The 122,409-nt window shown below is 44.8% G+C and overlaps 3 protein-coding genes and 1 pseudogene across 4 annotated transcripts; 3 read left to right on the forward strand and 1 right to left on the reverse strand.

The window, feature by feature from the left end:
* Positions 1–24,586: 24,586 nt before the first annotated feature.
* Positions 24,587–27,672, forward strand: LOC311315978 (four and a half LIM domains protein 2-like; the record flags this gene model as incomplete). Its single annotated transcript, XM_084446714.1, has 5 exons — positions 24,587–24,742; positions 24,902–25,076; positions 25,723–25,892; positions 26,043–26,229; positions 27,521–27,672. 5 exons carry the CDS (start codon positions 24,587–24,589, stop codon positions 27,670–27,672), a joined length of 840 nt encoding a protein of 279 aa, XP_084302840.1.
* Positions 27,673–31,502: 3,830 nt separating this feature from the next.
* LOC311315778 (four and a half LIM domains protein 2-like) lies at positions 31,503–68,379 on the forward strand (annotated as a pseudogene). The gene is made up of 7 exons: positions 31,503–31,510; positions 31,867–31,933; positions 34,098–34,220; positions 34,346–34,520; positions 39,576–39,745; positions 65,711–65,892; positions 68,228–68,379. The product of its transcript is annotated as a four and a half LIM domains protein 2-like (transcript).
* A 2,480-nt stretch (positions 68,380–70,859) lies between these two features.
* On the reverse strand, positions 70,860–90,567 carry LOC311315779 (guanylate-binding protein 3-like; the record flags this gene model as incomplete). Its single annotated transcript, XM_084446478.1, has 11 exons — positions 90,390–90,567; positions 86,670–86,797; positions 84,663–84,772; positions 84,115–84,305; positions 80,051–80,296; positions 79,407–79,687; positions 78,315–78,527; positions 78,066–78,168; positions 77,788–77,981; positions 71,568–71,747; positions 70,860–70,913 (listed from the first exon to the last, which is right to left on the reverse strand). The coding sequence occupies exons 1-11, from the start codon at positions 90,562–90,564 to the stop codon at positions 70,860–70,862; spliced, it is 1,875 nt and encodes a 624-aa protein (XP_084302604.1). The 5' UTR covers positions 90,565–90,567.
* An 11,513-nt stretch (positions 90,568–102,080) lies between these two features.
* Positions 102,081–120,373, forward strand: LOC311316491 (chloride intracellular channel protein 4; the record flags this gene model as incomplete). The annotated part of the gene is made up of 6 exons (XM_084447352.1): positions 102,081–102,092; positions 113,620–113,729; positions 113,913–114,038; positions 115,460–115,566; positions 115,951–116,132; positions 120,212–120,373. The coding sequence occupies exons 2-6, from the start codon at positions 113,674–113,676 to the stop codon at positions 120,371–120,373; spliced, it is 633 nt and encodes a 210-aa protein (XP_084303478.1). The 5' UTR covers positions 102,081–102,092; positions 113,620–113,673.
* Between the last annotated feature and the right edge of the window lie 2,036 nt (positions 120,374–122,409).

A 122,409-nucleotide genomic window follows, 5' to 3' on the forward strand; every position in this document is an offset into this window, starting at 1 on the left:
TATTTTAACAAATGCTGGGTTGAAGCTTCAAAGCACCGCCACCACCACAGAAGAAGACTACCTCGGAAAAATAATTGAATTCACCATTAATGTTATGGAAGCTGCTTCTAGTTGTTGTGAGCCCATGAGCTTACTGGCTATCCCGCTTTCATTGTGCTGGATTAGCTTTGGAAGCATTGGAACTGATGTGTCCAGGTGACAAGACCTATCTTTATTTATCAGACATTACCGTCCTACCAGTCCCGCACAAAAACAAGCCAACCAAAACACATAAGCCAGGCTGGACTTGGCCTGGTTTTAGTGTTCCCCGTTATTTCAATTAAATTAAATTAATGGTGCATACAGATTTACAGACTAGGCTAAGCCAAACCGTTAACAACATCAGGTAGCCCTATTGATTGACACTCGTGACGCAAACTGCATGACTATTGTGACGTCATAATAGTGGACATTCCATGATCATGGTCTACTACTCTAATGGTGCGTTCGTTTGTGGTCGGAGGTGGCAAGTCGCAAGTGGCAAAATACCTACCTCCGACCAGTGTTAATTTCGTTGACGAGAACTATGACGAAAACTATTCGTCAACGACATTTTTTGGGTTATCGTCACGAGACGATAACTAAATAAAAATGAATGTATGATGACAAAAACTATGACTATATCTATTCACATTTTCGTCAACAAATAAAAACTAGAGTAAAATGGTTAATGGCATGTTAATTCATGAAACAACTTCTTTGCAAAGGGACTAAATATGTTCTTATTTAGCAAATGGTTTTGACACTTGGACACCTGGGGTGCGTTCAAATTCAGCGAACATAGCGAACGTTAGCAAACTATTTTCCGTTAGCTTTGTGTTCGCCGCAAATGTTTGTTAACAGAAGCTAACAGTCTGGAGAGGTAGTTCACCAGTAACGGAACGAGGATCACAATGGACCCAGGCTTTACTGGAGATGTGCTCTCAGATGGGGATTGTTGCGTTTATGCGAACTATTTGGAACGTTCATTAAAAGCCGTTCAAATGTAACCGTTTGGAGATAACATGTTTGCGACAAACGTTCGCCTCTGTTAGCTGAATTTGAACGCAGCCCTGGTTTAAACACAAAAGCCGTGGTGTGGTGTATTTGGGGCAAGGGGGGGTGAGCAGAAATGGAGAGAAGGAGGAGAGGGTGAACCTGTTTGCCGTCTGCCTTGTGCGTTCCTGCGAAGACACATCCAAACCCGCCTACGCCCAGCAGCTTCCCAACAGAGTAGCGGGAGGTGAACCCGTCTGCAAGACACACCTCCCAGGTTCACTCAATCTCCCCTTCAACCACTGTCATGTAACCTCACATTGATCATCTACTCATAGATAGACCAGGATGGATGAGTCTCTCAACATGTGAGGGTGATGGATGGTTGAGGTCCTACCTGTGCATGGCGGGTTGCGCTGGGCCTGGGATGGCTGGTTAGAGGAGCTGGGATCTGATCTCTGGTTTGTGGGGGCAGGGCCTCTCTTTCTCTTTTTGGAACATTTGAGTGGTTTGTTCTCCTCCTCCCTGGCCCTCTTTTGACCTCTCTTGGCCTGGTTCTCCCTGAGGGGAGGCAGGATGGTCTGGTTCTCCCTGAGGGGAGCCAGGATGGTCTGGTTCTCCCTGAGGGGACACTGTGGAAGCCTGCGCTGGATCATGGCCATTGCTCTGGTCTGCACAGGTATATTGTAATGTTTGTTTGAATTAAAACAAAAATAAATATACACGTTAGTGTTGATACTTCAGTTTCATATTTGTTCAGTTTTATATTTGTTAGTCATGTAATTAGTGTAGCATATTACACATTTTAATTTCCTTTTCAATACTATTCAAAGTATTGAAGTATTGGAAAAAACAAATTAACTCCTCTGACTGATAATACATATTTGATTTACATTTGTTTTAATCTAAACATGCAAGTCTTCTTCGTTCAGACTCACTTTGATTTTAATCAACCTCCGCCCGTGTCCAAGTTCCTTCAGCTTCCTGGGCCAGTCAGGGTGAGCCTCTGTCTCTGTTATCCGAGGCTTTTTAGATGGACCTTCTCCATTGTCCTTTAATTGAGCTCTGCGCTTTCTCTTCATCCTGAACTATTCTACATTCATTAAAACAGACATGATTTTCACTAGAACATTCTGATGCAATGTTAGATCTGTCATTTGCCATTTCACACTAAGGCTGATCATCAAACATTTTAATTCAAGGTAGACTAAAGGAGTGTACAATTAAGTATTTCTGCAATATCATATTTTCTTTAGTAGTCTGTTATTATTCATCCCAGTCATTTCCTCATATCACTAGTATGTTTTTCTTTCTGATTTACTGATGTCTTATTCAAATACATACAGAACCTACCATGAGCTGTAGATCTGGGTGGTAATATGATCATAATGTGTGCATTTCAAGTTAGACCATGATCATGGAATGTCCACTATTATGACGTCATTATACCCATGCAGTAACATGATCATAATGTGTGCATGTTAAGTTATGGTGCATTCGTTTATAACTGGGAGGTGGCAAATTGCGACTTGCTACTAGGAATTATTAAATAAAACACCGCATGAACTCGCACTTCCTCATCGCAAATTCGGATATGTTTCTCAGCCCCCAGTTGCTCGAATGCACTAGATATAATGGTGCGTTCGTTTGTAACTGGGAGGTGGCAAATTGCGACTTGCTACTAGGAATTATTAAATAAAACCGCATGAACTCGCACTTCCTCGTCGCGAATTCGGATGTTTCTCAGCCCCCAGTTGCTCGAATGCACTAGATATAACTAGGTAAACTGTGATATAATGGTATATAGCTCGAATGCACACAGGTCGGTATTTTGCCACTTGCGACTTGCCACCTCCGACAACAAACGAACACACCATAACTAGGTAACTGTGATATAATGGTATATAGCTCGAACAGGTCGGAGGCAGTGTTAATTTTGACAGCAAATTATGATTTTGTTTTAGTCATAGGCCGTGTCCGAAATGCATACTACTTGCTATATAGTAGGTGAGATGCAGCATGCTGCATCAAAACTGTGCATACTGTATTTCGCCTACTATATAGTAGGTACTATATAGCAGGCGAAATCGGCGAAAAAATGGCCGAAAATGTAGCATAGTCCAGAGCATACTGTTCCGGAAGTCGAGACGTGATACGTCACTGGGCAGTGAGAAAAATAAAAAAAGATGGCGAACGAAGAGGTCACCGGGACCGCAGCGGGAGTTTTAAAATGTAAGTATTGACTTAATTTGTCGATGAAAAAATTATTTTTTCTGACAGATATCTTAGTTATAACGACACAGAGCTACAAATGCAGTTTTGTGTATATAGGTGGGGTAGAAATGACATTTCGAAAAAGAACGTCATGATAGCTAGCTGCTTTCATTGACCTCTGTGGTGGACGTTACGTTAGCTAGCTAGCCCAGCTAACGTTAATAGGCTACTAACGTTACAGGTGTTCAGACGGCTCTTGCTCAAAACGTATAAATGTCATAGCTTAAATGTTATTATAGCTAGAATCAAGACAAACAGAGTAACATTTCCATGTAATATGACCATGATTGCTTAAGAAATGTATAAGAAATGTCGAAATTGTGATGAGTTGTTAAATGGCTAACCTAAGCCACTGAGCCTAACGTTACTTGAAGTTTTTAAACAATTGTCTGTTCATTCCATGATTTAAACGAGTTCAACTGTTCATATATTAATATATTAGTATTCATTGTCCCATAATACTTCTGGATGTATTACAGGAACCAACGACCACACCAGGGACGATGATCCTCTGGAGGACGGCCAACTCCTCCCTGTTTACGGTGTAACCGCATGGGTGGCCCCCATCGCCTCTTCCAAGACCCCGTACCACTTCCACGAAGCGGCTGTGGCCTCCCCTCCCTCTGTGCTGACCCCAGTTCTGGGGCTCTTTAGGTCCTATGAGGTTAGATAACAGTTTTCTAGTGTCATACAAACTGTGAGTCCCTATCAATATATTTGCTATCATGTAGCCTGTAGATCAAAATCACCTTGTACATGGCTACAAGGTTCTCTGTGTGCTTTATCCAGGCTGTCTCCGTCGTCCCCTGCAGCCCAGCTTCTAAGATGTAGGTCCTACATAAATCAATATCCAAAGTAAACAGACCGCTGGATTGCTTCTGAACAACAATGCATACGTTAGTTAACTTCCCGTAAACAGGGAAGAGTTGGCCGTCCTCCAGAGGGAGGACCGGCTGATGTTGAATGGGGGAGAGAGAAGGCAGAGATGAAGGCTGAGTGGAGGGAGGAAAGGGGGTTGTTTAAGGAGAGGGAGGACCGGCTGATGTTGTTTCTAGAAGCCTCAGTCAAAAAAAACTGTTTTATCTTGTTCCATTATTGTTTTTGTTGTTTTTTATTAAATGTATTTTCTTGAATTAAATTGGTGTTTGTGTGTCATTCCTTGTAATGTATTCCCAGTCAAAGAACAAATGTCACTATACCTAAAACCAGTCATTAGAGTAAAAGAACATTCCTAATGGACATTGTAGTTTGCAATTAGGCATAAAAGACGGAACACACATGTTGGTTCACAATGCTTCATTGGAATTATTCAGAGACGGTTATGAAAGCATCGCTGTTTAATGTGTCTGACTAACGACTACTTGATAAGGGAGTTACATGTCCAAAGCGCTCTGCGTGTTGTGTTAAGACCTTCCAAGTTACTGTACATGACCTGTAGACATATCAAGACAATGTGTCTGATGTGTAGATATTACACTTTGTTGAAATGTTAATACATCAAGAAGTAACCTTTACATGTATAATGGAAGAAACACAACCATAAACATTTCTTGGATATTTTTATTACACAATGGTCTTCAAATATACTTTTGACTTGTTTATATTTGGTCAGATCATTAGCTTTCCTTGCAAAAGGTACTGACAGGAGAACGCTGATCTGTTGTCTCCCCCCAAAATACTTAAACTGATTACTATGTACAGTGTTACACATACATTTAAATACAAATACATTTAAACAAATGCCTCAAGGCTGCCTATAACCAACTGATCAGTGTTTAAAGCCTCAAGGCTGTCTATAAGGAACAAGGCAAAGCACACTCATGAACTGATAGACTGACTACTTATGGCAGGATGGGGGTAGTCGTGCTCACCAAGAGCTGCGATCCAGGCAGCTTGTGCTTATGCTGCCGCTGCGAGACACTTTCTGAGGCCATCTCCAGGGTTGGGATGATCTGCAGCAGCAGGACCATGGCCCCCATCAAGGTCTTCAACCTTTAAATGGTTAAATGCAATTAGGCCTACTGTAAGTCGCTTAGCAGACACACAAAAGTGTCTGCTTAATAAATGACTAAGGTAATGCTGGACAAAGGTGTCTGCTAAATGACTGATGTAATGTTACCTCCAAAGACTAGCACCTGTCTGTGAATGACAAGACCATTGTAAAGGGTGAGTACTGAGAAAAGCTCTAAATGCAATGAATTATTATTATTGTTATTGCTATTATTAGCACCTCCATGGTCTTGCCCCATCCTCCTGACCATCACCAAGGTTCCTCTGTGTCGATTTTGACAATCTGAAGTCCCTCCTTGTGTCCGCGCCATCAAAATAGGTCCTCAGCAGGGACGTGGAGGTTGACTTGGTGAGGACCTCTGTCTTCCATGTGAGCCTACAGGGGGAATATTATTAGGGCAAACTTTAACTCATTTGTGCGTATGACATATACTTGTCTTTACAATATGATAATAGATAGATGTCATTATCTGTAGAGCTAAAATGTAACATTACAAAGCAGGCGTGTAGTGATGAGTAAACCCAGGTAAACTCAGTTTACCCACCTCTTTAAAATGAGTTGAGTTTTATTGTTTTGCTTACCTGCCTCTCAGAATCTATTTAATATAACATCCCTGGTACAAATGTAAGTATGTCAGCAAATGTAAGCATGTCGAGAAGATCTCATGACGGCTCTTCTCCTTGCAGCGTTAACACGACTTCTCCTGGCGGCAGCAGCAGCCGCACATCCCATGCCAGGAAAAGGCTACATTTTTGTGGATAATACACAAAATGATCACAGAAAACACCGGATAATTGTACCACAGCTTCGCGGGAGTAAACAGTATCGTATCCCGTCACTTCCGCTGGATGACTCGAGTAGCATGCTGTATTTTCTCGCATACTACACGCGTTTTGTGGAACAGTAGGTACTATATAGTATGTAGTATGCCTACTATATAGTGCCTACTATATAGCAAGTAGCAGGTAGTATGCATTTCGGACACGGCCATAGTCTTTTGACTAAAATGCCATTTAGTTTTAGTCATATTTTAGTCATCTGACTTGTTTTAGTTTTAGTCTAGTTTTAGTTGACTAAATATCATTACGATTTTAGTCGACAAAATCTACCATAGATTTAGACAACTCAAATTTAACAGGCTTAGTTCAATCAATCAATCAAGTTGGATTTATATAGCGCCCTTCATGAAACCCAGAGCGCTTTACAGAGTCCAGTATTCATTCAGACAGTCATACGTGGTAAGATACATCTGTAGCCACAGCTGCCCTGGGGCAGACTGACAGAAGCGTGGCTGCAGACAGTTTCATAATGAAGCATTCCTCTCCCCCAGTCCTATGCTAACTGTGTTTCTGCCTGATATAGCAAGCTATAACATTATCATGTCAGCACTAGTTGGCTAGTCAGGCTAGCTAACATCAGGCACAGGCTAGCTAACGTCACCGGAGGAGAGGGGCTATGGCGGCGCCAGGTAGCTAACTGTTCGTGTCTTATCCATCTAGCTACAGTATAACATTAGACAGCAGCAGTAGTTGCTTAGCTAGCTTACCCAGACTAGCTAACGCTAGATACCCCCGCCAGCCGCCACAAGCATAGCCCCACTTGTTGCTACACAGTGTAACGTTAGCTAACCTGTGCCTAACATTAGCTAGCCACTAACGTTAGCGTTGCAATGATCAGGCACTTCAGTTCTCCCCCGCCACAAACCTACGTGAAACACTGGTTTCTTTTAGCTTGTATTGTATTTGAAGTATTTCAGAAACACACCAGCTTGGGTTTAGCTAATACAGTAACGTTAGCCGGGCGGGGGGGTGCTTACCTTCTCATGAATTTCGAGATGACTGTTCTCCAAATGTCGCTTTAAAGGCAAAATGCACCCTAGAACAACATTAGGCTGAAAAACTAGAGCCCCATACAAAAATATAGGTGATGGCGAGTCCTATAGACTGGACTAGCGGCATCTAAAGAAAATCACGTTTCAGAGTCAGCACTTCCGGGATATACCGCGTCGAAACGCGTCGACATATACTGCCAGAAAATCGAGCAAGACTACAGGGGGGTGGGTGCTTGGTATGATTGACAGCTATGATTGACAGCTATGACAAGCACGGCGGAGGGGGCTAGCGAGCGAACATACGCCCCCTAGTTTCACGCAGCCCATTTGGATCGAGGAGTTTTGGAAACTTTTTTCCGCTTAGATAGGATAAATTGGAAGAGGAGACACAGACCGGAGGGTCCCGGAGGGCAAATGACAAATAAGTAAGTCAACCTAACGTTATACGTAGATCTCTGCTTTGAATGGTCTAACCTGGCTAACGTTAGCTATCTGCATTTCATATCTGCCTATTTGGCTAATCTGAGTTCCAGGAGCCGAAGCTGAGGCAAATAGTTGTCTAACTGCAATCTCGTCAATAATGAAGTCATTTTATAATGTAGGCTGTAATGGTAGCTTTGTTTGGCATGCAATGGTGCTTTGGCTAATGTTCGTAAGCTAGACAGCAATTTTAATGTATTTTCTTTGTATCTAGACAGTACCGCTTGGCTGGCTACAGAATTGTCCTGGAATGGGTTTTACGGGGAGAACGGCTCGGAAGACACCGACGTGCTGTTCTTCCTGCTTGTGTGGTGGACAGTATTCGCCAGCTATATCCTTCTGCGGATGGACAATACCGTGGCTTTATCGAGGGTCAATGAGGCTTTGGAAGGAATGTATCAGTAGGCCTACCTGATGTGTAATGTTAGGCTACAGTTAGAAAAGTCCCCCTGTGCGCGCTGTACTCCCTGCAGCAGTGAGCATAACAGCTAGCATTCAGATCTGAGGTTTGCATGTTATCTGAATAGCTGGTTATGTCCGTTTGCATTTTCTGTTATTTATTGCGACTCAGTATGTAACATTACTGTTGTGTTCTATTGTTACCTAACCATACGTACTCCCTTTTTTGCAATAAACATCCTAAACATTGGCACCTGGACTCTTCTTCTACACTTACTCACCTGAAGACCACCAAATAGTGCCCCGACCTAACACTGTGAAGTGATCGCTGTTACACCATCTATATAGGCTATATCACACAGATGTATTCATTATAGGCTATATCACAAAAAATACTATTTCACATATGTACACAATGCAGGAGTGCAATATTCAAAAATCTTATTTACTTTCAAAGGCATATGATTACAACAAAACCAGGCTTTTAGTTTTACAGATGGTTTCATACTCTTGTGGATTTTGGAAAGGAGAAACAAAGTGTATTTGCAAGGTAGTGGTATTGGGTATCATTTTTAAAATCTAGTCTTATATGTTTGTGCTGCATCTTCTTTGGTTGGCTTTGGGGCTGCGGCAATGTTGGCTGGCAGGTCTGGTCTTGGGAGACGGGAAGATTCATCCTTGAAGATGACACTTTCATCTTGCCTTCGCTTCCACACCAGCTCCATCAATGTCGTCCGGAAGTTGGTGGTGTGTGGCTCATACCTCTTCTTTGTGACCCATTCCTTAGAACGCTTGCTCCACACTTGATCGATGACAGGTTTGCCTAAGACAGAGGATTATATGAACCATCATAGGGTGTGCTGTTCACTAATACGGGCATTTCTCTCTAACATGTTTGCACACACAATATCAATGTATAGCCGTACTGCTCACCATTACAGTCCACCTTGACTTGCGTTGTACTGTCAATTTGAAAGACAATGATACAGTCCTGACTCCATATCCACCACTCCAGTGGTGCTTGTGGAACGATCAGTTGCCAACACCTCCACATTTAAGCCAGTGTCAAGTAGGGTGTTAATTCCACGTCTGAAGCCAAGACTTTCCATGGCCACTGAGCTGGTTGTCTCTGTCACCTAAGGACACAACAAATAACATACAATTTGTACAATTACAAAATAATCAATATAAAGAAAGATGGATGGATAGATGGATGAATTTCTCTTTTATTTACCTGGACTAACTCAGAATGGACAATTTCCTTGCTAGGGTCAGCCATGAAAGTATAGGTTGTGTATTTGGCATTAAACCCTGGGCTGTCCGAGCGACCATCGGAACACAGCTGTGGCTGCAGGCCATCTTCCTGTTCCAGAAACATCTTGGCCAAGAGGGCTTCTCGCTGCCGGTCATATTCAGCTTGAATGACAGGATGCAGGTAGCTGTTCTGCATGGCATAGAAGGTGCTACTGCCAAATATATGAAGATTGATCAGCTTTGCCCATTCCTCCAACTTGGTGTATGTGTTACCAGTGAACAACAGAGCAGCTGCAATGAGGAGGTTGGACTGCGGCATTCCACGTTCTGAGATGCAGGAAGTCCATGTTCCAGTGTGGCCTGTCTCACACTCCCATTTCACCCTCATTTGAGAACCCATGTAGGAGACTTCTTTTTTCTCAATGACTTTGAGGCATGTTTGGCAAAACTTCATCAATTCAAGCACTTTCGACTCTGAGACTATAACTTTTGGCTCTTGCCAGTGCATTTCTCTTGTTTCCTCACCAGAATCACCACCAGAATCACCACCAGAATCACTGGTTGAGGGAGGGCTACTGCCTGAAGTAAAGTCTGGTCTAAAGCTAGACTCCTGTGTGGTATCCTGGCGGACATCCAAAGACTCCATACTGGTGAAGCTAGAATCAATTTCCTCCTCTGGCAACACAGCAGGGTTTCTTCCACATCCAGATGCTCCCTGTAGTATATATGAATGTAATTAGTACAGTAAAAAAAACAGTAGGCTATAAATAAAAAGCTATATATCTATTTATATGCTCAGGCACCCATGGCTAGAATCAGCCTTCACAAACTGTATACCGTTTTGCCATGAATACAACAGGTAAAATATATGGTTTACCACCTTGAATTTGATAATATTCTGCCGTCTCACACTAGTTATTCCCAGCCAATTATGTCCAGTGAAATGGAACAGATTTCCATGAAGTGTTGCCTTCCTGCTAGCTAAGTTAGCCTACTCAGAACAGCAGTGTAGCTAGCCTACACTAGTCACATTAGCTATAAAAAAAATGTTGTTGTATTTATTTACATTTACCTGAGTTCGTGCGACTTTGCTAGGTGTAGACGTCAGTGGTTGTTCAACAACTTTTCTCTTGCGTTGGTGAGCAACATCACTGCTAGGACCGTGGAAGGTAACGGCTACGCTCACGGTAGATGCCGGTGGTGCTGGGGCTACGCTCGCGGTAGCTGGTGCTGGGGCTACGCTAACGGTAGATGCGGGTGGTGCTGGGGCCGGGAAAATGGACGGAACTGCGCCCGCCTTCAGTTTTCGACGACTTGTTAGCGCCGTTCCCATCAACGTATCCGCCAAATGACCCTCGAAGTCATCCAGGCGAAAGTGCTGGCTGCATATCAGAATGTTTTTGTAACCTGTTGTCGGTGTGTTGGGGGGATAAAGAGGGCTGTTGATAGCCGATAGCCACTGCTTGCAGAGTTGAGGGTCTCGTACAGGTAAGCCATGAAAACTTACTCCCGCAGGTCTGGCGTCATCTTTGCATCCACACACTATACACGATTTGGTCATTGTTGGTGTTTTTTCTTGACGCTAGAACTGATTTACAGTTGTTCGCGTTCTGATTGGGGCATGGATGTAGGGTGGGGGGTGGGGGTTGGACTTGAGCGGGGGCGGGAGTTGGGTGGAGGTGAAATGGCTCAGTGTCACGCAAGGCATGTTGGGAATCGCAGTCTTTTCATATATTGCGCAATCGTAACCAGGAACTTCGTTTTCTGCACTTTATTGCTCAAATAACACAATTTTCTGAATCTGTGCATGTTTACTGTAAACAGGAGACATATTACATGTGATTAAAGGCTACAAAGTCAAGCCCTACAGCTTTCCTTTAAGTTTGTTGTATTTTTGCCAGTCATTTTCACCCCACACGGTTTACAAATGGTTTTGTTTTCCTTTGCATCAAATATGAAGTTTATCCAGATGTCTGCTCTCCTCTTTCTCCCAGTGTGTGCGAACGTTGACAAAGACATTTCTGAACTGTGGTCATTTACTGAACAGTTCAGGCGCAGCAGTCGTATGCTGTTAGTTGACTTCCCGCCGGCCGGTGTAGCAACGGTACTATTCAAATGTAGGCTAAATACACACAGGCTACCTGTAGGTTGCATCCAACTCGTTCTATTAATACATCCATGATCCAACTGCGCACATCCCGAACCTCGACATTCTGATTTGAACTTTTCCCATACGTCCCTCCATAACCATTTTTGTCTAGTTTTTATTTGTTGACGAAAATGTGAATAGATAGTCATAGTTTTTGTCATCATACATTCATTTTTTTTAGTTATCGTCTCGTGACGATAACCCAAAAAATGCCGTTGACGAATAGTTTTCGTCATAGTTCTCGTCAACGAAATTAACACTGGCCTGCACATAACGCGACTTACCCAGGACTCCATTTCACTCACCTGTTGCTAAATTAACTCGCAAATTCGTATGTTGTGCCTTTTGTCACTGTGTTGTTGCCATAATACAAGCCCCCGCAACAGGATCGAGCTGCATGAGCATCGAGGTGGACAGGGCTCCAACCTGACATACCCGTCTCGCTGGCCTATTATCAGATCTGTATAATCATTGAAGAAAGAATTGATTTGTTCGAGTCAATGATCAAAAATGATGATTTTCTAATTCAATTTATCTGATTCCCAATCGAAAGAATGTAGGCAAAAGGAGGTTCACTTGTGCTATTAGTTGTGAGTAGAGTGGTACTACAGTCACTTTGGATAAAGCCAGTCCTGCTTGTGAACTTGCAGGGTAGCATAATTTAAGCATAAAAAGGGAAATGCGCACCAGCCATTTAACGCAAACGTAGATGGAAATGCATTTGTTGGTTACAGTATGGACCGCTGTGCTCATTGGAGAGCGTGCTGCGCTCAGCACAAAGTTGGATGAATGGATGGATTTATATGGAATCCTGGAAAATGTTGATTGCGCTCTAAAATCATGAAAGCATAAAGGTAAAAATACAACAACACAAAGTAGCCTAGATGAGATAGTGATTTAAATGAATGGCAACACGTAGAGGAAAGTCCTCATGCGAGCATCAATTGAGGCTGGTGATAAATGCTGATAATCTACCTCTGGCTGAGTTCATGGTTACAACCATTCATCTCTTACACATGGGCCTACACAATACAGTGGACGTTAAATCTATCCATCTATCAATCAAACTAGCGAATTCAACCCAACACCTGCGGAATGGCCGGTCATGGCCACAAAGCACCTGCTAACGTACCCCCCTCCTCCACAATCTATTAGCCCACTGAAGACTGGTGGGGCTAGGAAACACATCCATCCAGTTCATTTGAATATAAAAGAATTTGAAGCGGGGGGGGGGGGGGGGGGGGGGGGTGTTGTTCGATGGCGAGTGGCGAGCTAGTGTAATATGTCAAGCCATGGATGAGCTAGTTGATGCATATTTTTCTACGTTTTGCTTATCAAAAAAATAATATAATTATTATATAATATATGTCTAAAGTCAAAAATCAATCATATCAGAAATATAAAGGCCCTATCTTTTCACAATGAAAGTCATTCAGCCAACAGACACAAGTCAAAGCTACTTACAGATTTATTGTATTTTGTGTGTGACATCATTCGCACCAGGGCCCGTTGTTGATCACTGCGTTAGGCTATTTCAGTAGGCCTATTTCTTGTGAGATAGTGCATGCATGTGTGGACATGGTATTCTGTAAAACTTAAAGAATAAAAGTACATTCAACATTCATTGGAGTGGTCCAGTTGGATAGGCTAGCCTAATATAAATAAGTTGAGGACCTGTATTTTCAGTGTTTGCTGGTAGCGAATGCAACAGACAGACAGGGAAGAAATCAATTTGTTTCATTGTTAGCAATGATTTGATTGTTCAATGAATATCATTCGGTCTTCGGTCACGAAAAGCCTATAAGATAAAGATGCACATTCTCCTACTCCACTAGGCTAGCTATCCAAAATAGCACTTGCTATTGAAACAGTAGGAAAATAAAAGCATCACAATGTAATAGGCTACATTTTAAGAAATGCTATTTTAACTAAATTGAAAGTAGGCTGTAGGCTATACCGGTAGCGAAAGAAAGACAGAGGTACAGTAGCTACAGTCTACTGTAGATAGCAAAATACATTGATTGCAAGATGCATAGCCTGAATAAACTCATGTCCACGGAATTCTTCCTCCACCGAAGTGGAGGGGAGAACGTGAGGCAGGGAATGCATTCTATTACAAGAGTGTCAAACCTGCCCCTCTGCAAGCTCTGTATGCACAATATAGTTAATGTCCGGATATCATTGGCAATAATGAGTGATCTTTACTCATGGCGACTTTGTCAATTTTGTATGAATCCACAACTCCGATCAAGCTTATTTTTTATTCGTATCGTGATGAAGCCATACTGCGCTCAGCTATAGCTATTAGCTGGTGCCCCGTCTTCAAATTTACTTGCGGGGTTTACGAATGTATCGGAGCTCGGGATTTGGTGCCCGGGACGGTGTCACATCCCAGTGTAATGCGTTCCAGAAATAAAACGCAAAACCCCCACTTTCGCCACATCTTTCTAGTTCTAGGCAGTTCAAGTTAGCTATTGCTAGCCATTGTTAGCAATACAGTTATTTTGCGCATTTGACTTAACAGACACCACGTCTTGACCCGATGTCAGTTACTGAGATAGATACTGTAGATGTGTTCATAATAATTTAATTACCAGATGGAGAAAAAATGTGTTTGAGAACAAGGTAATAATAACAATAAAACGTCATTTGTATAGCACCTTTCATACAGATAAATTCAGCTCAAAGTACTTTACAGCAGAGCATTTAAATTAAAGAATGTGAAATTTAATGATGCGATGATCAGGCTTGTCCTCATTCGTAGACTATAGGAGAAATACACTGTGAGCCCAGCCTGCTAAATCTGCTCAAAGACGCCACCTGGCGGAACGAAACAAAATAACATCCATCTGAAATCCCACAAGATTTCCAACTGGATTTCCCTGCCAAATACAGCAATGGTGAAATGCTGCAGGATGGAACATTTCTAACTTCCCACAACTGTATATAGGCTACAAAAACCATCATTAATCATTAATCATAATTAATTTTCATAAAGTTGATTGTAGACTAATGATGTAATTTGCGCATGTAGGATAGACAGAGGTGCACTATATTGCAACTCCTTTTGAAAAGTATATTTTTGCCCTAATGAGGTTGAAATTATGATAGGATGAAAGGAGTGCATCGTTAAGGGACAGCTTACGATGGGTTCAGACCGCCATTAAGAAAGTATCCCTTAAGTAAGGTATACCTTAGCTAAGGAGGCTCTGGGAAACAGCCTGTCCTGTCAGCTAAAGGGAGAGCTTATGATGTACCTTCAAAAGTTATCCCTTAACTAAGGAGGCTCTGGGAAACAGTGTGCCATCTTAAGGGAGAGTTTACAACGTAACTTACAACGCAAGTAGTGCTATGATGGCTCTGGGAGACACGGCCCTGATTCAGAATCCAATTAGAATAGGTTAATAATATTAGTAGTTGTAATTAAATTAAAATATTACCCATATTGAGTTAGTGCTTTAAATGATGGCTCAGATGAGGGGACTGCCATCTTTGGCAAGTATTCAGAAGCACAACATCTCATGGCTGTCACGTGATGTGAATCCTGTCTCTCTCACAACGTTCTCTTTGACATCCCTGGGATGGTTGTTGTCCTGGTCAGGAGCCAAAGGCTCTTGAGAGTGATTGGTGAACAGTGTCGATGTTGTACAGTGGGGTAACATAATCAACGATGTCCTGGTCCTCAAGATCAGAGGGTGTTGTGTGTGTCTATGTATGTGTGCATCCGTCAGTCAGGGAAAGGGAACAACATGCTGACTGCAGTTTGCTACTGATTTACATTACTGTTCTCTTTGGGAAAATGGTGACCTCAGTTCATCTCCACCACCTCTCCAATCATGTTTGCTAGTCTGTAGTCTCACATAGCGGGCTTCACAGCACACACAGCTGGGCTTCACAGCTGAAGATACTTTGTCAAGCTGTGATTTGTTTCTGTTTTTGGCTGAGACGGTCCTCTTTTGATTAGTGATGGTGATCTAACATTCTGAATATGTGGTATTTTCGTGGAGCTAACTGTATTATTCAATAACAGGAATATTTGTGTGAAACTGAAAAATTGGCTTGATCTTTTGCAGTAGTACACTTCTGTTTCTATTTTAGTCAAATATGTTGTACAAATGTACAATATTTGATGTTTGCATAAATGCTATAATTCTTTGCAGATGAAATGCCTTTCCAGCATGAAAAGTGTCAGAAAGTGTAACAGTTTTTTACAGTGACAGGTTTTTTAAATATGGATGATATAGTTTTAGTGTCTGGGTTATCCTTTTGTTTGTTACGTATGTTGTTGTTTTCCCTGTTTTCTAAGAGCACCGACATGTTTGATCCTGGTTTGACAGTGTAGAGAAACCAGTTGTTTGCTCCTTCTATCAGATATTCCTTGTTGACTTTATAAAGCAAACGTAATTTCCGCTTTCTCTCCCTGTTTGCTAGTTTGTAGCTTCACACACTGTTTGTAGTCTCACACTGAAGGATTCACAGCTGAAGTTTTACTGTGAGGGTAAAGCTGAGGCAGTCAAATGACCTTCAAAATAACATTAACATCATGGAAAGTACCTTGACTGCATGAAATACACTTTTGTGAGAGTAAATGCGATGAGAATTAGGAATTTTGTAAAGTGGACTGCCTTTATTCTTGTAATATGATTAGTGTTCATCACATGCGTCATGTAATCTCTGAATTAATTCTTTATGGCTAGGACTGTGTTTTATTGAACCATGAAATATATTAAAGGTTGGAGGCACACAAATATGGACCACTGAGTAGTTGGATGAAGTTGTTGGATGTCTCTAATTTATGTCCTTGTAGTATTTTTTCTCTGACTGGTAACATTGTATTTATAGTATGCTACAGTAGTTAGCCAGCCCCCTCCAGTCACCCCACATTCTGTCTCTGGGGTAGGCTCCTGCTGTCAGCAAATAAAGCAGAGCTTGGGCTGGTCCTCTGGCTCTACAGCTCACATCTGCACAGGCTGCTCCATTGATTCAGCATCCCACTGCCAACAGGCAAGTACTACTTCATCTCATCTCTGGTCATCCTCTCTTCACTTGGTCACAAGTGGTTCATCTTCACTTTCAGTGACTTGCGCTTCCATCCAATTGCTCTTTCGGGCATCAGATGGATAATCCAGGCACTCCAAAAATATATCAATGAGGAAGGGAAAATATTTTAGTACGCCTTTATTGTAGTGGCTGATTCATTTTAAAAAGCCAACATGTTGATCACTGTATAGGTCTTCAGGGCTCTAAACAGGTTTATGTAGGATAATAACGTTTTTTTAATTTTTTATATGGATGATATAGTTTGAGAGTGCCTGGATTATCCTTTTGTTTGTTATTTTCTCTGTTTTCCAATAGCACCAACACGTTTGATCCTGGTTTGACAGTGTAGAGAAACCAGTTGTTTGCTCTTTCTATCAGATATTCCTTGTTGGCTTTCTTAAGCAAACGCGATTTACGCTTTCTCTCCGTTTGCTAGTTTGTAGCCTCACACACTATTTGTAGTCTCACGCACTGAAGGATTCACAGCTGAAGACACTTTGCAAGTTGTGATTAAGTTTTTGTTTTTGCCTGAGATGCTCCTCTTTTGATTAGTGATGGTGATCTCACATTCTGAATACTTTGTGATTCATTGAGGCTTACTATTATTCAATAACCTAGGCATATTTGTAAGAAACTGAAAAATTGGCTTGTCAATTTTACAATACTTGAGGTTTGAATAAATTGTATTAATTCTTTACAGAATAAATACATTTCCAACATGAAAAGTGTCTGAAAGTGTTACACTTTTGAGGTAATGGTGCAAGGCTTGTCTGGATAACTTGTGGCATGAGGGAAGCAATAACGAAGGGTAAAGGTGATTGTTGAAGCCTTCACTTATAGGGTTAGGGTTACGTTTTTCAACTTAGGGTTACGTTTAAAAATGTTTCTGAGTGTGATTGGATAGTTAAGTTAGGGGCTCAGAAGGGATTGACAAATGCCTGAGCAATAATAATAGTAATAATGATGATAATATTATTATAATAATAAGCGATGGCATTAATAGCTTGTGAAATATTCTGTGTTATTTGAAAACCATACCTGCCCTCTAGTGTTGTGTGCAATGGGATTGGTGACTCCTGATTGATCTAAGTCTCATGCTACGAACGGACACATACACGTCACGTACTGTATAGAAGCTTCACCGCTTAAAAAAATTAATAACTGTAGGAGCAGTGACTCTTTTATTCATAGTTTTTGTCCCATTGAAATGAATTATTTTCTAGAGTGGTGGCAGTGATTTGAAAATATCCACACATTTTGTAAACTGCCGCTACTCTTACAGTTTTAACAGTTTATATTATGCATCAAAATGTTCAGCGTTTTACGCTGTCACTTACATCCAAATATCTAAGCGATGCCATTTATAGTTTTTGAAATGTTCAGTGTTATCTGAAAACTAGGCCAGGTCCAGCCTGGCTTATGTGCGTGGCTGGCTTGTTTCTGTTCAGGACTGGTCGAACGGAAGCTAGTCATGCCACTGAAATAGCTGTGAATTGAAATGACATGAAATAATGTCTGATAAATTAAGATAGGTCTTGTCGCCTGTACACATCAGTTCCAATGCTTCCAATTCTAATCCAGCACAATAAGAGCGGGATAGCCAGTTAGCTCATGAGCTCACAACAACTGGCAGCAGCTTCCGTAACATTAATGGTAGCGGTCAGTGGCTAAAGAGGTTACACTGATGATTCCTGTAACGTTAGCTATTTTGCTGCAATTGGTTCAACTTCTGTTTCTGGACAAAGGTAAGGGATACAAAGATTGGAGTGAAAGGATGAACGTGTGAAGGTTTGGGGTAGTCCCATAAAGTCATCCCCACTGGGGCCTTGAACCCCCGTCTCCCGGGTGGGAGTCCTATGTTCTCACCACTACTCTACTTGTGCAGCGGAGATCGGCAAACGCTATTCTAGGTGCGCTGGCTTACAGCCATGCACAAAAAACACTGCCTCTTGTCTAGGTGCGCTGGCTTACATCCATGCACAAAAAAACACTGCCTATTGTGGTAGGTGAGCTGGCTTACAGCCACGCACAAATAAACACTGCCTCTTGTGGTAGCAACATAGAACTGCAGGTCAACAACCCGACGGAGGAAGGGGAGGGAGGGAGGGAGAGAGTGACAACTGGACATTTGCCATCTTTGGTGCGTCGCCACCCACAAAAATGTGTGAACTCTAGCGGCAGTTCAGAATCAGAATCCGTTTGTTGCCATTGTAGTTCTTCAACATACTACGAATTTGCTTTCGGATGTGGTGCATAACATTGAGACAACATTGGACAGGTGCAGGGAGGAGACAGGACAGTGCAAAGGGCGAGTACAAAATGCTAGTGCAAAAAACAAAAAGGAATCAAGGGGTCAAACTTATACCCGTTTTCTAACTTCTCACTACCACAACATTGTTTTCTAACTTATCACTACTAAGACGTTTGCTTGATACCTCTTGGTAGCGGCTTGTAAGCTGCATTGGAAGACGCAGTTTGAAATGCTTCCATTAAGCCTTTGTCTTCTATCATAGCAATGTATCTGCCGTCTATAGTAATTAATTTGATGACCGAGTTTGTCGATTTGTCTAAGGTTTGGTGAAGCGCGTTGCTAGTAGTAGCGGCTGGGGCTTGGTGCACTGCTGCAGAAGTTAGTTAACATGTTAAGCTACAGTAGAAACACTCAGATGCTATGCTAATTATTTATTGCAGAGAATGCATATAACTGTTTTCTTATCAACTGTTCTATCAGGGCCTTTTTTGTCTAAACTTTCCATTCAGAGAGCCAAGCGCAGTTTTTTCGTCCGCTTCCATCAGGCAATGATGCATACATTTTTAGCGCAGATTTTTTCCATTAATTGATCTAATTAACGCCTTAAATGGCAACCATAATTATATCTCAAAATGTTCATCTGGTTCCCAGGATTCCTACGGTGTAAATATTTAAGCTGTCACATTTTTACTCATGCCTGCCCTCTAGTGCTGGTGTGCAATGGTATTCGTGACTCCTGATTGGTCTAAATCTCATGCTATGAATGGACACACACGGACGGACACATATGTCACGTATAGAAGCAGCTACTGTACACTGCTTAAAAATGGCAAACATTTGAATGTTGTAGTCCATTTTCAATAAATTTCATATTTTTGTGAGGGGCATAGGGCTAAATTTGCATAGGTGAAAATCCACTGAAATGTATTAAAAATAAAACACTGAAATATCACATGTGCATATGTAATCGCACCTTTTACTCGTGCTTTGTTGCAGCACCTTTGGCAGCAATTATAGCCTCAAGTCATCAAGAGTATGATGCTAAAAGCTTACCATACCTATTTTTGAGCAGTTTCTCCCATTCTTCTTTGCAGATCCTTTCAAGCTCCATCAGGTTGGATGGGGAATCGGTGCACAGCCATTTTCAGATCTCTCCAGAGATGTTCAATCGGGTTCAAGTCTGGGCTCTGGCTGGGCCACTCAAGGACATTCACAGACTTGTCTCGAAGCCACTCCTTTGGCTGTGTGCTTAAGGCCATTGTCCTGTTGGAAGGTGAACCTTCGCTTCCACCACCATGATTCACTGTAAGGATGGTATTGGCCAGGTGATGCGCAGTGCCTGGTTTCCTCCAGATGTGATGCTTGGCATTCAGGCCAAAGAGTTAATTCTTGGTTTCATCAGACCAGAGAATCTTGTTTCTCGTGGTATGAGAGTCTGTGCCTTTTGGCAAACTCCAAACGGACTGTCATGTGCCTTTTACTGAAGAGTGGCATCCGTCTGACCACTCTACCATAAAAACCTGATTGGTGGAGTGCTGCAGAGATGGTTGTCCTTTTGGAAGGTTCTCCCATCTAGGGCTAGGGCTCTGTCAAAATGACCATCGGGATCTTGGTTACCTCCCTGATAAAGCCCCCTCTCCCCCAATTGCTCAATTTGGCCAGCTGTGGCTCAGGAGGTAGAGTGGGTTGTACAATAATCACAGTTTGAATCGCAGATCTGTCCACATGTCAAAGTGTCCTTGGGCAAGACACTGAACCCCAAATTGCTCACAATGAGCAGGCTAGCACCTTGCATGGCAGATACCGCCATTGGTGAATGTGTGTGTGAATGGGAAAGGCCACTATTGTAAAGCGCTTTGGATAAAAGTGGTATATAAGTGCAGTCCATTTACTCAACTGTGGGACCTTATATAGACAGGTGTGTGCCTTTCCACATCATGTCCAATCAATTGAATTTACCACAGGTGGACTCCAATCACATTGTAGAAACATCTCAAGGATGATCTGTTAGGGCTAGTGGAGGGGTACCCAAGAGCAGACAAGGACAAGCCCACGTTGGGGCACATTTATTGGTCAGGCAAGGGTCAGGCAGGGACGTGGTAGTCAGACAGGCAAGGGTCAGGCAGGAACGTGGCAATCAGACAGACATGGGGTTCAGGCAGGTAGTCTCCTGACAGGTTAGCATCCACACTGGCCGCCCTACACAAGGAGGACACCTCGTGTGATGTTGTGCGGGCAAAGTTTTTATCTGCACCTGGGAAGCAGCCGTTCTTGAGGAGCTGTGAGGCGATGGAGTTTGCCGTTACTGGGCACCTGGGGGCCGATGGTGTTCTGCCTGTGAGCTGGTTGATAGTCCGCCATGCCTTGCGGCTAGAGTGGGCGAAGTCGATTGACTCCACAACTTCGGTCCACCTTGACCTTCGGGTGGTGTCCAGCCTCTGCAGGAGTGCCGTTGCGGACTCATCCACTTCTTCCCTGGAGCTTGCCTGCTGGTGGAAATGCAGGAGGTGGCTGCACTCTTCATCCCAGCCCGGGATGTACTTTGCGTTAAAGCCACGGGGGATGGTTTTCCTTGCTGCCCCAAGGGGTACTTTGCAGTACGATGCATACCCGACGTCCACGCCGGCATTGTCTGGGTCTGGGAGGCAGACTGATTTTCTTTCTGTCTCCTCAGTGAATGACTGCCAGTTTGCCTTTCGAAAGTTCCATCTCCTGACGGGTTTCCCTGCTACTGGCTGCACCAGGGATGGGACCTTTATGATGGACAGTCGGTGGTGTGAGCGGGGGAACCTTTCCAGGACGCGTCTCTCCAGCTTTTGGGCCGTGTGGCACACAGCGAAGGCCAGGTCCGGGTTGGTGTGGGTATTCCAGCGTGCGGAAAAGAAGCTGGGAGGTTCTTTTGGATCAAACAACAGCAACGCATTGGCGCTGGAGGCCCATTGGCTTAGTTTCTCTCCGTTTGGTGTTTTGTGGCTGTAACCCCAGTCTGTGTTTTGGCAGTTGAAGTCCCCTGCATAGATGGCGGGTGCAGGTGCTAGCGGGAGAGATGCCATGGTCAGCGTTGATGGCAGGGGCTTGTAGACATTGACAACCGATGTGATCTGCACTTTAGTGGACAGCCATTCGATACTCGAGCCTGGTGGAGATTGGCCAGTGGCTGTCCAGCTAAGGTCGTCCCTGACAAAGGTCGCAAGTCCATGTTGTTTGCTGTGGATGGATCCGGCAAGCTGGAATCCGGGCAGTTTGAGGATGTTGTCACTGTCACAGTGTGTCTCCTGGAGGAGGACGGCTGCTACTTTGTGGGAGTCGGCGAGGTGGTGGATGACTTCCAGTTTGGCGGTGGTGAGGCCCTCTACATTAAGCTGGAGCACTGACAGGACCTGGTGCTCGATGGTCGGGATGGCCGCCCGTCCTGACGTGGACGTTCGATGTCCCTCTGGCCTCTTGCACCTCGGCCTGCCAGCTGGGTGATGACTGGTTGGCGACATTAGTTTTGCAAGCTGTTCTTGCACCATTTCTTGCTACTCACGGAGGAGGCCACGTGAAGGCTGTCGTCATCTCCTCCTAGGTTGGTCAACGATCTGGCACCGACTGCCGAGTAGCCCGGCTTCTTAACCTGGCTGAGATGAATTGATTGGAGATGCCAGGCAGGTGTGAAGTGGGAACAGGCCCGGCTCATGGCTGAGGCTGATTGGTGACGTCAGGCAGGTGTGGAGTTGGAGCGCACCCAGCTCATGGCTGAGACTGGTGAGAGCGCAGTTCCCGCTGCGCCCTCTGGGATGTAAACAGGAGAATCTGAGTCAGTGTCGGAGTCAGAGGACATGGTAGCCTGACGAATGCGGGGCTGGCGAGGCGGGGGCATGATATGATCAGTGTAAACAGGATGCACCTGAGCTCAATTTTGAGTGTCATAGCAAAGGAAGTGAATACTTATGCACATGTGATATTTTTGTTTTCTATTTTTAATACATTTGCAAAAATGTCTAAAAGCCTTTTTTTACTTTGTCATTATGGGGTATTGTGTATAGAATTTTTAGAAAAAAATAGTTTAATCAATTTTGGAATAAGGCTGTACAGTAACATAACAAAATGTGGAAAAAGTGAAGGAATATGAATACTTACCAGATGCTCTGTACCTAGGCATGAGAGGACAGCAGTAGCTGTCGAGCATAACTAGCTAATTCAAAGTAGCTGATCTTTGCCATCATGCCATGTTTAAATTATTAAATTACACGGCACCAAAAACATAACCTCCTCTCTAGGAATTCATCGTAGGTGGAGATAAGAACTGAGAGACCTTATGTTTGTAGCAGCACTGTCTCAATCTCTTCACTGTGATGATTAGATTTTAAACCTCACTGGAACTTCTCTAGAATATTGTTGGAGCAGTTTAGTTTGGTGTGTTATCTGTTATCTGAAATGACATTTTCAGGATCCCAAAAGCACTCATTGCCTTTACTTCTGGCTCTCAGTGACGTGGTAATGTGCAGACCTGAAGCTGGGCTGCAGTGGTAGGAGTGGTGGTTCAGGCAATCCTGTCACTTCTAGTGGTCTGATGGAATAACTAAATCCGGAGTCCTGACTGACGTCAACAGATATTTTCAGGGCCAGGTAGAACATATCCAACCCGCCGATGGAGAACCTTGCTACTGTGCACATATAGTTTCTATCTTCTTAGTGGTTTTGGCTGAGATTGAATGATGATAATCTGATCAAAGAACTGTAGTAATGAGAAACCTGTGGCTTCAGCTTAAGATCAGTCATGCTGGTGGGAGAAACCAGGCCTCATAGATGTATCTTTGGTTTTCATTTGTGTTGCAGTGTGTGTCTGTGTGTGTGTATGTGAACAGATTTCCAGAGGACCTAACAGGGACAGCTAATAGAACCGTGCACTGTATCATTTCATGTTCTGTGGTCATTTGTATTTACTGTATCTAATCACTTTTCCATAGAGGTGCTGTAGTGGATTGTTTAGTTCCATAGAGTAGACTGTGGAGTGTGGGTATCATCAGTTACATGATCATCTGTGATCAGTTTCCGATTAAATTTAGTCACCTATTTATGGGCAAGGTGTTTACCTCAAGACTCATGGGGGAATCCCTACAGCCCGTTGTCATATACTGTATGTGGCACTGTACTGTATTTCAGATAAGATAATCTCACATTCATGCTCTACTATTCACATTCGCATTCTTTGGCTTTATGTGACTTAAATTATTCTTCATTGGACAACAGAGATGCTTTTTTTCCAGAAAGCGTACAATGGTATGTCCCCAAAAGACAGTAATCTGGTAACTATATGATTACCTTTGCCTTGTGATCCCAAAAAGCCGCAGCAAGATATCATTAGACTAATGGAAAAGTAATAAATGTTGATCTTTTAAGATGTAAGTGACACTCAGGAGCGGCACATAGAGCAGCCGGCTGGAGATCGCAAGAATGTGCAAGAAACTGAACCCCAAAATTGTCCACGTGCGGCACGGTGGCACAGTACATAGCACTGTCACCCTCACAGCAGTCTCCTGGGCCTTTCTGTCAGTGTTTCTTCCCCCCGTGTTCGCAATGGTTTCCCCGTGAACAATGTCCGTCCCTGACGAAGGTGGAGAGGACTGCTGGGATTGGTCCCCGGGCGCGGCTCATGCACGTGCCCTGGTCTGCTCGCGGCTGCCTTTGGGGGAAGGACAAAGGGACGGGCTAAGAGCAGAGAAGCATTTCATCAGCGACCCTAATGCATGTGTGTATGTTTCCTGTGTCGCCCATTACACTACAAGTGTGTTGAGTAAAATCTGTGGTCACAAATAAAATCTTCTTCTTCTTCTACTCCTCCTCCTCCTCCTCCATTCATGTTCCATAGAGGGGAGCTTTCAAGAGACTCAAGCCAGGATGTCAGAGCGCTATGATTGCAATAACTGCCAGGAGTCCCTGTATGGGAGGAAGTATGTTCTGCGTGAGGACCTCCCGTACTGTGTGAATTGCTTCGAGGGCCTCTTCTCCAACACCTGTGAGGAATGCAATGTGACCATTGGCTGCAGCAGCAAGGTAGGTCCAAAACACTCACAATGCCACACCTTTTGAGCAAAACTAGCAAAACCAAGTAATGTAATGTAGGCTATATTAAGTAATGTAAGCAAGCTGTAGATAGCTATGGACAGCGATATTTAATCTGAAGAACTGTCTTTTTCCCCCATCATACTTCAGGACCTTTCATATAAGGACCGCCACTGGCATGACCAGTGCTTCCACTGCTTGAAGTGTAGCAGCTCTCTGGTGGACAAGCCTTTCACCACCAAGAATGAACTGCTGCTGTGCACTGACTGCTACGCCAACGAGTACTCCTCCAAGTGCCATGAGTGCAACAACACCATTATGCCTGGTAAAGATTTGCAGAGCCCATAATAGTCTAAACTGCTATAATTATAATGGGTACTGTCTAGATTACAGTACCACATGTATTTAGAAGTCCTTAAAACGTTTTCAAAGTACTATTTCTATGGTTCTTTAGATGGTAAATGGTATCCATACAGTATCTCAAACAAATATCTTTGACCTACAAACAAGATCAAAAGACACATAGTGAAATACAGTTGCAAATGTAATATCTCCTGGTAGTAAATCTGACTTGTTCTTTCCCCTATAAATGGTTAAGATCTGCTGACATACTGTAAAACATATTTTAAGATGCTCATACTCTGCATCATCTCAGGCCATGGGAGCAGCTCTGTATGGAGTAGGCTGCCTTCTAACTGTGGATGGCACAGGTCTACCTGAATGCATTTTTGAGTGTTCTTTTTGAAGGGGTTGGGTAAGGGCTGAATCACTCAGTAATTGTTTGAATTAACCTGTGTTAATTGGAAGGCCGGTGTGTTCCAACCTATTCCCCTCCCTTCTGGTACTGTCATGTATCGCTGCAAGGCACGACTGTTAGAATTATCTCAATATCTCTATTCCACCTCCTCCCGCTCTGTTTCTCTCTTTCTCTCCGTACTCTCTCTCCCTCCCTGTACTTCTCCCTTGCTCAGGCTCCAGGAAGATGGAGCATAAGGGCAACAGCTGGCATGAGGACTGCTTCTTCTGCCAGCACTGTCAGATTCCGATGGGAACTAAGAGCTTCATCTACAAAGATGGCAGCAACTACTGCTTGCCGTGCTACGAGAAGCAGTTTGCAATGCAGTGCGTCTCCTGCTTGAAGGTAAACAGCTGTTGGTTTCACTACACCAGTGGAACATACAGTACTTTTCGTACACCACTGGGTTGCATGCTTCACATACTTCATATGCAGTGTGTTGGTGACCGCCAATTGCTGAAAACAGCTTCTCACTTCCTTTTCCTTGTACTTTAGCCAATCACCACTGGCGGGGTGACCTATCATGACCAGCCCTGGCACAAGGAATGTTTCCTGTGCACTGGATGCAAGCAGCAACTGTCTGGCCAGCGGTTCACCTCCCGCGATGACTTTGCCTACTGCCTCAACTGCTTCTGCAACCTGTTTGCTAAGAAGTGTGTCTCATGCAGCACTGCTATCAGTGGTAAATTGTCTACACGTTCTACACCCACGTGTCCGTTGTTTTAGCATATTGAGCACCACATAATATACAGTACCCTCAGCACCATCAGCCCAGTGTAGCAGCCATGTTTTATCACTTTTTTGTATACTTTCACTTTCATGTCTCCCATTCAAAACACTAATAAAACCAAGTCAGGGGTTTGTCACGGTGAGGTAACTGCATAATGTTTTCTGACCAATTTCATTCAAGAATCAGAATTTGAATATTTGCAACTCTACACGCTCATTCTACATGCAGAGTATTTTATATGTCCTGTACAGTACATTCAATCAATTCTACACCAACTAAATACTGTACATCTGCTATCACTCCAGCTTAGCCCATCCAATCAACTTATCTGTTAGTCTTGTTACCGATTTGAGCAATCAGTCATTGACCATTTAGTCAATGTCCATCTAACCCCCATAACCCTAAGCCCCAGAACATAGCGGACATGGTTTGGAATGTCCCTTTGAATTATAGCTTGGTTTGGCTATTGTTTGCAAGCTAGGTAGCTAGTACTATTGGGTGGACAAGAGAATGCACTAATGTTGAGCAAAGCTGAGCGACAGCAAAATAATTCTAGAGTAAGCTGGCGTGATGTAATAGTTCAGTTTTTGTTTCAAGGCATCTGCCATAATTTTGAGCAAACTGCAGCTCCTTGCAGCCAGATAATTCTAGAGCAGGCAGCTGGAACACTGGGGGCAGTATTTCTATCGGCCGGAGGCTCAGATCAGTATTTTATGTTAGTAATTAGCCAAAACGTAAATTAATAAAAAATCCGGCCCTATCGTGGTCTGTCTGGGACCCCTCGGGATACGCATGCCAAATATGAACGTTGTCAGGCCGACGGTGTCTGAGAAAAAGTCCGGACAGAGAGCCAGCGGACAGGCTGAGAGTAGCTCATTATGTGTTAGATTCCAATACATTATCACATTTTCATTGATCTAATATTCTACAGCCTTCAGTTAATATGTTTTTTTGAACAGTATTTATATCTACAACTATCTACTAACCTATATATATATATATATATATATATATAATTTAATAAGAGAACTAAGAACAAAAGAGCATCTTGCTAACCTTTTAAAAAAAGAGACATTTTCTTTCAAGAACACATTTCTTTGAGATTTGAGAGTAAAGTGTAGGAAATGGAATTTCTGAATCTTTCAGATGTTTCCTGGACCATATCCCATGGAACATAGAATGTTGTGATCACCGAAATGGAACTGACACCCCAACTCAATCTGTTCAATGTGCTTGATTTCAGGTCTGGGAGGTAGTAAGTACATCTCGTTTCAGGATCGGCAGTGGCACAACGACTGCTTCAACTGCAAAAAGTGCTCTGTGTCCCTGGTGGGGCGGGGCTTCCTGACCGCCCATGATGACATCCTGTGCGCTGAGTGCATCAAAGATATCTGATAGACATCAAGAGGAAGTACACCTTCAAGTGCCACCCTCAAGTAGTCAAAGATGCCAAACAAAACTATTCTAACATTTTATTTTTGAATCACATATTATTATGACTTGCCTTTCAGATTAACACAATCTTTCAGCAGTACTCTGAATGCAGCATGAAAAATGTCTGATAAGATTATCAAAACTATGGATCAGTATAACAGTTCTAAGAAACAAAGTTTCTTACAAACAAAGTGCACAGTGAACCTGTTGTCCCCCACCCATGATACATGTTGTCATCATGTACAAAGAAATTTCCCCATTCATTCTCTATGGCTGCCGGTTCGATACCGTATCTTGGGTTCAGGGGGGGTCGGCAATTGGTGGTTGTACGCTATGAGCCCTTTCAGGGCCTGAATGTGTTTCATTTCTACTCAAAACCCACGGCCCCTATCAAGCGAAGTTCGCCCACAGACGTCTTAAGTCAGACCGAGAGCCTCTGAGAATATACCCACACTCCAATCACGGAAGCAGGGAGCGCTATATTGCTGCTTGTGACTAAACACCACAGACTCCCCACCTAACGGCACGACTAACTTTGCTACGGTTGGAAAGCATATGATCCAACCATACTGGATCTATCCAATATGATCAAACTATCCAAATAAGAGTAATCTGATATATATGTGACCGCCGCTGGTAATTTGGTCCTCAACTAGGCTTTTTCAGTTTTCAGTTTTTTACAGATTATGAAAGTGCTGATTGTAAGCTTTCAAATGAGGTCTCATACATTGAATTCTGAACATATTTGAAGAAGATATGCTTATTTGAATGCTAGTACTGCCAAATCAACTTAGCTGAGAAATCTCCCTCCAAAGTTCTCCAACTTTTCCACACCTCTGACTGCCAGGTAATGGGCGTGAACAATAGCCTGGTAACCGCACCCCCAGCCACTCCCCCACTGGACGATCTGTCATTATCTGTCAGAGTGGCTGTCAACTTGGGGTATTACCTGAGAGTGGCTGCCAAGTGAGGTGCTCTCTCACTATTGACCCCACACTCTGAGTCAGTATTAATCTTGTGTTGTGAATGCAGTTAAGAACAATATAAGATGAAGTTCAAATTTAAGGTTCTTTATTGTCACATACATAATATAAAGTACAAGCATAAGTAGTTAAGTGTACAAAAAAAGGCAACTGTCTAAGTGTTAAAGTGTAGTCAGTTGTCTGTTTTATAGACAAGGTGCATAGTGTTCATTGTGATCAAGTGTACAACAAAGTAATAACAGTCCCCAGCTCAATACTCAAGGTAATAACAACAGTACTCAGCTCAGTATTCAATATTCTAACAATGCAGTCTGTGCACGTGTGGGCAAGTCTGTGCAAGAGAACAAGCAACGCTTCAGTATACAAACAGGAAAACAGGAAAGGCTGTGGCCTTTCTCCTGCAGTGCTGTCCGTCCTGATGATCTGCAGTGAATCTACAAGCGGACAGTCTTGTTCTGAGCTGCTGTGGAGTTTGGCGGGGGACATGTGACGTCTCGTCCCTCATCAGAACAGAACTCTCTGATCTTGTCAAAGAGATACGTCTGTCTGGCCATGTCCAGTCCGGGTGGGGCTTGCACAAGAAGACCTTCTCTCGGGGGCCGGTGCATCACGGTGTTCTCTGGCCACAACCATGCCAGGTCTCTCAGTATCAAAACTGCAATAGAATAGAAGGAAGAAAGTACATTAAACTATTGCCCACAGTACTGGCACTCCATATAGATAAAATAGTACCAGAATGTGTGGATTAAATAGACTAGATAATGCATGATAGGATGAACGTATTCTCACCTGTTGTGCAAAATCAGAGCTGTAGTGCATAGTGATCTTCTTGCTGGCTGGTATGTAGGGGCCAAGGCAGAGCTGCAAATCCTCACCTTTTTGCTCATCCTGTAACCAAAACAAAAAACAAAGGTGTCAGACTACCATAGCTCTCATGCTCTCTCATTCTGTTTCTCTCAGCTACCTAGCTAGATATTAGCTGCCTTGCTGGCTAGTTTAGGAACAAAGGGATAGCTAACTAGCTATAGCCATGTCCCTGTGCTAGGTAGCTGGCTAGTTTAGGAACAAAGGGCTAGCTCAGCTAACTAGCATGTTGGCTAACGTTAGCTAGCTAGCCTTTGTTAGTTAGTGCTAGTGCCTTATGCTAGCTAGACTTAGTCACTTGTTTAGAAAGGAGCTACTGCTAAACGACTAACGTTAATGTAATATAAACAGCACAGATAGTATAAAGATCAGCTTACCCCAAAGCAAAGCAGAATGCTTGGCGGTGGTGTGAATCTGCTACGTCGTTCGACGCAACTCTGCGCGTGGTAGCAACTTGCTTTGCTGATAGTCATCTCTGTATCACAGGTCATCAAGAATAAACTCCGTGTACGAACGAGTCCTGCTCTGCTGGAGTTTTAGCTGCTCTTAAAACTCTTTCCATGTCCTGGATGCCATCCCCGTCTTCTCTTTAGCAAAAGCTGTAGCATCCATGGTTAAACTTGGGACTGAATGCCGGCGTGTTGTTTGGGAAAGGTGGGGGGCGGAGAACCCGGAAGCAACAGCCGGAAGCAATAGCCAATGAAACCAAATCATGCTAATCGATCTGCCCGCCCCCAAGCCCGGCTCGAAATCAGCTAAAAACGAGCTTAGTTTGCAGACTAATTAAATGTATTTCGTGAACCTAAAACTGTTGTCTGTTATAGTAAGTAGGTACTTCACAACTTCAACTTTGGTAATACACAAAAAAACAAAAAACGAAAAAAAACGTTTTTTTTATGTATTTTGCCCCCTAGCGCATTTCGGGGTTTGCCGAGTTGCGGACCAAATCACCAGCCGCTGTCACATATGTTGTGAATAGAAAATTAGCATATTTGCCTACAAGGGTTACTGTTAACATGTCAGAGGGTTCCTGCAAATGTGAAATGTCCGACCATTCGCACCTTCACCAAAAGGTTCAGTGTGTATTGTGTTTAATTTGCCTGTGCCTCACGCGTATAATTCTGTCGACTTACAAGCTTTTTCACATGTTCAACCGTTTGAATTGACTCACGTGTACAAATGTCTCTATCTAGTGATGCAAAAAAACAAATCCAGGCAACTTGTAATACTTCCTGTGCACTATGATTTGTGAAAACAAGCACCAAAAGAGGTACTAAACACCTCAAGCTCTGAACTGTGGGTTTAGAAAGTAGACGGCCTCCTCAACAGAAAAGCACAATGTACGTACTTGGCAACAGGAAAAAGGAATTGTGGCGAGAGGCCCCCAGTGGTTCTGGTACATGTGTGACGGACGCACGCACAAACTTCCACACACACAGACGCACTAACGTACACACACACACGCACAAACACACTAACATACAGTACGCACTGCACGCAACGTACAGGGGTAAAATTAATATATTTTGAGTGGGGGACAATTAAGATCATATTGAAACTATTGTAATGTTTTCAAGTGGTGTAACCATAGTCTATTGTTTTACTCATTTATTTTATTGTAACACTAACAAGAGTTATATTATTTAAATTATAGATGTGAAATCTAACAACAACAGTGTATGTAATATCCTGGCACTCTTGAGATTGAAAATAAAGAAATGAATATGGCTTTCAGAGATGATTTAGTTTTGTGTTTGGTGCTCTCAGTTCCAAGGACCGAGGGGGACTGCCCACTGTTCCGACATACCATTGATCCAATGTCTCACTAGTCCGAAAGATGTTCACCGATCGTCAGACATCCCATTGTTCCAACGGCTCAAGAGTCCGACCGACAATGGGATGTTTCGGACTAGTGAGACGTCGGACTAATGGGATGTCGGAACGATGGTATGGTACCGGACCGAGGGGGGGAGGGGGGCGGTCTGATGTGGGGCCTAAGGGGGCGATCACACCTGGAAAAAAGACGCTAGAAACGCGGACGCTTCAAAGAAGCTTGAACACTTGAAACGCCTGGGCCAAATATGACGATGACGAAATGGCGCTTCTCGCGTATGACGCTCAAAAAGTTGAAAATAGTTAAACTTTTTTTTTATTCAGCGTCTAGAAACGCGCGTCAAAACTGACGCGCCTGCAAGAAAAAAGGCTTGAAAGACGCCCGTCGAAAAAGACGCCGGAACGCCAGTCAGACGCGCCATATCATAGGAAATCAATGGTTTTACTTGCGTCTCGTTTCTAGCGTCTTTCCCAGGTGTGATCGCCCCCTAAGCGTGGTCTTTTACAGGCCCGGGACATACCTCAACATGCCAAAGGTTAAGGTAACCTTGGGTAACAAGAAACATGTGTTTTATGAGGTGGAGTGGTCAGTTAGGGAGGAGTCCAGGTGTTCTCTAAAGAGCTGGGTCTTAAGTGTCCTGAAAAAGATAGGTTGTGACTCCACTATCCCTGACAGTGGTTTGAGGCTCTTTCCACCATTGTGGCGGCAAAACAGAAAAGAGACGAGCGACTGAGCTGAACGACCCGGCTTCTTCACAGGGATGGCGATACTAGACGGCTTGAAGAAGAGTGCTCGAGCTGGGGTCTAGAAACTGACCACTGTTTGCAGATAGGGAGGGGCTGTTCCCTTCCCCGCCATGCAGGGGAGGACCAGAGTCTGGAATCTGATGCCAGGCGCCTATACTGCCTTGCAATAGCAACAAACTTATATTCCAGAGTCCTGTAATAGATTCAAAGTACTGTAGCTCCCTCCTCAACAATTCCCCATTTCACAGAAAAGCCCATATCAACCCTAGTTATTCATCAAACACATTGACTTCAACGAGCTGTACGTTTGAATCTATATAGTCCTTGTTCTTCTTTTTAATGCTTATTGCTTCTATGCATACTCTGTATCTGCATTGCCATTCTCTGCTGCAATTTACTTCCTGCTGAAATGCTAAATGTCCCCCTAAGGGGATCATTAAAGCACCTACGTACCTACTGATTGACCAATTGACCTCCCTCTATTCCATCTATCCATCCATCCATCCATCCATCTATTATAAAGGTCTGATTAAACCCCAAAGAGGATCAAGGGATGCTTCAGCGTCACAGAAATGACTGCCGCACCTTTGAATCACAATCCAGGATGGGAGAGTTGAAAGGAGGTAAGATGGAAGAAAGGAAGAAATGTAAATTGCTTTGGATAAAAGTGCTATAGAAGTGCAGCCCATTTACCATTTACCAAGAAGGAACTAGAGGTGGAGGAGACAGAGGTGCAGGTACTGTAGATGAGGGACGAACAAAGGGAACTAGAGGTGGAGGAGACAGAGGTGCAGGTACTGTAGGTGAGGGAGGAACAGAACCAGCAAAGGAGGCAGGCCGATGCAGAGGAGGAGTAGAAGCTAATTAAGACAGCGAATGAGACCAATGAGGCAGACATTCTTGCTGTAGTTTGGTAGGCAGAAGGAGACCTGGAGAACTGAGGGGCTGAAGAGACGGAGCGAGTGGAGGAAGGGGCTTTAACCCAGTTGGTGCTGGGTATGGGCTCAGCATGGAGCGGATTTACTGTAACTGTTAGGGTTAGTTAGTTATCTGTTCAGAAGAGTGTCTATTCTTGGAGTTTAGTGGGCTAGTAAAGGGGCAGAAGAATAATTCCTCAGTGTACATTCTCAAATGTAAGTAGATTGTATGAAGGTATGGTTTTCTGAAGGAAGAAATTATATAAAGCAACTTATTTCATGTACATAGTAATCTAACAACAATGCCATCTAGGCTAGCCACATGAGCTAAACAGATGTTGGTTAGCTACAGTAAACATGCTAACAGCTTGCAGTGAACAAATCTAAGGCAAACCAAAATATAGAAAGAGAGACATAAGAGTCATTAAAATATTGTACTTATAATAACATAATTATACTCTCAATATGATGCAAAATAAAGTACATGTTTCAACCACGCATACTTCTGAGGTAGAAAAACGAACAGTAAAACAGAGTGCAACGACTCCCATTGCAAGGCAACGAACACAGAAATGGAGGGGGAGCACTAGCTGGTGCACCAACTGATTTAAGCTGCAAACAGCTCAGAATGGGTGGGAATCTAGTGCAGCCGCCCCCAGATTAGCATAGCTAATATTGTAACAACAATAAAATAAGTATTCTTGTCATTGGCGGCAGCATCGGCGTCGTCATCAGGAAGAGGCGGGCTACAGGAGGATCAACCTACACCATTAGCACTTCTGCACTTCGGTGATTTGGTTTGGGCAGATTTGTGTCCTGAGGAGTAGAGAGAGGACATATGGGCTGGGTAAGTTACGTTAGCCTTGTGGTCCCAAGGCCACAGGGATATGCTATTAGCCTAATGGAAATGACCTTATAAGATGTTAGTGACAGCAATGTTAACTGATAATTGAACCTGAGGGAAATGGGTCATTCCATAGTATCTTCTCCATTCGTGTTCCATACAGGAGAGCTTTAAAGCTTTAACTGCAATAACTGCCAGGAGTCCCTGTATGCGGGGAAGTATGTTCTGCGTGAGAACCTCCCGTACTGTGTGGAGTGCTACGAGGGCCTCTTCTCCAACACCTGTGAGGAATGCAATGTGACCATTGGCTGCAGCAGCAAGGTAGGTCCAACACTCCAACATTGACACACACTCAGTAGAAACACTCACATGTACTGCATAGTGCTACACCATTGGACAGTTATATTTCATCTGAAGAACTGCTTTTTTCCCCCATCATATTTCAGGACCTTTCATATAAGGACCGCCACTGGCATGCTGAGTGTTTCCACTGTTTCAAGTGCAGCAAGTCTCTGGTAGACAAGATTTTCACCACCAAGAATGAAGTGCTGCTGTGCACTGACTGCTACGCCAACGAGTATTCCTCCAAGTGCCATGAGTGCAAGAACACCATTATGCCCGGTAAAGATTTGCAGAGCCCATAATAGTCTAAACTGGTATAATTATAATGGTTACTGTCTAGATTACAATTCCACATGTATGTATATGTCCTCAAAACGGTTAGGGATAGTGGAGGAGAACCCAATAGCAGACACGATAGGTGTAGGGGGACAAGCATACGTTGGGGCACGTTTATTGGTCAGGCAAGGGTCAGACAGGGACCTGGCAGTCAAACAGGCGAGGGTCAGGCAAGGACGTGGTAGTCGGACAGGCAAGGGTCAGGCAGGTACGTGGCAGTCAGACAGGCATGTGGGCCAGGCAAGGGCGTGGTAGTTGGACAGGCAAGGGTTAGGCAGGAACGTGGCAGTCAGACAGGCATGGGGTTCAGACAGGTACGTGGTTCTCCAGCCAGGCAAGATTCAGGCAGTGGCAGGGAGGTCAGATTAGGACGAAGGAAAACAAAAACGGTGAGGTAGGGTTTGGATAAAGGCAGGTTAGGTTACAGCTAGAGACATGATACCCACTAGGTTGGTCAACGATCTGGCACCGACGGCTTCATAACCTGGCTGAGATGGATTGATTGGAGATGCCAGGCAGGTGGGAAGTGGGAACACGCCCAGCTTTCATTTTCCTTCCCATTAATTTGCAGTACATGCCTAAAGCCTAGAAACAAGATCCAGACACATAATGAGGCACAATTGCAAATGTACAGTGATTGACCGCGTTTCCCGAAACCCTTCTACGCGCTAAGAAGCTCTTTGAGTCTTCTTAAGTCTCCCGAAAGAAGAAAACGCGTTTCCCAAAAGCCTTCTTAGCCAAAGATGTTCTTTCGTACCAAGGACTGGGGCGTTTTTAACACTCCTCTTAGCAACCAAATGCTCGCAGATTCAGTCGTGTCAGGCAAAAGGAGATATTAATCTAATGCGCACTGTTCGTCTTATTGTTTTCCCCTTTTTCCTTTCTTTCATGCACCCTTTAGTGTTTAAAATTGGGCAAAACTTGAAAATCTCTCCTCTATGTAATATGGTTACATGTGTTTTACCGTATCCCTCTAATCAGAATGGATTCCTTTTATAATAAGAATGTATTATTCTTATTATAAAAGGAAAATATACAATTATTAACAATTTAAATTATATAGGCCTAGCACCTTTCACAGAACCCAAGGTCGCTTAAATTTAAATTTTGATGCTGCTCTGTAGTTTTTATCGCTATTTGATGAAGGCCTACTGCCTCCTATTTTACCAGGCTTTATATATAAAGAAATTTGAGCTGCAGGCCATGTCTGAAATAAATAGTTTAATTAAGTTCAACATCATGACCATGATTATTCTGGCTCTGCGTGCTACTAACCATTTTCTGCCTCCCCTCTCCCTAGTGCCTCTCTCTCTCCCTCCTACCTTCTAACCAGGTCCAGTGGATGCCCCACTGTCACCCGCAGACCACCCTGAGTCCGATTGATACCCCCGTGTCTGTTGTGGATGTCCAGTACAGCCACTAACCCTGTCCTCCTCCCTAGTGTCTCTCCCTCTTATACTCTTATACTTTTGTGGGGGAACTACAGTAGGCCTGTCACTGGTGTTTCATATTTGTAATGGGCAATGCGATCAATGCTATTTAATTTGTTTAGCATATTACAAACACATTGCAAATGAACATTATCCTACATAGAATAGGTAGGCAGAACAGCAGGGCAATGGGAGATGTGTGGATTCAGTTCACAATTAGTATTACAATCGCGTTCGGGCGCCTCGTTTCCCCACGTGGGGGTAAGTAGGACGCCACTTGTTACATCAGAATTTCATTTGGGAGCATGCAATTACATGGAACAATCGATTAGCCTGGCATCGATTGTTTTGTTTTCAGTACCGAGGTGGTGGACAACTCCTGTAAAGAAGCTTCTGAAGCGCGGCGCTAAGAAGAGCTCTAAGAAGACGTTCGGGAAACACTCTCTTCTTAAGGCTCCGTCTTAGCTGACATCTTCTTTGGACCCTCTTATCTCCTTAAGAAGGTTCTTTATCGGGAAATGTGGACATTGTCTGTTTTTCCCCCGGAAATGGTTAAAATCCGCTGACATACTATAGAACATCTTTTAAGACGCTCCTACTCTGCACCATCTCAGGCCAGGGAGGCAGCTCTGTATGGAATAGGCTGCCTTCTAGCTGTGAATGGTACTATTCTAACTGAAAGCATTTTTGAACTAGAAATGGTGTTCGGAGAGCACAGACCTCCACCCCTGAATGCATTTGTGACAGCGGCTGGTGATTTGGTCCGCAACTCGGCAAACCCCGAAATGCGCTAGGGGTCAAAATAAAAGAAAAAAGTTTTTTTTTTTTTTTTTTTGTATTACCAAAGTTGAAGTTGTGAAGAACCCACTTTCTATAACAGACAACAGTTTTAGGTTCACGAAATACGTATAATTAGTCTGCAAACTAAGCTCGTTTTTAGCTGATTTCGAGTCGGGTTTGGGGGCGGGCAGATCGATTAGCATGATTTGGTTTCATTGGCTATTGCTTCCGGGTTCTCCGCCCCCACACCCTTCCCCAACACGCCGGCTTTGTTTACATTCAGTCCCAAGTTTAACCATGGATGCTACAGCTTTTGCTAAAGAGGAAGACGGGGATGGCATCCAGGACATGGAAAGAGTTTTAAGAGCAGCTAAAACTCCAGCAGAGCAGGACTCGTTCGTACACGGAGTTGTATTCTTGATGAACTGTGATACAGGGATGACTGTATCAACAAAGCAATTCACACCACTGTTGTCTGCCGCCAAGCATTCGGCTTTGCTTTGGGGTAAGCTATCTTTATACTATCTGTGTAATGTATCTTTACATTACATTATCGTTAGTCTTTAGCAGTAGCTCCTTTCTAAACAAGTGACTAAGTCTAGCATAACAAAGGCACCAGCACTAACTAACAAAGGCTAGCTAGCTAACGTTAGCTAACATGCTAGATAGCTGAGCTGTCCCTTCGTTCCTAAACTAGCCAGCTACCTAGCACAGGGACATGGCTATAGCTAGTGAGCTATCCCTTTGTTCCTAAACTAGCCAGCAAGGCAACTAATATCTAGCCAGCTGCCTAGCACAGGGACATGGCTAGCTAGTGAGCAAGCCCTTTGTTCCTAAACTAGCTAGCGAGGCAGCTAATATCCAGCCAGCTGCCTAGCACTGGGACATGGCTAGCTAGTGAGCTAGCCCTTTGTTCCTAAACTAGCCAGCGAGGCAGCTTATATCTAGCTAGGTAGCTATATTATAGAGAGAAACAGAATGAGAGAGCATGAGAGGTATGGTAGTCTGACACCTTTGTTTTTTGTTTTGGTTACAGGATGAGCAAAAACCAGCTCCAGGCCTGTGAGAATTTGCAGCTCTCCCTTGGCCCCTCCATACCAGCCAGCAAGAAGATCACTATGCACTACAGCTTTGATTTTGCACAACAGGTGAGAATACGTTCATCCTATCATGCATTAGCTAGTCTATTTAATCAACACTTTCTGGTACTATTTTATCTATATGGAGTGCCAGTACTGTGGGCAATAGTTTAATGTACTTTCTTCCTTCTATTCTATTGCAGTTTGGATGCTGAGAGACCTGGCATGGTTGTGGCCAGAGAACACCGTGATGCACCGGCAGTCGAGTTTCAACTACTGCGCAAGCCTGATGTCCTGCCCCCCAGAGAAGGTCTTCTTGTGCAAGCCCCACCCGGACTGGACATGGCCAGACAGACGTATCTCTTTGACAAGATCAGAGAGTTCTGTTCTGATGAGGGACGAGACGTCACATATCCCCCGCCAAACTCCACAGCAGCTCAGAACAAGACTGTCCGCTTGTAGATTCACTGCAGATCATCAGGACGGACAGCACTGCAAGAGAAAGGCCACAGCCTTTTCCTGTTTGTATACTGAAGCGTTGCTTGTTCTCTTGCACAGACTTGCCCACACTTGCACAGACTGCATTGTTAGAATATTGAATACTGTGCTGAGTACTGTTGTTATTACCTTGAGTATTGAGCTGGGGACTGTTATTACTTTGTTGTACACTTGATCACAATGAACACTATGCACCTTGTCTATAAAACAGACAACTGACTGTACACTCTAACACTTAGACTGTTGCCTTTTTTTGTACACTTTACTACCTATGCTTGTACTTTATATCATGTATGTGACAATAAAGAACGTTACATTTGAACTTAATCTTATATTGTGTTGTGAATGCAGTTAAGAACAAGATTAATACTGACTCAAAGAGTGTGGGGTCATCAGTGAGAGAGCACCCCACTTGGCAGTCACTCTCAGGTAATACCCCAAGTTGACAACCACTCTGACAGATAATGACAGATCGTCCAGTGGGGGAGTGGCTGGGGGTCGGGTTACCAGGCTATTGTTCACGCCCATTACCTGGCAGTCAGAGGTGTGAAAATGTTGGAGAACTTTGGAGGAGGATTTCTCAGCTAAGTTGATTTGGCAGTACTAGCATTCAAATAAGCATATCTTCTTCAACTATGTTCAGATTTCAATGTATGAGACCTCATTTGAAAGCTTACAATCTGCACTTTCATAATCTGTAAAAAACTGAAAAATGACCTTTGCCTAGTTGAGGACCAAATTACCAGCGGCGGTCACATTTTGTGACTGTGCATGCACACGTGCGTGCGAGTAGGACATGATTTGTATTTCCGTATTCGTTAGGTTGAGAGCTTTATGCCAGTCCAAACCCTGTCTCTGTGACCTTCCCACGTCAAGATATGGCAATTTAAATCTAATAGTTTTTGCATAATCTTGCTAACAAATGAACAAATAAACACGCCACCGAAAACATTACTTCTTGCCCAGCCCTGTCGCTGGGGCGGAGGTAATGTCATTTTGAAGGGGTTGGGTAAGGGCTGAATCACTCAATCATTTTTAATTATCAGTGTCATCACAAATCATGTATTGTTTAAACTGTGTTAATTGGAAGGTCAGTGTGTTCCATCCTATTCCCCTCCCTTCTGCTACTGTCATGTATCGCTGCAAGGCACGACTGTTAGAATTATCTCAATATCTTTATTCCACCTCCTCCCCCTCTGTTCCTCGCTCAGGCTCCAGGAAGATGGAGAATAAGGGCAACAGCTGGCATGAGGACGGCTTCTTCTGCCAGCACTGCCAGATTCCGATTGTAACTAAGAGCTTCATCCACAAAGATGGCAGCAACTACTGCTTGCCGTGCTACGAGAAGCAGTTTGCAATGCAGTGCGTCTCCTGCTTGAAGGTAAACAGCTGTTGGTTTCACTACACCAGTGGCACATACAGTACTTTTCGTACACCACTGGGTTGGCACATGCTACTTCACATGCAGTGAAAAACAATTAAAATATTAAAATGTAAAAATGCCCCAGGTATGGATGGATTTCCTATAGAGTTGTATTTAACCTTTTGGGATAAAATAGCTAATTTGTTCACCCAAATGACAAAATATATGTTACTTAATTCAGTTTTCCCTAAATTTTATATTAAAACCATGGCTGTCCACAACGCTTGCTATTAACCTGAAAACTAAAAAATCCACGCAAATTAAGCACATTACCAAATTTGACCCTAACTTCCGCCCATAATTCCAAATGCCAGTGTTTACCTGGCTGAATTACTGAGGGTATGTGAAACGCAGATAAATTATCTGCACAGGCATGTGAAATACAGAAAATCTGTGCGTTTCACATACCTTTCAGTAATTCAGCAAGATAAACACTGGCCTTACCACTTGCTGAGATAACGATGACTGAGGAGACATAGTCCTATCCCCCAGTAGCAAATTGTGTTTAGGCCTGCGGTAAAAAGCTTCCAGATTGAAGTTTAGATAAAACCGAATTTGTGTGCACAAAATATGATTGCAGTGATGTAAGCTACTGTCTTTCTACCAAAGCAAGTGAAGTAACATCCCGACCAGGTCCAGCCTGGATTATGGGTGATGGACATACATACTGAACTGCTGTTCTTTTGATAGTTCGAACCACTTTGTCATGCATTTGTTTATTCAATCCCACATATGCCGAATTGTTTAATCTTCCCCCAAAAATACAATACTAGTATTTTAAACTTTTATTAAACAACCTTTATTGTGATTAACTCAATTCAAATTTTAATTTAATTGTCAGCACTAATTAAAAGCAGAACAATCCAGAGTCCCCTACAAACTATAGACCTATAAGTTTAATCAATTTTGGCAATAATATACTGGCAAAATTAATTGTGGAATATGGATTTGGGAAGAACAAAACATGGGTTAAAAATGGAGGAAGTACAGTATTTAAAGAGCATATTGCAGGTTTTTATTTTTTTCATGAATTTACATTTTTGATTTCATAATCAAAAATGGGCCAACTTAAAAAAAATCCATCTTTACAGATACAAAGGGCAGAAATATGGTTTCAAAAAAAGTTTGCTTTCTAAGGTGCGAGCAGAAAACTGTAATTTTGTTCATATTTTAGCGCTGACGTCACAGCTATAGATGTCTATGGACACAGAAAACTGCTGAATACAGAATAAGATATCTGCAATAGCACATACTGCAGCAAACTTACATTAACAAGAAAAAGCACTGACATTTTTGTTATGGTAAACCATAACTGACTGAATATCTGAAAGATATTACCTGGCATATTAGCTGGCAATACCAACACAACAGTGTCTTCACATAACATTATAGCCCAGCTACCACAAACAGGTGATTTATGAGTTTGAACTTTAACAATGAACTTCAAGGGTTTTTCTTCCTAGTCAAGCTGTATTAGCCAGTTCGACCAGTGGCCTCATCAACGCCACACGAGCTGTTAACTTCTTGCGCAGTGACTCGAGGTGTCGGCGGAACATGAGCAACCTGTCCAATATCACGGCAAGATAGGTTGGGTTTGGCACTGTATGGCAGGAATGTTCTGTCGATGTGCACTCGGAGCTCACATTTGGCTTCCTTGTTGTTAAAGTGGAAGGCCGCCAACACCGTCTTTGCCTCGCTGAGCTTCAATTTCCATTTCCGGAGGTATGCCGCTAGTGTCTGCATGTCCTGGCTCAGTGTCTCCTCCACGGCCTGCCAGTCTCCAGCTGAGTAAACCCGCGCAATGTTGTCTGCATAGGAGACTGTAGTCGGCAGGTTGTAGGTGTAGATGTTATAAAGGAGGGGAGCCAGGACAGATCCCTGGGGGACGCCGTTCTTAAGGCGTTGCAACCTGCTTCGCTGTCCGCTACCGGTGGTGAGAGTGAAGCTGCGGTTTCGGACAAGCTCCATAGTCATAGGCTTTGTTCACACGGCAGTGAAATGTGACCCAAATCCGATTTTTTAGCCTACATGCGACTCAGGTCAGAATTTTTTATGACCGTCTGAACAGCGCAAGTCACATGAAATCTGATTTTTTTTTAATCCAACCTGGGTTGCTTTCAGAGGTGGTATTATATCGGATACATGGCTGATGTTTTGCAACACGCCCGCCGTCTGAACAGTCATGTCGCGTTTAATGCTACTTTTACGTCTCTAGAGCGGTGACTTGCAAATTCGTGAAGCGTTCCACTGTGGTGTGCTTGTGCGGCATACTGCACGTCACAAGACGATCCTCATCCTTCTTCTCGTTACCATTTGAGACGCTCGAGGATATGAGACGCTCAAGGATCTTAAAGGGGATACATAACAGAGAGATGGGGCGGTAACTCTCGGGGTCCCCTTCAGGCTTGTTCAGCTTAGGGATCGCGACGACTAGGGCTCTTCTCCAGATTTTGGAGATCTTGAGTTGGCGTAAGCAGGAAGAGAGGAACGCTCTTAACCAGGACTTCAAGGCAGGCGCAGCATGGAGTATAAGCTCCGGGCAGATAGAATCAGGCCCTGGAGCTTTCCCTGGCTTTACATGCTGGAGGGCAGCAGCGAACTCCTCCCATGTAAATTCACCGGAGATGTTACCACCACTAGGAGTTGTGGCCTTCCAGAGGTCAGACACTTCTTTTGCCACGAGATGTGACGATTCGCGGTCTTTGCCCTAGTATTTCCCACTTTTCACAAAGGCGATTTTGTTCGCAGAGATGGGGCAGTGATAGGGGGAGTGTCTAGACCTACCAGTGAGGTTGTTTAAGATGCTCTATGACTTGCGGCTGGAATGGGAGAAGTCGATGAGGTTAATGGCCTCTTCCCAGCGCTCTTGTCTCCTTCGGCTGAGTCTAGACAGCAGGGCTGAGGCAAGTCTGTCTGACTCAGCTCCTGGGGGGGCCCGGGGGAAGGCACAGTAGAGACTCTCTAACTCCGCAGCCCAACACGGTTTCTAGCTAAGTCCGCAAGGGATGGATTTTTTTTGGCCACTTTCACCAGTAGGCCGCAGAGTTCCCGGTACGCCTCGTCCACGTTGTTGCTGTTAGGTGGTGGAAGGCACCTTGTGGATCTATGGGTAAGGAGGCGGTTGCCCTTTTGGAAGTTACATTGCTTCACCGGCTGGCTCGGGATGAGGTCCAGGAGTTTAGGCATGGTAATCAGTGATGGTCGATGTTGCGACCGTGGGAACTTTCCTAGCACGCATCTATCAGGGAGCCGGTTATCAACACCGACGCTCGTGAATGCCAAGTCAGGATTCATCCCAGTTTTCCAGCAACCTGAGACAAAGCTGGCTGCGCCCTTGGGATCGTACAATAGGGCCGTTGTTAGCTGCCCAAGCAGCCAGGTTTTCTCCGTCGGGTGTATTGGTGCTGTACCCCCAGTCCTCGTGCTGGCAGTTGAAGTCGTCAGCATAGAAGCAGGGTTGAGGAAAGACTGGGAGATGTACTGGTATGATTCGCGAGGGCGGAGGCTTGTAGATGTTGACAATTTTAAAGCTGCCAACGTCCACACACAACCACTCAATCTCCGAGCCAGTCGGGAATTGGTCGACCAGAGTCCAGTTCAACCTTTGATGGACAAACGTAGCAAGGCCATGCTTCATGCTTAGGGTAGACCCAGCTAGAGTGAAATTTGGAAGAACTAGCTCATCTGCTGTTACGGACACGCAACGGAATGCATGGCCTGACGGTTTTGGATGACAAAACAGTGATATGGCTCCTGGAGGTCTGCCCGGGTGACCCCTTACCCAGGCTTGGGGTGGTAAAAGGATAGCCCCTTGGGCCTGAGCCTGGGGAGGGGAAACACCTAACCCGCACAATGAAGAAGAAGCCAGTTCGAATTTAGACCATGGATCTACAGTATAGGGTTTACACACAGCATGTAGCTTCAAATAGATCTAGCCTATAGGCTAGCTAAACAGTTATGCTTTTTCCTGTGAGAAATTGAAGGTTGAGACTCACCACCGCTCCAACAAATAGGCTAAATTTCCATCTCTGTTCGTGTCCCCTGCTCTATTTTTTTTTGACGAATCAAAAAATATACTTTTATTTTCCCAAGTAGGAAACTGTCTTGGACACCAGCATGCTTCATAACATTACCAACATTGTCGAACTGTGTGTCACTAAAATAGTAAACAGGACAACAGCCATAGGTAGGCCTAATATTCAACATTCCATATTGAATATAGCAGTAATGTCGTTTTCCATAAAACATTTATTTGTGCAATATGGAAGACCTCCTAGCATCAATAACAAACATTAAGTAAAAGTGTTGTCATATCCCCACTTCTGATCCCCCACTTCTGATCATACATTTTTTCCGATCTGGTCGTCTGAAACGGTATCGGTGCAATCCTCAGCAGTGCTATCTGTCATCACCTGCCCTTGCGTTATGAGGAAGTTTGGAAGTTGGAATTTATTGTCATCATATCCCTTATGTTATTGCAAGTAAGCACTTGTATGTTTGCTGTTTTTTATATAAACACATTGACCTTTTTCTCCTGTCTCCCGAGTTGTGCTTTTAAGTGCTTTTAGTTAAAATTAATTACATTTACGTGTTATAGCCCAGGGGTTCCCAAACTTTTCCATGCCAAGGACCCCCAAATAACCGTAGCCTCTGGCTGCGGCCACCTAGCCTGGCAACGCCATCTTGATGACATGAGCTCACATTCTTTTTCTCTCCGCATTTGCGAATAGGGTCTGGCGATGCCAGACTAGTGGCCCCCTATTACAAGATGGCAAAAATCCTTAACAAAAAAACTGGCATAGGCTATATAAGACGAGTTCTGTGGTCGTGCATTTTTTGTATCCTGTAAAGATAACGTGAGCTAGCTAGCACAAGCAGTTGTAGGCTGATGTTTTGAATTTTTGTCAGGCAGATGCGTAAATTGGGCACGACTGAAAGGGCATGGCCTCATTTCGATATGAATGGATTTTACAGTATCCAATTCATATGTGACCGCCGCTGGTAATTTGGTCCTCAACTAGGCATTTTCAGTTTTTACAGATTATGAAAGTGCAGATTGTAAGCTTTCGAATGAGGTCTCATACATTGAAATCTGAACATATTTGAAGAAGATATGCTTATTTGAATGCTAGTACTGCCAAATCAACTTAGCTGAGAAATCTCCCTCCAAAGTTCTCCAACATTTTCACACCTCTGACTGCCAGGTAATGAGCGTGAACAATAGCCTGGTAACCCCTCCCCCAGCCACTCCCCCACTGGACGATCTGTCATTATCTGTCAGAGTGGCTGTCAACTTGGGGTATTAACTGAGAGTGGCAGCCAAGTGGGGTGTTCTCTCACTGATGACCCCACACTCTTTGAGTCAGTATTAATCTTGTTCTCAACTGCATTCACAACACAATATAAGACGAAGTTCAAATGTAACGTTCTTTATTGTCACATACATGATATACATTACAAGCATAAGTAGTAAAGTGTACAAAAAAAGGCAACAGTCTAAGTGTTAAAGTGTACAGTCAGTTGTCTGTTGTATAGACAAGGTGCATAGTGTTCATTGTGATCAAGTGCACAACAAAGTAATAACAAGGTGCATAGTGTTCAATGTGATCAAGTGCACAACAAAGTAATAACAAGGTGCATAGTGTTCATTGTGATCAAGTGCACAACAAAGTAATAACAAGCTGCATAGTGTTCATTGTGATCAAGTGCACAACAAAGTAATAACAAGGTGCATAGTGTTCATTGTGATCAAGTGCACAACAAAGTAATAACAAGGTGCATAGTGTTCATTGTGATCAAGTGTACAACAAAGTAATAACAGTCCCCAGCTCAATACTCAAGGTAATAACAACAGTACTCGGCTCAGTATTCAATATTCGAACAATGCAGTCTGTGCAAGTGTGCGCAAGTCTGTGCAAGAGAACAAGCAATGCTTCAGTATACAAACAGGAAAAGGCTGTGGCCTTTCTCCTGCAGTGCTGCCCGTCCTGATGATCTGCAGTGAATCTACAAGCGGACAGTCTTGTTCTGAGCTGCTGTGGAGTTTGGCGGGGGACATGTGATGTCTCGTCCCTCATCAGAACAGAACTCTCTGATCTTGTTAAAGAGATATGTCTGTCTTGCCATGTCCAGTCCGGGTGGGGCTTGCACAGGAAGACCTTCTCTGGGGGGCAGGACATCAGGCTTGCGCAGCAGCTGAAACTCAACTGCTGGTGCATCACGGTGTTCTCTGGCCACAACCATGCCAGGTCTCTCTGCATCAAAACTGCAATAGAATAGAAGGAAGAAAGTACATTAAACTATTGCCCACAGTACTGGCACTCCATATAGATAAAATAGTACCAGAAAGTGTGATTAAATAGACTAGCTAATGCATGATAATTACCTGAAGTGCTGGTAACTCGAAATCTGTGGGAGTGCCCGGAAGTAGGGTTTCAGATGCTCTTGCCAGTTGTAGCATTCAACAAGCATGGTGCCGTCTTCCAGTCCAACAAGCTGGGGGATGTTGACGTGCTTCACAGGAGAGCTGTCCCTGACGACTCCAGCAATGGCAGACAGAGTGTCCACTCTGGTCTTCCTGAAGCTCTGCTTGACCAGGCCGAAGCACCAGTCAGGGCCAAACTTGGTGTGGCCTGCAATCAGGAAGTGGACGTCCAGCTTCAGGTGAAGCTTGTGCATGGTCCGCCAAGCACAGTACCACAGCACAAAATTGTTCTTGTTTTGTCCACGGCAGTTGTCGCAATGAAGGTCCACGTGTGTTTCTCCAACTCCATAGTTGTTGAAGAAATGATGCACGTAGTTGATGACTGCATTGCTGCCCTTGCTTGAGGCCATCCCTTCGTCGATCAGGTAGTTCACTTGCTTCGGTATTCCCTCACAGCAGACACCAAAAATGCCACACTTACGAGGAGTCAAGAAGTACATGGGTCCTGGCTGAAAAGGGTCAGAAGGGAAGTGAACCTAAGAGACAAAGGAAAAAATAGGAAGAAAAGGAAAAGATGAGATGCATTGAAAATCAAAAACACACATGTAACCCTAACCATACCACATCACATCACAACACACTCATCATAGGATGAACGTATTCTCACCTGTTGTGCAAAATCAAAGCTGTAGTGCATAGTGATCTTCTTGCTGTCTGGTGTGGAGGGGCCAAGGGAGAGCTGCAAATCCTCACAGGTCTTGGCACATGTAGCTTTCATGTCATTGTAGAGTGACCGCTCCTGTAGAACAAGGTTGAGATGCTGCTCCTGCTTCTTCAGCTTGGCTGATTTCACGTTGTCAGGCAGGTTGGCACTTCGGTAAACTTGATAGTTGTTGCTCTGACACTGCCAGCAGAGATCTGTCCGGGGTTTGGTGCTTGCTATGTGAGGGAGCAATGACTTCCACAGCCGTCTGAAGGTGTCCAGAGCCACAACACGGTGTTCTGAAAATAAATAATATTTTATTAGTATGATATTGAATTAAATATGTATGTTTTTAACCATAGGATGTAAATATGTATGTATTTATCCAACTTTTACATACCAAGCTTTTCCACAGCATCTTTGTAGAGCCGCCACACTGAAGATTTGGAGACATTGGATGGCAGCAACTTTGCAGTTAAATCCCTGTGACCAAGGTGTCTGCCAGGCAAGACAATGGCATGGTCTTCAGCGTAGTTGCCGATGAACGTCACAACTCGTTCGATGTCCTCTTTCTTAAGGAAGTAGCGGTTTGTACGTGGACCTTTCTTCCTTTCTCGCACTTGTCCACCATTCTCCTGGTAGTCTTGGGCTATGGCCTGGAGCTTGTTTTTGCTCATGCTGTAACCAAAACAAAAAACAAAGGTGTCAGACTAACATACCTCTCATGCTCTCTCATTCTGTTTCTCTCTATAATATAGCTACCTAGCTAGCTAGCTAGATATTAGCTGCCTCGCTGGCTAGTTTAGGAACAAAGGGCTAGTTCAGCTAACTAGCGTGTTAGCTAACGTTAGCTAGCTAGCCTTTGTTAGTTAGTGCTAGTGCCTTTGTTATGCTAGCTAGACTCAGTCACTTGTTTAGAAAGGAGCTACTGCTAAACGACTAACGTAAATGTAAACAGCACAGATAGTATAAAGATAGCTTACCCTATAGAAAAGCAGAAAGCTTGGCGGCAGACAACCGTCGTGTGAATCTGGTACGTCGTTCGCCGCAACTTTCGTTTGGCAGCCACCTGCTTTGTTGATACAGTCATCTCTGTATCACAGTTCATCAAGTACAAAACTCGGGTACGAACGAGTCCTGCTCTCCTGGAGTTCTAGCTGCCATGTTCAGTCTCGACCGGTAAACCAATTCAGGGTTCACTTTGCGAAGGCAAGAGGTAGGAGCCACAGCAGAATTCTCCTTTCGTCTCACTTGGCACTTGCAATCAAAGTTTTTGATCCTGTCCATTTCTTCTGCTTCACAGTCGATGTTCACGGTAACAATATCGATTGCTCTTAAAACTCTTTCCATGTCCTGGATGTCATCCCCGTCTTCTCCATCTTCGTCGACTTCCAGCTCGAGATCAGAAGCATTGACTTCATCTTCACTACCACATTCCGAGTTTGTACACTCGTCAACATCCATGTAGTCCTTTAGGTACGAATCCATAAGTTCTCCATTGTCGAATCGTCGAGCGGCGTTGAGCAGATCTTTGTTCAGAGCTTTAGCAAAAGCTGTAGCATCCATGGTTAAACTTGGGACTGAATGTAAACAAAGACGGAGTGCTGTTCTTATGGGCAGGGTGGGGGGCGGAGAACCCGGAAGCAATAGCCAATGAAAACAAATCATGCTAATCGATCTGCCCGCCCCCAAGCCCGGCTCGAAATCAGCTAAAAACAAGCTTAGTTTGCAGACTAATTTAACGTATTTCGTGAACCTAAAACTGTTGTCTGTTATAGTAAGTAGGTTCTTCACAACTTCAACTTTGGTAATTCACAAAAAAACAAAAAAAAACAAAAAAAGTTTTTTTAGTTATTTTGCCCCCTAGCGCATTTCGGGGTTTGCCGAGTTGCGGACCAAATCACCAGCCGCTGTCACATATTTTATTTTACACCAGTACAATAATTAGGGCCCGAGCAATGGCGGTGCGAGGCCCTATTGAAATTGTAAGGATTCTTCTTCTTCTACCTTCTCCTACCTTCTTATCCCCAAACAAATGCCTCGATAAAAACGCATGAAACTTTGATATTTCATGGGTGACGGAAATAGGCATGGCAAAACGGGTGCCCCCTGGAAATTTTAAAATGGCGAGCCCCACCTTTCAGTTTGATGTAGGCGACCGAAATTCTGTGGGCATATGTAGTTCATCGAGACACACTAAAATGTCTCTTGGAGCTATGCCCAACATCCAACAGGAAGTCAGCCATTTTGCTCTTAATGTGCCATTTTTTCCTTGTTTTTACCATTTCCATGCCTCGTACTTTAACGAACTCCTACAGATTTCATCCGATCAACTTCATATTCGGTGTGTCAGCGAACAACTGCTACGTGGATGATATCCTGACATCCCACAACGACCAAAAAAGGCTGGACAAGAGCACTACGGCAGTTGAGGATATCCTGAAGGCTGGAGGATTCTTTCCTAAACCATGGGTCCGCTCGTGGCAAAGTTGGAGGTAGTTGCAGGAAATGCAAAGCGAACGTGAACCACTGCCATTGGCCAGAGAAGACAAAGTCATTTTACTCCCAAACCAAATGAAGAAAGGAGACAATAAGGCACTTGGAGTTGGATACCTTGTGGAGGAGGACACGCTTTATGTAAAGACCTCCATCAACTTCTCAAGAAGAAAGAAGAAAATGAGAGTAGGTGAAGACCTTCTTGGGGAACAGATAAGAAAGAATACCCCCAACCCTCTGACCAGAAGAGAACTGTTAAGTCAAGTAGCAAGCCTCTATGATCCAATTGGTCTTGTCACACCTTTGAAACAAAAGGGAGCTATTCTCGTCAGAAAAGCATTCCAAGAAGCAGGAAGTGGAAGCCTAACCCGAGAAACTTGGGATGATCCGCTATCAGCCAGCCTAAGGGAGGAGGCAATAAGTTTGTTCGAAGAGTATGTGCAACTGAGCCAGATTACCTTCAGCAGAAGCCTCACTGGCTGGATTGGAAAACCTTGGGGCATAACATTCTCTGACGGAAGTGACAAAAGCTTCGGTGCTGTCGTGTTCTTCAGATGGGAGACAGAGGACGGTATCCAAACCAGATTGGTTGAGTCCAAGGCGAAACTTACACCACTGGACCAGAAAGGTGAACCTGTGAAAGGGGAGATCTGTGGTGCAGTTTTCGCAGCTCGTCTGATAAGATGCATCGAAAGGCACAGTCGGATGGAAATTGAACGGTGGTTCCACCTACAGGACAGTCAGACCGTATTGGGAGCGAACCAACGTGACAGTTATGGATATCAAACTGTATTTGCCAACCGAGTGGGTGAAATCCAAAGGTCTGGATCCGTAGAAGATTGGTGGTGGATCCCAGGGGACCTGAACATTGCTGACATTGCAACAAGAGGAGCAGCCCCTTGTGATCAAGATGGTCCTTCATTCCTGAAAAGGCCAGAGAAAGAGTGGCCAATGAAGTCGGCCAAAGAGGTCGCAGCAAATGCCAAGGAGGGCATCAATAAACTCATAAGGAAAACATTCACCGCAGCACTGACAAGGGCTCAAGCCAAGCTTAGGCAACCTGATGGTCTGAGGCAACCTGATGGGCAAGAGCTTTCAGCACCCTCTGGAAGTCTGTGAGAGGCCCCAGTCCGAAGGACCCCAGCTGGCTCAGTGGTGAAGCAACTTTTTGATGTAAGGAGGTTCAGCAGCTTAAATAAGCTGGTCCGAGTTGTTGCCTGGGTGTGGAGAGCTGCTAGAGAGTGGAAGAGGAAATTGACTGACCCAACCCTGCGTAAAGCAAAGTGGGAGGCAGGTCCTTCAAAAGAAGAAACAAAATCGTCAGTCAGAGGAGCTGTGCTGTCTGTCGGAGAATGTGAGGATGCGCAAAGATACCTGTTCCTTGCAGCCCAGGAAGGAGTGATGTTTCATGACAGTACTCTCAGTAGACTGGCTGTGTACAAGGAGGAGGAGTCTGGACTCCTGGTGTGTGGAGGAAGAATCCAATTCTTCAATGAGGATAACGCCACAGTACCAATTCTCCCTCACGAGGCATGGATATCCACACTTCTTGCTCAAGGAACCCACAAATCGAGCCACGAAGAGATAGCCGGAACACTCCTACGAATGAGGAAGAAAGCCTGGGTAGTGAAAGGCCGAAGACTGGCTAAGAAAGTCGTGGACACCTGTGTAATGTGCAGAAAGGCAAGAGCAAGGAAATGCAAACAAGTCATGGGAGATCTTCCACGGGAGCGAACAGAACCAGCAAGACCCTTCGAGTTCACTACGGTGGATCTGTTTGGACCATACGAAGTGAAAGACCAAGTGAGGAAGAAAGTACGTCTTAAGGTATGGGGCATTGTCTTCTGCTGTATGGCGTCAAGAGCGATACACACAGATGTTGTCAGTGACCAGTCATCTGAAGGCTTCCTACTGTCGTACAAGAGATTCACGGCGCTAAGAGGACATCCAAAGAAGATGTGGTCAGATCCGGGGACAAACTTCATAGGAGCCAAACCTGCCCTGAAGGAGCTTTATGCGCTCTTGGACCGTCTGGACAAATCAGAGCTGGAGAATGAGGCTACCCAACAGGGGACAGAATGGAGCTGGAAGATAAGTCCTGCAGACTCTCCTCACAGAAACGGAGCTGCTGAAGCAGCTGTTCGCATCGTGAAAAGGGCACTGAGCCACGTTGGAGGGGATGGAACCTTCACATGGGAGGAGTTCCAAACGTTTCTCTACATGGCTGCTAACCTGGCTAATGAGAGACCCATTGACGCAAGGACTCAAAGCAGGGAAGACTGCGTGGAGTATGTCTGCCCAAATTCTCTTGTGCTTGGAAGGGCTGGGCCAAAAGGGGACCCAGGAAGCTTCGAGTTTGAGGGCTACCCCTATAAAAGGTTAAGGAGCATCCAAGCAGAAGTAACCAAGTTCTGGAGGAAATGGAGTCAGTTGGCTTGACCCAACCTGTTTGTAAGAAGTAAGTGGCACACAAGGGAGCGCAATGTGGCTGTAGGAGATGTTGTCTGGTTGGCGGACCAAAATGCTCTGAGGGGTCAGTACAAGCTCGCCAGGGTGGTCTGTGTCAACACTGACCACAAGGGCATCGTGAGGGATGTTAAAGTCCGTACCTTTCCGAGCTACTCAGTCCCATCAGCAAAGCCAAGTGGACGAAGCACAAAGCGAAAGGGTGTCACAAGGAACCAACTCGGAACTAAAATCCCCTCTACAGTCCTACACAGAGACGTCCGGCGCATAGTGGTTCTGATTCCTGTGGAGGAGCAGAGTGACGGAAACAAGAACGGAAAGGATGGATGATCAGACAGAGGAAAAGTTTATAGATCACCGTTTAACCAACAAGAGAACAATGGTGTGACCTCCTTGGATCCAACCAGGAGGTCAAGTGGGAGGTGTGCTGACAAATTCCAGCTCCAGTCCATTAGGTGGCAGCAGTGTGCCCCACTTAATTGTGGAGCTATGGAGCTGAAGAAGACTGTTTGCACACATCACCAATTCCACACCTGTCACCACTCACAAATCACCAGCACATAAGGCACATGCACCAGTCACAAACAATGGTCTCAACAAGGAGATCACCAGAGAGACACTGCTGGTAAAGTTGACTTTTTACTGTGCTTGTACGGTTTGGTTGGAGTTTGTTTGTGGGGGGTTAATGGTGATGGATAAAATAATGATAAATTGGTAATTACATTACATTAGTCATTTAGCAGACGCTTTTATCCAAAGCGACTAACAATAATTGCATTTAACGTAGGAAGAGCCAATGTACTCCTACTTGCCAGAACTCACAAGTGCATCTTCTTTCTAAAACAAGTGACTAAGAGCATAATCTAGTGCTGAAGGCAAAGTGCAAGAATCACAATCTAAAGTACAGTGCAATATAATATAATAAGTGCTTAGGTGGGAGGATTGTTGTAGTACTTCTTGAAGAGATGAGTTTTGAGCCTGCGACGAAAGATGGGCAGCGACTCTGCTGTCCTGACATCAGTGGGCAGCTCATTCCACCACTGCGTGGCCAGGACAGAGAAAAGCCGTGACCGTGTCGATCGACCGCAGGAGCCTCGGAGTGACGGGGCAACCAGTCGCCCTGAGGTAGCAGAGCGTAGTGGTCGGGAGGGGATGTAGGGTTTGACCATGGCCTGGAGGTAGGAGGGGGCTGTTCCTTTCATTGCCCTGTAGGTTAGCACCAGAGTTTTAAACTGGATGCGAGCCGCTACAGGGAGCCAGTGTAGGGAACGGAGGAGGGAAGTTGTGTGGGAGAATTTGGGGTGGTTGAACACCAGGCGAGCAGCAGCTTTCTGGACAAGTTCCAGAGGTTTAATGGCTGACGCCGGTGCCCCCGCGAGGAGGGAGTTGCAGTAGTCCAGGCGGGAGATGACCAGGGCCTGGATGAGTACCTGCGCCGTTTCATTAGTGAGGAAAGGGCGAATCCTCCTGATGTTGTAGAGCATGAATCTGCAGGAACGTGTGACGGATGTGACATGTGAGGAAAATGACAGTTGGTCATCCAGGGTCACACCCAGATTCCTCGCAGTCCGAGTCGGGGTCACCACTGTGTCTTCAATGGTGATGGCCAGGTCCCGGTGCGGACAGCCCTTCCCCGGGAGGAACAGCAGCTCAGTCTTGAGCTTGAGGTGATGTGTCGTCATCCACTCCGAAATGTCAGCCAAGCTAATTTAGTCTTCTTATTTGACAGAGTAATGTGTACTGATTTGATTTAAATATGATCTGTGTTTCTGGATATACTTTGTTCATAGGTTTTCAACCTGACTGAAACATTCCTAAAATTTTCAAATAAATGGAAAAAGAGTCCGAGTTGTCCAAAAGCGTCCTTTCTGAATGATCCAAGCCTATCAAGTTCAGGCAGAGTTGAGACAAACACAAAAAACCTTAAAGAACTTGACATTCGGTCAGCCTTATCTTAAGATCAAAAGTTATCAAAATTTAGTTTTCACCAAACACCCTTGCCGTGGCGCCCCACCACATTCTGACATTTCGCCATCAAACAGGAAGTCCTCATAACTCCTACATACATTATCCGATTTGCACCAAATTGTTGACACTTTATGAAGGTCGAATTCTGAATACATCTATGTGTCGGTATTGAGTCACACTTACAGCACCACCTACTGGTGAAACAGGAAGTACTCATAACTCCTACATACGTTATCCAATTTATTCCAAATTGCTCAGGGTTGATGAAGGTCGCATCCTGAACACATCTGTGCATCAGCATTGAATCATACTTATAGCGCCACCTGCTGTTTACAGGAAGTTCTCATAACTCCTACATACATTATACAATTTACCCCAAATTGCTCACGCTTGATGAAGGTCGCGTCCTGAACACATCTGTAGGTCAGTATTGAGTCATCCATATAGCGCCGCCTACAGATCAAGCAGGAAGTCATCTTAACTCCTACATACATTGTCCGATTTACACAACATTTATCACGCTTCATCAAGGTAACGTCCTGAACACATCTATGCGTTGGTATTGAGTCACGCTTAGAGCGCCACCTACTGGTGACAGGAAGTTTCTCTCAGTACTGGACACTGAAATGGCACACCCTTTAACGGCGCTGCACCCTGACACGCGTGGGGTGCGAGGGCTCGCTCACTGCTGCTCGCAGCCCTAGTATTATGAATTGAATTTTAATTGAAGTGGATTTTGTTTATACATTTTTTTTTTTTCCTTTTCTTCTCCCTGGCGCTCCCTGGCGGCCCCCACTTTGGAAAGCACTGTTATAGCCTATGAACTGTTGACCAATTATTACCCATGGGCAGTTTAGCCTTCTACAGCGAAGCGGCCAAACATGGAAAACACATTGGAGAGTGGACCCTTGTGCTGTGCAAGAGTTTGGCAGAACACGTCATGACAACCGTGTAAATTCAGTGTCACAACTTCACAAGAACCGTGTAGATTCAACTCCACATCTCTTGTTGCTCTCGGTTACAAAAATGTTCCTCTTGTGGTTTCCAATGGCATTTGACTCCTAAAGTGTCTAAACATGCAAGTGACTATGGACAGCAATCATTGCCCAGTGAGCCGTTGTCGAGGGAATAAAATGCCTTAGGGTACCCAGATGGTTCTGGGGTGTTTAAACTCTTTGGGGTGCGTTACTGTGCGTAAAGCACAGTATTGGCCTAGGCATTCTCAAAATTATGAGAAAGGCCTACTGTACTGTAAAAAGCATCTGATGTTGCCTTCAGGAACATGAAAAACAATCATAAATCATGCAAAACTTAAGGCCACATCTTCATCAGTTAGATCGGCATGACACAAAACTGAATATGCTCCAGTCATTAACGCCCCTGCTTGATAGGGGCAGTATTTCAAAACAGATTTGGCCTACACAGTATAGTAATGTTATCAACAGTATAGAACAAAGGAGAAAAGGGTAAATGTGTTTATATATCAGGCAAAGTGCTTAGGCTACTTGTAATAACATCAGAGATATGATGAGTATATATTCCAATTTCCATTATTATCTTCCTATGCGCAACTTTAATGTATTCCTTCACGAGTGCGTTTTCTTCCTCATCACGCAATGTCGGGCAACTTCAGGTGATGATGGATAGCACTGCAGTTTTACTGCATGTCTGTTTTCCCCACAAGCTCATGAAAAAAACATTAGGTCGCAAATAGGCCTAAATCTGCAGGGTCGGCTGTCAGCCAGAAACAAACAATTATGGACTTTAAATTAACTGATGGGACTACATAATGGAACATTTGGACTGAATTATATTACTGAATAGAGAATATTATTATCTGAAGCGTCAACTCTTTTTTGGGTTATGATTTTAAGTGGTTTTGTTTTGGAAGCTGTAAACATTGAATAGCCAACAGTTCAAGTTCATCCTAGCCCAACATTATCCGCTTGGCTGTTTTTTTACGTAACTCCTTTTATTCTTATTTCCAGACTAACATCAACTATTCACAAATATACCTTTGATTGGTATAGCTCAAACTCGCAAATCACCTGTTTGATAGTTATAATTTGAAGACAGCGTTAGATATATCTGGATAGCGCAAAAGCTACACGACCGCACCATACACTCTTGCAGGACCCATAACAAAACTGTCCAGCCAGTGCTCCAAGGTGAGACCATATCAAAGTTTGCCCAACCCAAGCACTGGCCCCTCCCCGCTACACTCGGTTTAACACAACCGAGGGCAGGGAGAGGTACGTGAAGGGAGAGCCTGACCAGAAGCAGTTACATCGTAACAGCTCGTCTGAGCCTTCCCCAGCCCCAAAGGGACAGGAATGGACTGCCACTCACCAGACGGTCGCCCAGCACAGACGACGCCACAGAGACAGACGATATAGATAAAAGATAATCATGGACAAAAGGAGACTGTGACGGTCCTCGTAGTGTGTCCAAACAGCCCCAGGCTGCTCTCTACACTGGCAGAGACGCTGTTTGGATAGTGGCGAACCCACCTTCCCTGGGCTGTGACAAACCAACAGCTGGGGAGTAGTTCGGACCACAGCCATGCGCTGTCTTGTTAAAGTCCCAGTTAACCAAAATCAGAGATTTGCTTGAAAACACATTCTATGTGTTAGTGATGCATTGCTGATAACATGTAAAAATGGGATGAACCATGTGTAGTACTGAATTGTGAAGTTAGACCAGTTTTGTGTTTTTGACCAGTTTTGATTTCCGGATTTTCTGGGCGGGCTTAAAACGGTACCGGATGACGTAGAGCGGTGTTCTTAGCATATCCCCGCCCTAACACTATATAAAGCTAGAACGGATTTGAATCTTCGGTTCTCCTGCTCAATCTTGAGTCTAGAATTAGCTAGTTTTAACCAGCAGTCTAGAATTACAGTAGCTAGTTTTTCTTAGTTAGCTTAGCAATGCCTATGCATAAATCTAAACGAAAATGCATCCTTCCTGGATGCCAGCAGGAATGGGATGATAAGGTCTCCTTCTTTCAACTCCCGAGTAAAGCTGAAATGATAAGCAAATGGTTAGCATTTTTGAAGAGCCATGGTGTTACAGAGGAGTCTGTCACCGCTAGCGCCCGCCTCTGCAGCAAACATTTCACTAACGAAAGCTTCCGCAATTATAATATGAGGCTTTTGGGTTTCACGGACTCACGACGACTGGTCCTGGTGAATTCGGCGGAGCCAACCATCTCCCTCCCCGGCCTCCATTCTCCTCCTGTCGCATCAACCTTTGGTGCCGACACCGCTGTAAGTTGCCGTGTGTGCTTATAGCTAATTAACGTTATAACGTTAGCTAGGTAACGTAAGCAATAGGAAAATACACTGCTACGTTAATCTACAAAATATGTGTGATGACATTTATGTGGTAATGTCAGCTATGATGAATTATATGTAATCTTAGGAGGAATTATAGCTAACATTAGCTATGTAGTTTGTTGCAGATGGGAGTGTGTAATAACCTTAGTCTAGCTAACATAGCTAGCAGCACCGACCAGGCGACCACCCACCAAATAACCTTACGGATTATGTATTATGACTATAAGCGTTAACTATACAGAAACTGCCTGCCATATTTGTGGCACCTGATGTGCGTATGGGTTCACCGGTAATGGTTCCAGTATATTTCTCCAGCGGGAGACCGGGAGGCGGGAGCGAGGGGGATGGTTAGGTAGACCAGCTGCAGCTGGAGAAAGACGCACCCTCTCCCAGTGAAGCGGTGCTCGGCGGCTACTGGCTGAACATTCCAGTTCTGTTGGATATGTTGCGGGAAAGTTGAAGCCGAGTGCTCGTTATTCTCACACATCACATTGCCAACGAGACTGGATGAGTCTGTCCCGATTATCAACTCCGGTAGTGGACGCTTCTTCGCGCTATCAGCGCTGTTCAAGCCAGTGACTAAAAGGTACATTTTAAACAACTTTTTCCATTGATCCCAAGGGACGACAGGATCGCCTGGGAGGGATAGGAATGGGTCCGGAGGTGGCAGGGAGAAAATAGGGACAGACTCATACATTCCTCGTTGCCTGTTTTTGTATTTTGCATCTAAGGGCAGTAACACTGGCGCGTTGGTATAGAGTAGCTACAGTTTTACCTGTGTTGTTTGTCAGGAGGTAGGTTAGGAGTAAGCATCTGTGCGTTTGACTCATTAGATAAGTGTAATTTCAACTCCTCTCTGTTTTCACAAAGCTGTGCGTTCCTACCACAAAAGAGACGGCGTGCCAGTGTGACAATATGCAGACCAGAGAAGTCGGATGTCAGACTGACCTCTTTGTGAGGAAAAGGACAGTGTCCACACAACTGTCTAAAGGAACACTGACAAAATGCCAGAGAAAGAATACAGGTTTGCACAAGTTTGCATTTGTGAATTTCTGTGATGTTGACAGGTTTGGGTTTTGGTTTCTAGGATTTTGATTACACATACACAAACAAACTCTATCACTATAATTTTTTTTAAATTTATTTACCAGGTTCTCAAGCTACGGTAGCTACGAGGAGTGTTGCTGTCAGTGCCACATCCCTTAGTCCGCTGTGCTCTTCAACTCCACTCAAGCGAAAAGGAGTGCCACCGGATATGGATATCCCACCATCAAAACGCCCTCATTTGGAATCTTTTCAGGAATCTGAAATCAGTTCCAATTATCCAGCTACAGATCCTGATCCTGATGACTCCACCTACCTTCCCAGCATGTCAGGATTAGATGACACCACCAGTGAAAAGTAAGATAATGTTGCTTATTATAGGTATAGGTTTTTGTTAATCATGCAGTGGATAGATGGATAGAATAGAATAACATTTTTTGTTTTAATGCATTTACGTGCTGATGTGTGAATTATCCAGTATGTCATGTTATGAGTGTGATAAAATATATGATAATATATATTTTTTATGCCTGTGGTTTTATTTGTCAACAGAGCAACATCGAAGACACCACAGAGCATGTGGAAGCTCCTGGTGTTTGAGGAGTGCCTGCTGGAGCTTTTTAAAATCTGCCCCACCTGCTCCAGAGTCTGTGAGATAGACACCTTTGTTAAGGGAACATTCATGGCTGTTACCCAGAGGTGCCCCCATCAGAGCTGCAACTACATTCGGAAATGGAACAGCCAACCACTTCTGGGTAGCTCTCCAGCTGGCAATCTGAACCTGTCTGCTGCGGTGTACTACACTGGCTCATCATTCATCCAGACCAACAAGGTTTGTAAGACATCTCACTGTTTTGACATTTTGTTTGTAGCGCAAGCATCCCACGGTGCTACAGTGAGATGTAGTTCTTGCAATTGTACCGTCTACCCCAGGATGGAGAGATTAGGAAGCCAATGTCTTTCCGTAACACTATGAAGAATGTTAGACATAATTTCAGATTTTCCATTTCAGATGCTCAAAGCAATGCATGTGAGGACATTCAGCAAGGTGACACACAAAAAACATGTGTCCAAATACATTCTGCCCTCCGTGCTGCATAAGTGGCGAGTACACCAGAGCGAGCTGCTGGAGGCAATGAAACACAGGGGGTCTGTTTCACTTGGTGGTGATATGAGGGCTGACAGTCCAGGCCATTGTGCAAAGTATGGCTCCTACTCCATGATGGATCTAGAGACCAACAAGATAGTAGATGTCCAGCTTGTCCAGGTAAATATGACCAGATAGTAACTATTTCTGGCATTATCCTCCTTGTTTATGTTGATGTGAGTATACTGTATGTGTGTCTGTTAATTATCCACAGAGTAATGAAGTGGGCAGCAGTGTTCTGATGGAGTAGGAAGGGCTTATCCGGAGTCTGGACTTCCTGGAAACTGCAGGTGATGTGAAATGTAACCATTCTGTAATATTCTCACAGCTCAGCTCTGAGGCCTTGCCTCCCGGCCCTCGGACTCTCTCTCTAAACAAGTGTTTCTCATATTGATGTTTGTGCTCTACCCTTTGTGTCTCTGTATGGCAGCAATTCTCATATGTTTGTATTGCTTCTAGGTACTGCATTTGTAACACGCTCCCCATCCAGTTGTTACACTGGCCCGGAGCGCCATTCACACACCAATGGCGGCAGCTGCCATGCAAGGCGCTTGCCTGCTCATTGGGAGCAATTTGTACATTGTCATTTCTGTGTGTACTACAGACACACAAATCAGGTCTTTTGAATATTAATTTGTGTCCCTCCATATACTGTGTTTTAGCTCTGTTAAAAGTTGTACCTCTAAATCAGTCATCTTTTATTTACAACATTTAGGTGTTGAAATCGCTTCCATGGTGACAGACCGACACACCCAGGTACAAAAGTTCATCAGAGAACAGAAACCAGGCATTCAACATTACTACGATGTGTGGCATTTATGTAAAGGTAAGATAATTTGGAAAATTAATTGTATTACTTGCAGCACATCTGTACACACTGTAGAAGAAAAATCCATAACATATTTTAAAACTGTTCTCAGCACTCAACAAGAAGGTGGAAGCCCTCACAAAGGAGAAGGACTGCCACAAGGTGAAGTTGTGGCAGAAAAGCATAAAAAATCACCTCTACTGGTCAGCAGCAGGCTCAACCAGTGGAGAGGAAATTGTGGCTAAGTGGACATCTCTCCTCCAGCACATCCAGAATGTCCACATCCACGAAAATCCTCTCTTCCCCAAATGTGTGCACCCCCCTTCCACTGACCAACACAAGTGGCTGAAGCCTGGTATGCCTTCTATAGCATTTATGTTATTTAAAAGAGATCCTGTAATATACAGTACTCTCAGCTGCTATGCACCCAACATTTATTTATATATTTGTTATTCTATTTCCCCCTCTAGGAACAAAGCCTGTCCACAAACTGGAAAAGGTGCTGATGAACAACCGAGTTCTGAAAGACGTGGGGAAGCTGAGCCCCCTCTATCAGACATCAGCCTTGGAGGGGTTCCACAGTCTCATTCTCCGCTTTGCACCAAAGAACGTGGCCTTCTCCTACCTAGGGATGCGTTGCAGGTAAAACGTACAGAAATCATTTTGTCAATATGGTGTAGTAAAAAGGCTTCAGAGTGCTACCATTTCACTTGCATATAGGGATGGGAATTGACAGTTGAGTGTTAGTACGTAAAGCTTCCTGTTACTGGTGACACCAATGTAAAATGTTAGCTTGTAGCCCTTTACTACCTTGGTGTAAACTACTCTAATTTCAGGCTTTACCTGGCTGCACTGCATTTTAATGAAAATGCTGGCCGGACCCAAGCACAAACCACAGCAGGGGAACTGCAGTTCCGCCTGAAATGTCCAAAGGCCAAGAGAGGGGAACATACTGTGTGCATGGTCAAGACAGAATATACAACTGGTTAGTAAATTCATAATTGTATGAAGTAATTTTTCATCTGCTAATTAATATCATTCCAAACACATTTTCCTCGCTGTCAACATTTTGGTGGTTCTGGACTGAAAAGGTGTAGAACTATGTCCATTTATAATATCATAAACACAGCATTTGTAATTGCAGTTACTTTCTATACCGGTTTGTCAACAGTTGAGACCATATGGTTTACTCAAACAATATGCTCTGTGATGTGCTCTCTCCTGTGTTTTAGAATATGTCACTGAGCTTATGGACCTGCTCTTCAACAAGGTCATCCATGACCCTGCACCCTTCGCGGCTGAGCTGGAAAGTTTGGATGTTCCTGATTTCATGTGCTCGCAGTATGAACGACCCGAGAAGGCAGATGCAATTGCTTGCAAACTGTCCAGATTCACCTCACAAACATGTAAGCCACCATCTCTAGTGTTCTGTTGTTGCCCTTTCAGTAAATGTAATTCGGGTAACTAAACATTATACAATGTTTTCCCCATTACTAACTGCCTTATCTCGTTTGTCTCCCTCCAAAGGAAGCCCAGTGTCTCCACAGCCTCAGCTCCTCCAGTGTCTCCACAGCCTCAGCTCCTCCAGTGTCTCCACGGCCTCAACTCTTCCAGTGTCTCCACGGCCTCAACTCTTCCAGTGTCTCCACGGCCTCAGCTCCTCCAGTGTCTCCACGGCCTCAACTCTTCCAGTGTCTCCACGGCCTCAGCTCCTCCAGTGTCTCCACGGCCTCAGCTCCTCCTGTGTCTCCACGGCCTCAACTCTTCCAGTGTCTCCACGGCCTCAGCTCCTCCTGTGTCTCCACGGCCTCAACTCTTCCAGTGTCTCCACGGCCTCAACTCTTCCAGTGTCTCCACGGCCTCAGCTCCTCCAGTGTCTCCACGGCCTCAACTCTTCCAGTGTCTCCACGGCCTCAGCTCCTCCAGTGTCTCCACGGCCTCAGCTCCTCCTGTGTCTCCACGGCCTCAACTCTTCCAGTGTCTCCACGGCCTCAGCTCCTCCTGTGTCTCCACGGCCTCAACTCTTCCAGTGTCTCCACGGCCTCAGCTCCTCCTGTGTCTCCACGGCCTCAACTCTTCCAGTGTCTCCACGGCCTCAGCTCCTCCAGTGTCTCCACCCTATCTTTGGACCCCTGAACCCCGCGAGTCACCCCGAACCTTGTGACCTCTCTGAACTCTGAACCTCAAACATACCTCCCCATGCAACCGTCACCTCCTCCCCCGAACACCCCGTCTTAGACCTTGGACACTTTAGTTAGGTGCACACACATCTTAAACAACACCCCACACATCCATTTCTTTGCACCCCACCAGTTATCTCCACACACAATCCTGACATTATGCACTACAACTGTACAACTATGTACAGTACACATTACAACCATAGCCCCACCAACCTCCAAAGTAAGTTGTGACACTGACACATACAAATAAGTCATTACTCAAAGACTGTCCTACACCTCAGTGAAATTTATTATAACTAAAAAATATAACAGAAAAAATAAATAATAATAATTCAGATGGAAGGTCTGAAGCCTGTGTACTCCCCATCTTCATCTGGGTACTCCTGGTGAATGCGGAGCACAACACAGGAAGGCAACACAACCCGGTTGCGCTTTCCCACATATCCCCAGCACCAGGAATAAAAACGCCTGTAGGCCAGATAGCGAGCACGCCTGTAATGACAAAAACAATGTTATATGTTTATGTATGCAGGGTTTTCCCTCTCATTATACTTATGCTCTGTGCCTAAGAGTTTTGGAGGATTTTGTGCAGAGCAGTCACAACTCTGCTGAGTCTTATACTGTATTTACTGTCCTCCATTTTGGTCATGTCTTACATAATTGTACCCCAGTCACTTCCATCTCTCCCTAATCTTGTCTGTGTGTCTGTTTATTTTCCTTCCCAGATCCAGTCGTTCCTGCCTTGCCTTCTGGAATCTTCCCTGCACCTGCAGTGCACACCTACACAGCACCCAAGACCTCGAAGGGGGATTTGTAAAATATAATAATAATAATCTAACATTAGTTTTGAAGGTGTCATGTGTCTCTATAGAAGTGTTCCCCTAGTTGACTTCCTACAACCGGTTTGACATTAGTCATTAGGACTGACCGCCCTGCCTGCCCTCAGCAGTCATCGCAATTGTCTCGGCAATCTTTTAGGAAACAGATTTCACCAGTGAAATCAGGGTGATATATACAGCTAGTCTATCAGTCACAAAGTGGTGTTTTGAGAAATCGTCGTTACGTGACGTGAAAAGGTAGAAGAAGCCCCAAATATGTGTAAACTTGCTTGAAAACCACTGGTTTAGGTCTTCTCCCTGCCAGATTTGTGATTCTTTTCTCATGTCACCTGTCTGCCAATTTGCATTATTTTTCTGTCAATTTATCTGCTGTCAACTCAACTGTTCTAATGCCTCAATAAATGCCTCAATAATGCAAGGGTTTTTTCTTCAGCCAAAGTACTCTGTATGCTGGTGTTGGCATTTGGATGCCAGACTCTGACTTTCTCCATGACAGTGACTTGGTTCTCCTCCTTACCAGGTTTTTAAAACACAGGTGTATCGGTTGATAAACAGAAATGTAATATCTACAGATTCAATATAATTAGCCGATATAGCCGATGTCTGTGCTAACTTACGCAGCTCTTTCCTTCAGCTGTAATGGCCCATGATCTGCCTGGTATGCATTGAGAGCCTGCTGGAGGGAGTAGGGGTTAAGGCATACAGGCTCCAGGCCTGGATGGAGAGGCATGCAGCATGGCTCTTCTGGGAGCTCTCCACATCTATTCTGAACCTGTTGGGAGTTATACAGGGTTTTAGTGCTAGAGATCTGGTATTCTACTGATTTGGCATTCATTATTTTAATGATAATTGTGGAAGATACATTTATTGTTCTTTACATACAGCATTAAGCTCTTTACAGCACACATTCTCCACCTCTGTGGGCATTGCCCTGCATTCTCCACAGGTGCACCTGTACTTGTAGAATTTTATAATGAGTGAATTAGTCTGAATAAATATAGTCAACCATTTCAATACTCAATTCTGTATTATGAATGAACAAGCATGCAGTCAAGTTGTTGCAATGACGTTCAGCAATCTACACATCAAGCAGTCAGAAAGCCTCCAGGTAAATACGTGGTACTAGTGAAACTGACTAGCTAATGTTAGCTACATTTACTTTAGCTACTGTTGTCAAATTCATATTCATGCTATTTTGATCTATGAGTATTGACAAAACAACTATATGATACAATTAGAAAATGCATTTTAATAAGTTATTTCTTGATAGTTTTGATGTATTTGGCTAACTGTGTGCTATGCTGTAGGATAACGTTAGCTACGTATAGGCTATTGCTAGCTTGCAAACCGGTAAATGGGAGACAAAATAAGTAACATTACCACTCTTCTGCAGGCATTAGGGCACGGGGATTATCGGGCAGGTCCGAGTCCTCCGTGCCTTCTGGTCCTTCAGGCTCGGGTGGCTCAAACATGTATGGCTGAACAAGTAGAATTAAACTGCTAGGCCTGTTAGTAGCCATTTGTAATAACGGTACTATTTGACAGGTTCTTCCCTCCACACCCCCTCCCCACGCAATTGGGTGTGGCTTCGGTGCCTTCAGCAGACACACCCCCACAGTCTCAGACCAGAGAATGCTGCTGATTTTTAACCGATTTTGAAGCCTTATTTTATATACTTAGAGACATTTTTAATCACTCAGATTTGGCTGGGTGGTTAATGACATGTTTTCCTGTGGTGTGTGAAGCTCATAAAAAAAATTGAACTGGATTAACCTGGACTTTAAGGTCAGCGCACAGTGGCGGTCCGAACTACTCCCCAGCTAGTTGGGGCCGCAGCCGTGCACTGAATATAACAGGACATCGCACGCACAGGACACAACAAATGTAAGTGGGCCTCTCCCTCGCTCGCATGCGGCGGAGGATAGAAGGCTCTCAGCTCCACATCCTGTGTGCTGAACGTGCCCCAGACCAAAGCTGCTCCATTGGATCGAGCGGTGCTCCACATAGCGCACAGGATGAAGACGCGCACACCGGTCAAAAAACACTTAACCAGGGGATATCCATAAACAGTGGTTTTGGCGAATCCCTAATGACACGCAGAAATAGTGCATGCATACACTTTGATAGTGACCGTCCTCATGATCAACCAGGTGTTGGAGGAATTCCAGATTCATCTCAACCGAGCAGGACTCGGGAGCGATGTCCCTTTCCCCACACCATCGCGCAAAAGTGTCCCACTTGCCAGAGCAAACTGTAGCAGTGGACGCCGCGCGTACATTCTGAATAGTACTGATCACTGCCGGAGAGAGTCCTCTACCAGACAATCTCCGCTGTTCAAGAGCCAGGCCTGTTGTGTGGGTGATAAATGTATAAGATGTTATGCTTTGTGTTTATAATGAAACAAAAATAAAACCATACAAAAAAGTGTTGGTGACTTCCAATTGCTTATCAATGAGTACTGAAAACAGCTTTCAAAAACTTTTGAAAACATCCTTTTCCTTGTATTTTAGCCAATCATCACTGGCGGGGTGACCTATCATGACCTGGCACAAGGAATGTTTCCTGTGCACTGAATGCAAGCAGCAACTGTCTGGCCAGCGGTTCACCTCCCGCGACAACTTTGCCTACTGCCTCAACTGCTCCTGCAACCTGTTTGCTAAGAAGTGTGCTAGATGCAGCACCCCTATCAGTGGTAAATTGTCTACACGTTCTACACCCACGTCCTTTGTTTTATTATATTGTGCACTAGCCTGGCTTTGTCAGACCCAATTCGCAAAAAATCCTGGGTGGGTCAGTCATCGTATCATCGTATCAAGTGGGTACAGTCATATCAAACCTGCCCTTTTAGATAAATGGTTGTGATTGGCCCAACCAATATTGGGTTGAGTGGAACTCAGTTTGAACGGTTGTGTTACGTGTAAGCTAGCCAATTCCTAGTTTCTAGTGAATTTCCCCCGGAGGCTATTTATTTTGTTAGAATCCCATATTCAGTGAGTTAGCTAATTGCCAGCTGTAGCCTTTGGGTGGAGCTGTGGGAAGCGGTGTCTTGATAGTCCACCGGAAGGTGCGACAATATAAGAGGGGGAGTGCTGCCGCTGAGGGGACAGCGTGAAGGAGGCGGAAGAAGGCACGCAGTTTGGTTAGGGGTGATCTCTCCGGCTGGAGTGATCCCTGACCTGGCGGAGACAACTAGCAACTTTAAAGGAAAAAACCTGTGAACGCAAATACGGAACGAAAGCCCGGGCTGGTCGCGACCGACTGGAGAAGAGACTCTGCGTGGGAGTTAACGGTGCCGAGTCGAGACGGAGGCCGTCCCAGGTAGGAGACCCGTTATCCTTTCGGTTCCCACCCAGACGGGTTTACGGCTGGCTAAGAGTAGGTTAGGGGTATATGCAGTGTGATACATCCCTGGGTTGGCTGGTGGTCCCGGAGCGAAGGTCGTTCCCTGCTGAAGACAACGAAGCCATCACCTGTTTGGGGGATTAGCCGCTAGTCGGGCCCGGCCACCCAGGGTTTGTCTTACAGTTGGATTACCAGACTGATCTACAGAGTAAGATTGTGAGCTCACATAATCAGGGTGGCGAAGCAAGGCTAATTGTGCACCACAACCCTCAGCATTTAACCAGCCTAGTGTACAGGTATTAGACATATTTCCTCACTTTTTTGGTATAGTTTCACTTCAATGGCTCCCATTCAAAACACTGGTAACACCAAGTCGGGGGTTCTTTGTGGTGAGGTTACTGTTTTGCTGACCAATTCCATCCAGGAATCAGGATTTCAAAATTTGTATTCATTATCTCCTGTACAGATTCAAGCAACATCATAATGTTTGTTCGGGGAACATAATGTTTGTTCAGGGAAATTCATTGAAATTCCAATACATTATCACATTTAAAGTTATTTATCTCTACATATAACTTTTGATCAAGATAAAGACAATACAACTAAGACCCAAGAGCAGCTCACCATACAGTATCAGCCTTTTACACAACCTAACACCTTTCTTAGACATTTAAAAGTAAAAAGTGTTGGAATTGGAATGTGTCCTGGTCCATATCCCCTGGAACATGGAATCAGAATTGGAATGAGTTTTATTGCCAGGTAGTTTTTACACATTCTAGGAATTTGTTCTGGTCAGTTGGTGCATAAAACTGATGGAGGCAACATTAGACAGGGTGCAAGGACAGTGCAAATGAACAGTGCAAAATACAATGGTGTGTGATGAGGTATACAGTGTAAAGAGTGTTAATGTGTGTGCAAAGTTTTTATATACTTTTTACAATGTGTAGCCATTGTGATATGTGCAGCAGTTCGAGCCTATGTACAATAGAGTCAGCGGTCATGTGCGAGTAGTGAAGAAGGGACAGAGTCAGAGGGGAGAGAGACAAGAGGGGGGCACAGCCTTGTTGATGAGGCTGGTGGCTATGGGGAAGAAGCTGCTTTTGTGACGTGAGGTTTTGGTCCTGATGGACCTCAGCCTCCTGCCAGAGGGGAGTGGTTAAAAGAGATTGTGACTGGGGTGGGAGGGGACTCGGCCACAATCTTTCTAGCCCGCTTCAGGGCCCTGGAGTCATGCAGGGCCTGGAGGGATGACAGATAGCAGCCAATCACCCTCTCAGTGGAGCGGATGATGCGTTGCAGTCTATCCTTGTCTTTGGCTGTAGCGGTGGAGTACCAGGTGGTGATGGAGGAGGAGGGGGATGGACTCGATGATGGAGGTGTAGAAGAGTACCATCATTGTCTTTGGTAGATTTAATTTCTTCAGCTGCCTCAGGAAGTGCATCTGCCTCAGGAAGTGCATCCTCTGCTGTGCCTTCTTGGTGAGGGAGCTGATATTTAGCTCCCACTAGAGGTAGTGGGAGGTGATGGTGCCCAGGAAGCGGAAGGAGTCCACAGAGTTCTCTGGGGAGTCATTTAGAGTGTCTTAAGAGTGTTGAGCTCCAGGTTGTTTTGGCCGCACCAGGGTTGTGATCATTGGAATGGAATTGACACCCCCAACTCAATGTGTTCAATGTGCTTGATTTCAGGTCTGTTAGGTGGTAAGTACATCTCGTTTGAGGAGCGTCTGTGGCACAACTACTGCTTCAACTGCAAAAAATGCTCTGTGTCCCTCGTGGGGCAGAGCTTCCATACGACCCATGATGACATCCTGTGCCCTGAGTGCATCAAAGACATCTGAGAGACATCAAGAGGAACTACACCTTCAAGTGCCACCCTCAAGTATGGCACCACAATGCCAAAGTCAAAGATGCCAAACAAAACTATTCTAACATTGTATCTTTTGAATCACATATTATTATGACTTGGCTTTCAGATTAACACAATCTTTCAGCAGTACTCTGAATGCAGCATGAAAATGTCTGATAAGATTATCAAAACTATGGATCAGTTGAACAGTTCTAAGAAACGACAAGTGCACAGTGAACCTGTTGTCCTCCACCCATTATGCATTCTCTATGGCGGCCGGTTCGATACCGTATCTCGGTTCTGGGGGGCTAAGCCGTCATTGTGGGTGGGCACATGATGTCCTCCCCCTATATTCACCCGTAGTGAAACGAGCTGGAATAGAGCAAATCTAAACATTAGAAATGGATGTCCCGGCGAGCAACGTTAGTTTTGATTGTTTTATTGACTGTGTGCTCAGTCCACAAGATTGCCGTAATTAAGTATTTGCAGCGTCTTTGCTTAAAACGTTTAACCTTGTTCAAGAAAGACGTAGGCTATTGGCTTGTTTATGTTTCCTACTGTAACAAATTCCTTGCGTTGGGCATTAGCCCAATATCCGACGACAAAGTAAGTAAGTAAGTAAGCTTTATTTATATAGCGCTCTTCACAGCACGGATGCACAGAGTACTTTACAGTAATAAATTAAAATGGCAATACAACACGAGACAGAAGTCCCCGGCAGATGATCATCTAAACTATTTACCCCAGGAAACACTGGCATATATTCACCTCTGCAAATTAGCCAGCTAACATTACTGTCTGTAAAGCTGCCTAGTGCTGGTGCTGCCTAGCGTAGCCATCTTTTGGCATAACTAATTTAGTCATATAGCTAGTGCAGTGAATTTCAAATGCATAGACTTCGAGTGGAAACAGAACTTCAGGAGATAAAAAACGGTCAAATCAAAAATGTATTGAGCAAGACTATTACAGGGTCAGAACGGCGGTTATACTGAATTCCAATAGAGGGGCCGTAGCTTATATCACCTGGCTTCAGGCCAGGGTTCACATTACAGTCGAATTTGCATAGAAACAGTGTTCATTAAACCGGTTCTGTGTGGTCAATGTGTCGGCAAGTCTCACCCCCCTTTACCCTCGGAGCTTCCTGAGGATCATGTTACAGAATGTGCTCACTCAGAGAAGACAAAGGGCCATATGCTGACTCAGGACAGGACAAGACAAAAGGCCATCTGTTCTAATCAACTCTCCTTAAATTGACACAGTTCAAACTGAACTAGAGCTGCGAGCAGCAGTGAGCAGGCCCTCGCACCCCCGGCGTGTCGGGTGCGAAGCCGTTAAAGGGTGTGCTATTTCGGTGTCCAGTACTGAGAGAAACTTCCTGTAACCAATAGGTGGCGCTCTAAGCGTGACTCAATACCGACGCATAGATGTGTTCAGGACGGTACCTTGATGAATCGTGAGAAATGTTGTGTAAATCGGACAATGTATGTAGGAGTTATGATGACTTCCTGCTTGACCTGTAGGCGGCGCTATAAGTATGACTCAATACTGACCTACAGATGTGTTCAGGGCGTGACCTTCCTCAAGCGAGAGCAATTTGGGGTGAATTGGATAATGTATGTAGGAGTTATGAGGACTTCCTGTAAGCAGTAGGTGGCGCTATAAGTATGACTCAATGCTGACACACAGATGTATTCAGGATGCAACAATCATCAAGCGTGAGCAATTTGGTGTAAATCGGATAATGTATGTAGGAGTGATGAGGATTTCCTGTCTCACCAGTAGGTGGCGATGTAGGTATGACGCAATACTGACTTACAGATGTGTTCAAGATGCGACCTTCATCAAGCAATTTGGAAATTGGATAATTTCAATAGGGCCGAGCACTACCAGTGCTCGGGCCCGAGCACTGGTGGTGCGAGGCCCTATTGAAATTGTAAGGATTATTATTCTCCTACCTTCTTCTTCTTCTCCCCAAACAAATGCCTTTTTGGCGGTCTAAACATCGATGAAAACGCATGAAACTTTGCACATAAAAACACAGATAAAAATATTTCTGATGCGAGAGAATATTGACATTTGTCGTCACTAATTATCAGTACCTTAAGGTCACTCACTGACCCAGAACCATTTACAAAGTTAAATCAAGCATAACAGCTCACGGTGCATATCAGCAGCCGTTTATGAGCAGCCGAGTTTGACACAGCTGACATAACGTTACGTTAGCTAGCCAACCAGCTAACAATTGCTAGTTTTGTGACAACGTTGCGTCTAAGTAAATGAATATAGCATCTTAAAATGTAACCAGTTAGCTAGCTAGACACAGTAGATAGTCAACTAATGATCACACGTCTCTTGCACCTGACAGTTTGGCTGGATGTATTTATTATGATATGATAGTGGCCTTTGAGATATCCTTTCACTAGCAGGGTGCGGGACTTGAGAGATAACTCCAGACAGCTGATGAGTCAAGCCCTATCCAATATCTGATTGGTTGCCTGAAAGGAGCGGCAGTGACGACACCGCCGCCTTTTTGAAAAGTTGAGATATTTTCAACTTTGAGTGCTCAAAGTGCTCCGCTCAAAAAAGCCGGAGCGCTCGGAAAAAGACGCTGGGTGACGAAAAATTTTAGTCAAGAAATAAACATTTGAGAAAACAGACATGATAATATCTCTGACAAACAACTTTTGTATCTTGCTGAGATGAGCATCATTGGGCAGCATGGAATAAAAAGCCATATTTGGCAAATATATAATTTTTAATGACTTCAAAACACAGTAATACACTGGTACTGGTTGCGTCTTTGCTGAACAATTGAGGAGTCACATAAAATGAACAACACTTGAAACATTTCATATATATTCATGAAGAAAATATCACATTTCCACTCCTTCATTACCACAAAGGAACATGCATCATGGGTGGGGGGCAACATGTTTACTGCACATGTTTGATAATAGTAGGCTACTGTTCAAGTGTTTTTGAGAACTACACTAGTCATTTCACTACAACTGCGATGGATCTACAGTACATCTACTGTAATAACACTAAGCAACAAATTCATCTTAATTTTATTGAAAACAATACTTTAAGTAAATGCAAAACTCAACAACTGGTTCAGAAAATCCTTCCTTCAAATAATCAGAACAATTTTGAAAAAGCTTTTGCAGCCATGCCACCTACTTTGGGAATTATTCCTGGTAGGAACATCATAGCCGCGTCTCCTACAACATTCAAAGCCGTGCTCAAGAAGGAGGGACTCTGCTCTTCCTCTCTTTTCTTCTCAACCTTGATCTGATTAATCTCTTCTTGCAGGTCCCGTGCTCTGCTGTCAAAGCCTTGCTGGAGGAGGTCCCGCTGTTGCTGTAGTGACAAAAAAAAATTGTTCAGACATCTGGAAGATGCAATTTAGATACAGTGATGCTATACAGCGCTGGAATGAAGTTAACTGTTCCGATAAAAGTCCCTGTTTGTTATTAGTACTAGCTAAACAAGTCTCTGTTTGTTATTAGTACTAGCTAAACAAGTCCCCGTTTGTTATTAGTACTAGCTAAACAAGTCCCCGTTTGTTATTAGTACTAGCTAAACAAGTCCCTGTTTGTTATTAGTACTAGCTAAACAAGTCCCTGTTTGTTATTAGTACTAGCTAAACAAGTCCCTGTTTGTTATTAGTACTAGCTAAACAAGTCCCCGTTTGTTATTAGTATTAGCTAAACAAGTCCCTGTTTGTTATTAGTACTAGCTAAACAAGTCCCTGTTTATTAGTACTAGCTAAAAGTGTGTGTGTTTGTGCAAGGTGCTTGCTTCACAGGGTTCACTGCGTCGCTTGCTGTGTGTTGAGTTTGAGTCCACCCCAGTCAAGAAATTTTATTGCAAATCATGTGACGCATTTGGGCACCCAAAACTACTTTCCCCCATAGACATACATGGGGAATAAAACGGATGAAAAAGAACATTCTGGGTATCACTCAAGTCCAAAACAACTCTGAGTTATCAAGTTTTAAATCAATGGGTCCATTTTCCTTTAGAAGCCAAGAAAAACACTACTATGCAGGTGAGTTGAGCTACAGGAAGTAGGAGTTGTTGAAACATTCTGTGCTGGGTGAGCAACTTTCATTGGAATGAATGGGCGGCCATCTTTCAGTGCCTCATACAGTTCTCCATACAGTTCTCCTAATAGGCCTATGATTTCATTTCATTTCAAACCTTTATTTACACTCGAAAAGGACTGAGGTTACCCTGATTTACAGAGACATTGAGTTTACAAACAACAAATACAGAGAAATCACATACAGCAAAGACAACAAAAAGTCAAATAAAATAAAATAGCATTCAGCTAAAACAATTACAAATTGAAACACAATGACCAGACAATACACGTTTAAACTCTGCAAGGGAGGGAAGAGTTTCCAATCCCAAGGAAAGGCATTAGGCATTCCAAGAGTTGGGAGCATCAAAGGAAAAAGCACATTTTCCCAGTTCGGAAGAAACACGAGGGGTCTTTAGGAGCAACAAATCCTTGGACCGAGTCATGTAGGTCACAGAGCACCAATTCAACATTGAAGAAATATAATGTGGCTGCTTGCCAGTAAGGGCTTTAAAGATAAACAGGTACCAACGTTTGGTACGCCTATCAGCAAGAGAGGACCACCCTACCTTATTATACAGGATACAATGGTGAATGTCATATTTATCCCCAGTAATGAATCTAAGGGCTGAATGATATACCGAGTCAAGTGGCTTAAGAGTTGTGGCTGCAGCATGCCGATAGATTATGTCCCCATAATCCAAAACTGACAAAAAAAAACAGATTCAACAATCCTTTTCCTACTGAAGGAGGGAAAACTAGATTTGTTCCTATATAAAAAAAACAACTTTCTGCCATAGCCTAGAGGCGAGATTATCTACATAATGTTTAAATGATAACTTTTCATCAAGCCATATGCCAAGATATTTATATTCTCTGACTCTCTCAATGAGGGAGCCCCTTAAGGTAGATAAACATAATTTATCAAAGTCAATATTTCTCGCCCTAGAAAACAGCATAAACTTAGTTTTACCAGCATTAAGGACCAACTTAAAATTAATTAGAGCCTTCTGAAGAGTGTTAAAATAAAGCTGCAATTGTTCCATAGCCAGCTAAATTGAATCAGCAATGCAGTACAAGACTATCTTCCGCATATAAGTGAACATGACAATCATTCAGGGTGGAGACAATGTCATTAATAAAAATTGTAAAATGGACTGGACCTAAAACAGAGCCTTGCAGCACACACCCTTGGACACAGACAGAAATTCAGATCGGACATTACCCGAGTTCACACACTGGCGCCTGGAGGATAGAGAGTCATGAAACCAGTCACAGGCATTACTATCAAGACCAATAATACATAATTTCTTCAACAGTAGTTGATGATCAACAGTGTCAAATGCTTTTGACAAATCAACAAAGAGGACAGCACAATGTTTTTTTCTTATCAAGTGCAGTAGTTATGTCACTGGTAACTAGGGTGATGGCTGAAGTTGTACTGTAATTAGACCTGAATCCGGACTGGTGGGGACTAAGAACTGAGTTATTGGTGAGGAAATTTTTTAGTTGATTATTGACAAGTATCTCCGAAACTTTAGCAAGGCAGGGTAACCTAGAAATGGGTCTATAAATATCTAAAAGATCCCTATCATCTCCCTTATGTAATGGAATCACTCTAGCTGATTTCCAGACAAGTGGGAAGCTACCCACGTAAATAGATAAGTTAAAAATAAATGTCAAATGCTCAGTGATAAAAGGGGCAGCTAATTTAATTTTAAAAAAGCCTCCAAGTTATCCTCACCGGTAGAACATTTAGAGTCAATGGAATGTAGGGCATCATATACTTCATTTCGAGGAAAGGGATTAAATGAAAAATTATTGGTGGGGGCTTCAGTGGGCAAACAAATTGAATCAACAACCATTGGGGGCACAGTACAGCATCTATGAAAAAGAAAACCAGCCTCAGCAAAATGCTTATTGAAAGCAAAACAGATGTCTTTCTGATCAGACAACACACAATCACCAACAGTTAAACATGGAGGTAAAACATTATAGGTTTTGTTTTTGTTTAAATTCACAGCATTCCAAAACTTAGCCAGATTGGAGTAGGAACTAGTGACAAGATCAAGGTAGTAGTTGCTCTTGGCTTTCCTGACAGCAGAGGTACATTGATTTCTAATTTGTCTAAAGGAAAGCCACTGCTGTGGGTCGCCCGGTCGTCTAGCACGTGACCAAGCAATATTCCTGTCATTAAACAGGGATGACAGTTCCTGAGAAAACCAGGGTGTTACTCTGTTTTTAATACGAATCACCTTAAGTGGAGCGTGTTTATCAACAATTATATTAAAATATTTTACAAAGGAGTCTAAGGCTACCTGGATGTCAGTGGTTTCAAGTTTAAGATGACTATTGCTTGTGATAAGGTCATCAACAAAGGCTTGCACATTATTTAAAATTTCTCCTCAGAACAGTGAGTGACTTCTTTTTCACCAAGTGTGAACCCCTAATACAAGACATAGGGCAATGGTCACTAATACCCTGAGGAAAAACCCCACAAGCAGAGATCTTATCACTCTTATTGGAAAAAAATAAATCAATAAGGGTTGACCTTGAATAATTTCTAGGGTTAGGACTAGTAGGCTCACTAACCACCTGATACAGGCCAAGGTTCCCACTAACCTCTAAGGTAGTTTGAAGCACTACTTAGCCAGTTTAGGTTAAAGTCACCCAATATGATCAGCTCCTTATCAGAATACTGTGAGAATATTTCTGCTAGTCTCTCAATGGAACTGGCATCTGCAGAGGGAGGTCTATACACACCAATCACATATATGAAATTACTAATTCCCAGATCAATCTTCAGGATCAATACCTCAAAGCATTTCAGAATAGTAATAGCATCGATAACAGAAGCAGTTAAACATGATTTAACAAAGATGGCATCACCACCACCCTTACTGATTCTGTCACATCTGAAAACATTAAAAGAATGTAGAGCTATATCGGAATCATTGACAGATGTCTTTAACCAGGATTCAGACAGAACCAGGATATCAGGGTCAGTCTGCAACACAAGGATTTTAATGTAGTCTAGCTTTTGATGCTGGAGGAGACTTCTTATATTTAAGTGAATTAATCCCAAGCCCTTCCTTTCTTTAAAAGTAAGCTGGTTATTTAGGCAGACTGGTGAATGATCTTACCTTAGTGGTAGCTCAGGTGTAGAGTTACATGTAGATTTGACAAAACTCCTTTGCAACTGGGAGTAATTCAGTGAACACAGATTTTGGTAAACCACATTTCTTGCCCTACTAGCAGGTGACAGCCTAGTAGAAATTCTGGTTGCGATATTAAAAGCAGGGCTTGGACTCGTATCAAGTCAATATGAGTTGATGAGCCTGAGGGAATGTAGTGCATCATGAATGTTCAATGATAGCAACTTGGCTCCATGACGATTCAGGTGGAGTCCATCGCTGTTGAACATCTCGTCTGTCACTAAACAAAGTAAAATTGTCAACAACACTGGATGCCCCAGAAAAAGCAGAAACCCTTTAGCCAGAGATGCAGCTGGTGAAGGCGACTGTACTTCATACAGAAGTCCTTGCGAGACTGCCAGAGAGTGTCAAACAGCTTGAAAAGTCCTACTTTAGTAGCTCAGATGTAGCAGCCTTCACATCATTGGTTCCGACGTGAACCACAAGGGAGTCATGGGACACTTCATGCAGCAGACGAGGTATCATGAAGTTCATGTCCTCCACTATAGCACCAGGAAAGCATTTCGTCTCGCAGCCCTTCACCGAAACATGACAGACGACTCCCCAATGATCAGGGTATTAGCAGCGCGGACAGCAGGGACCCCAGCGGGATCAGCGATCGCAGCAGGGACATCAGCAGAAGCAGCGCCGACAGCAGAAGCAGTGCCGACAGCAGAAGCAGGGCCGACAGCAGAAGCCGGGCCGACAGCAGAAGCCGGGCTGACAGCAGAAGCAGGGCCGACTGCAGAGGCAGGGCCGACAGCAGAAGCAGCGATGACACCTTGGGCAGCGGCGACAGCAGAAGCAGTAGCGACATCCGAGGCAGCGGGGACAGCAGAAGCAGCTGCAGAAGCAGCGGCGGCAGCAGCAGATGCAACGGAGACATCCAGGGCAGCGGTGGCAGAGCTGCCATCTGTCTGTGGTCTAGTAGTAGATGGGGCACTCGGTTGCCCTCCAGACGAGAGGCTTCTCCGGTTAGCCACCGCATCTCTCAGGAGTTTGCGGCACTGGATGGAAGTGAGTCCTGGCTCAGAGTGGGGTCCACAGATGTCTGATCTGTGGCAGCATCAACCTAGGTTCAACATCCTTTACAGGAGACCCGTTCCAAGGCACCGTAGTTTCTGTACCATTTAAGGTGGCCTGATGAATACTGAATAACATTGAATTCAGGTCATCCTCATCCTTCCTAATCTGATGTAAGGTGGAAATTCTATGTTCCATCTCAGAGATACGTTGACTTAGTAGAGCACATCCCTCACATGGGGGATGAAGAGAAGGAGGACTTAAACATTGCAAAAATGAATGAATAAATAAATAAATACAAATAAAAAAATTAAAAAAACAGCAGATCTAGATTAATTTAGAATCACACTGCTGTGATGATAAAAAGTGGCTTAGCTTAAAAGGGGTGGCTGTTAGTAGCCAGGGGCTATCCTGATGGTGGTAGCTTGTAGCCTGGGGATAGCCTGGTGGAGATGGTAGCTATAGCTAACAGTCAAGGCCCAAGATATTCAGACAGGGTGGAGGAAGTCCAGGCATAGATAAAACTCTCAGCTAGCAGAACAGTAGGCCCCTGCTGCAGTTCTAGGCTAAAGACGAGCCACACTGCAGCAAGGTATATGAAAATGGTAGTGGTGTCCAGGTAGTAGAAAAGTCTTTCAGCTCAGGACTGGATTGTTAGCCTTGCCAGCTGAGCTATCAGCTAGTAAGCAGAGCAAGCAGGCTAGTTGTTTGCAGTCCAAAATTCACCATCCAATAATCCTCAGATTGCAGTGCAACTCTAAGTGAGAAGCAATCCTCTGGCTCAGGGCATAAATCAGCTTTCAAGCAGGAAAACTGTCCAGTTTGTAGAGAAGGATATGGCACATGGAGTGGCCAACACAAAGCAGCCCAGAGAAACAGGACAAATCCACAGTTTGCAGTGGAAAACGAGTAATTCATGAATAGTTCACACAAACCTTATAGGAGAATAAAAGATGTGATAACATTTTTGGCTAAAATCCAATAAAATCCAGTTTAAAACTATTTTTCCCAGCAAACACTCAGCAGTGAGAACAGCATGCTGCCATCTTGGAAATGGGCGTGGTCGATAGTACACTATCTTCCTCTGAGTCTGTCTTACCTTGAGTTTGGCCTCCAGAACTCTTTCATGCTCTGCTATGGCGTTTTTCTGGTCGGCCTCCATCTTCTCCTTCAGCTGGGTGACATGCTGCTCGAAAGTTCTCTTCTGGTCTTCCATCAACCTCTCCTGGACCTTGAGTTGCTCTGCCGTGGCGTTACGTTCTCGTTCAGCCTGCTCCCTTTTCGCCTCCTCCTCTACAGGGAGAGAGAAAGCTAAAGGTAAACTCTCTTTGTCCAGTTCCAGGACAGGTATTATGGGGATGAAGACACTCAAATCACCTTTTGCCTGCCGCGCAGCCTCAGTGAGGGAGTTGTCTGCTGCCAGTATGGCCTGTCCAAAACTTTCTTTCCCATCCAGGTAGACCTTCAGCACCTCATTAGCCTGGAACATACACACATTGATAGATACAGATGATGACCTCAGCTACACACCAGTAATATAATCTGTAAGATCTCACTTGGAAACTGGTCTCACTTTACGCTATTACATTGCAGCTTCTAACCTTTCACAGCACCTCATCAACTTACCTTCACTCCCTTGCCCGACTCTGACCTGTATTCAATGGTCATACATTTGAGGTCGGTGTTGTACTCCTTGTATCCACCAGGGGTCATGTAACACCCAGCATTCAGTTTCTCCTCAAGGGGGGCGAAAATATGCTGGATTAACCCATCGCACACCTCCTGGGACGCCTTGTAGTTCTTCTCACAGATCTGGTTGTACTCTGCCTGAAGCACCTCCTGAAAAATAATTGGTACAGAGTGATAAAAAAAAAATATATATTATTATTATTAGCGTGCAATGCTGCCAGCAGTGCAACACTAGTTCTCTTGCATACTTATTCCTCTTCCGTACACTCATCTATCTCTTCACACCGTTTAACCGATTTTCACCATGTTAACCTTTTTTCAGGTCAGCTGGGCATGATTATTTCTGCTTCTACTTTTTGTATTGATATCTTTTATATTTTTATAAAATCCGATTATCGAGTGGTGGCGGTTGCTAATTCAAAATTATTTACACATTTTGTAAACTGTTTCTACACGTTATACAATAAATGTTTACACGATTCCGCTGATTCCCACAATTCTTTCTTTCTTACCCATTACACATGTATTGTTGCTTTAGCTTTTATTTTCACACAGCTATTTTCAAATAGCTATATACACAGCTATTTGAACTTCATTCAACCTGTTTAGTACCATTAAGGATACTAGCTACATACTAAACCTGCTTTCAGCATGCACACACATTTTCATCAGAAAACTTACTTTTTGTAGTTCATTCAGATTTTACTGTATTTTTCTCAAATTGCATAAAAGGTTGTACAGCTGCTGTATAGGAAATCATCTTCTAACAATCCCCTTCAAAGGGTGATGCTGTGTAAGAAGTTTTTGAAGAGCTTTAATGCAAATGTCATATCAATCCACCGGGATTTGGATGATTGAGAAACAACTAAATGTTGAATCATCCCTTTCAGTCTAATCCTGAATGTAGCTCGTTTTCCACTGAGATTTTGCATATTCCAAGATAAAGCCTTTTTAGAGGACAATGCATATCTATTGGATGCTTTCTGGGCACACACACACACACACACACACACACACACACACACACACCATGAGCTTGGTCTGGTACTTCTGGTCCTTATCGTTGAAGGAGGTTTTCATGAAGATGGCCAAAGCCTCCTTCTCTTTCTGGGCATGGATTGCAGACAGCTTCTCCTGGGTCGCAGTGGGGTACGCCACACAATCTGCCATATTCTTCTGGTAGAAAACCCTGGCACGCTCAACAGAGTTGGAGTTTTCAATTTCAGCTAGTGCCAACACAGCATTGTCCAAGCAAGGGACCTGCCCACTGCGGATTGCATCTGTGTAGGTTACTGCCAGGTTCCCCAACACTGTGGAAGAGAAATGGGTTCAATACAATCTGACTATCATGATAGAAATATTAGTACTATAGTACTATATAGTTGTAGTCAGTGTGTCGGCATTAATTTCCTATTTAATGCTCTGTTTGTAGACACTGCACCTGGCTGATTTATTTGGATGTGCCTACACTAGTCACCTTTCTACACTATGCCAGGTGCACTGTAGCTGTTGGTGTATTGAGAAGGTTAAAAAGCATTTTGTGATGTACAAACTTTACTTGAACATAGTGGTGGTGGTGTAGTAATTGTGGTAGTATTGTTTAGTAAATGTGATGTAACAAAACGTTTCAGTATCAAATATATCTATATCTATATGCTTTCGGTAAAACTTACACCTGCCGGTAAGCTTAATGCCGCCTTTTAAGGTCTTGATTTTGGCATTGGTGAAGATGTGGGAACAGAAGGCCTTGGACTGTTGGACAAAGTCTGGCTCCAGGTCAGCATCGGTCAGCTCATCCATGAGTCTCAACTTCTTTTTTGAATTAGCCGGACGAACAAACACGAAGCACCAGCGAGGGGAGAAGTAGCTCTGGAGGCAGCTGCGAGGCAGGTTGTATAGTACAGTCTTCTGACTGTGACCTTTGGAATAAAGATACAAATGTAAGTGTCAAGTAATGCCATCTATAGAAGTGGAGTATGGGCGGTTTCCACAGAAGTCTAGTCTAGAACTACGTTTTTTCAAAGGGTAATCTACATCAACATATTTTTTTATCCAGGACGAGTCTTTTCTGTGTTCAAGAAACTAGTCCGTTGAGACTTGGGAAAGGTGGTCAACTGGTACATTCCGTTAAGTTCAAGTTTCAACAATATACTTTAGTCCTTGCCATTTACAATCCCAATCTGAGGTGAACATTGGGTATAATAAGGCTACAGCAAAAACCTATGTAACGGAGTGGGAAATCCATCCATCTTCATCCGCTTATCGGGTCATGGAGGCAGCAGTTCCAGCAGGGGGCCCCAGACATCCCTTTCCCTGGCAGCATCAACCAGCTATGCCTGGGGAATCTTTAGCCGCTCCCAGGCCAGTGCGGAGATGTAATCCTTCCACCTAGTCCTGGGTGTACCCCGCGGCCTCCTCCCAGCCGGACACGCCTGGAACACCTCCCTAGGGAGGCGCCCAGGAGGCATCCTCACTAGATGCCCGAACCATCTCAACTGGCTCCTTTCGACGCAACGGAGCAGCGGCTCTACTCCGAGTCTCTCCTGGATGACTGAACTTCTCACCCGATCTCTCAGGGAGACCCCAGCCACCCTCCGGAGAAAACTCATTTCGGCCGCTTGTATCCGTGATCTCGTTCTTTCGGTCATGACCCATCCTTCATGACCATAGGTGAGGGTGGGAACGAAGATAGACCGGTAGATCGAGAGCTTTTCCTTTTGGCTCAGCTCTCTTTTCGTCACAACAGTGCGGTAAAGCGACTGCAGAACCGCACCAGCTGCTCCGATTCTCCGGCCAAGCTCCCTCTCCATGGTTCCCTCACTCGTGAACAAGACTCCCAGATACCTGAACTCCTTCACTTGGGGGTAAGGACTCATTTCCTACTCGGAGCGGACAGACCACCGTTTTCCTGCTGAGAACCATGGCCTCAGACTTAGAAGTGCTGATTCTCATCCCTGGAGGTCGCAGGCAGATGATGCCATCAGAACCACGTCATCTGCAAATAGCAGCGACATGATCCCCAGCTCACCGAACTGCAACCCCACCTCCGCGTGGCTACGCCTCGATATCCTGTCCATGAAAATCACAAACAGGATTTGTGACAAAGCGCAGGCCTGACGGAGGCCAACCCCCACTGGAAAGGAAGACGACTTACTGCCGAGGACACGGACACAGCTCTCGCTCTGGGTGTACAGAGATTGGATGGCCCTAAGTAGGGATCCCCTCACCCCATACTCCCGTATAACCCTCCACAAGACCTCGAGGGACCCGGTCGTAAGCCTTCTCCAAGTCCACAAAACACATGTAGACAGGTTGGGCAAACTCCCAAGCCCCCTCCAAGATCCTTGCGAGAGTGAAGAGCTGGTCGGTGGTTCCACGACCAGGACGAAATACGCATTGTTCCTCTTCGATCTGAGGTTCGACTATCGGCCGGACCCTCCTTTCCAGCACCTTGGAGTACACTTTCCCTGGGAGGCTGAGTAATGTGATGCCTCTATAATTGGCACACACCCTCTGGTCTCCTTTTTTAAATATTGGGACCACCACCCCAGTCTGCCACTCCTTTGGCACTGACCCGGACTTCCACGCAATGTTAAAGAAGCGTGTCAACCAATACAGCCCCTCAACACCCAGCGCCTTCAGCATTTCTGGACGGATCTCATCAGTCCCTGGGGCTTTGCCACTGTGGAGTTGTTTGCCTACCTCAGTGACCTCCTCCAGGGAAATTGATGATGACCCCCCATCATCTTCCGGCTCTGCCTCGATCGTAGAGGGTGGATTAGTCGGGTTCAGGAGTTCCTCAAAGTGCTCCTTCCAACGCTCAACAACCTCCTCAGTTGAGCTCAGCAGTGTCCCTTCCTTGCTGTATACAGCTTGGATGGTTCCCCGCTTTCCCTTCCTGAGGTGTCTGATGGTCTTCCAGAAACACTTTGGTGCCGACCGAAAGTCTTTCTCCATGGTTTCTCCGAACTCCTCCCACACCCGCTGCTTTGCCTTGGTCATGGCCGAAGCCGCAGCCCACCGGGCCAGCTGATACCCTGCAACTGCTTCTGGAGTCCCCCGGGCTAACATATCCCGGAAGGCCTCCTTCTTCAGTCGGACGGCTTCCCTGACTACAGCTGTCCACCACGGTGTCCTAGGGTTACAGCCCCTTGAGGTACCTATGGCCCTCAGGCCGCAGCTCCCAGCCGCAGCTTCAGCAATGGAGGCTTTGAACACCGACCACTCATGCTCGATGTCCCCAATTGGCAATTGGAATCTCTCTGGACAGGCTCTTCCTCCAGACGTTCCCAGTTCACCCTCACTACATGCTTGGGTTTTCCAGGTCTGTCCGAAGGTTTCCCCCACCATCGAAACCAGCTCACCACCAGATGGTGATCAGTGGACAGCTCTGCCCCTCTCTTTACCCGAGTGTCCAAAACACATGGCCTCAGATCGGCTGATACGATAACAAAATCTATCATCGATCTTCGGCCTAAGATGTTATGATGCCAGGTGTACTTGTGGGCATCCATGTGTTCGAACATGGTGTTTGTTATGGACAAACTGTGACTAGCACAGAAGTCCAGCAACAAAACACCACTCGGGTTCAGATCGTGGTGGCCATGCCTCCCAAACACGCCCCTCCAAGTTTCTCCATCATTGCGCACGTGTGCATTGAAGTCCCCCAGTAGGACAGTGGAGTCCCCTGCAGGAGCCCCAAATAGGACTCCACTCAGGATCTGCAGGAAGGCTGAGTACTCTGAACTGCTGTTCAGTGCATAAGCACAAACCACAGTCAGAGTCCCCCCCCCCCCCACAGTTCTAAGGCGCAGGGAGGCGACCCTCTCGTCCACCGGGGTGAACTCCCGCACAGAGGCGCTCAGCTGGGGGCTAGCTAGTATAGTCACACCTGCCTTACGCCTCATACCGTGAGCAACTCCAGAGAACAACAGGGTCCAACCCCTATCCAGGAGTTTGGTTCCGGTGCCGGTGCTGTGTGTGGAGGTTAGCCCCACCAGGTGTAATTGGTATCGCTCCACCTCCCTCACAAGCTCCGGCTCCTTCCCCCCCAGCGAGGTCACGTTCCATGTCCCCAGAGCCAGCCTCTGCCGCTCGGGTCCGGTCCGTTGGTGCCCACCGCTTTCACGGCCACCTAGTTGGCAGCGCACCCGACCCCAATAGTTCCTCCCGCAGGTGGTGGGTCCACGGGACGGAGGAGATGGTGTTTCCACGTAGCTCTTTTGGGCTGGGCCCGGCCGGGCTCCATGGTAAGCCCGGCCACCAGGCGCTCGCAGGCGGGCCCTCCGTCTGGGCCCTCAGTCTGGGCCTGGCTCCAGACGAGGGCCCCGGGCTTCCTCCGAGCCGGGTCTCTCTTCCTCTTAGGTCTTGGTCCATCAGGGTTTTTACCTATAACCCCCGGTAGGGGGGCTAGGGGGTACTACCACTTGCCCAAGGTGGACCCCCAGACTAGTGGAGGGAAGGAGGCGTCTTACTTCTCCATTCTAGTTCGCACTGGAACTAGCCACTGCCCATTGAAGTATTATTGTGTTTGCCAAATTATCTTCTCTGGAGTGGGGGTGTTTTCACTTACTCTGTGGAGTTGTATGAATGGGAGTTGTGCAAGGGAAATTACATGCCCCTTCTGCACTTACACTATCTGCATGTACACATAACCCTAGGTTGTCCTTGCGTCCGTCACACCTAGATTCAAATGCAATTCATTGTTGTAAGTCTGCTCAGATTGAGTTCCTCTTACCTTTTTTCAGCTTCAGGGCGTTCTCCAGATACTCATCTGCTGTTATGGATTTACCATCAAGCTTCAGCTCCAGGGTGAAGTCTCGAACGGTCCACACAAAAGAAGGAAAGAATCGCATGTAGTCGGCCGATTCATCCTCCTCTCCCTGCTTGGACTTCACCTTGATGTGCTCAGTCAGTTCTTTCACATAGCTGTAGGGGGCGGGGTTGAGGATACAATTAACCTAACCAAAACATTCTCTCATGAGGAATACGTGGATGAAAATATCTTTGTACATCCTTCATTTTATCTTCTTTTGGCATCAAATGTGCTCCAACTTTTTACATGTTTACATTGTGTATAATAAATTCAAGTTCTATATGGCATTAAAACCAACAAACCCTAACCCTACTGTACATCTTAACAAAGAGGTGGTTGAAAACCTCAATGACAGGAGATTGAAATGGACACCAATCGCCACAACCACCTGGTTTTCCAGCACCTGTGACGGTGTGTTGGTCTACTGTACGTCAAAACATCTACTCTCTTAATACAGATATACAGGATACTGGAGTGTCTCCAAGGCAGTGTTGTCGATGGTGCCGATGCTGTTGTACACCAGAGTACTGCTGAGGAGAACAGCCAGGGCAAAGATCCAACTGTCATTCTTTGGATCACCCTGGAAACAAAGAAGGAAGAGTTAGTCCAAAATACAAAGTTTGAATGAAGAGCAAGGTTGACCAATCTCATCTTGGTCACCACATCTTCCAAAAACTTCCGTCTGGCAGAAGATTTTCGTCAATATCTTCCCAAGTGCTGCTCACAACAAGTGAACTACTGTACTGTAATGTATTTACTGTACAGTATAACTTGTTATTAGGTATTCACAGCATAGCTGTGAATGATAGGATTCCCTATTATTAGGGGTCAAGTCCTGAAAGGGCGAGGACCCTATTGTTATTGGTAGGATTCCCTATTATTCCGACAGCTAACTCTGTGTGATTGGTCAAAAGTTTTCAAATTTGTCACACACCTCACCCACCTTGGAAAACTAGGCTCCAAGAAATATTGCATCGATTGGCCAGATGGTGGCGCTATAGGAACCGTTCTCTCGGTTCGCAAAGTTTGAATGGGTATATCTCATGCCCTGTATGACTTACAGACTTGAAACTTTGCCCAGACATGCCTCTCCTCATAAGGAATACATTTTCCTCAAGAACCTAACTCCCGGTTATATAATTTTTCCGCCATTTTAATTTTTTTGAAAAATGCTTAAAATCGAACTTGTCCTACACATTTTGACCAATCTGTATGAAACATGGTACATGCAATCTAGGGACCGATATCTACAGGACTGTCAAGGCCAATTTTTGAAAAATTACAAAAATGCGGCTGTATGAGGCAATTAAGTTTGCAGAGTGTGTCGCTTGGGCGGGGCTTATAACATAAAGATGTATGATGTCTCAATGGTTGGACCAAACACCACCAAACGTTGTAGCCATGTCTGGACAGATAAAGGAAAGGGACCTCTTCATTATTGGCCCAATCAAACCAAATGGGGGCGCTAGAGAGCTAATGTCCGGTTTAGGCCTAACCGCCATGCCGAGATTTCCAAGACTTGGTACAATAGTAGAAGGGCATGCTAAAAGGTAACTGGAGAAATATGCTTATTGGCCAGTGGGTGCCGCTATAACAACCTAAAATGTACTGGGCAGTGGCTGGACTGTGCGGTGGCTGGACAAGGCGGTGGCTGGACAGCTGTGAATACCTGTCGAGGCTGCTTGCAGCTTTAATGCTTAACTTATGTCTTGTTTTATTGTACTTCTTTTTATTATGCAAGTCATTTGCATTATCTACTGAGTCAAACTCCTAGAGTGTGAAAATATACTGCAAATAAACTGAATTATTCTGTCGAGCATTTTATTTATCGTTTGCTCTCTGCAGTTAGAGATTGGAAAAAAATATATGATAAACCTTTAAAAGTGCAGTGTGTAAAATTCTGTGGCAGAATTTTGTGTAGAATTGTAATATTCATACGTATGTTTTGTATAATCCCATGAAAATGAGAAGCATAATTTTTTCATGACCTTAGAAAGAATCCTTTATATTAACATAGAGAGCGGGTCCTTCCTGCATTACATGTTGCACCCTGTCTAATGTCGTCTCCATCATTGTATTCACCATTACCCTAAACAAATTCCTAGTATGTGTAAGCCATATATATGGCAAATAAAGTAATAAACCAATCTTGACTCTTGAATATATATGTATAGCAACCTGCAACCTCACCACTAGATACTGCCAAACTGCTATGAAGCAGAACACAGAACATTTCCTATGTAATAGTCAGATCTGGATCAATTACACTGTTCAATTACTTCAAAGTATTTTAAAATAACTGAGGTGCATTTGATTTGCCTAACATGTGGCTCTTGTGGCACTCCATTGGTTTACAGTATTTGCGCTGGGTAAGACAAATCAAGTGCAGTATTTGACAATATTTGCATAGACTGTGGTAATAAACCCAGGTTGGACATCAGTTAACATAACTTAGTGAGTGAACATTGACCCCTCACCTTCTCTACATCCCCCAGTCCCTCTGTGTCCAGCAGCACCAGAGTGTGGTCAGCTTTATCAGGGTGAGGCACACACCACATCCAGATGCCCTTAGTCTTGGCCTGAACGGTAGGTCCAAGTTCAAATCCTTGAGAATGGAAGGTATAGCATGAAAACAACATTAGAAGACAGTGTTTTTGTTTTTATTAATGTAAGCCAATCACTGTATTTTTGCCCAATTACTGATCATCAGCTATAGTGTAATGAAACATACAGTAACAGCTTTTGTGTGCATTACTGCCTGGGACTGTTCCAGTATTTAAGAGAAAAAGGAAAAAGATCCATTTACAGTTATTTCCGGTCATCTATGAGAGAGACAGTAGCTCAATTATTTTCTGAGCAACAGAACACAGTGCAGTGTGGTTGGGTAAAGAACAGCATGACACCCTCTCACCACCTAGACCTGTAGCAGGGCTCTGTTATATTGCATATACTCTGCCTGTAATAAAGCATTGTAAAATAGCACGTTAGTGTATGAGTACTGTCTTGACCCTATGCCCTGTAAGGGAAGTGCCAAGTGTGCGTCATACTGTGTTAATGTTTGTTTTACAATTCCTTTATGAGAGGGAATGGGATCTCCAATGGGATTCCCAGCCATCCCCTGTTGGGAATCCCATCATATAAACAGGCCTCAAGGAAGTACAGGAGGCCAATAGGATTTTAAAGGGGTTCCATGGTTCTCTATTTACCATAAATGATAAACAGGCTATAGTCGGATCTATTAGAATGTAGGGTTTAGTGTAGAAAAAATGTCCAAAGGGATTTCCATCTGACCTAGCTGCTCCCTATTCAGCCTCTGATCTCATAAATGGGGCTTCTGGGTGGGCCTGGGCTACAATATCGCTGGAGGAACTCTGACTGTTTTGCGGATACTGTTCAGGAAGCCATTATTAACTTGGAGCTTGCTTTAATGTACTACAAGAAGCTCTCACTAATACTTAACTAGTTCCTAATCCTGGCAAAACTAAGTTCATGTTCTCTAGAGCCAGGATTATTGATTATGATAGACTCCATCTATCAATGGCTAATGGCTTGCATATTTAAAAAGTCAAGGAGTAGCCTACAAATGTCGTGATTTGTGTCGGATGATGAACTCTCTATCAAGTTTCAAGTAGATAATCTAGCCTCAGTGCGACAGAAAATTGCCTTTCTGTACAGAAACCGTTCTAGCAATCAACGGGGTAAACAGGTTTTTGGTGTAAGAGTAGTTTCACTTTTTTGAGCCTACACATGAGCTGTGTTGGAAATCGTTCCCTCATTCACTCACTCCCTATTCCCTATGTAGTGTTCCCCATATAATAAACTACATAGGGAACGATTAAAAGGTTTTCGGACACTACATGGAACGTCATTGCGTTGGATATTCATGGACGTGCCCAGTATCACGTAAACAAACCGAGCACTGACGGCAGCAGGTTAGGTTGAAATGTACTCAGATAGTATTCAGTTTCCATGCTCAGTTTTGAATGTTAAATTGCAAATAAATTGTTACAATTCTAATGATTTGCAAGTGTGGTTTTGTAAACTATGGTACTGTCTGCTAGTAGCAAGCTGTAAAGTTGCAAGACTGTGATAGACAGTTAGCTCACGACAGCAGCTTCCATACCATTCATGGTAGCTGTCGGTGGCTAAAGCTGTTATCTAACATTACTACGATTCCTGTAATTATTTTGATGCTGTTGGTTCAACTTCTGTTTCTCGGGCATAAACGGAGACAAACTCAAATTCGCATTAGCAGAAAAACAGTTCAGGAATCATCGTAATGTTAGCTAACTGCTTTAGCTGCCGTCTTCTTCTTCACGTCTTCTCCTTCGGTAAAACATGTCAGCGTTGCATTGTGGGTATTTTGTAGTGGACTATATAGTGAATGAAATTAACCGTTGAGAATTCGAACACTACATAAAAATGGCGGATGCACTATACAGCGAACGGTTTCAAACACAGCGTTATGCAGCCTTACAAGTCTTAAACTGAAAGTGAAATTAAAGGTATAATATGTAATATGTGGATTAAAATAAAAAATAAATAAAAAATAATACATCCATAGGGCTTTGCGTAGGCTGCAGAGTAAAAGTATTGCTTTTCCATAAAAAAATATATTTTTTCTGAAATTATTACATTATGAAATTTTGACGACCCGACAATGACACTCTGCTGATATCATACCAGCCAATAGTATTACAGCGTTGGTACTGCGCGCTGGGTTGCCAGGTACTATTCTAGCTTCACCACTGTGAGATTAGCAGTAGCCAGCTAACGTTATACTTCCATGAATTAGCAGCATTATAGATGTTAGTTAGTGTGTGTGCGACTATAAAACGGCAGCTTTTCCGTTCACTTCTGCTCATTCTTTTCAGCTAAACGTTTGGTAAAATGGCCGAGTTTCGTCGTCCTGCTTCTCCGCCTGAGCCCCGGCGAACCGTGCGATATGAATCTCAAAAGGAGCAAAAGGGGCCAGCCTTTGCTCGTTAGACGGAGTTTATGGAGTTTCATGGGATAAAGTTGCATGGTGACATGGCTACTTTTCTACTAGACCGGTAAGCTAGCTAACTAGCTATCGTTATCTTTCTTGGAATCTGCATAGCCAGACCTAACGTTATCTCCACACTACAGCATCTAACGTAACTTATTACATGGCACTCTGAAATACTTGATTGTGATTACTGATTAGTTTAACGTTATGTTCCTCTTGGAGTGAAGATCTTATCACAGTATGACTGAAACAGTGCATTCTCTGGCATTTTGGCAACCAATACGTTGTGTTGTTGCAGTTCTTATCTTTAGACACTAGATGGGGTAAATAATCCACATATTACATATTATACCTTTAATGTTACACCAATCAATGTCCTTTTGACATAACTAACAATCAAAATTAACAAATGAAAGGCAATGGGTAGGCTTCAGCCTACTTAAATGACTCAATCATACAGCACAGTACACTCTGATGACTTGCACTGAATGGATCAGTGCCTTGCACAATCTTAACAGGTAACAGTCAGCTAGTTATCAGAACAGAGTGTCTTTAGCCTACGACTCAATCACAGCACAATACACTCTGATTACTTGCACTGACTGGATCAGCCAGGGTTGCATAATCCTGGCTTTTTCGAGTTTCTGATTGATTTTGCTGGGCTACTATCAGCCCTCTAGTTTGCCGTGGTACAAAATAGATTGAATGAAACGAGTTGTAGCAGCTACGAGCTTAAACAATGATGAAATCAGCCCACATTATTAAATCATTAAAATACTCAGCTAAACTACAGCACAAAACTGTCACACTTGTAGCCTACAAAGTAGCAGGAAGAAAACGTTGCTAATTTGGACAACAAGAGAGGTGACTGCAATGTGTCAAGTCACTTTTTGTATGACTTTTTTAACGGCTCGAAATCTGCCAGCATAGCTACTGGTTGATTGTGATCGACGTATTGGACACTGCTGATCTATAGACATTATGTGACAACTTGGAAACCCCTGGACTTCCATAGCTTTACCTTGGCCTATCTCCCATAGGCCTAACTGTTTTTATTATTATTGTAGGTTATATCGTTTGTTTTGTTGATATTTGTGTCCCTGTGTAAACGTGTCATCACTGTGAGGAATTCTCAATGCTTTAGAGTATAAATAAAGGTTTGAAATATATATGAATTGTTTTGCAAGGAAGGAGACGGTGTGCCCACCTTTGCTCTTGCCGGCCAGCTTGTTCATGAGGTAAGACTTGCCAGTGCGGAACAAACCGACCACAGCTACCACCACCACATGCTGGTCAATCTGGTTCAGGATGTCCAGGGCACTGGGGACCACGCGCAGATTCCTGTCTCTGTCGTTCTCAATCAGACACACCGGCTTTTCCATGAATACCGTGTCCGCCATGGTATGATATACTAAGAGGGATACAAAACACACATGGTATGATATACTAAGAGGGATACCAAACACACATGGTATGATATACTAAGAGGGATACCAAACACACATGGTATGATATACTAAGAGGGATACCAAACACACATGGTATGATATACTAAGAGGGATACCAAACACACATGGTATGATATACTAAGAGGGATACAAAACACATGGAGATTTGACACCGTTGAGCGCTGACAAAACTGAGAAAATACTAATAGAGGCATAATATAATGTTTAGGATACAACAGGTAGTTCTGAGCCACCATGGAGAAAAGGCTTTTATCATTAGAAAACAGTCAGTTTGATAATAAAACAATACTAGGCTATTTGTAGATACTGAAGAGCAGATTGACAGTGAAAAAATGAATGGAATAAATGGATCCTGGCAGGGCGCAAGCGAGAGATCCAGGACCCGCCCTGGACCAGAGCTAGGGGGCAGCTGGAATGGCAACACAAAGTCAGATGAGTTTGTGGGGATGCTGCTGCTCTCTAGAAAGTGTAGCTACATTATTATGGATAGAAACTCAAATATAACGTTATACCAGGGGGTAGCCCAAATAACGGATTCATGTTATGTTACACTTAACCTTTCGGTAGAGCATTTGCAGTATAACCGTCTGACATGTTAACCTACACACTTCCGGTAAATATATCCAAATGAACAGCAACACAACTCGTCTACTGTAACCTTGCCTAATCTTATAGCTGTAATAGGCCTATGTTGCTGCATATGAGATGCGTAGTTCCAACCAAGCAATCTGATTGGTTAAGACTATCCAGTCTTAATTTTGACAGCAAATTTTGATTCAGTTTTAGTCCTGGTCTTTTGACTAACAATTAATTTCTAAGTATATGTATTTTTCTCTTTTCTTAGCCCTCAAACAAAAATGCTTCCCACTTACCGTCTCACTCTTGTAAAGATGCAGTCAGTTATAAAGGATAGGTAACTGAAAGTTTTCTGCAGACACAGGTTGTTTCCGTCTAAGGCATAGGCTACATTAAACAAGCAAAACTTATTTTTGTGCACAACTTCATAGCAGTAGGACAGGAGCTTTTGGCTTGTGAGGTACTTTTATAATGACCCCTCAAAAAGATCTACCACCCACCTCCCGGCCGGCCCCCACACCGCCCCTCTGATGACTTGCACAATACACTGATGACTTGCACAATACACTGATGACTTGCAATGGAGTCAGCCAGGGTTGCATAGCCTTATCCAGACTCGAAACTTTCTGATTGATTTAGTTTCAGCTGAACTACAGCACAAGACGGTCACACTTGTAACCTACACTGTCTTCGTGGCGACCAGCCACCCTCCCCGATAATGAGCTTTGCTCTTTTCACACTGCTGTCAGGGATGGTGGAATCACAACCCATCTTCCACCTCATAAAACACACCTAGATTTTTTATTGTTACCCAATGTTACCTCAACCTTTGGTTGAGGTCCTTGGAATTGACAGCACCAACTTACACAAAACTTAATCAACTCTGAAAACCATATTCATTACTTTATTTTCAATCTCAAGAGTGCAAGGATATTACATACAATGTTGTCATTAGATTTCACATCTATAATCTAAATAATATAACTCTTGTTAGTGTCACAATGCAATAAGTGAGTAAAACAATAGCCTATGGTTACACTACTTGAAAACATTACAATAGTTTCAATATGATCTTAATTGTCCCCCACTCGATTAAATATATTTTACCCCTATACGTTAATGCATGCTGTGTGTGCTGTATGTTAGTGTGTTCGTGCGTCTGTGTGTGTGGAAGTTTGTGCGTGCCTCCGTCACACATGTACCAGAACCCACCACCGGGGGCCTCTCGCCACAATTCATTTTTCCCGTTGCCAAGTACGTACATTTTGCTTTCTACATACAAACTATGCCTGGTGTCTCAGTAAAAGTATACAGTAGTCTATTCTATTCAGGAGGCTGGCTACTTTCTAAACCCACAATATCAACTATTGACTAGAAAGACTGTTGATACACATTATACTGTACATAAGGGGGCCAACAGGAGTCTGTATGTGAACATTAGACTGCTGTGCTGATGTCATTATTCGGTCTTAACCATCCATATTTGCTCCTTTCTCACTCACCTCCATGTCCCCAGAACACAGTCTCCCTGTCCTGTCACCATCCTCATGTTCTCTCTCTCCCTCTCTACTCTGAACACAACAGAGTGAACATGGAAGAAATATTATCAGTAAACAAGTGGTGTTTCTTGCTCAGGTACTAACCATTTCTGATCTGAATGGCAATGCTTATTATATCAAGAAATATTGACTCATCTTTTGTACTACAGTCATCCGAACTTCAATATTTCGCCGCACCTTGTGGCAAGAGCAACAAAAGTGGCAGTAAAATAATTATTATTACAACCCTCAACCACGAGGCGCAGTAAAGCACTGCTGCAGTGTAGTAGGCTACTAGGCTTCTCTGACAATCTGGTTGCCGTAGCCTTATGTAGGCTACGTTTCTCAGTTTCTACGTCCTCTGCTAAAAAATATGATAAACATGCATTTTCAAGGCAGGAAGCGCCAGGAAGCCCTGTGTTGACGTATTAGGCATGGCTAGGAGGATGTAAACAATCGTCTAGCTTTACCGCGGCGGATGTTTACAGTGCGAAGGGTATGGTGTAGTGTGTTTGGCGAAATAGTTCTGGCTCAAATGGAGCTTTTGTTTCAATATTCGGTTTGAGAAAGCAATATATTTCACATGACAGCATAATGACACCGGTAAGATCACACCCTGCGCTTCCTGCCTTGAAAATGCATGTTTATCATAGTTTTTAGCAGAGGCCCATAGACCTCCATTATAAAGGGGGTGCGCGCACAGAGAAAAAATGAGCTAGCTTACTACTGCACGGATTGGTTAAATGTTGGTGTGTACCGATCGGTTTCATTGAGGACAAAGCGATATTTGAGCTAAACTTGCTATGACAGCGGCGTTCCCCTTTAATGTGTCTAAAACAGAGGTCCTAATCGCTTCCGACAGCATAGCAGCAAAAGTAAAACACCTGTTGCGGCCCCTCACGAAGAACGTCCGCCCCCATCTTGGGGTGTTTTTCGATCAGGCGATGAACCTGGACAATCATGTAGCGTCACTGTCCCAAAACGTTTTTTTCCACCTCAGAAACATCTCCAAACTCAGGTCTGTGTTGTCACATACTGAGCTTGAAATGGCTGTTCACGTTCCTATCATCCCGGCTTGATTATTGTAACTCACTATTCACCTGTCTTAGCAAATCCTCGGTTCATCGACTACAACTGGTTCAAAATGCTGCTGCCCGTTTACTCACCAGGTCCAAAAAATCCAGCCATATCACCCCCATCCTAGCCTCCCTGCATTGGTTACCGGTACACTACAGGATCCAGTTCAAGATCCTGTTGACCACATTCAAAGCATTCAACTTTTTTGTGTTACTGTGATGTATGTTATTTATTTTACTATGCACTTTTTGTTACCTGCACCTTATGTGTATACTTACTTACTTACTTACTTACTAGGTGTATGCTTCTGCAAGAAAGTGTCACCGTGTGTTTTCCAACACGTTGAATAACCTCTGCCGGGCTATAGTAAAAATGTGCCAACGACTAGCTTGGTAACGTTAGCTCATTTTAGTGGATACTAGCTAGTAAACATCTATCTAGACCTCACCTTTTTTCATGAATAACAACGTGTGAGTGACCTGCCAAACAGTAGCTACAACTCTTGAACTAAACTGCTGGCCGTTGGCTCAGATAGCTAACATTAACTCAAAGCTGTCATCCAATGATCTAGAAAAGCAGTTTGCATGGCTTCTATCTAAGAGGGATAAAACTGAAAAACTCAAAACGGGCATTAATATTTGTGCAAGGGATTCCCTAACTCTAGTGCTAGCCAGCTGAGCTAGTTAATGTTAGCTAGTGTAGTATTTTTTTTATTTTTTTTTATCCTGTATTACATTAATCTCATGTCTGTATTAATCTCATGTAGTAATAATTTTTATAAGGTATTGAATAACATTAATAAGGGCCCGAGCACTGGCGGTGCAGTGCGAGGCCCTATTGAAATTGTAAGGATTATTAGTGTGGTTGCCCCGAAGGGCAACACACTCTAGTACTTGGTCGACTTTATTTGTTTGTTGGTTTGGATCTAGAGCAACCCCAAAAGTTTGCCACGCTACTCCTCCCACAGTTCTAACTAATGACACACGAGTCATATGTCAAATCGACCGGCTTCATCAGGAATTGTGTGCTTCATCATTGCTAAGCAATATCTTTGATAGTTTAATTTATATTAATTGATTAGTGAATTAAAATTCCCCATTTATTTGAATGGGAATAGGGAAAATCTCCAGTTATGGTTTAGAGTGGTAGCAGCTGTTGCTTTGGAAATATTCACACATTTTGTAAACTGCTGGCACTCCTACAGTTTTAACAGCTCATACACATATTATACATCAAAACATTCACACAACTGTGCTGATTTGTAAAATGTCAGTATCTAAGCTGTGACTTATAGTTTTCACGGTATGACGATTTTTTCGGCAACTGCGCTCCCCATTGAAACGTATGGTTTCTTTAACTTTCTTTCTTTCTTTAATTTAACTTTTGAGCTGCTAATTTTGCATTTTTTCCCTTTTTCTAACGTGTCGCCATGGCTACAGTTTTTAAGCTACACAGACCTATTATTATTATATTATTGATTACACAGAGATATGGATTTGAATTTGGGGACACGAGCAGGATCTCTTAAAGGTACAGGCACACTTTTATGACTACAGTGGTAGCATCACACCACAGACCCCCCCCCCCCCGAGTGTGGTAGAGACACACGGCCTTCACTGATGAAGGCAGGTGGGTGGCCCAGAGAGGGCTACACTGTCCGCAACCTGCTATGACATGAGGGGGCGGAGTCTCGCCATCACACCACTAACCACGCCACGGACCCGTCAACTCAACCTTTGAGTGAGCTAGAGACACATGGTCTTCGCCAGTGGGCTCATGGAGATTGTCCGGAGGTCACTGCACTGCCCTCAACCCGCTGTGATCCGAGGGGGTGGAGTCTCACCACCACACCACTATCCACGCCACGGGCCCCAAAACTCAGCCCCTGAGTGGTCTAGAGACACACAGTCTTCACCGGTGTGGGAAAGTGGGTGGCCCAGAGAGTGGTACACTGTCCGTGACCAGCTCTGACATGAAGGGGCGGAGTCTTGCCACCACGCCACTATCCACGCCACAGAATCCACAACTCAGCCCCTGAGTGGGCTAGAGACACATGGTCTTTGCGGGTGGGTGCATGGAAATTGACCGGAGGTCATTGCACTGCCCCCGACTGGCTCTGACCTGAGGGGGCGAAGTCTCACCACCACACCACTATCCACGCCACAGGCCCCTCAACTCAGCCCCTGAGTGGGCTAGAGACACATGGTCTTTGCCGGTGGGTGCATGGAGATTGCCCGGTCCATAGTAGTACTAGCAGTAGCTGTTACATACAGCTGCAGCAGCTAGCCCACCTCACATTTTCTCCAGGAGATGTACTTTCTAGTTAGTGTGGTTGCCTCGGAAGGCAACACTCTCTAGTACTTGGTCGACTTTATTTGTCTGTTTGGTGTGAATCTAGAGCAACCCCAAAAGTTTGCCACGCTACTCCTCCCACATTTCTAACGGCACACACACGAGTCATATGTCAAATCGACCGGCTTCATCGGGAATTGTGTGCTTCCTCATTGCCAAGCAATAGCTTTGATAGTTAAGTGAATTAAAATTCCCCATTGACTTGAATGGGAATAGGGAAAATCTCCAGTTCAAATATTTTTTATCTCGGAAACCTTAAGGCCTACAGTTACCGAAGAACTACAAGTGCATGCACACAACATCCAACACACACATGCACACACTCAAGACACACACACACACACACACAAACACACACATACACACACACACCCAACACTAACTAAGTAATAATGACAGAATGGGCAACCACACTTGCAATTTCCCCAAATTGCACCTTTCTAGTTATTCTCCTTCTCCTACCTTCTTCTTCTCCCCAAACAAATGCCTTTTTGGCAGCCTAAACGTCAGTCCCAGTGAAAAATTGGATATTTCATGGGTGACGGAAATGGGCGTGGCAAAACGGATCAAGAGCGCCCCCTATCTCGTACTTTAACAAACTCCTCCTACAGATTTCATCCGATCAACTTCATATATCCGGTCAGCTTCATCTTAAGACCTTTGTGATCAAAAGTTATCAATAAATTGAGTTTTCACTATACACCCTTGCCGTGGCACCCTGCCAAATTCTGACATTTCGCCATAAAACAGGAAGTCCTCATAACTCCTACATACATTATCCAATTTGCACCTAATTGCTCACGCTTCATGAAGGTCGCATCCTGAACAGATCTATGCATCAGTATTGAGTCAAACTTATAGCGCCACCTACTGGTGAAACCACAAATGCCTTTTTGGCGGCCTAAACATCCATGAAAACACTTAAAACTTGTCAGATACGTCAGTCCCGGTAAAAAAAAATGTCCATGGGTGCCGGAAATGGGTGTGGCAAAACGGCTCCAGAGCGCCTCCTGGAAAGTTTAAAATGGCGAGCCCCACCCACCATTAAAAGTTATCAAAAAAAAATTACGTTTACTAAACACATAACTACTCCATGTGTTATCCAATTTAGACCAAATTGCTCACGTGTCATGAAGGTCGCGTCTTGCACACATCTGTAGGTCAGTATTGAGTCATACTTATAGCGCCACCTACAGGTCAAGCAGGAAGTCATCATAACTCCTACATACATTGTCCGATTTACACAACATTTCTCACGCTTCATCAAGGTACCGTCCTGAACACATCTATGCATCGGTATTGAGTCACGCTTAGAGCGCCACCTACTGGTGACAGGAAGTTTGACTGATGGGGCCAACATTGGACAGGGTGCAGGGACGAGATGGAACAGTGCAAAGACAGGACAGTGCAAATGAACAGCACGAAATACAATATACCCTACAAAATGGAGTGAGGGGAGTGTATATACCAGGGGTAATCAAGTAAAGTTCTAAGAGGTCCATTTTGACAAAGTGGCCTCAAGCCAGGGTCCGGTGGTGATGCATGCATGCAATGTAGGCCACTATAAACTTGAGTAAAATGAGGTCTACATTTAAAAACAAGGTAGCTTTTGAAATATGTGAGACAAACGGGTTTAGAGATACCCGCGGTGAGAATGAATACAACTCGGTCCATTCTTGAATCCATTTTTCTTATTTTAGAGCACGGCATGTATAGGCTGACGTTACTTCTGTCTTGTAGTATCTCACTTCCCTCTTCGTTTGTCGTTACGTTTCTCTGGTCATGCAGTGTCCAACTCCAACTAATGTTAGCAAGGAATCGCTCTGATTACAGTAACGTTAACGATAGCTAAGCTGTCACGTGTAGACTGGTTGACGTCAGGCAATGAACACGCAGTTTCGATTGGCTAGCAACGCGTGAGATAGTAAACAAATGCCGTAATATACTACAAAGGCTGCGCAGGCTCAAACTAGTTGCCTACGCTCCGTCAAAAGGGAGAAATTCTCATTGATTTATCGGGTTATAGGCGCGGTCCGGATTGGATGGCTTCTGGGTCCGGATCCGGACCGCGGTCCGCCTGTTGGTGATGGCTGGTATGTACAAAGTGTAATGTGTGTGCGATGTTTATGTATACCGTGTGTGTGACGTGATAAGTGGTGTGATGGAGAGTACAGATACAGAACAGAGGTATATGGAGTATATTCACTTCGTTATCCATTTCTGCTACTGTATACCCACTTTAGTCAGAGTACACCCACTTCTTTAGTCAGAGTACACCCACTTCTTTAGTCAGAGTATACCCCCTTCTTTAGTCAGAGTATACCCACGTCTTTAGTCAGAGTATACCAACGTCTTTAGTCAGAGTATACAGTACCCACTTCTTTAGTCAGAGTATACAGTACCCACTTCTTTAGTCAGAGTATACAGTACCCACTTCTTTAGTCAGAGTATACCCACCTCTTTAGTCAGAGTATTCCCACCTCTTTAGTCAGAGTATACAGTAGTACCCACTTCTTTAGTCAGAGTATACAGTACCCACTTCTTTAGTCAGAGTTTACCCACCTCTTAAGTCAACACCCCTGGACGTGATATGCGTGTGCGGTGCGTGCTACTGTAGGTACAGTCAGCGGTCGTGCAATATTGCGGCGGGGACAGAGTCAGAGAGGGTAGGGGGAGGTGGGGTGGGGGAGCCTTGTTGATGAGGCCAGGGGCCGTGGGGAAGAATTTTTTTTTATGGCGTGAGGTCTTGGCCCTGATGGACCACAGCCTCCTGCCGGAGGAAGGGAATGGAACGAAGAGATTGTTGAGTTGAGGATTTGGAAAGAGGGAGCGAGCGGAGGGAGGGGAGGGGGGGGCTTTTACCCGGTTGGTGGTGGGTATGGGCTCTGCATGGAGCGGATTTACTGTAACACAGGGCCAGTCATGTGGGGATCAGCATCCGAAACGCCTCATAATCCTCCACAGAGAGAGAGAGAGGGAGAGAGGAGGAGTGTGTACATAGAACAATCTCATCGACGCATAAGGCACAGATCGGAGCTCCATAACCACAGGTTAGAACCGCAGGCACCTAACACTTGACTGAAGTACTTCGGAACCGGCTCGTCCCCTTTGGAACCGTACTCTCCCGGGAACCTCGGACCCTCCTGTCCTCCCAGCACCATGGCCCAGTCTGACGCCAGACCCAGCCAGGACCTCTCCAACGGGGCGCTCATCCACAGCCCCTCAGGCCCTTGCACTGACATGGACACACAGAGAGAGGGAGAGGAGGAGGAGGAGGTGGAACTGGCCGAGGAGGTGGGGGAGGACGCTGCGTCGGCAGGTGAGGTGGGAGAGGGTGGAGGGGAAGGGGGAGGCATGGATGAAAACGTTGAGACGATCATGCCAGCGAATGGGAGGGAAGGAATGGAGGGAGGGGAGGGGGGAGAAGTAGAGCTGGAGGCCAACCAGCAGGAGAAAGAGGTGGGAGCGAGAGGGATTGAGGAGAAGGAGGAGGTTAGTGAGAAAGATGGAGGGAGTGAGGGAAGAGAAGGAGACACGGTGACGGAAGGAGAGAAGACACGCGATGAGATTGGTCAGCAGGCGGACGAGCAGGCCGCGAGAGAGAGCGGAGACCAGAGAGATGGGCGATCAGCAGGAACAGAAAGAGAGAGGGACGCGGAGAGGGAGAGTGAACCACGCCTCACCCCTCCACTCCCGCTGTTACCCAACACACCTGAGCAGACGCCCACAGTGCTAGAGACAGAGCCATCGGCAGAGGAGCAGGAGGAGGGAGGAGAGGAGTTAGCCGGGGAGGAGTGTAAGGAGCACATACAGGCTGAGGAGGAGGGTGAGGGGCAGCAGGACACGCACCTGAGAGAGACTGAGGACCGTATCGACGGCGGCCAAGAAGAACGACGGGCGCTGGGCCAGGAGACAGAGGAGCAACAGGTGCCAGCGTCCGCCACCGATGAGGTAGAGAGGAAAGAGGAGGAGCCTTGTGCGGAGGTCGAGAAGAAGCCCCCGACCGAGTCGCCAGCCGATGACGGAGACGAGACTGAGTTGTGCGTAGGGTCAGATTTCACACCGTCCACTCGTGATGACATCGTGGAGGAGGTCACAGGGAAGATGGAGGACACAGACCCGCTCATCACCCACACAGGCGGCAGCGACAGCGCGGAGAAGGAAGTCGAAGTGACCGACTCCCGTCAGACGCATCAGTCCACTAGAGATGCGGCTGCAGACACAGAGAACGATGGGGAAGCGGAGAAGAGCGGCCAGGAAGAGGCGGGAAATCGGGCGGCTGAGTCCCACAGTGATGATGTCACAGAAGGAGAGGGAGGCGAGAAACAGCGGATCACAGAAACAGATGAAGACAGCCTTTTTAGCGAGGAGCAGGGAAAGACAGCAACAGAGGTCGTATCAGAGGTCAAAGAGGAGGGGCCTCAAGAAACTGAGCCGCAGCCCCCCCCACCGTCCTTCACTGACGATGACCTTGACCTTGACGATGTCATCAAGCCAATCGATGACATCGAGAGTCAGGAGATATCCAAACCCCCGGAACTAGTTGCTGTCATTCCACCACCTGTTGAGGCAGAGGAGGAGGGAGGGGGAGAGAGCAGGGAACAGCCCAGTGAGAGTGGCGAGACTGAGCGCAGCGATCAAGGGGAGGGAGTCACCCAGCAGGTGGAAGAGCCGTCCCAGGCGGCGGAAGGGGATGACCGCGACAGGACAGCCAAGGGAGGAGGGGCCAAGGAGGAGGAGGAGGAGCCGCAGCAGGTCGGGGATAATAGGCTCCCGGGGGTGGACACAGGGAGCAGTGGTGTAGAGGGGCAGCAGGTGGGAGAGGATCATGTAGCTGTAGGAGGGGAGGGAAAAACAGGTATGGAGGAGGAGCAGGGGAAGGAGGTGCCAGAGCCAGAGAACACAGCCGGAGGAGACCAGGAAGAGAGAGAGGTTAGGAGTGCAGAACAGCCGTCAACCCAGCCGGACGAGGAGGTAGCGGGACTTACAGAGCAGGCTGAGCACCAGGATTTAAAGCACGTAAAGGAGGATGTTGTGCCCGAGGAGGTGTGGAACACAGAGAGAGAACAGCCAGACGAGGTAGCTTCAGAGGAGTCTGGACCAGAGGAGGGCAGGGGGGGTCTGCGGACGGAACAGCCCGCACAGGTCACCGAGGGGGCAGAAGGGGGTGGAGCTGAGGTGTCGGAACAGCCAGTGTCAGCCATTAAGGATAAGCCTGACTTCGCGGCGCTGGGGGGAGTGTTGGAGATGGCAGAAGAGCCTGCGATGGTCCTAGACGATGAGGGGGTATCTGCAGCAGATGGAGGGAGGGAGACAGTGGGACACCCTGGGTCTGTCACTGAGGACGAGACGGTCAGGACAGAGCAGAAGGAGGGGGAGGAGACGGCGTGCATGGGGGGAAGCACCCGAGAGACTTCCAAAGCCCCCGAAACAGAGGGAACAGAAGAGAAGGAGAGAGGGGTCAAGGATCACCAAAATCCCTGGGAGAACGGGTGCCTGGGACCCGAGCAGAAAGAGGTGAAACAGGAGAAGGAGACGCCGCGGCCTCCTACTCTGACCTCCCGCGCCAGGAGAGAGGAGGCACTGGTCTGGAAGGAGGCGACTGCAGCGGGAGGGAGGGATGACTGGATCAGGGAGCTGAAGGAGGCCATAGGAGAGGAGGCACAGGTGCGCAGACGCTGGCCGGAGCAGCAGAAGAAGAAAAAGGTGGTCCGGACGGAGGAGAGGCCCTCGTACACCCGCAGGAGGGGGGAGAGACGAGAGGAGGCGCAGAAAGACAGGGAGGAGGAAGAGAAGGAGAGGCCCGGGAATCTGGTGAGAGTGGAGATCCCACCCCCTCAGGCGGAGAGCAACGCGGGTGCAGAGCCGCAGCGGTACGAGATCTCTCTGTACGTCAAGGTAAGGTTCCCTTAGCAAGTGAGTGGGGGATTGTGGGATTGTTCCCTTAGAGGAAAAGGCCTACAGTACGTATTTCTGTTGTCTAGCATAGCCAGACCTGTCTCCACACTTGGTTTACGCTGTGTCAGCGCTGGAGAGGTCTGGCTGGACTCTTTACCATTTGGGGAGAGAGGGGGGAAAAACACTTTTTTTCTTTAAACCATCACAGTTGTCTTGGGCGGAGTGGTTGCTAGGTTGTTGTTTCTCATAGGCTGGATTGAATCTGATTGGGCCGGAAATCAGATCCGTCGCCACTGAAATAAACGAATGACAAGGCTTATCCCCAAAACCTACATCCGTTGAGTCAGACTAGTACAGGTATGTCTATGATAAACGCTCTCGGCAGAACTAGTGAGATAAACACTGCTTCTCCACATCCATACACTGTTGTTCTGAAGATCTACAGGTTCTACAGACCAACTGTTTATGGGGCTGTAGTCAGGTGTGTTAGTGCCAGACTGAAACTTGGTGTTCACCAGAGAAGAACTGGAGACCACTGGCTTATGGAGTTGGGTGAACACTGACCAATGTATGGTGTGTGGTCTTCAGACGGTCACACCCTTTTGTGTTTATGATTCTTATGCTGCTTCTATCTTCTTGGAACAAATTGTAATTCAATAGCCCCTTTGTGGCTATAAAGAAGGCTAGCACTGTCACCATCACCCAGGTATCAGGCAAGCAAACAAAGGCTTTTAGTCCCCATGGCAGTATGTGGTCAGTGAAGTTGAGGAGACAGCAAGTCATGTCAACCACAGAGGGCTTCTCTGTCACAACAACAGCAAGCACTTTGATAAGCACTTTCATAAGCACTTCATAATGCTGAGAGAGATAGACAGAGAACACTCTTTCCCTCTCCCTTTCTCTCTCTCCCCCTTTTTCTCTCTCTCTCTCCTAATCCAATCAGATTATTGGCAATAAAATGTCCACAGTGGCCTGAATTGTACATAGCATTTGTTTTGTTGATTTGTTTCTCTGTGTAAACTCGTCACTGTAAATGAGGGAAACCTCAGTACTTCACGAGTGTAAATAAAGGTTTGAAATGAAATGAAAAAGAATCCCCCAGAATCAAACCCTTCTCTGAGACACTGGAAGTGTTTATCTGTTCTCTTGATTTCCATAGCTAGTGGCAGCTAGTACTGTATCTATAAATGGTTCAGTGTGTGGTGTGCCAGCCTCTAGTAAACAGACATATCCGGCCTCAAGCCTCTTAGGAGCTAATTATGGAGCATCTGATCTCTCATGGTCAGTTGGTCAGATAGCAGACATCAGCAAACCAAAGCCCTGGCTACTTTTAGAGGGACAATAGTGGAATAAGCAGATATTGTCCTCTTGGGGTTTGACACGGCAGATTTTTGTCTGGCATCTGGCAAACTGGCATCTTTTGTTTTTGTCAATGTATCTTTTGTCATTGCATTTGTTTGTCATGTCATCCCAAAATAAATTAGGTTGAGCAGAGCTGTCCATTGTCTTGAATGTTTAGGCCAAAGTTGGGCGTAGGCTACTTTTCTTACTTTTCATTTAATGTTTAGTCGTAGGTCTAATAATGTAGGCCTATTTGTACTTTTGCTCACAAAGCTGTAATTCGACAATTTTATTTGGTTGCAGCGACAGCAAAGCAAATCATGCGTGACTATGTTTTGCCTGACATGTCGGCCCTCATCTGCTCGCACATGAGGCAAGTGGGCAGGTGGTTCCATCGTCGGAGTCTTCATTTCTCTGCTCCTCAGGATACAGACCCACATCCATGTGCAGACCGGCTATCATGGAAATGTTGTGCAGGGTGCAGCACACTACAGTACAGTGATCTGGCATACTTTGGTGGGACTATATAGGATTGCCCCAATGCTACGATCGAGGAATCTAAACCATCTTTTTAAAGCTACATGAGATAACTCGGCACTTTGGCAGCCCCTCTGGTCGTGATAAAATCGGCACTGCGTTTTAAGAACCACACTTCCCACAATCCCCCACTCACTCGCTGTAATGATGGGGAAAAGAAAGATAACAAACGCGCTTGGCGCAGACTGGATTGGAAGATTGCAGCTACTTCCTGGAAGGATGGCTTCAATGCAGGTACTGTAAATACTGGTCTTCTTTCTTTTATGTGCATGTAGATTTCATTTCGTGGGGCGAAGTGTTTGTTGTCTTCCTGATATTGTGACATGCAAAACGTGTCACTTCCGTTTCCACCACAAGATTTCCCGCCAGTGTACTAGCCAGTACACCGAAATTCTAAAATAATAAATTCACAGGGTCTCATGCAGTCTCATGTCACAAAAATGATTTTTGGGGTCTTGCTAAGGCCAATTCATAAACTAATAGCAAGTAAAAGTGAATATTGAACCATAAAAAAGTTATCTCATTGAGCTTTAAGATGCCAAATGTGCGCTCGATCACACTGTGCATAATGATGTGAGCCCGATTGTACGCTGCCTCTCCAACGTTGGTACAGTAGGATTACGCACGGGAGTCATCAGCCATGGCTGGAGTTGATCTATGATACCAAAGCACATACTTTTCTCCCACACATTTGCAATGAATATTACAGCACAAACGTTTTCTCAAAACAACTTTCTTACCCAGTAACCAGGGATTGTCATCCATGTCTTGCATCATACCGTACAGACTGACAGCTGTTCCTAAAAATGTAGCTGTCGTGACCCGACCCTGGGAATTTGGCAACCACATTTGTTATTATATTACTTGTGTTACACACTACCTGGGTGTTGATTGAATGCGTTTGCTTCCTATTTCTAAAAAATATGTTAGTTTTCCCATGGTGATACCATTCGTACGTGAGTGCAGTCAATAGCGCCTATTGGGGAAGCCGGCAACGTTACAGTAAATAACTCCTGCTTTGTCTCCTCAGTTTCCCATCTGTTTTGGGGAAATTTGGTGTATCTTGCTACTCTGCTAATAATGGCTGGTATAACATCCCATACGGCCCTGTTGGATGGATGGTTGTGAAGGCACCTGCGATAGGTATCTGGAAGGAGCCAGACACAAGAACCTGGAGTGTTGACAGCAGTTTGACAATGCCAGGTACTGCATGGGATCTCAGGCTAACAGGATTTCATCAAGTAGAGCAAGAATTGCTTGAGCTGGCAACCTGTATCTCCGGATGATTTCGGTCTCGCTTAAGTCAAAAAGTGATATTTTCCTTTGAAATATTCTCTCACGAACACGCCTGGCATTATGATGCCTTCGCCTAGCTACAATAACTGCTGCCATCATCAATGGAAACACTGGCCATGACACCCCACAAATGCGCTTCAATTACCATCAACTCTCTGAAGACGCAAATAATTTCACTACAACTGTGTATGGCAATTAGCGCCGATCTTTGTGAATTCAACTGTTTTTGCAATGAGGCTCATTTGCATAGAAATGGGCACATTTTCCGCCCATTTACCTCATTTAAATATCCAAATAGCACACGCGCACAGAAACGCTATGATGATGGCAACGCACTTAGCATGGTATTTCAGCCTTTGCGAGTGCTTTGTGAATAGCAAGGTTTATTTGTGGGTTATTTGCACAGGTAAGCAGAAGAAAAACCTGTGCAATCCCTTTGTGAATTCTCCCCACTGTGTGTATATAATGAATTAGAAATGTTGTTAGATTAGAATTACACAAAGATGTTATTGCACTGTCAGGCAGAAGCCAGAGAATCCGTTCTAAAAGGTTTAATCTTCTTTACATAAGCATGAGATCTGATATGCTGTAAAATCCATTGCGTGCTTGTGAAATTAACACACTAACCTAAACCAGCTTCCAAAATAAACAAGAAAACACAATTACTGATTCCCCACACAAAAGGATACAGACAAGAGATAAAATATGAGAGGTTGTTGGTTTGATTCCCGCAGTTGGTTTGATTCCCGCATATAGGCCTTATATTGTAGGTCAAACAGTAACCTTAAAGTTGACAGTAGTCCAAGCATCTGCTGTGACGTCATGTTATTACCTCCTCCAGTGACGTGTTGGTCTGTCAGTTTGTTTGTTTGTTAGTCTGTCTGACAGTAGTATTGTGCAAAAACTACCAGACTGATTTTCATGACACTCGGTGAAGGGGTGTAGCATGGGTCAAGGAAGAACCTATTAAATGTTGGATCGGATCCAAATCACGGGGCGGATCCACTTATTATTTTTTCACTTTTGTTATCTTTTGTTACAACAGCGACTGCACTTTTTGCATCGACTTAGAGTCCACGGTGTTGACCAAAGGTTTATGTTTTATCAAGCACTCGAAGAGAGCCTCATCAGATATGGCATCATAGCCTGGTTTGGTAATCTTTCAGTGCAGCTGAAGTCCAAGCTAGTCCGACTGATGAACTGCAGGAATCTGCACTCTGAGTACCAGCTACTGCCCTCTGGGAGGAGGTTCAGGGTTCCCCGCGACAGTCTAAATAGATATAAGAACTCATTTATCCCTGTGTTTAAATACGGCAGATGAAGTCTTGACAAGACCAGGGGAGACGAAGATATTTATTGTCCTTACAGGGGTATCTTCACATTGTAGGCCTGTTTGTACGAGTATTGTATTTGAACTGTCTTAAGTTTGTATGGATGCACTAGGGCACTTTGTATCTGTGTACTGTACTGTCCTGTATGCGAATGCTGCTATCTTTTTGTATGGCTGCATCATGGGTTAAAGCCCAGGCCACATTTGTTGATCTTGAATTAAGGTGGATCTTAAACATTGCCAGACAGGGCATTTGACCTCGTTATATTGAACATTGCCCGACAGGGCATTGGGCTTTGCTCTATTATGCACCAAAGTGCCACCTATAAACCATGTTTATATTGGGGCTTTTGGCAGATCCACAAATTAGTTTTCACGTCCGAGTTTGAGAGGAGCCCTTAAACTCCCTCCCTCCCTCCCTCCCTCCCTCCCTCCCTCCCTCCCTCCCTCCCTCACTCACTCACTCACTCACTCACTCACTCACTCACTCACTCACTCACTCATACATTCAACAACTGTACATGCTGACATCTGCGCTCCCTGAGTGCCCTTCTAGTTATAGAGTTAGACAGTCGGTCTCCAGTCCGGGTGCCTGACTGTTTGTAGCGACACATTCCTGGGTGGAGCCAAGGTGCCCCGGAGTGCAGCTGAGGCGCTAAGCCTGGGGAAAATGTTCTAATAACCTGGCTGGTGTCCCCTGGGCTCTTACACAATGCCTTCCTTTGTCTCCATTCCAAGGGGGGGGGGGGGCTGAGGAATGCTCATGTGGCCTAAGAGCCTGGAGATAGAAGAGCAAGAGAGCAAGAGGAAGGAGGCTGGGGGGGTAGATGTAGGGGGTAGATGTAGAGGGTAGATGTAGGGGGTAGATATAGAGGGTAGATGTAGGGGGTAGATGTACGGGGGTAGATTAAGGGGGTATATGTAGAGGGTAGATGTAGGGGGTAGGTGGAGGGGGTAGATATAGAGGGTAAAGATGTAGGGGGTAGATGTATGGGGTAGATGTAGAGGGTACATGTAGAGGTAGATGTATGGGGTAGATGTAGGGTTAGATGTAGGGGTAGATGTAGAGGGTAGATGTAGGGGGGTAGATGTAGAGGTTAGATGTAGGGGGTAGATGTAGAGGGTAGATGTAGGGGGGTAGATGTAGAGGGTAGATGTAGGGGGGTAGATGTAGGGGTAGATGTAGAGGGTAGATGTAGAGGGTAGATGTAGAGGGTAGATGTGGGGAGTAGATGTAGAGGGTAGATGTAGGGGGTAGATGTAGAGGGTAGATGTGGGGGGTAGATGTAGAGGGTAGATGTAGGGGGGTAGATGTAGGGGTAGATGTAGAGGGTAAATGTAGGGGGGTAGATGTAGAGGGTAGATGTAGGGGGGTAGATGTTGGGGTAGATGTAGAGGGTAGATGTAGGGGGGTAGATGTAGGGGGGTAGATGTTGGGGTAGATGTAGAGGGTAGATGTAGAGGGTAGATGTAGGGGGGTAGATGTAGAGGGTAGATGTAGAGGGTAGATGTAGGGGGGTAGATGTTGGGGTAGATGTAGGGGGTAGGTGTAGAGGGTAGATGTAGAGGGTAGATGTAGAGGGTAGATGTAGGGGGGTAGATGTTGGGGTAGATGTAGAGGGTAGATGTAGGGGGTAGGTGTAGAGGGTAGATGTAGAGGGTAGATGTAGGGTTAGATGTAGGGGGTAGATGTAGGGTTAGATGTAGGGGGTAGATGTAGAGGGTAGATTTAGAGGGTAGATGTAGGGATGGAGATGTAGGGGGTAGATGTAGGGGGCAGATGTAGAGGGTAGATGTAGGGGGGTAGATGTAGGGGTAGATGTAGGGGGTAGGGGTGGATGTAGGGGGTAGATGTAGGGGGTAGGTGAGGGGTGGATGTAGGGGGTAGGTGTAGGGGTGGATGCAGGGGGTAGATTTAGGGGTAGATGTAGGAGAGTAGGGTTAGATGTAGGGGGTGAGATGTAGGGGGGTAGATGTAGGGGGAAGATGTAGGGGGTAGGGGTGGATGTAGGGGGTAGATGTAGGGGGTAGGTGTAGGGGTGGATGTAGGGGGTAGATTTAGGGGTAGATGTAGGAGGGTTGGGGTAGATGTAGGGGGGTAGATGTAGGGGGTAGATGTAGGGGGTAGGTGTAGGGGGTAGATGTAGGGTGTAGGTGTAGGGGTAGATGTAGGGGGTAGATTTACGGGTAGATGTAGAAGGGTAGGGGTAGATGTAAGGGGTGAGATGTTTATTTATATTGCACCTTTTACAGACGGGTCGTCTGTAAAACTATACAACGCGCTTCACAAAACATCAAGTAAATAAGAAAAATGGCAGAAAACACAAAAAACAACACAAACATAAAAATCACAGGAGGCTCGACAAATGCTAGTCTGAACAGATGCATCTTTAGCTGACTTTTAAATGAGTCGACAGAGGCCACAGATCATAGGTCCAATGGAAGGGTGTTCCACAGCCTAGGAGCCACCACTTCAAAAGCTCGGTCAACTTTATTCTTCAGCCTTGAGCGGGGAACAACCAACAGGCCTTGGTCAGACGACCTGAGAGATCTGCTAGTGATGTAAGGATGGAGCAGGTCACAGATGTACAGTACGCAGGTGCCAGACCATGCAGATCTCAGAGATATCATAGATGACCTTAAACTGGATCCTAAAACTGATGGGGAGTCAGTGTAAGGGGACTAGGATGGGAGTAATGTGACAGGACTTTCTGGACCTAGTCAGCAGCCTTACAGCAGCGTTCTGGACTATTTGTAGGGTCCAAGGATACCTTGCTTAGGCAGAGAGAATTACAGTAGACCAAACAAGAAGATACAAATCCATGAATAAACAGTTCCGCTTGTGACACCACAGACCGAGACCACAGAGTTTAGAAATATTTCTAAGATTTAAAAAACTATTTCAGGTCAGTGACTTACTATGATGATCAAAGTGCAATGCCTGATCAAAAAGGACACAAAGATGTCTGACCTTAGACTTGTTGTTGAGAGGGGTCCCATATATTGAGCAACTTAAGCGGTGACATTCTCTGAACCAATAATAAGAACCTCAGTCTTGACAGCATTGTGCTAGGAAGTTATTGGCCATCCAATCCGTCAAACAGCCACGTAAAACAAATCGTTTGTCAGACTTGTCTGGCTTAAAATATATGAACAGTTGAACATCTTCAGTGTAGCAGTGATAAGAGACATTTTTAAATTTGATAATAATCTGTCCTAGAGGAAGCATACATACAGCAAAAAAGATAGGACCCAGAACAGAACCCTGGGGCACACCACAGGACAGAGTAGCAGACTCAGACATATGGGGACGAACTGACACAAAGAAAGTCATATCAGAGAGATAGGAGGAGAAGCAGTCCAGGGCACTGCAGAGATACCTACCCACTGCCTAAGCCTTTCAATCAGGATGCAGTGATCTACTGTATAGAAAGCTGCACTAAGATCTACAGTAGTAGCCCCAAAACAGACCATTCACCCTCATCAGAGGACCTCATGATGTCATTGGAGACTCTGAGGAGAGCTGTTTCCGTAGAATGCTTCTGACGGAAACCAGACTGGAATTGATCAAAAATGGAGTGTGTATTCGAAACAGCAGTAAGCTGATTGGCAACCTTTGACATAAAAGGTAACTTGGATATAGGCGTATAATTATTAGTTAGTGATGGGTCTAAGTTGTGCCTCTTTAGGAGGGGTTGAACAAATGCTTGTTTAAAAGAATAGGGGACACAGCCAGACACAAGCGAGCTGTTTATGATAGTGACAAGACATGGGCCTACAGAACTCCACACATCTTTCAGCATGGGCGTTGGTACGATGTCAAGGAGGGAGGAGGATGTTTTCTTCAAACTAACTAGGTCAATTAAGTCATTCAGGGAGATAGGAGAACAACAGCTCAAAATAGGCTGCCGGGTTGGGCAGACAGGGAGGAGGGGGGAGTGGAAGGGGTGATGCTAGACCTGACATCAGCCATTTTGTCCACAAAACATGAAAGAAATCAACTGCAATAAAAATAAAAAATAGGCAGGAGGCGCCGGACTGACGATGTTACTAATAGTGTCAAATAGGACTTTAGGATTTCGCATTCTAGTGGAAATGAGATTGGCCTTGCATCCCTGATCATACTATTGATGATCAGGGCCAAGGGGATGTGTTTACAGAGGGGACAGTTCGGGTTTTCAGAGGAGCGACATCATCTAAGATGGCCAAGCAATGCGGGCTGAGAGAGCGGACTAAGCATTCAACATCATCAAGAGGCGACATCTGCACTAAGCCTACACTGCTGTCATAGGCGGGTAGTAAATTTCTCTGTTGTGGAGCAATTTTTAATGCGCGAGGACTTCACTCGCTTACTGGGTAAACAGTCGGTCTTAGAAGATTAGTTAAAAAGTACACAATCATGGTCAGTCACAGGCAATCCATCGAAGCAGACACCATCGATGTATGAGGTGTAGGGTGTAAGAGGTAGGAGGCCATAGGAGTAGGAGGTAGAGGGTAGGAGGTATGAGGTAGAGAGTAGGAGGTAGGGAGTAGGGTGTAGGGGTTTGGAGGTAGAGAGAAGGAGGTAGAGAGCATGAGGTAGAGAGTATGAGGAAGGGGGTAGGAGGTAGGGGGTTGGAGGTAGAGAGTAGAAGGTAGAGAGTAGGAAGGAGGGGTTAGGAGGTAGGGGGTCGGAGGTAGAGAGAAGGAGGTAGAGAGTAAGAGGTAGAGTGTAGGAGGGAGGGGATAGGGGGTATGAGGTAGAGAGTAAGAGGTAGAGAGTAGGAGGTAGGGTGGTAGGAGGTAGGGGGTAGAGAGTAGGGGGTAGGAGGTAGAGAATAGTGGGTAAGAGGTAGGGGGTCGGAGGTAGAGAGTAGGAAGTAGAGAGTAGGAGGTAGGTGGTAGGAGATAGGGGGTAGGAGGTAAAGAGTAGGAGGTAGACAGTAGGAGGTAGAGAGTAGGGGGTAGAGAGGAGAAAAAGCAGAGAGAGAGACAGAAGCAGGAGCTTGTGCGATCAAGTGTGTTTTTTAATGTCTGCATGAAGCTGTTTTTAATGAACCCACAACTGATAGTCTCATGAAAACAGATTAGCATTTGTTTTTTCACCTTCTTCTGTCATTCTCAGTCCCCTGAACTGTAGGCGACAAGATGTCTGGAAGGTTAATCTTTGCATTTCTCGTAACTCTCTCTTTCTCTCTCTCTCTCTCTCCCTCTCTCCCTCCTTCCCTAAGCTGATTAGCCCGCCTGCTAGTTAGAACCTGACTGGGGGATGTGGGGACTTTCTTGAGCCTTTATGAAACACTATTAAACACGTGTGTGTGTGTGTGTGTGTGTGTGTCCTTGCTTGTCTGTGTCCGTGCGTGCATGTGTCTCTCATTGGTATGAAAGAGCTTTCAGCATCATTCCAGCAGTGAGGGTAGGAGTGATGATTTGAGTGAGGGTTCGAGGATTCCATAGTCACCCACTCACTGACCTCAGAACAGACCTTTCACTGTTCCACCAGCCCACACTACCACAAAAACCACAGGCTCCCGGCCAGGCCAGTTAGTTCTATGTGGTTACTACTGTATGTTGCGTCTGTAAATTGGTGCGCCTGACTGTTAATTTGTGATAGACAGATGAGGTAGTTAAGTAATTTCTGCAGAGTAGATTCATCAGGTTGTTTTGTGGGTGTAGCTTTAACAGATTAGCTGGAGCTGCATCAGGATCTTAAAGGAAAGTGATTAAAACAATAAATGCTACTGACAGCAATGCATCACCAAAACCCTAAAACACCTGCTTGAGTTTACCCTTTTACACTTTGTATTAAAATACGTTTTGTTTGATCCAATCGCAATTGGATAATGCTTGACTACAAGAAAGTACAGGTGTAAATGCAACCCAGACGCATTGAGTACAGATCGTGCTCCGATCGGCAAAAGCTCCTCCGGAGGTGGTCAGGGACGCATTGTGACCATGTTGAACACAAATGTGAACGCAAAATGTGCTTGTCAATCCACATACCACCACTGAGAGGGAGGAAATACTGTAGGTAATCACGCACGGCTGCTCCAGACGACAGGAGGATGTGATGTTGGGTTGTTTGAGCTGGACAGAGCGAGCGGATCTCAGATCTCCATGTGGACACTGGAGACACATATTAATACCAGGCGCAAATGTAATCAGGTTAAATCATATACAGTCTGGATACGAGACACATTTTAATGTAAGGTGTAAAGGACACAACTTTTAACAGTTCCGAAAGTGTTTTTTTCCCTCATTTTTTAACATAGCTTCAAGGCATGCACACGACCACATTCGCCACAAAGATTAATTCAACGTTGAATGCTTTGTTAGCGGACGACAGTCCATCAGCCTGAGGAAAGCTGACACCCAAACAGTGTGTCTGTTGATAGTCAGTCGCGTGCGCCAACAAAGAGACAGAGTGGGCTGCCGGAGCGTCTCTGGGCTGTCCTGCTCACCCCCCTCTCCCCAGGCCCAAGGCCCACTCACGGACCCAGAACCCAGTCCAACCTGACCCAGACACAGAGCTGTTGTCAGGGTGAGGGGGGGTTAGGGGTGGTCAGGGAGACACACATCGCTTGCTGGGCTGAAACAGAAACCAGACCTCCAGTAGCGCTGACTGGACTAGACTGGAGACGTCACTTTACTTCAGACTGTATCTCTGGTCGATGCAGTAGTTGAGGACAGACTGGAGAGACGAGACTGTTCTCTGTGACTCAGAGAGTAGGGTTTGGAGAATACCCGGAAAGCTTCTATAGATCATACATTTGGATGTTTGTTTCAGTCATGGGACATCAGCTGCTGTAAGGACTTGCTAGTGTGAGGCCGTAACACAGGAAGGGTGGGGCCTACTGGTGTCTGCCGACTCCATCCTGAACTAGATTTGGATTGGTCAAAATGGCGTGGTTTGACATAGCAGCCAAAAAGCTCGGATTCCCTGCTATCGAGCTTTTCGTAAAGGTAAGGTCTGCTTCAGGGAAAATGTGACCTCTACTATACATCTTCCAAAATCCCTTAGTGTTTGTGTGTGTGTATCTCTAGGCTGGCAGTGATGGGGAGAGCATCGGCAACTGTCCGTTCTCCCAGAGACTCTTCATGATCCTGTGGCTGAAGGGAGTCATCTTCAACGTCACCACCATCGACCTCAAGAGGTACGACAACGCACACGCACGCACAGACATGTACACACACACGCATGCATGCATCGGTTTTTGAAGTTCACAGTAAGGAGTGTGAAGTTCTTGGTGATGGGATGGCTGGTTGATTTTATCTTTTTAATTTAGAGAGAAGTAAGATTTAAAATCTAAATATTTTAGGGGCCTTTTGTTGCCTAGGAAACCGGCTGACCTCCAGAACTTGGCCCCGGGGACCAACCCTCCATTTCTCATGTTTAATGGGGAGGTGAAGGTGGACGTCAACAAGATAGAAGAGTTCCTGGAGGAGAAACTCACACCACCACGGTGAAAGCCCACTACTTCCTGTACATGGCTATGCCGATTTTGATTGGTCCTGATCTGGGTCCCTCATTGACCAGTGACAATGACTAAACAGGTGTCATTGTTGCTGTCCAACGCTACACCCCCCACTAGCCTGGCTCACTCTCTTCTAACTCACAGACCAGTGGAGTGGTTTACTTCTAGAACAGCGGAGTGGTATACTTTGAGAACAGTGGAGTGGGATACCTCTGGAACAGTGGAGTGGTATACTTCTAGGACAGTGGAGTGGTATACTTCTAGAACAGTGGAGTGGTATACTTCTAGAACAGTGGAGTGGTATACTTCTAGAACAGTGGAGTGTTATACTTCTAGAACAGTGGAGTGGTATACTTCTAGAACAGTGGAGTGGTATACTTCTAGAACAGTAGAGTGGTATACTTCTAGAACAGTGGAGTGGTATACTTCTAGAACAGTGGAGTGGTATACTTCTAGAACAGTGGAGTGGTATACTTCTAGAACAGTGGAGTGGTATACTTCTAGAACAGTGGAGTGGTATACTTCTAGAACAGTAGAGTGGTATACTTCTAGAACAGTGGAGTGGTATACTTCTAGAACAGTGGAGTGGTATACTTCTAGAACAGTGGAGTGTTATACTTCTAGAACAGTGGAGTGGTATACTTCTAGAACAGTGGAGTGGTATACTTCTAGAACAGTAGAGTGGTATACTTCTAGGACAGTGGAGTGGTATATTGGAAATAGATTCCTATTTCTTATCCTGCACCTGGTCTAAAGTACACAGCCACTTAACTTCACTATACTTCTAGATCTGGCTCTGGTCTCTAGTAGGTGTAGAGGTGGAAACCTACCTAAGCCTACGGTGTATGCGGCTCAGCCCTGCTAGGGGCCAGTAGGCCTGGCCAGCTCCTGCAGGAATCTCTCACGGTCTCATGGCCATATTAGTCCTTGTGTCGGGACCAGCTCTGGCTGTGTGTAGCTCCGTTCAGTTTTTCTAGGTTAAAATCAGGTGTACATTACAATAGTCCAACAAGAGTGTGAGTGTGTAAAAGCTTTCCAAACCCGTCTGCATCCAGAGGTTCTGGTCGATGTTTCAGTGCCAAACAGCGGTGTCTCCTCCATGCGTCCGGTCCTGTTCTTCTTCCCCAGGGCCCGTCATCATCTGGGCTCAATCTCCATCCCCAGATGAGCTCCATGCCATGTCCTTTCATAGCTCCAGGCCACGCCCTTTCATACACCGTATGACCTATCGCTTTCCCTACACACTCCACAGATACATACAGTAACTAACTAATCTTATCAAACAGAAACTAAACTTAACTAACTAACTAACTAACTAACTAACTAACTAACCTAAAATATGATATTGTAACATTGATACTGACGTCTTACCTCTGACCCTGATGGAACATGTGCTTCCCCTGACTCAGGTATCCCCGGCTGGCAGCCAAGCACCCAGAGGCCAACACAGCTGGCATCGATGTGTTCGCCAAGTTCTCAGCCTACATCAAGAACCCCCGCAAAGACACCAATGACGGTAAGGAGTCTGGTCCAGGTAGTGTAGCTATGTGTGTGTGTGTGTGTGTGAGGAGGGGAGGGGGGTACTGTGCTAGCTCGGCTTGTGTGTCAATGCTCATGTGTGTTTGTGTTTGCGTGTGTGTGTTATCTGTGTGTGTTCTGTGTGTGTGGGTGTTATCTGTGTGTGGGTGTGTGCTCATGTGTGTTTGTGTTTGTGTGCGTGCGTGCGTGTGTTTGTGTGTGTTATGTGTGTGTGTGTGCGTGCATGTGTGTGTATTTGTGTGTGTGTGTGTGTGTATGTTTGTGTGTGTGTGTGTATGTGTGTGTGTGTGTGTGTGTGTGTGTGTGTGTTTGTGTGTGTATGTTTGTGTGTGTGTGTGTGTGTGTGTGTGTGTGTGTGTAGCGCTGGAGAAGGCTCTGTTGAGGTCTCTGCTGAGGCTGGACAACTTCCTGCGGACTCCCTTCTCGGACGAGATCGACGGCAACAGCACAGACAAGGTCCGGGAGTCGCGGCGCTGCTTCCTGGACGGGGCGGAGCTCACACTGGCCGACTGCAACCTGCTGCCCAAACTACACATCCTCAAGGTACAGTACTGCTCTTGCTGCGCTGGCACTTTCGCTTCAGCACTAGATTATGCTCTATGTCAGGGGTACTCAAATACTAATCCTAAGGGTCCACAATCACCAACCCCCCCCACCCATCCAACCTGTTCACACACACACACACCCAACAAAAGTGAATCAAACCATTTCAAGTCTTGTCTCCTCCTCTCCTATCTCCTCTCCTCTTGTCTCTTTCCTCCTGTCTCCTCTCCTCACCTCCTGTCCTATCTCCTCACCTTGTAATAGAGAGAGAAATTCAAATCTAACTTTATTATTTCATGTCTGATCTGTATTCAGAACTTATGTGGATGTGGGTTTGTAAGAACATGTATTAACACTCTTCCTATCCTCTCAACCTCCTGTATCCTCACCTCCTGTCTTATCTCCTCACCTCCTGTATCCTCTCCTTTTGTCTCCTCTCCTGTCTCCTATTCTCTCCTCACCTCCTGTTTTAACTCCTCACCTCCCGTATCCTCTCCTCTTATCTCCTCTCCTCCTGTCTCCTCTCCTCACCTCCTGTCTCCTCTTCTCACCTCCTGTATCCTCTCCTCCTGTCCAATTTCATCCCATTTATTTTCCTAGAAAGGTCGCTTCAAAATGACTGTATGGCGTTTCAAATTGCCACATGACAAGAGCTACTGTTTGTTGGCATATTAACCACATCGGTTTGGTGCTTGTTGGAGGGAGGATGAAGGCATATTTTTTGATCCATTCATCTGAATTGTCTATTTTCACTGTCGACTTTTCTTTTGGCCTTCTTTGAATATGCCAGCTACACTAGAAATAACTGAAGCTAAAACTAACATCAGGCTAGCTACTAGCTAGTTAGCTGCAGACTGAACTAACAGGGCTGGACTGGGACAAAAAATTGGCCCTGGCATTTTTGGCCCAGACCGGCCCACCACAATCACCACCCACCAGTACAAAATCCTTGCAGTCCCTTTAAATATGGAATACCACCGTATTATTTCCCCAAACCACTACAGAGACAAGTAAGTCCCTTGGACAAGTGAACCAGTGCAAATGGACGAGTGTACTCACTCCCTCTTGACTCCCTGGTGGTCAGACGTGGCCGTGGAGTACACAATCTCCATACTCAAGTAACAGTTACAGTAAAAGTACAAGAAATTGGCAAAGAAAAAGCTCTGATAGAAGTCAAAGTATAATTTCTAATTATTTATTAAATTAGTATTATCTAAAGGCTAACCAAAGTGACTATACTATTGGTCACAATTTAGTTCCAACTTAAAATGGATTCTGGTCAAATCAGCCATCAACGTTTTTGGGCACATACATTACCCCATGAATAGGCTACATATACAATTAGTGCAATATAACCCATTTGGTTAACTAGTTAAAAAACTGTCAGGCTGCAAGTACTAATGACTGTAGCCTAGTTATTGCAGTTAGCCTTTATAGGGCAGAACAGGTTGTTTCTCCCAAAGGCATTGCTATGAACATTGATAAATAACACACATGGTCCAAAGCCTAGATTTTTTACCAGCCAAAAATAACACATAGCTTTTTATTATTGCAATTTGCTCCTATTATTATTTTGCATGTTATCTTGGTCTCACATGTGATTCTCAATCACTATTATTGTAGTGTGTGCATAATAGCTGTAATGTACTAGCAGGGTCCAAAACTAACTTTTTGGCTTCCCTAGCCCTTAAGTAATAGTCCCAAAAGGAGCTAGGCTTACCAGTCAACAGGCTGGTAAATTACCAGACAATCAGATTTTTTAGCAGCCAGCCATTGGCTAGTAAATACTGTAGCTAGAGTGAATTTTGGGCCATGGCCACACAGCTAACGTTAGCCTGCTCCTAATTTTCTTTGAAGATATAACAGTAGCCCAGCAGCAACAATACTGCTAGGCTCGACCAGAATAGATAAAGGCTGCATTTCCCGATAAAGAACCTTCTTAAGGAACCCTTCTTAAGCAACAATTTGTATGGGAGTTAGGAAGTACTTTGGAGTTAAGTGCTTCTTAACTCATTCAGGAAACCCGGCCAAATTGCTAATTGCCAAGCTAACGTGCTAACGTTAGCACTACTAGTACTGATGTTATCTGTCTGGCCTAGACAAGCAGTGTTAACACTAGCTAGCTCACAAACAGATTAATAAACAAAAATAAACAGCATGACCCGACTTGCTTGGCGGGGAGGTGGTTAGCTAGATAATGCTAGCTAATTGTATCTAGCTAATGCTAGCTGGCGCTAGCCAGCAGACAGCCATCACCCACATTCATAGTTAACGCTTTTGGCTATATTTTCCTTACCGTTTCCACTATACACTCCTTCTGCTCACTCTGTCCCTCCTCGGCCCTGTCATGTCTCTGTCCCTCCTCGGCCCTGTCATGTCTCTGTCCCTCCTCGGCTCTGTCATGTCTCTGTCCCTCCTTGGCTTCCCTGTCCTGCTCCTGGCCACCAGCCACCTCTCCTTCAAGTTCATGTTCAACGTCCTGCACCTGTTGTTTCTGCACAACGTTGGGTGCGGCTGTAGATGTTGAAGCAGCCCCAGCAGCAAATATATCTGTGATTTTTGTACATTTGGCAGCATTCGCCTCAAGATTATTACTATTTTTTTGCTTGTATAAAGGAAAACAGACCTGAGTCCTCATAAAAGTAACGTTAACGGCTCTCATAGGCTGGCTAACCTCTAGATAACGTTACCTTTTGAGTATTCAGTTTCCCCTATAATTGTAACAATAACCCCTGTCAGGCTAAAACAATGTATTTATTTTTAAATCAAAACTTTCAAAAAATCCAAATTAGCATCACGTCTAGCACAGACTGGGTTTGACAAAGCTATAGCTAGCTAAGAGCCCATCGGCTAGTATGCTGATGCTAACGGTCGTTAGTTGTGAGGACGCCGTGATGTCCCATTCAAATAAATCTCTGGTGGGCAGCTAATGTATAATAATGTAATGGCTGCTGCTATCCTAAGGATGATAGAAGCCATCTTAACAGTTCACTAGCTAGCCAGCTTATATCACCAGTTGATAATTTGCCACAATGGAAAGACAAGTGATGTTAGTTTAGGTAATGTTAGCTAGCACCAACCTAGCTGGTTTTCATGTGGCTAATGCCTAACATTAGCTACTTAGTTTACAAGTAACTAGCTAACCTAGCTAATGCTAACGTTACTTACAGTTGGGGAGAAAAAGCTCCTGATATCCCTCATCCTCTTCAGAGGGGGAGGCGACTTTGTGGTGGATGTACCTGAACGGCTGTCAGAATCACAACTGTATGGCTTGCTGTCAGCGTCTGTCTGTAAGGCTATTGTCTTCAGATCCAGCGAAAATGCAACAATCTATCTCAGCCAAATGAGCCAATCAAGTGAGTTTAAATCTTTTTTTTTATTTTTTATATTGTGATGGCACATCCACGGTGGAGGAAAGGGGTAGGCTAATGGTCTAATGTAACTCTGAACATAATGCAAAGTAACTCACTCAAAGTGGTACGGCCAATTCTGTCCTTCCAAACTATGCGAAGGCCATCTAAATGATCTAATATACAGTAACTGCACTCCAAAGATAATGCTAACAAGGTTGCTTAAAAGTTGGTAGGGACAATTTGGGCCTCCCAAAATGTTGGTAGGGACAAGTCCCGACCATCCATACGCAAACCTACGCCCTTGACCTATAGTACCTGTACACTGATTACCTACAGTACTAGTACACTGACTACCTATAGTACCTGTACACTGACTACCTACTGTAATAGTACACTGACTACCTATAGTAGTAGTACACTGGGCACCTAAAGTAGTAGTACACAGACCACCTACAGTACGGTAAATACAATTATTGTAAGTTGCTTTGGATAAATGCATCTGCTTAATGACTGTAATGCAATGTACTGTACAGGCCTGTATTTAATGTAATGTACACCAGTATGTAATGTAATGTAATATACTGTACAGGCCTGTATGAAGACACGGCTACACCTGGTGGACAGACCTGGTGAGCCACTGCCCTATCTCTGTTAGGAGGCAGAGGTGTGTTTGATGAGGATTACACTCCCGACCTGTGTTTGACCTCTGTCTTGTTGCCATGCCAGGTGGTCGCCAGGAAGTACCGAGGCTTGGAGATCCCCACGGAGATGACGGGGGTGTGGAGATACCTGAACTGCGCCTACGAGAAGGAGGAGTTCGCCAGCACCTGCCCGGCGGAGCGCGAAATCGAGTTTGCGTACTTGGATGTGGCCAAACGAATCAAGTAGAAAAAGGGCGTGAGGAGGGAGGGAGGGGAGAGGGGCCAGGGAGGAGGAGCAGAGGGGGAGGGACCAGGGAGGAAGAGCAGAGGGGGAGGGACCAGAGAAGAGGAGGGAGGGATGGGAGAGGGGCCAGGGAGGAGGAGGAGGGAGGGGAAAGGGGCCAGGGAGGAGGAGGGAGGGAGGGAGGGGAGAGGGGCCAGGAAGGAGGAGCAGAGGGGGAGGGACCAGGGAGGAGGAGGGAGGGAGGGGAGAGGGACCAGGGAGGAGGAGGAGGGAGGGGAGAGGGGGGGACCAGGGAAGAGGAGGAGGTAGGGGCGACTTTGATGACTCTTGATGAGTATATGGATTAGGGGTACTCACTTCCACTTCATAGTCTGTTCACGGGGCCAACAAGGATTAAGCAATTTGGTTTGGAATTGGACCAAAAAGTCTTAGACACTTATATAAATGTCTCTCTGTGTGTGTGTGTGTGTGTGTGTGTGTGTGTGTGTGTGTGTGTGTGTGTGTGTGTGTGCAGGTGTGCGTGTGTACGTGCATGCGTGCGTGTATGTGAGTGCGTGGACATGTGTGTCTGCGTTTGTGTGTGTGTGTGTGTGTGTGTACTCACTGGTTGAGTTGCTCAGAGGTTGTATTGTGTGTGTTGTTTGCTGTTTAGATTGTCAGGTCTGCATTGATTGTGGGGTCTGAACCGGATTAGTCCCTCTCAGTACAGAACAATGTCAGGGCCTACCTATTGTAGTCAGCACACTTTATTATCATAAGGGCACAATACATTAATTTAATAATAACATTTCTCAACAAAACTCAGATGTTGAGAAGTTGACATAAAGCAGCCATTATCATTCATTAGGCTTTATGATGCTTATAAGAGTTCTTGTATACTGTATACCTGTGTACAGTAGATTGCTAGCACAGGTAGAAAAGCCATAATTATTTGAACACTATCGCCTCAACCACAGTATTTAGTTACCTATGTATCTACAGTACCAAAATCATCGATATAGGAAGTCTATATGTTAATTAAGCTTCTTTTCTTTATATTTATTTTGTCAAATATTCTAGGTAAGGTAAATCAGAATTTACAGATTAGGCTTTCGTCTTTCAGGGTCTTGACTGGCCATGAGCGTTTTCTGTTTTGATAATAACATTGCTTATTACTAATGTATTGATTTTCCTTCAACTCTGTTTTGTATCGGACCGGATTAACATTGTTGAAGCTTGTTGTTGAGAAACTAACCTGATTGGGACTTCCTGATTTGGAGGGAGATGGGGCATTTTGATTGTGGTGTACTGAGCACATGTAGCTATGCACCAAGCGAAGACTTACTCCACCCTCTGCTCGCCTTACTGTCCTCACTTGGGGATGAAAAAATTAAACTGTTTCAGAACTTGGCTGTGTGAGTGTTTATCTGACTGTTTGGCGGTATTTCCTCTCCAAAATTGTTCAGGCAGTGTGGAAGGCCCTAAACATCGACATCTAAGCTGCCTTGCTCAAAACTTGTAAAGTGGAAGGGTCCAATCGGTCTTGTATAGTGGGGGGAAACATTGCTACCCTGGGAAGTGAATAAGGTTCCAGTGGAGACTGTAGCAGGAACAAAAACATCAGTGAGAAACCAGCCTAGACTGTAGCAGATGTAAAGATATCTCAAAGTGCAGTGTTAGGATCCAGCTAGCACGACATACAGTAGACATTATACTGTATCATAAGAACATATTGAGCAGGCCTCAGAGTCCATTGAAGACAGAGGTCTCGCAAAGTTTAATTTTAGGGTGAGAGACCCTTGTTTCCAGGGCAACAGAGAAAGTCACCCTTCTTTGGAACCTTCAACTCAAAAGCCCTAGTATCAACACACGGCTGCCATGGCAACGTTCATTCCAGCAATCCCAGAGGCCTTTTCATACAGTGCACAGATTAATTCTGGGTGTTACGTCAGAAAGGGAGAAAGAGTTAATATTTACTGTAGATACAGTACAGTATGTGTGTATTTGGAAATCTCTACATTCCTACATCTAACACAACTTCTAATTTACAGTACATGGTG

Source organism: Borostomias antarcticus (genome assembly GCF_949987555.1).
Source record: "Borostomias antarcticus genome assembly, chromosome: 12".
In the NCBI taxonomy this organism is placed as follows: Eukaryota; Metazoa; Chordata; class Actinopteri; order Stomiiformes; family Stomiidae; genus Borostomias; species Borostomias antarcticus.